This window comes from Zosterops lateralis, assembly GCF_965231275.1.
Source record: "Zosterops lateralis genome assembly, chromosome: 2".
NCBI classification, from domain to species: Eukaryota; Metazoa; Chordata; class Aves; order Passeriformes; family Zosteropidae; genus Zosterops; species Zosterops lateralis.
In genome coordinates, this window is record NC_139763.1 from 82872362 (window position 1) to 83015890 (window position 143529).

The window sequence follows — 143529 nt, forward strand, 5'->3', positions numbered from 1 at the left end:
GCTCCTCACCACAGCCAAATCTCTGAAGTGAGAAACTCCCAAAGGAGTGCAGACTCACCATCTGCCATCCTGACTGCCGTGTGTGTGACTCGAGGATTCCTGTAACCAGCTCTTCCCCCACCCCTCAAGAGTCAAGTATAAACCCCACAATGTCACTTGCAGAACTTGGAATCTGCCCAAGGATAAAAACTGATGTCCCTTGCAAAACAAAACCCAGTTCCAGAAACTCAACATTATTTTAATGCATTTTTATTGATACAAACTTCAGGCTCACCACTAAGATTCATGCTTCAGAGAAAACTTTAATTCTTTTTCCTTCTACATTTTTTTATGTAGGAAACAGAGAGTCTTAAATTCCAGGAATTTCTGACACAAACCAAGGACTTGCATAAGCCTGAGATGAAGTATGGCCCATCATCATATGCCTGGAGAGATAAATCACCCATTTGTTATGGCCCAACTCATTCCCACCTGTATGAAACACACAGGAGAGCCAACATTTAGATGAGGTCACCAAACCACAAGACAGTCCCTTGGTAGCATTCAGAGATGTGTGCATGGATTTTAAGATGAAGTCTGAATGTTTGAGATAAATAAGACCTAAAGTTTTGACTACTCAGCTTGACAGGAAAAGAAGTAAAATCAATTAAATGAACCATAAAAACCAGTCACCTCATTCATAAGCTGATCCAACCAATAAGAACCTTATCCAAAGTTCACTTGAATCAGTCTAACAGACAGAAGTTGTATGGAATTGTAAGATTATTAACATCCCCTCAAATAAACAAAAAACACAAACAAAACTCCTCTGAAAATAATTTTAATTGTCATCTCACAAAACTTAAAGTTGAGAAATTGCATGTTGTCCTAAATGTTGTTGAAGGTGACTTTTTTTGCTAATTAAAGGCATGAAAAGAGAAAGAGAAATAAAATTTTAAATTACTTATGCTGCTTGAAACTAAAAAGTGTTTTTCATACAACAAAGCAGCAGCTGTTTCCTGAGACACTAAGTTCACCAGCAGGGAAGAGAGAGGAGACACAAGCTGACTAATAATATAGAGTAGCTGTTAATTTGGGCTGTTCATATCTTTATCCATGCAACAGGAAAATGCTTATCCCAAAATTTTTACTTTGAGTAGCACCCTGTGCAGTCAGTGGGCTAATGGGTACAATTGGACCAGGATCTTGCTTGCTCAATTAAATAGTTTCTGATGCCTAAATTTATATTAACTCTTACAGGTTTCATTCCTCATGCTGCAGTAAAATGGGACATAACCACGCATCAATCAATTAATGTGTAAGAAGATACAACAATATTTCTTAAAACTTTGCTGTAATGCAATTGATTAAACCAATAAATTTTGTTTCAAAAGAATCAACGATATGTTATTCTAAATTCCGTGAGTGAGAGTCTGGAGTATATTTACAGCAAAGAACTGGAACTATTGGAAAAGGGGAACACCAACAGCTTTCAGGCAAATCTTATCCAGTTCATCCTTTAGCCCTGTAGTTCTTATCTAGCCTTGTTCTCTCGAGTCTTTAAGAAACTACCTCACTCAAAAGCTCAAGATATTCAGACTGCAGAGTCTGAACATAAATGCCATTTTTAACACTAGATGAAGAAAAAAAATCTATTGGAAAGAAGATCCACAGGAGTGTTAGAAAAGATAAAATTCAGTGTTGAGTTCTCTTTGTTCCCAGAGGACAGGAAGAGACTGGAAACAGAAAAGGCCACCTGGGATCTTAGGAAAATACTCAACTATCAGGCATATCATCAAAGCTGAGAAAACTTTTCAACAGAGATGGAATTTTAAGAGTCTGGAGACATGAAAACTTGCCTGAGTCATTCTAAAATGGAGTTGTCTTTTAAACTGCAAAGAATCCTTTCTGAAGAAGGGCTGCAGTGTGAATGAAGCCAAAGCTGGAAAACAAGGGGACTCTGCCCCAGCCATTTATTAATGTCAAATATGCTGTCTCATGAATCAGGGCAGTTTGTCTGGTTTGGAAGCCTTACAGAAAGCCCAGTGCACCTGGCTTGGTGAGCTCAGCATCAGGCTTTAGGCTGATCCAAGGGAATAGCTGCATTCTGTGTTTTCAATAGTTTGTCCAGCAAACAATTTTTTTTTAAAAGGCTTTTATTGAAGAGCCATCAGCAAACAGATCATGCAGAATTTGAACAATACACAGAATGGAGGGGAGGGAAGAACCCACACAAGGCACAGCCCCAATTATTTGTCACTTCATAAGATGTAGCCAGCACAAGTGTCACATTTGCTTTTTAAGAGAATAGCTTCAAAAGCATCCTGATTTAAAAAAGCTAAGTGTTTGTGAGGGATACAAACATACACACACACACAAAATATACTCAGTTTTCTTTGGTAACCATCATCACAGATAGTGACAGATATCTCAGAATTAGGACTCATAGCAAAAGAAGAAAAAATCCTGATGCAGATTCTGCATGCTCAGCCAGTTATAAAAAAGTGAGTCTGGGCCCAGCCCTGACCATTCGGTACGGCACAGAATACAAAAATCCAACGATTAAAAAGCTGCTGGAAAACTAGGTAGGAAAAAAGTTGTACATTTATTTCTTTTCCAACACTGATTCCAAAGGGTAAGGGCTGTTTAGTTCCCTTACAAACAGCACAGCCAGTTTCCCCAGGCCTTCCCCACCTCTCCACCAAACATTACAGTAAGATGTGATTTCTGTTCAGTCACACTGGAGGCAGTAGGATTTCACCATCAACAACACTCCAATCCACTATTGGATACACCAGCAGTTGGAACAACCACTCAGTGCAGTGAGGAGAAGGGCAGCAAGCCTAGAACAGAAACCCCTTACTGTGTGGTAAAGTACAGCATCTGAGAAGAGCAGAAGAGGAAAGCAAACCAGAGCAGGCAGCTCAATCCATGCACTTTGACTGGAGTTTATCATCTGAGAATGCTCTCCATCCATCTGCTGCCTGCCCCTCTGGTGGACACAAGCAATGGTGATGAGGTGCAGGTGAGGAAGCAGGAGGGAAATGCTCCAATGACCATATCACAAGTCCTGGCCCTACTCCCCAGCAAAGCCAAGAGAGGTGTGAAGGCTACAGCTGTTGCAGTAGCACTTCAGTGGCTGTGCCTGGCCTTTTCAATCCACTCCTTCATGAGGCAGATCTCCATGGCTCGAGCTTGCTGGACAGACTTGGGGTCCAGAGGGTTGCGGCTGCGTAGGTCCAGGTGATGGGCTCCATCTGGGATCACAATTGCCACGAGGGAACTGCTGATGTTCTGGGTCACCCCACCTGCAGACCATGGATCCAGGCCACCATTGCTGTAAGGAAAGACTATTTCATTAGGGTCCATGTGCACAGCAGTCACCAGTGACGCGGCTGCTCACGTCAACATTTCTACTAGTTTTGCATGTGCAGCAACAGAAACAGACCTCAGTCCATGTCTTGTGCCCACCCCTCTGCTAAGAAGCACCTTCTTGACAGAGGTATGGAGCTATCAGCAGCTTAAGTAAGGCTACACTTCTGAATTATCTGCTAATTCAGATAATAACCTGTAAGAGTGCAAAAGCCTCTCAAGAGAAATCTGCTGCCACCTGTAATTGTCATAAAAGTTTCATGTTTCCCTCTACCAAAACATGCCCAAATTCCCAAATCAAAGCACTTCACTTTCCTTCTTCACAGTCTACCATAAACAAATTACTCACTGAATTTAGTGAGTAATTAGAGCTGAATTTTTAGGAAGTTCTGCCTTTTGCTGTCTCAGATGAGTACCAACTGGTTTTGCAAAGAAATGCTTGAATGGTTTGTTAGTATACTGACTTTAATAACAACAATATGAAAATGAATATTTTATCCCTTTAAAAATTGTCTAAAATGACTCTTCCTCTGTGACAGGACAAATTAATCCCATTACTCCCCCCTCCTCCCAAATCAATTTTAAAAATTCCTTACACTATAGATATGGCTTCAAATAATAGTCCATAGAGCAATCCAATGGCTAAGCTGGGAGGGAGCTTTCCATCTCTCATTCCTAGCTTTGGACTTGACCCAATAACCCCTACTCCACCTGATTTTCCTTTACTGCAATGCCCTTCCCACACGTGGCCCATCTTTCTGCACAAATAATGCAACATCCATATACTTGTGGAACTACACAAACCTAGATCTGTTTCTCACTTAAAGCACTGGACCTGCCCACAAAAGGAAATGTCAGAGATGGGCTGTGGTAGGAGACAGTAAATTTCCAGAAGGAGCTAAGAAACTAAAACATCTTTGGACACAAAGATAAGCAGCTATAAAAATACCACAATGGCAGCACCAGAAAATAACAGTAAAATAATGATTTTTTTAAAAAGAACTTTTTTTAGAAATAATCAGGAGTAAAAACCTGATGGGGTCTAAACAAATACTTTACTTGTTTTAAAACTGAAAAAAACTCCAAAACAACTAAGTATCTTGAATCTCTATAGTTCTTTCCTTTCAGTGATTCTAAATATGACTTAGGACAAGAGAAACATTTTGTATCTGCAAAAGAAAAAGCATTGAGACCTGCCCAATAAGCCAAAAGCATTGGATTTAAAAGGTCACCTGAATCAGCAGAGCACCTTGGCAACAGGGGGATGAGTTGCTGAGAGACCCATGATGCACATTAACTTGGATCTTTTGGTCCTAGTCATGTGGAAGCTAAGCATGCCACAGGCTTTTCTGTGAGCTTCTGGCTGCATCCTCTGCACCTCCTTCCAAAGGATGGCACCAGAGGGACTGACACAGTTTGGGAAGAGAAACTTGAAGGGAAGGGGGATGGAGGGTTCACCGCAAAATCAAAAATCTTAGCAGTTTTCGCAGATTAAGATCATTCCAACTGGAATGAATTATTTATGTGTTAAAACTAAGCATGTGCCTAAGTACTCAGTTGCCCATCCCACAGGACAGGAATTTCCCAGTATAAACCAAAGAAGCAAAAGGAGAGAAAGAATAGGTCAGACATTTCTTTCTAGCAGTGGCCAGGCAAGTAGACTTCAGAAAAAAAACTAATGCAAAAATTAGCATGCTAGTCCTGTTTTCAATTACCGTATTTCCTTGACAGCATACATAGAGTTCTGCCTATCCCACAACAGTTTCCTTTCCTACATTCTCTTCACTCTCCTAAGCCCTTCTGCTCTGCTCAGTTTTACACAATTGTAGCAGCACTGTCTATGCATCCTTTTTAATGTGACCGCCCTCCAGAATTGTTATGTTTCCTGTTTATATTTTTCTCTAACCTTTTCTCTTCAGCCACACATTGTTCTGCCTTCTCTTCTTTGCCTCCATTCCCTTCTTTAGTGCTAACAATTCTCCCTTCTGCACAGAGCACCAGAATCTATTAACAAAGAGCCTTCACTTTGTGCCTCTCCCATGCCAGTGCAGGACTGGATATGTGGGTACCCTGACTTAGAAGCCTACGATTTAAGGTGTGATTCATTGAGATTGAAAAAAATCCCATTTTTAGACTCTGCACACCAAATTTCATACTGTCTGGTGTAGCCTGGGCTGATTTTGACTACCACAGTACATTGCTGATGAGACACTACACCTGCTATAAGCTGTTTGCCATCACATGTATGAACAGTATTAAAATGTCACTTCCCACCACTGTGCAGCCCTTCCACACCAAGTATACAGCATGTTCCAGTAAGATGAGTGAAAATTGCTGGAAGGGAAAGGGGAAACAGTGTTCTGAAACGCCAAATTTCCTCAGACCTGTTTTAATAAAGATGTACTGCCCAGGACAGGCAAGTACCACCTGCCCACGGCCTAAGTAACCACTTATACATTGCATAACTCCAGGAAGGTACCAGAATGGCAATGGAATTCCCTGCATTAATCCCACACAGTACAAACAACAGTGTGACTGTGCAGAGTGATGTACTGCTCACAGAGGCAGAAGCAGCAGCAGCAGTTTAAGCATCCTGGCCAAATCCCACTGTGTCTGGATAAATCCACCCTACAGTGGTTCTCTTTAGATGGAGTACTTCTCCCTTCCTGCACTACACTGTTGTGCAAGTTGCCTGTCACTTGAAACACAGTCCTTTTCACCCCACAGGGAGCCACATCCCCTGGTAAACACTGGGATGTTTTTTGTAAAGCACTCTGCAGTGTTTGAGGATAAAAGGCTCTTATATAAAATGTACAGTGTTGACAATGTATTTGTTTGAAGAGAAACATCCCAGCTTGAGATACAAAAGCTTTGTGTGTACAGCACTACTTTAACATTCATTTGGTTGCTTTCAGGCTTTTCTCATTTCCAGCTCCTTCAGCTGGCATAAATTCCTAAACACTTATTTAGATTTGTTTGCTTGTCTATCGCTTACAAAGCGGATTTCTACTGTACAGAGCTGTGCAGCCTTGGAAATAAGCAACACACTGCAGAAACTAAGTGAAACCAACAAATTTTTTTTTATTAAAAAGTTTTCCAAAAAAGGGTGGGATTTCTCACTCCAGAGTAGATATCCCGCTGGGACAGAAACAGCAAGAGGCAAACAAGAAGAAAGCAAAAGGCCTTCGCAGCCAAACAGACCGACACTAGCAGCTGCAATCCAGAAGATAATCCCCAATTCGAGTGAGAACTTTCTACTTTTAAAATGCATACCTATCTACCACATCCAAAAGACTAATTCTGAGGTTGGTTTGTAGAAATGGCAAGGTGTTTTATGAAAAGGTCTTGAAAAATTTTAGCCAGAACACAGAGGAATACATATCCAGGAGCTTCCCACAATGGGCAATGGGTACAGCAAGTCAGGACTCCTCAGGCCTCAATGGGTTTGTGGAACACCTCCCTCCCACATAAGAACCTGATACACAGACAGTAGTCACCTGGATCACCTCATAGCATAAGTAAAGTCACATTAACCTCCCTTTAAAGACAGCAGAGTTTAATCTTAAAAACCAGGAAAGTGAAGGCTGAATAGAGAGCAAGCAGCATGGACTAGTTTTTTGTGCTAGACTGAAACATTTCTTTCACTTTTTGTACACATACAAAAGCGCTTCATTTTTGTTGTATTACCAGTATTCCTCATTAAAATAGAAACATCTTTTATTTGGAGCTTACACAAGTTTGTTGAAACTTGCCTAAATGCTACTAAAAGAAAAAGCTCTTGGCAGTAATAGAAAAACTCCCAAAGTTACTTTCCTCTCTTTTCTGTATCAAAGGGAAAAAGGAATGCTATGCCAGCCCCTTCACAAGGCTATCACTCAGAGCAATAATTTTGGGACCAAGATCCTGTGTTATAGCTAGAACTCATTTAGACTTTCCTTTTGTGTGTAAGCAACAGTGCTTTGCGTTCATAAAAGTAGGAATTTACCAGCATGGGAAACCTGGATTTTCACCACAAGATAAGAAGGAATCCACATAGAAATAAGATGTTTGGCAGAATCCCAGCCCAGATTCTTCTTTTAGAGTCACACAGGCAGTAACAGAACAGTTGGCATCTTTGGCCACTGCAGACTGACCATTTTACTCTCAATAGCAGCACAAAGCATGCCCATCATTTATTCAGCTAGAATGCTGGAGACAGATCCCTTTGCTACTTGGGGTAGATTCTCTACACTGGAAACCCATACTGGTAGAAGCCTCTATCAGTTGAAACAAGGCTTACCTGAAGATGATGTTACTGTGTGAACTGATGTTTTTTCCTCCATACATGGAAAGAATCCAAGAGAGGCGAGGCTTCACTCCCCATGTGCTGTAACACTCTTCTGAAAGTGCATCAAAGTCCCACTTCTGAGGCTCAAACATGTCATTGACACCATCTGTGCATAAGGGCATCACCATCTCCGTGCAAGCCTGAAAGAAAGGGCAGGTCAATAAAGTATATTCTCAGAAGAACATCCAATAGCTGTTACTGCAGTATTTAAAAAAGAAGGCTCAAACAGCATTTGATGAGTAATTACTACCTACTACATAATTGGAAAGACCTTGTAAGACTGAGTTCAACCATAAACCTAAAAGTGGCAAGTCCACCTCTAAACCATGTACTAAGTGCTTAGTATCCTTTAAAAAACTCCAGGATGGTGACTCCACCACTTCCCTTTCTATCCCATTTTAGTGCTTGACATTTTTCCTAATATTCAATCTAAATCTCCTCTGGTACAGCTTGAAGCCATTTCTTCTCATTCTACTGCTTCTTACTTCAGAGACAGAAACCCACCTCCCTACAATCTCCTTTCGGGGAGATCTATAGAGCATTAAGGTCTTCCTTCAGCCTCCCTCTCACCAGACGAAATACACCTGAAACTCAGCAAGCAGCTAGATAATGAAGATACAATCCACACTTCCTGGGAAAGCTGCTTCTCTTTTCTGCCTTGCCTTCCCCACTACAATTATACTTGGTTTGTGACTACGTTTGTCATCAGTAATATCTCGCACAAGATATTGACAGCTAAATCACAATTCTCATCAGCTCTAGATCAAAAAACTACCACTAACTTGCAATTTATAAAGATTGGTGAGCATACCTGGTAGAACCAACCCATTTCACCAAGATTTTTTGTTGCAGTCAGCGACACATCTAAGCATGAGGCTTCTCCTGTATAATTGTAATATAAATTTACTGCCTGGAAAATATTTTGCAGCAACAATTTGTCAGAGAGACTGGGATCCTTCAAGAACTTGCAGACTTCCTGCAATGAAAAGAGAAGAAGTAGTCTCAATCTATAGGAATTAAATATTAATACACAACACCTGGTAGGATATTAATTTATTTTCCAAGTACAGTCAGACCACTTCCAGAAAGTGTCTTTGAAATTATATACCCTGATTATCACAACAAGTAGTATCACATATGTGTAGTGCATGCTACTATGAGGAACTTGAAACTTTATATTTCCTGATTAATTTAAAAAACAAAAACAAACAAACAAACAAAACCCCAAAAAACCACAAACAAACAAACAAAAAACACAGCCTATATAAATCAGATTTTATACATTTGTATTGTCCAGATGGGTAAGGGCCTTTTCTGGGTTAGGTTTATACCTCAGTTAAATAGAGGTAACATGGACAGTGGTGGAGGTGAGCATGTTTCTTAGTTCTTTCAGACTGATAAAAAAGCAGAAATAATTTTCGAGGTGTTTATCCTGCTCTTTGCAGACAGCCACATAGGACAGATGAATTTCCCTCTCTCCTTCATCAGGCAGGCTGCACACAAGAGAAAGATTTGATTTTATAATTAACTACTGACTAAAATACTTATATCTTACCTGCCTCACCTGCCTTACATAGTAACCCAAACTCCTGCAGGGAAATTGAATCAGAGTCTTAAAAGAATGAAAACACTCCAAGGATATAGAAATCTTGGAGAGGGCACTGTGGATAAACAGAACTGCACAAGCAAAGGCTTGCAAGTGTAAAAAGAGGTTCTGCTTTGAAAAGAGACCTTGCAAGGAGTATGTTTGTGGAGATCCACATCTTATGTCTCACTGGTTTTCCCACATCAAAAAGGACATAGGCTCAAAACGTGTTCAGTTGCAAGCTCTGTCAGCTAAGTCTCACATCAGAAACTCTAATTGCATGTGCTTTTTGTGCAGCATTTCTGCTACTCGAGAACAGCTCTGCAGGACAGCTGAGGTTTCTCAGTCATCCCTGGCCACTTCTTTCTCCTGGGCTGTTGATATAACCTATCAGACCTACACGTGGCAATTGGGCAACAAACCAGCTCATGCACAAAGTATTATTTTGGTTGTTTTTTCTCTGCACGATGCTTCTATGGAGCCAGGAAAACAAAGGAAAAGGTGCAAGCTAGGAGAGGAGGAGAGAATTAATTAAACCAAATAGTCAATTCTACAAGATATTGTTTCTAAATTACCTGTATAGGCCAAGCTGGCAGAGGCTGCAAGAAATCAGCTTTATAGGGATAATTCACCATAGCCAAGTTTATCCATGTTTCAGTCAGCCAACTTTTCAATACAACACCATCCTGAGGAGTTTTTAAGGGGCTGCACAAATGAAATGTGTTGGAAAGCCACTGCAAACCTGCATCTTTAATAAAAATAAATGGATAAAACAATATTTAGTGGATTGTATCATTAACACATATGTCAGTTGTGCTGCTACTATAAAATATTTTCAGTTAGCCTAACTAATTTAGTGAAACTATTCCACACACATACAAGTACAGCATATCAAATTTTAGTCAGCACCTCACTACAGCCTCTTTTCAGGTAGTTGTATAATCACAGAATCACTTAGGTTGGGAAAGATCCTCAAGTCCAACTGAGTCCCTATCACTGAGTTCATAGTGACTACAGTAATTTTCTTTTTCTGAATGCATCAGTTGATAAAAAGTACTTTTTTTACATTAATGACTATCTGGCCTATTTTGACAGAAGGAAAATAAGCACTGAGATTCTGATCTTAAGTCTGTTCTTATCTGACCTTAGGAATGTTTGGACCTGGATTCTGCATCCCACCAGGCCTGAAGGGAGTCTGATATAACAAAAATAGGCATTTAAAAGTAGTGCTAGGTTCACTAGGCAGTTTTCAGCACTACGAGCAGAGTTTCAAAAATCCCAAGACTTTCCCAGGTGAAAGGAAAGCCATAACACACTCCTGATTATTACTGTTCTTTGAAAAAGCACTGGTGAGGTCTTACCTGTTGAGGAAAGGTGGTTAATAGCATTCCAGGAATTCTGGATGCTCTCTGAGCAGCCTGGGCCACTCTTTTTGAAATCATTGGTCACTATGCTGAAAAATGTGCCACATGGAACCAAACCATCAAACTGCCAGATTGGGGCGGAGGCTGCCAGAGCTCTGCAAAGGGACACAAAAAGATTCTGAACCCTGCAAATGGTCTCCCATACTCTCCCCACAGCCACTGTCTAAGCAGCATTTATAATGCAGATTGGACACCCTACTCTAGGTGAACTAACCATAATGTTGCAAAATTATTCCACGGGTCTGTATGCATAAGGCTGCTGGAGGATGTAAGTCTTGGACACTGGTGCAAAAATATCAGCAAATACAAGAGGTGGAAATTCAGACTTGGTTACTTTATTGTTTTTCATTCTTATCTATCAATTGGGTCTTTCTCACTAAGCATTGTGTGAACTTAAATGAAAAGAGGCCCAGTCCATGAAAATAAACTCTCTAGCTTGTTTCCAAGAGGGTAACTAGGGTATGGAAGAGATTAAAGACCTGCCTAAAGTCATCAGGAAGTCAGGAGACCCTGAAAAAAAATTAGGTGCCAAGTCAGTGTTCCTGTGTTGTTTTCACAAAACTAACAGATAACTCTGACAAAATACACCAACCATTACCTGCTGACCTACAGCTGCCTTTGTTAGGCAAACAGTGCCTCTTCCCAAATTCAAAGTAACTTGATTCCTTCTCCCAGTACTGAAAAATTCAAGCCAGCTTGAATCATGGTATTTCACCCAGAGCAGTAATATTTATTGCAGAGAAGTAACAAATGCCAGCTCTGTTTAAGCAGGAAGGGCACACTCACCCAACAACCAGATGGGGATATTTCATCCTAAACCAGGCTGCCAGCATTCCTCCATAAGACCCTCCAATGGCTATGACTGGACTGTGCTGGGCTCCTGCAATGGTCCTCTTTAAGTATTCAACAAGTACTGCAAAGTCTGCCAGAGCTTGTTCTGATGTCAGGTAATTGAGATGCTTGGAATCCTGAGAGAAAGAATTCAGGTTATGGACAGCATGAGTTGTCTCCAGCAGCAGACTTTCTATTCCCCACAGCAGCTACAGATAAAATCAAGTCTACAGCTAAAATCACAGGCCTAGATCTGTGCCCGAGAACAAATGAAATATTCTTTGCAGGTGTCCCTCAAACCACTAAAAAAACCCCCAAACTCTAGGTTTGGGGTTTTTTTACCCTGGAATTGATAGTTACATAAAAGTAACATCTTACTCAAATTAACACTCATTGCCCTGGCAAGAATTAAAATACACAGAATTATGTTTGTATGGAATAAATTTATTGGGGAAACAAAAGATGATACTTACACTGAAAGACTCATTCCCAAAGGGCAAAGATTCTCCATAATATCTATGTTCAGCAAATACCAACATGGCATTAAGTTCTTCAGCCACATCCCACATAAAACCCTAGTTGGAGGAAAACAGACACTGAAAATAATTGCTTAAACTTGTTTAAAAGTCTCTAGTTTCAGTCTAGTGTATTCCAATTCTTTGATTAGAAAGATATCTATCAAAATGCCACTAGAAAGACAGAGTGCAACTTGGTTTTAAGGTATCATTTAAGTAAGAAAACACACAAAAGAGATATCAACCTAGAGAAGGTGATATATACACAGTATGTATATTTCAATGCTATTAAATATTATATGTTCTTGTTTTGTGAATACACAGGCAATTCCAACAGAACTCCTATAGCATGAGCTTAATCCACAGGAAATAAAAAAGGCTACAGGAGAAAAGCACTTATCCTAGGACTACATTACAGAAAACACAACACTTGTTTGGCAATAAGCAATAATTTAAAGCATTGCAATACAGTTATTTTCAACTAATAAATAAGTACAACTTGTTATTACTTGTTGGTAACAGTTTGTTACCACCAGCTATGAGAAGAAGCAAACAGATCATCTGCTGGCACACAAAGCATGCAAGCAGTCCTCAGTGGCTTTGAGCTCAGCACATGCCATCTCCTGTTGTGTTACTGGACTTTGTATTGAAATGGCTGAAAAAAACCTCACACACTCCATTCTGCATTTGTATTAGTCAGGGAAGCAAAAACTTCCACAGGTACTGCAGAGAAAAAGTCAATCTGGCTTTGATTTCCAGCTCCCTTCATATTTTACTTAATAGAGAAACAAAAATCCAAACGTGAAAATCTTCCATTTTACTTGGGGAATCCGAAGTACTAAGATAAGTTTAATTTGGTCCAAAAATTCTGAGTTGTTAGCTCAGGGCAACTATGGTGTTCCCTCTTTAAATTTTCTTCATTGCTCCAGGAATTTAATACAAGTGCATCCCTCTGGTTTGTTTGGGCTTCAAATAGGACTCTGAACTCCCTTACACTTTTTCTGTGCTTTTGTTCAGCTTCCTCTTCCTCCTATAACAATCACAGCAATCATTACAAACTTATCTTTCAACAACCTTCTGTGATTGTCTTCTTGTTCCTCCTCCCTGTTTCAGTATGCCATTACTGCAGGTAGGGCTGTGATCCCGCTATTTCCCACTTACTGTGTTGTTGCAGAACCACTCGATGTCTCCTTCGTTGCCTGTATAGAACAGTATTGGCCCACTGCCCTTCCTCCAGTGCTGATCTGCCACCAGGTACCGCTGCTGGAATGTCCGGTTTTCATCAAATCCAAAGTGATCAATCTGTAACAACAGGCATCAGCAACATGTTCAGAAAACTAGAACTGATCCTGGAGCCTACTGGGAGTGCTGACGCCTCTAACTGGGAGTTAAAATTAAAAATATATATGTCATTAAATTAATTTATATTCCTAATTCACCAAATTATTTCCGCTTTGTGGAAAAAAAATAGTCAGAATTACATATATTGTATATAACTGAAGGAGAAATATTATTTTCAGCCATTAAGGAAAAAAATCCATGCCCTTTTTATAGCACCCTACTTAACACCAGATATTCTAAATATATTTAGGAAGTTAGTCAAATCTGCTAAGAGGTCACAAAGTACCTTGTGCAATAAAACTATCAACAAGTAAAAAGAGTCATTACAGGATGTTCCAAGTCTCTGGAAAACCTTACTAGCCTAGTTCTTAAAAAAAAAAAAAAACCCACAAAACAAAACAAAACAAACAAACAAAAAAACAAAAAACAAAAAACAAAAAAACAAAAAAAAACAAACAAACAAACAAACAAACAAACAAACAAACAAAAAAACCAAAAAAAACCAAAAAAACCCACAGCAAACTAAACAAGAAAGAACTCCAAAACTAAAACCAACAAAAATACCACCTCTCTTCTTTCTCTCCTCCTTCTGGCACAAGAATTAAATTTAAACAGATTCTTGTTAGAAAGTGTGTTTTTATTGCTTACCACTGCTCTACAAATATTGCCAGCCTGTAGACATCATACCCCTTAATCCAAATCTCACTGTTAGATTTATTCCCTCATTAGAAATTCAATTCCTAAGATCAGTTTTTTACAGCTTTTACTCACACCACTTTGTATTCACCATCCACCTCTACCTTTACCCTAGAATTCATCCACACTGAAAACTTTATCCATTGCTTTTACAAGTAACTCCTTGCATGGGCATAATCTTATTCTGGAATAGCCATACAGGCTTTTGCTATGAAATATAAAATAAACCAGACCACAGAATTACTCCAGATCTATCCTATTTAATTATCATGTATTCACTGTTCTTCACTACTTTTATTCATCAGCTGAAGATGACCTGTACCTTCCTAATTTTAACTTTCATCAGCACATCAATCCACCTTTTCCTGTCATAGTTCCTGCTGGTGGTAACAGCCTGACATCTGCTGGCTTGAGGATCTCTGCTCATCCATCCATCCATCTGCCTTCAACATCCAAACTCTGCCACACCTCTCAGATGCTACAGGAAACAAACTTTCACATTCCCTATTTTGGGAACATCTGCAAGTAAAAGTTGAAAAGCAGCAGATCACACCCAAATCCAAGCACTTGCTGTTATCACAGTAACCCAGAAAAGCCTAAAGCTTGACCTGCAGGATCCAGCTACTCCACACCAGGTACTTGTATTTGCTTTGGGTCAAAGAGAGCACAGGAACTTATTTCAGATGTACAGTCTGCTACAGTCTCTAAACTCCCTCAAAGGTGACTCACTCTTGGACTCAAGCAGGAGGAGGTGTGTGCTGCAGCTCACTGCTACAACAGCAGGAGCAGGTCTGGGCATGGTGTGGACAGGCATGAGAGACAAAGTCTTTGCCTTCAACAGGTAACTTCAGTGACTGCTTCCAGACCCAAATAAAACTATTTTATGTACTTTCACAGTTTTCCTCAGGGAGGCCATTTGCTCCTCACTTGTAAGTACATGGTGATGCTATTATGAGCACATTTAAGGGCTCTTTCACTGAACCTCAGTACTGACAACACACGCTGGGCTTGTTTCACAGTGACAGCTCACCTCCACAGTTATTAATTTTAAAAGTGATTAAATGTAGAAAGGCAGAACAACATCAGCCACTGAAAAAGTCTCTGGCCATAAGACCTTGGGACAATTAAAGAGAACAATCAGTTAAGGCACATCTAAAAAGTCACTATATCGTTTGATAAACTCCAACACTATTAGAAAGCACAACTAACACATCTTTTGTTCCATGTCTATTTGTAAATGGGGGAAATTCTTCTTTTATTTAAAATTTTTTGTTAGGCTGCTTGCCAGAGACAGGAAAAACAGGCCCATGTGTCCTGCTTGCCTTTTATGGAATCATCTAAAATTAAATATTTATATTTAGAACTTGATTCTACATCCTTCCTGCTTGAAGCTAAAGTGCCAGCTTGAGGACTACAGCCCAAAAGCTTTTCAACTTTCCCAACTACAAAGATATAAGCCAGTGCAGGCAGCTTAACATCCAACAGCCAAAAAAAAAAAAAAAAGTACAGAGCAAAAACTAAAGCAAACACCAAAAAAATAGAAAACCAAGCAAAAAAAAAACTAGAGAGAAATTTTTTGATACCAGGCTGAGCTTATCCAACAGGGTATTGGGCAGAACAGATTCTAAAGACCCTCTTACTACTCCTATTCCACAGGAGCTAGAAAATTAGGAGAGTAATACTCCAACATTCACATATTTTCCGAAATTATGGCTAGTATTCTTTAGAGATATGATTTACTGCAGTCTCTCCTCTGATGTGATCTGCAAGTCTACTTCCCCAAAACAAACCATAAAATCACAATGCTCTAGTCAGTCTATCTTTCAAAACCAAGAGAGAGGAAAGTACAGGAATTTAAGTTCTCTTTTAGTGGTTTTAGTAACCATGTTGATCAGAGTCATCTGTCTTGACTCTGACATGCTGTACACTCCCTCACTGCTATCAGTCATGTTATTCTTTCCTATTCCTCCTTCAGTCAAAAAAATTGATACTCCCACAACAGTTAAATTGCCTCTGTTCATCATATTCATAGCACATCCAACTGTGGATACGTGTAAGATCCCAGGCAGAACAAACACAAATCCAGACTTCTCCAGAACAAAAAAAAAAAAAAAAAAAAAAACCCAAACAAAACAAACAAACAAACAAAACAAAATCACAAGTAGCTATTACTCCGGAAACTCCTTTAGTTCTAGATGATGTGGCTTCATACCTTGCAGTATCTTGTCTTTGCAAGGGTAAGACATACACTGTAAATAAAAAAAAAAAATCCAAAACAAAACCTAATGTTTGTAAAGCAGTCAGAGGAGAAAGTGTCACAAATGCTGGTTATTGCCAAGAAATTCAAAGAAATTCTAAATCCAGAACATCAAAACACGGTGTGGAGGGTTTCCCAAGGAGTATCTTCTCACAAGAGTAAAAACTGTGTTAAAATGTGTCAAGCCAGAGGGAAGAAGCCCAAGAATCACTATAAAATTGTGAGGTGAAAGGTTTGGAAGGCAGAGAAAGCTGCAGTTCAGGAACAGCAGGTGGAGCTGTTGTGCAGCCAAACTGTGCAGCAGGAGCGCAGGGCTGTGCACAGGAGCTGCTGAGTCTCATTCAAACAATTTTCTTTATTTCATCATTCCTTATAGAACAGACCTGCAAACAGGTAATAAACCCCAGCAACTGTGTGAAGCCTACTGTAGTACTCAAATAAACCAAATATTTTTATACATTTATTTAAAAGCAGATGTCATTAAAAAGTTGAACCAGAAAGGTTTCTTCCCCCCCACTCTTAGGCAAAAGGAGTAAGATAAAAGCAAAGACTTTTACAAGCAGACCACAACAGCAAAAAGAAAAAAAAATCTGTTTAGTACACATTTAGAACACCTTAACTGCTGGTTAAAACAACGGTAATGGCATACTAGCAAATATATGTTTTTTCCAGTTAAAATTTTTATAATTACAATTGCATCTAGGATGTCAGCAGTAAGCACAAGGTCCTGAGCAATCCTAAACAATTTTGAAATTGGCCCTGCTTTGTGTGGGAGATTCAAAGAGATGATGCCAAAGTTTCCTTCTAAAACTAAACCATTCTAGAATCAATGCAAACCAGTTACTCAGCCCAAAGTTCTACGCTTCTCTAAACAGGATTATCTGGCAAGTTTGGTAAAAAAATAACAACACTGTCATCATCAGCGATGCAACAGAAATGTTTTACAGATAAAAAGTATGATCAGCTGACACAAGAACAGTCATTCTGATACTAATAAAAGGAAGGACAAAATTAGAAAAAGCAGCACTGAAACTCATAAGTTATGAATAAGTCTTTAAGAGAAACTCTTGTTAGCCGAGACAGGCAGGATGGCAAAGTGAGCACTTAAATTTCAGTTCCTCATACAAAAACTTTTGTGAACACTGCTCCATTAAGAAAGCCTCCTATTTTCCTGCACACCTTTGAGTCCAAAGACTCACAAAGCACTTGGGGAAAATAAAAACAAACACACGGCAGATGGCTTGTGAGGCAGGCAGCTCTGATGGAAGAGTGTGGGCACTCCCCAAGGCAGGGCTGCTGGGAACTGCACTCCCTGAGCTGCATGACAAACATCAGTGGGCAGCACAAGGCATTGAGCCCACGAGGATGATGAGAGCACCAGACTGAAGGCTCAAGTCAGCAGCTTTGATCCTTCAGCTCAGAGAAACTTTCTACAGAGAAGTGCAGCTCATCAGCTCAGGGTGAAGCACCTTCCCCAGACAGACTCACTGAACAAACCACACTGGGAGGAATGGCCAAACCCCACCTGGATGCCTTCTGTTTGAACTACACAGCACCTTTCTGTATCTTTACCTTATAACTACGCATGTACACTGTGCTTTTGTTGAGCTCTCAAAGATTACTTATCTCAAGGTGGTTTTTTCATAATGTGCTTTCTTGCTATTTTAAAAGTCCATTTAAAATAAAACAAGATGTTGGGGAAGTTGAATCAGGGAAACATAAGTATGATTGCTTATCAAAAGATTCTGAAAATATGAAATCTATCATCAAAATAGAAATGGAAACTTACTTTGAGTTGTAGGATACCGAGTCTTAGTTACTATATAACCTGAAGACAATAGCCTGGCCAGCTGAAGGAGAATCCCTTTTGATTGAACAATACCTTTCTGCTGGCTAAGTGATCCAAAGGTCAATATAGCAAAACAGGAAACTCTGAAGTATAGTTTTTAGAGCTTAAAATATAACACAGTATGGTAATGTAATAGTTCTTACAGGCTGTCTGTAGATTCTATAGGATTTTGTGTCTTGTATTGGTTGGTCACTGTAAATTAGAATACTCATCACAAAAGGAGATATAATGTATTGTAACCAGGACCTCGCTCTCTTGCTCTCTCCCCCCTGAGCTCTTAGCTCCTCTCTTGCTTGCTCTTTTCCCCCTACTCTATTAGCTCTCTTTTTCACCTGCTCTTTCACCTCTGCTCTCTTCCCCCTGTACTCTGACCCCTGCCACCTTGCTCTCTTGCTCCCCTCTTCTTACCCTCTTGCTCTTTCTCCCTCTCTCTCTGGGACTTCCCTTCAGCCGAGGCTGGTGGCTGAAGGCAAGGCCCTTTCTACCCACGACCTTTGCAATAAAACCACGTATTTTAGAATATCTCAGGTCAGCAGAGTTCCTTGTCCCTGCCGTCCTCAAATGCTCCAACAACAAGACACTCTGCCACACATCGTGCCAGGAGAGGAGACAATAAGGCACACTAGATGTTATTGTGCAGATATTAGTCTGCTTAATGTACTTTTGGAAGTATTGAGGAACTTGGGCAATGAGTAAAGTACAAAGACAAACCAGGACACGTGGGCTAAAACCCACTTCCTTCTCAGCAGCACCTCAGGGCCATCAGTGACTACAGAGACAGGGCAGCAAAGCCTTTACCAAAAATGACTATAATTCACGGGGCAGTTTTTAACTGAAAGCATCTAATATCATTTGAGGTGGTAAATCAGCACCTGATGTTATATGCTTTTGTGTTTCTGGCAAGGTTGTGAGCGTCTGAAAGCCTTTCTGTGATGCCTTGAATTTCAATCCTCTATGCAATAGCTTTATTTTCCCAAATTGGATATCCCATGTGAAATCAAGCTGGTTGGTTTACTGGTGAGAAGCCAGGGGATTTTAAGTCATGCTTTACTCTCCAAATGTCCACGGAGTTGTTTTGAGGGCTCATCCTGTCTGAATTATTTCCTGAGGACAGGAAGATACAGGATAGTCTGAGGATATCCTCCTGTGTGAACAGCAGAGTAGACCTTAGCTTCCTTGGGATTTCACTGATGTGTTTATATTCCTGCTTTTACTCCTGATGGGCTGTGGGGGATTCCAGTCAGCTGGCCCTATTAGTTTTGTTTCCTCTTATAACCTTTGCTTCCTCTATTCAAATTTGAAGTTTATGAGGGCAGGGACTTTCTTGTAATGTTTGTATAACAAAGGAGGAGAGGGCGGGGGACAGATTTTGTTCAGCCTGCCAGGACTGAGGTTTCATCCCACCAGTACCTACTAAGATTCTCTGTTTATCCCTGCTCAGTGCAGGAAAGGGAGGGGGGGGAAAAAAATAAAAATCAAGCTTAGCTTTGTCCCATCTTTTTAATTTTAAATACAAGGAATTAGGTGCTTCCTTGCTTTCAAGGATGATAGTTATGCAAGGAACAGAAGAGACTGAAGATTTGCATCCCTCTGTTGAAATGCACAATCATTTGGTGCTCTGTGGAAGAGCAGGGAGATGTAAACTGCACCCTTTTGCATCGGTCTGGGTAATCCACTAACTTGAAAGTCTTAGATGCAAATATCAGAAATTAAAAGAAATAGGATCATAGATTAGAATAACAGAACTGCTTAGGCTGGAACGACACCTTTAAGACTGAGTTCAACCATTAACCCAGCACTGACAACCCATCCTTAAACCACATCCCCAAGAGCCACATCCACACATCTTTTGAACGCTTTCAGAGACGGCAATTCCACCACTTCCCTGGACATCCTGTTGCAGTGCCTGACAAGCCTTTCAGTGAAGATTTCCTACTATCCTAAACCTCCCCTGTTGGAATTTGAGGTCATTTCTTCGCATTCTACTGCTTGCTACTTCAGAGACAGAAACCCACCTCCCTACAATCTCCTTTCATGAAGCTGTAGAGAACATTAGGGTCTCTCCTCAGTCTCCCTCTCACCAGATGAAACACCTCAGTTCCCTCAGCCACTCCTCATCAGACTTGTGCTCCAGACACTTCTCCAGCTCAGCTGCCCTTCTCTGGACAGTCTTCAGCCCCTCAATGTCTTTCTTGCAGTGAGGGGGGCCAGAACTGACCACAGGGTTTGAGGTGTGGCTTCAGCAGTGCCCAGGACAAGGGGACAGTCACTGCCCTGGTCCTGCTGGCCACACCATGGCTGATCCAGGCCAGGATGTCACTGGTCTTCTTGGCCACCTGGGCACACCCTGGATCATGTTCAGCTGCTGTTGACCAGCACTCCCAGATCCTTTTACCCTGGGCACCTTTCCAGCCATTCTTCCCCAGGCTGGTAGCAGTGCCTGAGGTTGCTGTGACCAAAGGGCAGAACTGAGCACTTTGCCTTGCTGAACCTCATACAACTGGCCTCAGCCAGTGGATTCAGCCTGTCCAGATCCCTCTGCTGAGCCTTCCTGCTCTCCAGAAGACCAGCAGCTGGATTTAACCCCACTCACCGCCACTCTCTGGGCTCAGCCATCCAGCCAGTTTTCCACCCATCAGAGTATGCTCATCCAAGCCAAGACTGACTCTGTCACTGTCATTTTCCACAAGCTCTGTAATTCAGATGTTTTGTTCACCAGATTTAATTTTATTTGTTAATCTATCACATTTACCAAACCATACAGATAACAACAGACACGCTTTTTGACTATTTATTGTTTCCAGTTTCTATTCAACTACTGAGATGGTCTAGGGCAACTGTTACCAGTTTTTCCTTGACTGTAATCTTAAAGGTCTTTTGCAGCCTAAATGTATCTGATTCTCCACTTCATGCATCTTTCTGAAGCTTCTCTTATCCTGCAGAAATCACAGCACCTGCTCCCCCAATCCTGTATAAGGAAGTTTGATTTCTAGCACAGATTTATCTCTTCAGTGATTAAAAGACATGAACAAGGAAAACTTCAGACAGGAACTCTATCCCTGCCCTGAGTCACAGAGTTTGGACAGACACTTGAAAAGACCAAAGAAAATTTCAACAGCTACAGGATATGCTGTAGGAAAGCACCAGGGTACTCAGGTCAGCCCTTGTTAGAAACAAACAGTACATGATGAAAGGTTATTTTTATGTCGGAAGCCCAACCAGCTAATGAGAACACAAACAAATTGATTTCAACTTCCACAAACCATTAATAGTTTTGTGCTGCAATCAAACATCCAGATTCTGCTTACCATGTAAAAATGAAGACTATAAACACATTTAGGCTTTAATTACTTAGGTGTAAAATCCTCCAGCAGACACAGGGAAGATGCTATTCTCTGTTAAAACTCCTCCATTTGGAAGGAGAAGTACCACAGGGACTCTAAACATTTTCTGTCCCAGACTTGAGAGCAACAAAGCTTGAGCACAAGGAGGAGAATGGGTGACCAAGGCAGGAATGGCTTCAATCAGCTTTACTGCTGTCACTCCTTAACCAGTCTCCATTCCCCTGCCACCTGGTTCTTTTCAGAGCAATGAAGAGGCTTGTGCTGCTCAGACTCTACACAACTCTGCAACAAACTATTAACTACCCCAAATGTTCACATCATTGACGCTTCCATTCAAGGCATTATTTTCCTGGTGAAATTCTTACACAGGACAAGGGATGGGGCAAGGCACAGGGAACAAGCAGCTCAAAGTCCTACTTCACAAGGTGTGATTTCACAAGGCTGAAAAAAGCACCAAGATGCACTACACCAGTAAGTTACCCCTGTGCAAGGTCTCTCAGACCCCTAACAGGCAAAGGCCACTAATTTTTTCCATGTGCTTTCCAGATTGAATTACAAATCCATCACATTCAGAGGATTAACTTCAGAGGAAAGGAAAAAATTAGATGCGAAATGTCAATATGTCATAGATTAAGCAGCATAAAAGCATTCCAGGTTTTTTTAGAAATGGTCTAAAATTCTGTGTAGGACTAATTGTTTAAGCAAAAGAATTTGCAAAGTTTCATCTTCTCTGATGAACATAGTTTTCATTTGAGACTTCCTTTATTTTTCTTTTTAACAGAGACACAGGGAATAAAAGCATTTCAGATCCAAGATAATATTTTTGTTTAGTCAAATTAAATATTTAAACCAGCTCCACCCTTACCCTAAAAAGGTCTAGAACTGTCTACTTTGCTAAATATTTTTTTAAGGCTTAATTCCAGTTGCAATTGTTTCATTTCCCAGGTTTTCAGAACTATAAATAAATTTGCTTTACCATTCTCCCAGCCTTAGTTCAACCACTATTACTTGTATTTTATTTTCTATTGCTAATCCTACAACAGAGGACCCAAGGAAGGAGAGATGAACAGTGACAACAAAGAGGAAAACTGTCCTGTCATTTATTCAGATAATCTAATTAGGTAGAGCATAAACAAAATAACAAAAGCTCAGTGCAGGGATGACAGTTTATCAGTATTAAAAGGCTAAGTATTTTACACATGACACTGGGGATCATGTACTTAGTAGACACCAATTCTGATGAATATTGAGGTGGTGGAGAAAAAATTTCAGAAAAAGCAGAAAAGCAGCAATTACTTCTACAGCTCTGATGCAATAGCAAAAATACCATGTAGCAACTGCTACTTTGGCAAGCTTGCAACACCAAGGAACAACTACGCTGCAAGATGCTGGCAGACAGGATGATGGGGAAATCAGCAGCATTCAGGGAAATATCTGCAGCTCCCTGCACCACTAAGCGTGTCCATATTGGCAATCAGAGGGAAAGGACATCACACAGTACCATGGCTCCACGGTATCCCATACAGGTAGAAAGCTCCTCTTCAGCAAAGAGACACACATCTCAAATTTTACTCCACAAGCACCTTTTCCAGCTAGTCTTCACATAATCACTTTGGCTTCCAGCCTGACACAAGGGTGAACTTGTACACAAGATCTGTATCTTGGCTGCAGGGGTGAATTGAATGGAAAAAAACTGTTATATCAATTTAAAGTTAGAAGCAACAGCCCACAAGGATCAAAAGTTTTGTTCTTTGCTCACTGTGTGAAACTTGAAAAAAAATAAAATAAAATAAAGAAAATTAGCCCACTTCACCACAGGCAGGGGGTATCTATTGACTGTGCTTAAAAGAAACACTATTCCATTCTTCTGTCTATGCATTGTGTCTATGCATAATTATGCAATTATGTCTATGCATAATTCTCTGAACTGACAACCCTGGAAAACAAAGAAATTAACCATTTCGCAGTATTAGTAAGATGGCCTAGTACAGCCTGGTTTACCTCACTAAATTTCTTAGAAGCTTCACTGCTTTAGATGTAAAATCCAAGTATTACAGGATGCATGAAATAAATTAAGGTATTCAGCTTTTGAAAGCTTGAAATGAAATAATCAAGTTTGACTTCTGGTCTCTCACCAACTTGGCAAAATGCTACAAATTATCTGCATGATCTACAACAACTTGGTATGCTGATGGCTGGTCTTGATCTCCTCAAAGTCAGATGAAGAAATAGACACAGAACTTAAAATTTCCTTTTGAACTTTGTTTTCCTCCATATTTCCCTACCCAGTCCCCAACACACACACAAAAAAAAAAAAAAAAAGGAAAACAAACCGAAAAAAACATGAACAAACAATCCAAAACCAACCAGCTCTAAGACTCTGTTTCAACTTGTAGAATCTCATGGTACAAGCCAAATTCAGCGAGTTAACAGGAGTTCTCCTGCACATCTGGTTTGTAAACAGCTTACTACTTCTGCCATAGGCAGTTCTGTTTATTGTTTGGCTCTTTAGACTTTAATCTAGAGAGTCTATCAGAAATCTTTCAGTGGCCTATTACAGCTTTTAACAATTAAAGCTGGTGAGATATGAAATGCTCACTTTCAGTGAGGGAGTAGTGATCATTGATGTTTTTTGAGTCACTAGTATTAACTGCTCACTTGAAGGAAGAGGCTGCAAGTGGTGAGGAAATTGTTTCCTGCCTAATTTGAGAATCTGATGTCTGCATTGTGACCCCATAGATAAGTAGTGCATAAAAATAAAAATTCACTGACAAGTTTTAACAAGTACTTCCCCGTTTTCCTGTTCACTGAATAAGAGCTATTGTTCCTGCTTGTGGACCTGGTTTATAGCTTACAGTTCCCATTTTAAATCCTGCTATGAAATCACAGAGTAAGGGCTGCCAAGTACTCCTGTACTACTTGATGAGTAAAACACATATTCCAAGTAATTCACCTCAGAGACAAACATCAGCATCATTTCTCCTCTAAACACCGGCATAACTTTTAATTGGTACCAAGGGGCTCTGTAAAAAGCACTTTGTTTTTTCCTCAACCAGAAGCCAAAAGTGCTATTGTATTATGGTGCCAGGCATGAAAAACAAACCCATCCTAACCATTCCCAACATCTGTTACTATTCTGAGCCACCAACCTGAGTCACAATAAGATGCTAAATAAGATGCTAACCATAATTAAAAATTATAACCTCAACCCACTTCAATGTCTTCCTAAGCAACTTTTAGACTTATGACTGAAAACTACTTCATTAGGCTTAAAAAACCATTTATATCCATTCTAATTTTCAATCAGGGCTTTTATCTTCTGTACTTCAAAATTTCAGTCTGTAATAAAAAATAGGGTATTAAAGACTCCTGATAAAGCCAGAAAGGATCAAATTGCATTACTTTTTAAACTTCTTCACTCCGAAGCTTCAACATACATTGTTTTTATGCACGCACAATATGAAGTGTGGATTATTTCAGAGCAAAGACTTGTATGTGAATTTATTATGAGATATTGACATAAGTGTGAAATCTAGGAAGTTATGAAATGTAATCAGAATCCTTCTTTTGGAAGGGGTGACATAACTGACATGTATTAGTTCAAAAGACAATCTTATTGAAAGACCAGCTTCAGTAAGTTGCTGAACAAAAATTAATTTGTACTTATTACATTGGTTCTTGGACAAATTCATAGAAGTTGAGGTGATTGAGGTGAAAAGTTCACCAGCAGAGTCTCACACAGCCATCAATTCTAAAATTGATAACCACATCCACTCTCCTTTCTAAGAGGAGTTTATCCCTGAGAAGCCTTCAACTATCAGGAATTTTAAGGCATCATGCTCTCAGCAGTACTGGACATGAAGCACCACAAGTCCTCAGGCTGTGGTATTTGCAACACCAGTATGTGTGCCAAAGGCAGAGGTACAAAGGTACAAGACAAGGTTCCCCCCAAAGGTCAGAAATTACTGACTCCAGACCCTCCTCGACACGCTCTAAGATTATTTCTACTTGGGTAAAGAGAACTAGATGGATCTTGGATGCCTCACCAAGTCATTCCAATGAATTTGAACTGTGGTCACAGACACAGCTGCTTCAAAAGAAGCCACCCCAACACTGGTGATCCTAATACAGCTCTATACATTCTACACATCACTGTCTCTGTGAAGGTCCATCTTGGATGGATGACTTTAACACACAAATCACAAACAACTGTTTACCAGGCAAACAAATTACCACAGACTGGCCTACAAAAGTCAAATCAGTACATCAGAGAAGCTGTAAAGGAGATCATCATCCCCTAAACAGACAAAATCTTTTAAAGATGTGGCTGATGGGAGAGTTTCTCCTTCAAGGGCCATCTCCTGTTCTAGGCCTGCGTGAGGTACCTTTTACTGAGGTAATTTCACTCATACATAGGAGGAGTAGAGGGATGAAAAACATCCATTACTTTTGAAGGGTGAGGAAAAGAAAAAAATCACACCTCCAAGACAAAATAATAGAAGTTATTAAATATATATGCACAATTCAGCAAACAAGATAAGATGCTAGTCACACTGACACAGGCACTGCGTGACTGATTGCTCAATATTCTGGACTTTAGCCCCACCATCACAGATGTCTGACACTTAAAGGAGTAAACAGGAGGAAGTTTAACACAAATGAGCGTTGAGCTTAACTCTGATCCTGTTATTTCTCCATTTTTATGAAAACAGACTTAAATGTCATTGATTCAGTGACATTTAAAAGCTGACACTAAATCCTCAAACAATGTTACATGTTTATAGACTGTCATGCCCAGAGATTCCAATGTGCAGCAGTAATAAATTATGCACAGTGATCAAGAAATAACTTTTTAGACAACAAATCATGCAAGGAATCTATTTAAACTGTCAAAGTTTTCTTCTGTAGAACTATTAAATATTAAAAGACTATTTAAAGGTATTTTAAATATTAATAGGTATAAAAATATTTCCTTTGTGATATTTTGCTATACTGTGAAGTATTTTTTTATATTGAATTATTTTAGATAAATTATTTCAACTTGCGATGAAAACCACCAAAGAGAAAAACAAGAATCAAAACAGGAACCTTGGCTAAGAAGAAAGACTTGGCAGCAAGGAACACAAGCAGATAATTCATGTCATAAGAAATATAATGCAAGTAATTAAACTTCAACAATCCTGAGAGGTGGCAAAGTATCACCGCCCCTTATTTAACATGTTAATCATAGCTGTTATATTGCACTGCAGAATAATAATGCAATTACAAATTCCCAGACAACAGCACTGAGTGCATGTTTGGTCAGGGCTGAATGCTATCAATCTTACACACTGTGTTACTGATAGTGTGTCCTGTGCTCTCCGTGATTAGACCTCAGTGCTACTACCACTGTATCTTTCAAGTGCCAGGCAGTAGAACTCAAATCTTTGATGAACACACCTCTCACACTCTGCTCAACACTATTAGTAAGTCTTTGGACAAGGAAAGCAAGGATTTCCAGGCCTGTGAATTGGCTCCCTCTTTCCTGCAGAAGCCACTCTCAAGCCAACATGATTTTGGCTTTGAAGCATGAGAGGAAGAGATAGAAGGGTGAACAAGATGTGGCATCAATACTTTCAATAGGTTGTTACTGTGATTCTTCCCTCAATACCCATCCACATCCCCAAATCCACAGATCTCAACCACACCATCACTCTGCTGCTTTGCTGGCAGCTGGATGGCATCCGGGCTGTGGAGAAAAGCCAGGTGACCCCACAGCCCTGGGAGGAGATGAGGACAGAAGTGTGGCAGATGGTGACAAAGGGTGGCACAGAATTAGTATCACTGATACTATGATAACAACATGCAACAGCCCGTGTGCCACAGCAATTAGCGTTAATTACAGCGCTGCTGCAGGAGTGATATCCTGGCCAAGGCTGGCCACACACTGCAGAAGGTATCTGCACTATGCTCACTAGCTGTTAGAGGAGTTAAGGCAGGACACAAATCCCAAATCATTACCTCAATGAACATTAGGCAGAGATGTTTTCAAGAGACAGAAATTCCAAGATTTACGCAGGGAGATCCGTGGAACAAACACATTCCCAAACTAGTAACACTATCTGAGGGAGACTAATCTCAGTGAATTTGTCACTAAAATCCTTCCCCATCTCTCACCTCAAATGACAGGGACCTAAAATTATTCCACAGCTATTCAGGGTAATCTTATACGGGTTATCTGTTTTCTTTATGTCTATTCCCTCTCTCTCTCTCCCATTTGCTCACTCCATCATAACTTCACCTTGTATACAGCTGAAACAGGAGATATTCAATCCACATATCATCCAAGATGCCCAGCCACAAATTGCACCAAGAGACATTTGGATAGGATATTAACAAAAAAGAAATTACTCACTGACAGTAATCGAGCATTGGAACAGGCTTCTCAGAGAAGTGGTTGCATCAACAACCCTGGAGGTTTTCACAAGAGGTGTAGACGTGGCACTTGGGGACACTGTTTAGTGGTGCACTTGGCAGTACTGGGTTAATGGATCTTTTAAAGGTCTTTTCCAAGGTAAACGATTCCAAATTAAACACCCTCTCCTTCCCACCACTCCCTGTGTGGACCAGGGCATGGAATTCAGATGTATGCTACAAGTGTGATTCGAAACAAACCAAGGGAGTACTAGAAAAATGTCCTTCTCCCTTACTACACCTCCCAGTAAAAAGAACCATTGCCTCCCCTGCAAAGCCCAGGTACAGAACAGGGGACGATGCAGATGCTCCTCATCACACCTGAGGAACTGCTGACTGTTTTTGTGAAAACCCATGAACAATGTGAGTTTTAAGTCTGATTCAAGGAAACCACACCAACATTTAAAGACAACACTGCAGAGCCCCCTAGTCTGTCCACATCCCATGGATTTCACCAACGAATTGTTGGAGGAGACAGGATGACAGAACTCATGTCAGTAATAGAAATCTGTTCCATGTTCCATTTTTGCCTTTTTTCTAACTTGGAAATGAAACTCGGGATAATTTTAGCAAGGAGGTAATATAAAATCTTTATATGGATCTTTATTGAAGGCTTTCAGAGGCAGTTACGGATGTCCACAAAAGCCCAGCCCCAAAGGGGTGAGCATATTTTTACAGGCTTTAGGAAATTAGTATTATTGACAAAAAGCACTAATTAGGAGGACAAGTGTCTAAGCAATTTCCCCCCAGGAGAAGCCCCTTCTCTGGAGCCCCCTGCTTTGGTAGGAGCTGTACTTTGTCCATGAAACGTATCTCAAAGCTGTTCTCAGCCTTGGTTCCCGGGAAGAACCAAGATAGCAGGGAGCCTTGGACCCCCTGGGGCTGGGAGCTCTGGAATTTGTTTTGTCTCTTTGCCTAGGGAAAGGCCACGGCAAATTACTAGGAAAACCAGGCCACTAATACAACAGGCTACAGAGCTACAAATGTAAGTGCAAAGAATACAGAGAACGCGTAACAGAAGGAGAAAAAAAAAAAAAAAAAAAAAAAAAAAAAAAAAAAAAAAAAAAAAAAAAGAGAGAGAGAGACAAAAATCTTTTGATGGCATCACCATCCAGAGGAAAGCGTCCCTGCCCATGGCTGGAGGGAAGGTGGAATTAGATGGATCTTTACGGTCTCTCCCAACCCAACCCATTCTGTGATTAGACAAACAAAATCCACGGGTTTTTAGACAAAAAAAAAATACAGGGGCACACAGGAGAGCAGGCTGCCGGCACCCCCAGTAGCCACACTTCACCGGGGTACTCAGGGCTTGGCACGCCCCGCCAGAGATCCAGCCTTCAGCGCTTCTTTAAAACGTGCCAAGAGTCGTGTCCCGCCTGTGGCTGGAGCGAGGCTCATGACAGCAGGAAACACCCCCGAATTCCCCAAGGAAACTCCCTCCCTCCCTCCAGGACCGGCTCCCACCTGCTGGCTCAGGTAGCGCGTCAGGTAGGGCCCGACGGGCAGCGAGGCGCTGCGGCGGCGGCGGAGCGGGGGGCGCAGGGCGCCGGCCGTGCCGAGGAGCGGCAGGAGCAGGAGGAGCCGCAGCATCGCTGCAGGCAGCGAGAGGAGCAGGACCCGGAGCGTTCCCGGCCCCGCCGCTTTATACGGGCCGGGGCTGCCCCGCGCGGCCCCACGGGGAGCTCTTGGGGCGGGGCCAGACCCACACGTGGAGGGGCGGGCCTTAAGCAGCTGCGGCTTCCGATTGGCTGTCGATCGGCGGTTAGCTCGCGCGCGCTTCGCGGTTGGCTGAGGCGGTTTCTATAGGTGTTTCGGCCGCGCGGCGTCCGGCGGGGAGGCTGCGATTGGCTGTTCAGAGCGCGTGACTCGCCCGCCTCCCCGCTCCGCGCCGTGCGGGGGCGAGGCCAACGTTTTCGCTTTGTGATTGGGCGAGAGAGGCCTCTCGCCCCCCGGAGTGCGTCGCGATTGGTTGAACGCCACTTCGTCCCGCCCCCGCGCGGCCCTCAGCAGCCGCACTTCCGCCCTTCCCTGTGCCCTCAGGCCGGTTCGGGGAGCAGCGGGGACTGCACGGTCCGGGCGGTGCCGCGGCCTGAGGCCACCGAGCCCAACCCGCGCCCGAGTGAGTCGGACCGGACCGACCCCGCCGCTCGCTGCCTGCTCAGGGAGGGTCAGGGGGGGTGCAAACGGGAGTGAGATCCGTTAACGACTCGCACTTTGGTTTCCGTAGGAGAGAGCGCGGCAGCGGGATCGCCAGAGGGCAGCAGGACCGCGCCGGGAGCCGGGCGGCTGAGGGCGGAGACCGCGGCTGGAGCAGCTGGATTGGGCTGTGTGATTCCCCTGCCGGGAGCTGAGGTTTGGGTGGTTTGGTTTGTTACTGAAAGGTCAAGTAAAACAGCGCTATTCGTGCCCACCTCTTTCAGTCTGTGTCCGGGTAGTGAGTGCTGTGTTTCTTCCAAAGGAAAATCTTCGAGTTTGCTCTTGACAGACCTGTGTGAGCACTTACCCGCTGTGCTTTATCTCCCGTGTTTCAGTTTAATACTTGAAGTGTTCTGTTTTCTCGGGTGTGCGTTTGCGGGATTTTTGGTTTTGTTGTGGGGTTTTTTATTGTCTTTTAAAAGTGCAGGTAACAAAAACTATGTGAACTTTGTATCTAGAGTTTTGAGTTGAAAACAGGTGGGAATGAAGCTCGTGTTAATTTCTCCAAGCCCACCTCTTCGGGCAATAAGAAAATCAGACTTAACTTTATTACTCTTTTTCTATACCTTGATGGGGTTTTTTTTCTGTGTACTCTTTACTGTTATCTTGTACTAAAACAACATCTTTGTAGCTAAAACAAAATAGTTCCCTTTTGGTAAGAGCTGAAGGCATGCACCATTCAATATACTGAGTCAAATGAGTCTCTGTTAATATGTGTGTTCTGAAGAGATGCTTTTTTTCTCATTTGTTTGGCCCCCTATTACAGCTTTTCCCTTTCCCTATCTCTGTTTTCCAGATGTAGGGAATATTAGGATTTTTTTATTATTATTTTTTATTTTTTAATCTGAACCACTCAGAGTAATGAGTTTAGTCACTCACATTTTTCTTGGTAAATACAGATCTTGTATTTACCAAGATGCTGAGAAAAGTGTCCCAAAAGGGAAAGGAATAGCCTGAAAGTTTAACTTTCTGGTGGGCAAAATATGAACAAAATATCATTGCTGATTATAGAATGGGGGCTTTTTTTAACCTGTAAAAGCTATACTTGAGTCTCCTCTATCTCTTTGGTCTTTTGCCTCTCAGAGAGTTTTGGGATGAAGATGTGGAATTCCCTTCCTATTCTGCAGTTTATATCAAAGAGAGATTTGTATTTAGCTATGGCTGTGATAGAAGAGCTTTTGCAAATATGGACTTTTAAGGAGTCATTTGATTCAGCTGTGGAGAACATTTTGGTCGTTTGAGTTGGAACTTGAGGTATTGGATGAGGCTCCAGGTGACTTGCTCTGGTGGAAGGTGTCCCTGCCCATGGCATTGGGGCTGGGACTTGGTGATGTTTAGGGTCCCTTCCAACCCAAACCTTTCCAGGGTTCTTTGATTGTTGTCTACATGTTTCTAACATCTGCTGAGAAAAAAGTTGCCTGTCTAAAATAGGGGAAGTTTCCTAACACTTGATGTTTTGGGCAGTATAGTATAATAAAGGCAAAAGAAATCTGCAGGAAATAATACTGAATAAAATAAATTCTTTCCTATTTATTTAAATGCTTAGTTCACCATTTATTTGTCCAATCTGTACAACCTCCATTGACCAGGAGCTGCCCCTTTAGCTCAAAAAGGGTGATATAGGAGCAAATATAGTTGTGTTGTGTGCCTTTTTCAAGATCTTCTCAGCATTCTTTCCAAGTCACTGGTGTTGAAGCATTTGCAGAATTACAAGTGCAGAATCATTTCAGTTTTTAACCCCATGTTGACTTCACACTAACTTAAGGAAAATAATTAGAAAGCAATTTGCTGCAGTGCTGTGCCCAAGGATAATTCTGATAATGATCCCTGAATGCAAATGAGAATTTGCATGATCTGTGTGCAATGGTGTGCAAATGCCATGAACAGTTCCTTCATATTACATAATTTTATCCTTGTTTTTTTTTAAGAGTTAATTAATAGAATTTCTATTTTCAAACAGAGATCATCATTTCCTGAAGTCTGCTGTTCAAAATGTTAAAATCAGCCAACTGAAAGCATATTAACTGAAAGCATATTAACTGAAAGAATATCAACATCTGGAGAGAACTCTTTGAACCGTTTTGCCTGATTTGTTTCAGGTGGTGCTGTGAGCACATGAATAGTGCGCAGGGACTCTTGGCTGCCTCTGTGATTTCCATCCAGAATTCCTGCTTCATCTACCCTGCCTGTCAAAACTGCTTTTGTAGGCTGATCCTGGATTCCAGGAGGTATGTCCTGTTTTGGGGATCATTTACTGGTTTCCATTAACTTGGGGATCTCTGTCAGCTGAACACTAAACAAAAAGGGGTGAAAATCCAGCCCCTCCAGACCAAATCCTGATTTTATTTTTTTTATCTCATTCTACATGTGCAGCACACCTGGTAGTCCTCTATGACTCTTCAGTGAGTGCATGTCCAGAAATGGATGAGCTTTCTTTTTTAATTGCAGTGGTGGGTGAAATCTCTGACACACAGAAGAACAGTAAATCAATGAATGTCAGCACTAAATAGAAGGAGCTGACTTTGTAAAACAAGGATAGCTGTTGTTTCAAATGCTGAAGTACAAGATAACAGTGCTGTTTCCTGATTGTTTTTTTAAACCTAGGTATTTATACTCAAGCTGCAGGAAAAGAAATCCTAAACCAGAATGAAATGTGAAAAAAATGAGCACAGGGAATTCAAAATTGCACCCCAGCAGTCTCTCAAAGCCCACTGTCCCTTCAATTTCATGACAGGCTAGTATTTATTAATCAGTAAAAGAAGCCAGAGTCATTCTGTCATAATACACACATCTTGCTCTGAGCCTTTGGTAAGATTGTTGCCTCAAGGAATAAAGAATAAGAAAAAAAATCCTAGAGTTCTTTTATGGAATATTTGATACATAATAGTGGTAATGCTTATGGCTGCAGATAAATTTTTACCCCAGCAGGGATTAACAGGAGTTCATATATTCAGGTTTTTTTATCCTTTTACTGTCTTTTGTCAGGTTCCACTGTCTAAAATGTGGCTGCACAGGTGAAGCTAAAGATGCAAGCTACAGATATAGATTGTCCCTAAAGATTGCTGACACTAATGATTTGTTTGACATCACTGTTTTTGGAAGTTGCTTAGATCCATTCTTTGGGATCACCGCAGAAAATCTGCAGAGGTAAGGAAGAGGTTGTCTGACCATAGAGCTGCTGCTATTTATTCAGCCTAAAAAACTGCAATGAGCCTAGGTGGTGGGAAAATGAGTGGGAAGTAACTGCCAGAGTACTCCCTTCCAGCATTTCCTTGGTACCCATCACCTTGAGAAAGTGCTGAAGTTTGTTTCTTCCTGAAATCTTGGTGTTTTGAGATGGATTACTTCCAGGTAGTAGAAGAAATCCTCCACCTGTCTATTGAAGGCAGCTACTACCTGTTAAGTGAGCCTCACTGCTTGGTTGGTTTGACTTCTTCCTCGAGTTCTTTCTCCTTGTTTTGAGATAATTGAATGCCCTTTGTTTAAGTATAAGTTGGCTTTTCCAGATAGAGCCTCTGGGTTTTCTTTTTTAACAGTTTGATGCACCTTGTGACTATTTGGCAATATGACCACATTTTCCTGAAGAAAGAAGGGATTTCTGAGAGTGTCTGTTAGTCCTCAGAGCCTGACCACCCACATTATAAGCTTCAGATTTTCTGAAATGTGAAACTGCCAGGATGGGATATTCAGATAGATTCCCTGCTTCTTTCTCTAGTCTGTTATTTTTCAATGCCTTGTGTTATCACCGGCTCAAAGATGAATTGTTTGTAGTGCCATATTAGCAGCATTATTACATGCCCATGACAGGCATTCTGCCCTACACTGCTGTACTGCTGTCAGCTGTGAAAAGCAGTTATTTCCATGTCTTACATGGATACTACTGTGCTGTAAAGGCTGGGCAGGAAGGATGTGTAAGGAATAGCAGCATCTTGACAGCATTGTACAGTCACAGTGTTGGCAGAAAAATCAACCACATGGGGAACCCCTGGAAGTTGTGTGTGTATTAAACCTCTTCAGAGTGGTTGTTTTGTTTACTTTATCTCACTAACAAGTTAGGTGAACTAAAGAATTGAATTTATACCTTCATGGTTTTCCTGTTTTCATTCCAAGTTTAGTTGAAGCTAGCTCAGAATCTTTGCCTTAACATGTGTCCTCATTAGCACTACACTACAGCTGAAATGCTGTGTAAGGCTTCTTCCTCTGTTGGTCCAATACTTCTGTATGTTTTTATTCCAGGTATATCCGAGACTTCAATCAGCTGTCAGGAGAAACAAACACAGAGTCATTTACAAGAGCATTAGTTCATGCAGTAGAAACCTGTTTCATTGGAAAAAGGTTTATATTTGGAGTGAAGGTAACTTTTAATCCACATTATGGCCCTTTAGTGAGTTTCTGTAGCCAGTTATGGATATAGACTGAGTTATCAAAGCTTCATGTACAACATCTTTTGGGAATTTGGGAAAATGTAAGGCTAGGACATGAGAAGGATTCTACTTCTTTTCCCCAAGGCTCCTGTGGTGTTGGTTTTGTTTTTTTTTTAAATGAGTCACATCCAAAAATCGTCTTGAATGGCAGTAGTCAGCTTAACAGCTTGTCAGAGTGCTTTTTGGAAAGCCTGAGCAATGCCAGCTCCTGTGCATATCAGTAACAGCTTGGAGTCTGTAAAAAAAACATGTATGGTTGGAGCAAGAAACAGGCTTTCTTTCCAAGCACTGCCCTACCTTTCCCATGCTATGCAGTCTCCTTTCCAGTCTGAAATGTAAGGAGAAGCACACCCCCTTGTAGCATTTTAATATTTCTGGATTTAAGAGCATTTTCAAAATGTTGTTAAAGTACAGCTGCTAAACATCTGCCTTGGTGACTCTTTTACATGTTTAACACACTTTGAAATATTAGTTCTTAGCAATATTTCTATAGAAACAGTGTTCAAGATTCTCCTCAAGTGGTGCTTATGTGAGTCATTCATACTGTGAAATCTGTGAATTAAATCCTACCTGGCAGGTGTTTTGCCTCTCCCACAGGTACACTGAGGTTTGTACCTGAACTGAGATTTCTCCTGATGTACAGCATCTTAAGCAAAGGAAATTGGAGGACTTAATGGATTAACTTTACCTAGAACCCTTGACCAGGTCTGTGGGCCAATGCCTTGACAAATATAACTAATCCTAGACAGCACCAGCCTTGTGGCTGTTCCTGCACACACAAGGGCTGAACACACATTTGAAGACTGTTCAGGCCTTGGCTGTAGACATTTCTGTGTAGTTATAATCAGCTGTGTATACAGTTGTACCATCCCAGATAACACTCAGAATCAGCATAACATACTTTTTAAAGACTTACCTAGGGGAGTGTTGTCCTTGGTAAACAGCCTTCAGCCTCGAACCTTGCACAGACTCAGGGAGGAGGAGGCTTGTTGGCGATAACTATATCTGCTTTTTGGCCTCTCTGGCTTTGCCAGACCTTGAGGGATAGATGAGAAAGGGTTTATCCACTTCTTAAAATATGAGCTAATTCTCTCTCTGTTTAATGTCATTTTTCACCTATAATTTCTGTGTAGAGAGAAGCAGGTGTTTTGAAGAATTGCAGTTGAAGCTGCTTTGAAACACTGCTCTCTAAAAAATCTGAGCAGATAAAGGTTGTAGCTTATTTCCCTTTCAGGGATGTAATGCACAGAAAGTCCCATGCTGGCTTTGGCAGCTGAGCTGCCAAGTCAAGTATCTGGTACCAGAGTGCTTTGATTCAAGTGCTGCCCAGTGCCTCCTGGATAAAAGCAAAGCTCTGGCCTTGGGCTGCCAGCCATTCACACTGAGCTGCACTAGAGGAAGCCCGGAAGCATCCAGTGCCCTAAAGGGAGGAAGAAATTTTCTGTGAAGTCTTTTCTCAGAGTTCTTGGTTGTTTTTCCAGCTCCAAAACTCCTTAATTGCAACAAGCAAAGAACCTCTCACTGTGATGCCCTTTACAGCCCTTGCCAGGATTTATTTCCCAGGGACTGCCTTGTGTGACAGGACTGTTTTGTATTCTCTTCCTTGCAGATCCTTACAAAAAGCGAGACCTAAATTTACGCCTGACTTAAAAAATGATTTTTTTTTTCTCTAAGTTGGTTGGGTTTTTTTGTTTTCTTTCTCCCACCCAGGGTTGTGCAAGGGAAGATGGAGGGTATTCTGCCAGCAGCACCTTGCAGAAGTGTTCCAGAATTAATAGAAGCACGAAAAACCTTGTGGCATGCCAGATCTTCTCGCCAAATGCTGCTCTTACTGGCCTTACTGTTATCAGCTACTTAGATCATCTCCTGCAGTCGGCAAAATTTAGGAGCTGTAATAACAGCTCATATCTACCTGATGCGTCATCAACTCCCATAGATGAATCTCTCAGTGAGCTCAGCAGCTTGTCTAGCCCAAGCAGGAGCTCCTGTTTTGTTCAGTCTAGTGGCAGGGAAAGTTTTTTAGGGTGCTGGCAGCAATCCTTCAGTCTGACTTCATCTGTTGCTTGGGTAACAGCAGAAGACTTTCCCACTCTGGAAGTGGGAAAGCTGGCGAGTGAACAGCATGAACAAGAGGAGAGGCCTGTCTCTGCAGAATTGGGCAGTGTGAGCCTCAACAATCAAACTCTTTGGGACTCACAGTTTCTGATCCCTTCTGGGAAGGAAGGGGATAAAGAGAAGGATAATGAATCGAGTTCACAGCTTAGACGGACTGACGGTATCTCTGCAACTGATAAATTGGAGAGAGTTTCCTCTTCAAACACCGAATGTTCACGTGGAAACAGTTCCAAGTTGTTACAACATCCCTTGGAATCTGAGGTAAAAAACAATTACCCAAAAACTGATAGTAGAAATTATTGTTACCCAGAAAAATCCCACAACTCCCTTGTTTGCAAGAGAGATGCTTCATCTCCTAATCATGTAAATGTAGCCGGAGTGTCTCGGATGGACTCTATGCTTTGGGAAGAGCTCCCATTCTCAGAAAGCCTAAATGAGTTGTTAGCCAGAATAGAGGATGGCAGGAGTGTTGTAACGTCACCCAGCCTTGATGCAGGCAAACGTGTCCATCTTGAAAGTAGCAAGTTGGGTGTAAATCTTAACAGATCCTATTCCAGGCAAGCTGTAGGTGATTTGCCTGCAGCCAGTGTCTCAGGGAGGCTCTTGCCACCAGCAGAGAATGATAGTTGGGAGAACACAGGGTTTGCTTGTCTTCAGTCAAAGGCAAACCCTCCAAGTGATGTCTCACAACATGAGTCTTCCCCTAGTGATTTATCTTCAACTCTCAAGGAAGGTGGAGCATCCTTGCCAGTTACACCAGAGCTTTCCATTCCTCAGGGCAGATGTGTGCAGTCCAAAGAAGCAAATACTGACCCTGCAAATTCATCTTGGTCTTTTATTAGGCTGCATAGAGAAACTTCCTGTTTAAAAAAGAGCAAGACAGCCACCTGTGTGCATTCTGCATGTGAAAGCTGTTTAGCTGCTTGTGAATATAAAGAAAACTATTCTACACCAAGCCAAAAAACTGATCTTACACTCACAGGGGTCCAGGTCTCTGATCCACCAACTCCCAACAATGCAAGAAGGATGTATAAAAGAGAATTAAAACCATTGACAGAACTGTCAGATAATACCTTCAGAAGTGTTAGTAGGAAAGAGCTGCAGTGGAACAACATCTTCCCTGAAGGCAGCTACAATGCTTCGGCTGATCTCTTTGATGCAAGTGTAAGAGAGGTATCAAAACCTGTGGAATTCTTAAATAAATCATGTAATTCTTTAATACAGGAAGATACTTTGACAGAGAAGGTGGCAGCTGAATCTGTGCTTTCTCCTGGAGGTGTTCCTTGCAGCTCAAAACTGAGCTCATCCCTACACAAGTCTCCTTTTAGCAAGCACAGCACACCTGCAACTTACTCCTTCTGTGATTCAGAATGCAGTTCAGTTTGCGCTCAGGACTTTGTTCCTTATTCACAGTCAACTCCTATGACAAAACCTCTGCAGAAACTGTGGCCTGTTGGGGAAAGAAGCTCTTTTACCACCATCTTCACCCCTAAAAATCCCACTAAAATCCATTCCAAGTGCAAGCGATCCAGGTCTTCCTTTCAGAACACTCTGCTGCAGCAGCTTACTGGCAAGTTAAGGAAACGTGGGAGACCGAGGAACAGGGAAGAAAAAGGAAGTGGTAGCTCTGCTTCCAAGCACTTCCTTAACAGCCAACTGCCTCCCAGCTTGGAGGAGTGGATCCCTTCATCTTCAAACAAAGGGCTAAAACCAACTGCATCTTTAGATTTAAAAACAGTTACCTGGGCTGCTGACTTGCAATCCACCTGTGGGCACACTGGCAGGAACCCTATTTCTGAAAACAGAAAGGACAGTGAAATTGATGAAAATCTCAACCAAAATGAGAGAATAAGCCCTAGGGATAGAGCCAGGATTCTAACATCTCCTTTATCTGCAAGTGTCGCCAAGACCTCATTTTTAAATGGTCCAGTCCTGAAAACTTGTTCCCCTTCAGAAGGTGAGAATCACCTCTCAGGTGGAAATTATTCAGGGGTTGTGTTGGAAGGGCCAACTGTCTGGTCTCCTGAGCTCTTCTTCCAAGCACGGACCCCTTTTTCCAATAAGGCAAAATACTAAGAAAGATACATTACTATGCTGTGTTCTTTTTAATTATTTTTTTAAAACTTTTGGGAAGGATCCAGTGGAAGAAAAGAGCTGTTAAAAAGTTAAATTATTTATACACGTGTCAGCATATGTCTTGCAAAGAGGAGTTCAATTTATTTTCAGACCTTTGTACCACAGAGATGAGGGAAATCAGAATTTTTATTTACTGTATTTTCTTGAAAATTGATCAGGATGTGCAATAAACACTTTTGTAAATGTATGGGTATTGAATAGATCTCACTTCATAATGTACAGGTAGGTGAAGTGTTTTAATATGTTCACTGTTGTCTTTTCATCATAAGAGCCACTCCAGATTCTTGCCTGATGACCCTCTCGGGAGAAGGGACAAGTTTTTATCAAAAATATGATGGTGCCTTGTTTCTGAGCCCATTTGGGATCCTGTGGCAGCCTTGAGTTGGGTGAAGGGGGCCATCCTGAGAGCTTGGTAGCAGCTCCCAGTTTTCCTGCAGGCATTTTCAAGTTAAAGACGCTTAGTGGCAGATTCCTGACAGTGTCTTTCCTCTCCTTGCTTTAAGGTCTTCCATATCCCTAACCCAGAACAGTTGCATTTAGAATCATTGAACAGAGAAATCTGTTGCTTGCAAGATCTGCTGCTTGCAAGCTTGTAAGTCAGGTCCTGCAGAAGGATATAGGAATCTGGTGGCACAGGATCTGAGCAGTCTGAAAATGCTGACATTTTGTTGTGAGTGAGAGTTTTGAGGTCCTAGTGTGGCCCAAGGGGGTGGAGGGGACACACCACACTTGTAGAACCAGAAACAACCTAAAAGTACTTGCTGTGACTAATTCTTTTGAGGTATAAAATGAATATGAACCATTTACATTGTGAATGGTGACAGGGAGGGTTTACTTGGTTTCTTCTCAGCTGCAAGGTGAATATTTTTATCTTCCCCTGTTTGAGGCCTCATAATTTCAACAGCACCTACTTAAGCCTCCCTCTTTGTTCAGAAGAGTTTTTCAGGAATAAGGGCATTTGCTCTCACTATTTTGTTCCTTATCCATAATTTTTAGTGTGGATCACTGTCACAGAACATACAGGTAAAGTTTTTCAATTTCTCGGTCTCTAGCCTAAGTTCTGCACCTTCTAATCAAATGTTTTTCCTTTTGAGGGATGGGAGGGAGAAGGGTGTTTGGAATCAAACAAACTTCTCCTGTGGCTGAGCAGGGTATAAATGAGGTACAGCCTCTCCTGCCAAGGGTGCAGATGTGCTGAGGCTGTAGGCCAACCCAAGAAAAAGTTACACATGGTTATTCAGCAGGTGTGCACAGGTAAATTCCTTCTACAAAGAAACTTTTCCAAGTCACCATTGGTTAGTTTGTTTATTATTTTTTTCCCCTCCCTATTTATAGTTGAAATCTAGGCACGGGTTCAAAGACTTGCCTGACATTGAAAGGACATGGAGCACAGCTCTGGAGATCACTGAAAGACCTTATCTCTTCTTGCTGTCCCCAGCAAGATACTCAAGCATACCACAAAAGTTCTTCTGGTGTTTAAGGATCCTGCAACAGCAGATGGCAGTGGAAAGAGGCACAAGATTTCTTCTGACATGTTCAAGCCTAGAGCCCTGCAGTCCCTGAACACTAGACATAAACAGAAGAAAAAGGAACATCTTGTTAGAGCAGAGAGACAGAAAAGGAGCAGAATTAGACATCACAAATTTTAACAGTGTCTAATTGATAAGCCGATGATGTTTTTAAACTGAGAAAGAGGAAAATTTAGGTTAGATACGTGGAAGAAAAATTTCACTGTGAGGGTGATGAGGCACTGGCACAGGCTTCCCAGAGAAGCTGTGGATGCCCCATCCCTGGAAGTGTTCAAGGCCAGGCTGGATGAAGCTCTGAGAAACATGGCAGGGGGATTGGAACAATCTTAAAGATCTTTAAAGTCCCTTCCAACCCCAGACCATTCCGTTGTTCTGTGCCCAAGGTAACCTGTGAATGGAATCACTTGCAGCAGTGCAGTGCCAGCCCTGCTGCAGGACATGGCAGGGCTCTGCTGTAAAGGACACAGAGCTGCCTATGCAAGGCTTCCTGGCACAGCCAGAGGGACAGGAGGTAAGAGCAGGAGTTTTAAAGGCTTTGCAAGCTGCTGCTGAGTTGTCCAGCTGAGCTTTAGCCCAGCAAATCAGCACACCAAAACCGCACCAGGGCTGCTTCAGTCAGGGTAGGGCAGGGCTCCAGGATGAGGCCAAGTAAAAAGTCCTGGACTTGTGCCTGCATTTACCAAGCACTGTGCCTATTGAAAAGATTTTATGGATTGCAAATAAAATCCTACTTGGGGATTTTATTGGGGCAAGTGGAAAAGGAGTAAGAAATGTTGCCTGCCTGGAAATTATAAATCTGCATGTATAGCTTATATAGAAGAAATGAAGTGAAAGCATTATTCATACCCAAATCACTGAGCATAGCAAAGGCAATACAAAAATGGTTTTAAGACACCATAACACTTGAAATCAGTTTTTTTCTACTACAGCACATACTAGGGTACTGCAGTTATCATTGGCTCTTCAAGCACTCCCTTGTGATGAACTGGACAGATACCCACTCTATCACCAGGGGTTAGAACTGATCCAAGTGAGACACCAGAGACTTGATGAAGCTAGCCATGAAACACTGCCAGAGCTTCTACATCATATACCTGACAGCATCTTGACATGAAATGTTTGGTCCAGCACGAGTGATTTTTTCAGCAGACAATTCATTCACATACTACAGTTAGTGATAGCTTTGGTGCAGGCTGATGTGATTATAATTATAAGCTTGTACAAAAAGGCTAAGGCTCAGCATGTTTAATTCTGAGGGTAATAAAACTCCTGAAAATGCTTACAGGGTTTGTGATTGATTCCCCATGCATAGAAATCCATAAATCAAGACTAGATTTTAAATTAGGCAGGACTGTCTGTGCCATACCGTTGAAATTAAAGCAGGGCAATCAGATCTCCTGTGCTTTGTGCAAGAGGACTGCACACAGGGTGAGAGCAAAAAGTATTGTTGTGTGACAGGCCCCTGTCAGCAAGATGACATCTTCTGGGCAGAGCTCCCCACATGCTCGGTAGGGAGACTGACCATGAGAGGATGGAAGAGAGGCAGAAAAAGCTCTCTTGCTTTCACTCCTGTAGTCAGTCAGCCTTGCACTTCTTCCCCTGGGCAGCCTGTTCCCTTTTTGCAGGGAGCCTTTGCTCACAATGTGCTCACACTCCTTTCACCCTGGCACAGGCTGTACCCTTGCTGCTACACCTGCTGAAAAAGAAGGTTGCACATTTCAGTGGGTACCTGCTCCTTGGAAGGAAGAGCTTGGTCTGTTTTCTCCAGCCTTCACCCCCAAAAGCAGCACACTCCAGCCCTTCTTCCTTTCAGTAAATATTCTCTTCCCAAGAGGTCTGAGCATCTGAAGGATGCTTCCTTCCCCTCCCTTTGCCTCCTTCTTACCTAGAAGCATACAGGGACTTTTCCCTATCCAAATACCTCTCTGTTCTCTCACTGACTCCAATTGCCAGCTTCCTGGGGAAGGAAGAGCAGATGGTCCAGCCCTCATGTCAGATATTTACCAAGGAAGGAGCTTCAAGGTCAGTAGAAGAGGCAATAAAAGACACACAGTGTCTTCAAGCTTCACAGCTCATTTCTCAGTGGAGTGTTACCAGGAGTCATCTTTGAAGTGGGGCAGAGCACAGGGGAGGAAACCTGATCCCCAGAAGGAGTCAGAGCACAAATTTTATGTATTTACCAAAAGACAAAAGGCTTAAAGTGGGAGATCTTGTCCAAAAGGATTCTAGGCCTCAAGGAAGGCAGGTCATTGGGGAGCTCCAGTGGAGTACAATGAGAATGAAAACAGCAAGTTGAAGGCTGAATAGAAGGAATGGCATTAAAGAAAAAAAAATTACTGTATCAAAGAATAAAAAACAACTGAGGCATCCAACCATCACCCAACATTAATCCTACACAAATCCAGCATCTTGCTAGGACAAGAGTTTAACCTGCCACAGGTTTGCAAGGTCAGTGAGTGGATGGTGCCTCTGTCAAAGGTCACCCTCTAGTGCCTGATGCCAGCATTTCTTTGGCATTTCAAACCTCCACAATTTCTCCTACTTTGAGTATTTTTTTTCCTCTTCTAGTGCGAAGGGACCTCACTCCCATGGGCAGCAGCTCTACATCTGCTCTTCCTGTGAGGTCTCAGTGCTGCAAGAACCTCAGCCCAAGCAGAAAGTCCTTAGTAGCCATTCGTTTGCTGGTCTAATGTCAAATCATGTCAAATGAATGCCTCTTATTTAAGGCAATTTTGCTTTGCAGTCCAAATCAAAAACCAAACAAATCAAACACTTTAAACACCAAGTGGAAAGGATTAAACATTTATTTACATACAGATACACATGTAAGCAATTTCTAAGTATAAAAAGGGCATTACAAATAAATGTGAAGCATCATACATTCATCATCCTGGTCATCCAAAACATCCTCCTTTCTCAAGCCCGCTCTACCACATTTGACCACAAGAACTTAAAGAAGAGACAAGCCAAATGCTTCTGACAGTGACTGATTCACAGCTTGATGATTTGCTAACACCTATGCCCTCCCCAAAGACAGCACTGCCCCACCAATGAGATCAATTGGCTGACCAGCTGTAGTGCATTTTTTCCACTGAAATGGTTGTGCTTGATCAACAAAAAACACATCCTCTCCTCATCCTTCTGGCCAAATGTTTAGGAATCAGGGTTCTTGCTAAAATTCTGTACATTGTGCTAAATTCACAATTGTTGGGGAGAAGACAGCAGACCTTTGTGGGAAAAACTCCAACACAGAAAATTCCTTTATTGCTGTGACTTCCCTGGCGTGGAAATCACAAACAAAATGCTGCTGTTAGTGCTTAAGCAGATTTTTAAACTGCAATTCAAACTATAGTTGATGGTATAAAATATACTTTGTTCATGCTGTAAAAGAAATTACGTGCTTCAAAGTTGATTTGATAGTAATCAAAGCTGAGGGTAATTCAGGTTTTCTCCTGAGGAAAAGAAGATGCCTTTGTAGCATCTCTAAAAATTATCATAGCTTTCAGGAAAGAGGAAATGTTTTAGATTCAAAAGTCTAAAGGTAATGCAGAGCACGACAAACTTGTCAGTTAGATAACATTACAAAGGGAAACAAGCCAGTAAACATAAAATTAAAATGCCTACTCAAAGTATTAATGAATTCAAATGAGAACTGGGTGAGTCTTTCTGTATAGATCAAAAGCAGTTTGAAAAAAATCTCATGATCTGCAAATTCACAGAACAGCCAAATATGTGTAGCAGAACAGAGTGAAGTGGAAATAAAAGAGCAGAAAGAGCCTTGTCCCACATTGACAGCTGAGTGACTGCAGCTGCTCCAATCTCAGGGTTTTGGGGTTTTTTTTTCCTTTTGTAAACAGCTGTGGAGAATAAAATGGATGTGACATATCTGCAGTGCATCTTATTATGCTAAAAACTATGGCATATTTAAAACTACTTCCCTAATATCCAGAGATATACTTGTCACTCCCAATCAGCATAGTAACAAGCACTGGGCTTGCTCCACACTCTCATTAGAGGGCCTTTTCTCCACCAAAATGTTGGCTTCAGAAGTTAGTTTTTTCCCCCTTCAGAGCTGGCTGTGTGTGGGGCGAGTGGTAACCCTTTCTTCCCAACAGTCTGCAAAAGCTGAGGCATTGGCAGTGCCTGAAATCATAGCAGCTCTCCCCACCATAGACCAAGTATTTTATTCCCCCTCTATTAAAATGTAAAACTGGCATTCCCTCTCCTCTGCTTCCCCTTCTGTAAAGACTCAGCTGCTAGGACACTGGTTTTACTAAAGCTCCATGCCAATGATGCAACCCCAGCCCTCGGAGACATTCACAGCATCCCCCCAGTAACAGCTCCTCCTCCACACTGCCCCAAGTCCCACTGGATGGAGGGCAGCATCCACCTACTCACTAGAGAGCAACTCATTTGCACCAAACTCCCATAAATTCCTAATGTCTGAATCTCTTTTATTGGTCCTGTAAGAAGGGGCTTATTGAATTATTAACTTTATGTCCATAGTAAGAAGCTCGAGGTGGCACAGAAAATGAGCCTCTTATGCTCTCCTTTCTAACTAAAGCAGGAGTCAGACCCAGTGGTTCATGCAATCAGATCATCCCTCCACAGTGCTTGAGGCATGAGCAGTAATTAAAGAAGAGCAGATTCATTGATGAGAGGTACTAGAGGAATCAAGCTTTGAAAAGTACCAAGGTTTGCATTCATGTGACACCAGACACTCTAGAGCCCTTGACTGCTGCCCATGAAAACATAAGAATACTTTTAACATCCCTCTGCCTCCAGGGTACTGTGCACAGCTAAAACCATGACTGACAGAGGGTTTGGCCATGTCATTTTCTGCCTGAGGACCAGGCATTCAGAAAATGCTCATCAGGGGCACCACCACCGTGTACTCACGAGTGTGCATGTCCTTGAGAATGTTATCCCAAGATAAACAGAAGTGGAAAAAGCAAAGGTGCAAATGTAAAAGTGGCATCTGTTTTTGAGTAATATTGTAGTACTAAGCAGAGCTAAAATTATCTTCTGAGCTTACTGGAAAATGATAACTTGTTTAAAAAATGTGGTCACATCCACCAAGTCCTAATTGCAAGTTATTAATGTGAAAACACAGACAATCTCCAAGTATTGTAAACCCAGCTCCTGTTCATCCAGATAGAGAAGCTGAGCTGCTGACCCTGGCTGTGCTTCTAAAACCAGTCTAATTTTTCACTGACAATACTTACAGCCTAAATTACACTCACTGCCATCTCATTTTCTGCTCTGTCCGGGTTATCTTCCCCCCACTGACTGCATTTGAAGGAGCAAGCTTCAGAGGAGAGGTTTTTCTCTGGCTTTGTGGCTCCCACTCAGAAAGAAACACACACCTGTGACTCACATGGCATAGTCTTTACTTCTGGTTCAAGATACAGCTCCTTCACATGAAGGGAAAGGTTCTGATGGGATCAGTGAGTGATGACAGATGCTGATCTATCCCAGCTGGATATGGCTCAGTACAGCAAAGGCAACTTTGGGTCAGGTGAGTGAGGTGGTGATGAGAGGGGTAAGTCAGAGCCAGGCAGCATGCTGCTTTGGGAGCCCTGCACCATGGTCAGCATGACTACCCTGCTGTCTGCTTTCCCAGCCAAGACAAATCCTAAACTGAGGCAGATGTGAGATCAGTAACATTTATGGTACATTTAGCTACAGCTCAAGTGGATGATTGCATTTCAAACACATCACCAGTTCCAGTTGAGGCTGCTCTGCTTAGGATGCACTACTTGCTTACAAGAAATCAAACTATTGTTTCCCCACCATTCATCATCATAAGACAAGACTGTCCTTCAAAATTATGATCCTTGAACAGCAGCTACAACAATTATTACCCACAGCAACAAGAGGATAGAACTGATCCAAGGAAAAAGGTTGATGTCAGACCCCAAATCTGTTGAGATAACGAAGTTTATAAAAAGAGGAAGAAAAGATTTTGATTTAACAGGGTTTTTGCTACTAGAATTGATTAAGTATTTCCTCTGGCTCCAGAGGGTTTCTGGTGAGCCCTTATGTACAGAGACATTTTTTAAAGGACAGAAAGTTTCCATACTTCCTCACAGGGAATCCACAAAGTATCCTCTAGAAACACCTTTTTCTAACTGAATTAACCCAAAAAAGGATTTTGTTTCAGGGTAGGTAGGAGCCAATCACATAAGTATATTGGGTGCTTTGACACTAAAAGAATGCAGAATTTCAGACTTTCAAAGCAAACCTTTATGAAAGCCCAGAGCAATCAAAATCTAATCCATAGATACAATTTTAAAAGAGGATGAGATGGATAAAATCCTGAGCATGTGGAACCATCTCTTTACTTGCATTTTCTACTCCAGAGAGTCATCTTTCCATTGCAGAAGTGCCTGTAGCATTCTTTCTGCCCCACAGACAGGAGAGGGTTTCTGTGATAGTGTCTCTAGCCATATCTGACCCCAAGGGCACCACAGATTCCCAAAGGGCAATATATCCTGCATGTTTGTTCAGCCTGTTTCAAGAGCTGGAGAATTTCACCTATTTTCCAATTGAATTCAGTCTCTGACGGTAGGAATCATGCCAGCTCAACATTTCAACCTAATTTACAGACAGTCCTTCATACTGGAAAGAGAAGACAAGTGGAAAAGCAGCTGAACAAACAGCAATCCTTAGGGATAACAAACAAGGCAAAACCCAGTGGATTTGACTCTAACTAATCACATCCCTTGTCAGCAAAAACTCTGGAAAGCCTGTTGTCCCATGTGAGTGCACCCACCGTGCTTCTGCATCACTAACTTCGACTTTCCCTCTTTTCAAATCACTGTCTCTTGTGTCAGCCCCACTCTGCTGCTGTTATTACTGATGCTGAAGGAATTCGATAGCCATTAACCGCTAAACCTAGACTAGCAGGAGCCAACTGTTACCAATACAGCCATCTCCAAAAAAAACACAAACAGCACCAGCAGGCTGACAGATTTTAAGGACTGTTTCATGTGTTCTACAGCAAAGAACAAAGTATCTTGCCTGACAATTTTCCATGTGTTTTTTAATAAATAATGATCACAGAGCCATTTAGCATTCAGCACAAACACGTACCTGACTGCACGCTCAAACAGCTTTGCTGGAGGTCAAATCAAGACTTCAGGGTTTGAGGTAGGAAGAGGCACCCAGCATCCCCTCTCTTTACAGAGCTCATAATTTAACTTTTTCACTTTTTTTTTCACTTTTCATAATTTCACAATTTCCATCTTATTTCTTTGACCTGAAGTTTTTTGTTTGTTTGTTTGTTTTTTGTTTGGTTTTTTTTGTTTGTTTTTTTTTAATATTTGGGCTTTTTGTCCCCTAGCACTTTCATGGAGGAACACAAATATGGACAGAAGGGAGTTGGAGTCATGGCTTGTCTCAGGAAATTCTCAGTGTCAACACCCAATGCAAAACTTCACAGCAAGTACTTCACATCCAGTGATCTGAAGCACTGAATGTTTGGTGGTTTACTCAAGATCAGCCTGACTCAATCAGTGGCTCCCACTGGAAATCAGAGATTAGACCACCCAGTTTTCAGAGATGCTTCTACTAATCTCTGTAAACAGGCTTGCTAGATTAAGCAAACCTCTGTTGATCATCCAGCATTGGCTTCTGCTTGGACATAATCATTCTGCTAAAAATGTCACAAAAGGGTCTCCTTACAGGACTACTACAAAAATTAACATTCAGCCAGAAATAAGATTACTCCATGGCTGTGAATATATCACCCTCAAAACACATTCAAATCCAGCAACGAAATGAATTCAAGCTGGCTCTTGTGATAATAGAGAACATTTCCAGTCAAATTTGGCCCCATTATATCAATCCTGCATGGGTTTTGTATACTTTATCCAGCAAGCATGACATGGTTTTTACTGACAGTTCTCTCAAAAATCTAGCAAGGTGTTTAGTTGGAGAGCTGATTATCACATAATTGGGATTTTTTTATTTTTCAAGATTCTGCAGTTGATAAAGTTCCTCTTCCAGCTGGGAAGCCTTCAGCTTTGGATCAGACTGTAGAAGAGAAGATAAGCCCTCAGTGTGTTACAATGAAAGTTTGGCTGTATGCACTACAAAGATATTCAGAGGTGTGTAAAAGGAACTCCAGTAAAGGGGTTACTACAATAAAACACCACTTCTTCAACGAGAAGCATGTCTGCAAACAGCAGAAAGAGAGGTGAGTCTCAAACTACAGCTTTGGTTTATGACTGTGTAAAAAGCATTGCACATACCACCATTGTTTCCTTTCAACTTTTTAAGTCTACACAGAATAAATACTGAAATGAATAATTCAAATTTGACTGGAGAAGTCAGGTCACTCACTTGAGCCATCAGCCCAACCACAGCACTCCACCCTGCCACAAAAGCACATCACTGTCTGGAGATGGGAGTCCTCACACAAAGATTATTACACTAGCAGTAAAAAGAACCAGTGCTTTGAAGTTGCTAGTAGGCATCTAATCTCCAAAATGGTCACCTACAGATTAGGAAAGCGCTGAGAAAAGATTTAGGCTTCTAGAAATCTCAAAGTAAATATCCAAGAAAATAAAGTTAGCAGTTTCTGCTATTTGACCAGCTCTGTTTGTTCAGTCATGTTCCAGTTCCAGAAGTGATGCAAGGAGCACTGTAAAATGCATTTATAGTGCTACTTGGCAGGGATGAAGAGTAGCTGCCCAGCTTTGATCTTTTTGGAAACTAGGCTGAGTAACCCATAGATGTTTTATTGGCCAGTCTCCTGCTTCCTTATTTAAGCAGATCAGAGAGCCCTGCCCTATTTGTTATCAACTATATGCTGGCAGGTCCAGTTTCGGGGAGTGAGAGCTACTACAAATTAAATACACATGGTATTGATTTTTAACTTGAGTGTTACCTGCCATGGAACATCCCAAGCCCAGCTCTAAAGAACTACTTAAGGGCTGTGCAGAATCAGCTGTCTTGGAGTTGGGCGCTCTTCACAAGCTCAAATGAAGCTGCATTTGGTGATTTGGGGAATGCTCAGGAAGAAAGATACTGCTCTTCAGCACAAGCTGTATCACATGGTCCAGGCACAGCAGAAGCCACCAAGTCCCACACATTTCCAAATCCTCCTGATTACAACATGAGGAGAGACTGAAACGGACCAGAGCAGAGCAGCATATGACGTCTCCCCCAAAATCTCACACTTACAGAAGCTCTTTGCTAAATGTTACCTAAATGACAAAGAAGCTTCATACCACAACTTCCACATCTTCCTTTTACCACTAGTCATAAAAAATGACCTAAAAATAGCAAGAAAATATTAAAAATGGCCATATGACAAACCAATAAGCCCCCTCTCTGACAGAGTCAACTCCTCGTTACATATCAAAGGCACAACATAATACAGCCTAAAGAAATCTTTCCAGGAAACAAAAAAAGCATTTCAAATGCCTCTCTTTTTTTATCGCTGTTTTTTTCAAGAAGTACTTACTGGCAGCTTCTTATGTCAATACAAAAGCTCTATTATAATCTTCAGTAAAAGCCAAATAATATTGATTAACTCTAAATTGCAGCATATCACAGCCATGTAATCGCCAGGAGAGATTTATCCAGATTAGCTAAACTGAACTCAAACTCCTAAATATACTTGTTTATGTGCGCATTCACTATCTTCTGATTTTGCTTCCATTCCAACATGTAAATTTGCAATGCAGTGTATGGCACTAGAGATGGAGCAACATCCCTAACTCCAGGGTGCTTTCACTTCAGAGGTTCTGTAGGAAGAAGTTGCCTAAACAGTTACATGTACCAGAGTTTGGGATTTAAGGGTACAAAGCATCAGGTAAATAAAATTACTCCACAGCCCTGAACCTAAAAGCTACTCTAGCAGAGAGACCAGATGCCAAGAAGAGACCTTTAAGAGCATCTTTGAGAGCAGTTCAACAAGGTGAGAGCTGGATGGAGCAGACATGTAAGGACACCACTCGCAACCCATTGCTATTTCCACTTACCATCAAACAAACCCTCTACAAATTTGTACTCCTGCCTTCCAACAAGAGCTGTATCTACAGGCTTTGTTTTTCAGCTGGACACATTGCAGACTGCCAGCTCAGACTGTGCTTCCTTTGAACCCTTACATGTCATCCATGCACGCACAAGACTTTGGTCATGTCTGGTGCACTTTTGCCAAGTCCACCAATAATCTTTCCCAAGGCTAACTTTTACATCAGGACATGACTAATTAGAGGAGGAATGGTTAATTTATTTATTTATTTTTATTTCTGGAAAGTCTTTTCATCCTTTGTTGGATATCAAAGAAGCACACAGTCCATTCCCACTATGTTCAGGCCTAGAAAAAGAGGTAATGAGATTTTTTTTTTTTTTTTATTTTTATGAACAGTGCTTATTAGTGTTTTTTTCCTAACCAGTCTAAGTTACACATTCAGAAGACAGTAATGTGATAAGACTACGTTTGGCCTATGGAATATTTGCTGAACTGCTAGCACCAAAGAGAGCAACTGAGCCGTATCCATGTCTTCTTCAACCTTGAAAATGCTGCTATATGTAATTTTTTTGTTTATTCCAAGTTCATGAAAGTGCCTGTAGATGAGAGACATAACACTATTTCAAACACCAGAGTCCTCCATGGAGACAAGGGGCAGACATTATGTACACATCCTAAGAGCTCGCTCGCTGGCAGCCCAGAGGATTGCCAGGGTAGCCCAAAGTCAGCATTCATTGTTGCGTTTCTTCTTACTTGGCTTTACTTTAAAAAGGATTAAACACATTGTTCTGCAAGAGAGATTTTGTTCTCTTCGGTGTCTTCAAGAAAGGCTGGTCTACTCTCCCACGGAAGGAAACAAAACAGCTCATGTTCTGCATTACACAAAGCACTTGTGCAATTCTTCCTTTTCTGACCTGCTCCATAGACTGCAAGAAAAATGAAATTTAAACCCTGTAGTATTCTGCTACATTGCAATGCAGCTGGAGCCATCAGCCTGCCATGTTTCCAGGACTGTAATCTGACTCTGAGTAAGCCAGATAGGTCAGATTGGCAGGAATTCCTTCAAGTAGATAAATCCCAGCATAGAAAAGAAAAATCCACTTGGCCCATGGCAGAAGGGGCAATCACATGCCAGCTCTTTAATTAAAATTACAGCAAGTCAAGTAGCTGATACTTTTCCCCTCTCCTGGTAAGGGGGATGAGACATTGTTCACAAGGGTGTTCTGTCGTGCCTCGCTGATCAACCGGCAGGCCAAGTCCAGGAAGAGTTTTTCCACATTATCCGATTCTTTTGCTGACGTTTCCAAATAGTACATGTCCTGTGCTTCAGAAAACTCTGCAGCTCTTTGCTGGGAGACTTCCCTCTTATCAGCTAAATCAATCTTATTACCTGCATTGATAAAATATTTTAGAAAAGGAGTTAATTTGATTTCAAAACCAAGAGAAACTGAGGTCTATAAAGGATAAATAAGAGTTTGGTTTGATAGATGTATGGACAGTGGTTTGGATATGTAACTCCTAGTGCTTGCTCTCCCCTCCAAATAATGAATTTCCTGAAACACCAGAGTCCATTTAACATCAGCTCATGTAATGAAATATGCCCTGTGAACATCCAAGCCAGTTTGCATTAATTTAGCACCAGTGCATCTGTTTGCTGCTATCAACCAACATTAAAGGATTTCCATGCTAACATCTATTGAAAGATCTCCTGTGCTTGCTCTGAGGAGCACTTAAAATGCCAATTATAGCATATGAGACACTAAATGTGATCTTCATTAGAGCTTTTTAAAAAGCCTGGCATGGAAAGAAGGTTCCCTATTTCAATATTCCAGAATAGGATTTGGCTGTGGAGGCTGGAAAAGGGATGGGCTTGGGTGGCACTTGCAGAGTGAAGGTGGGGTGAGAAACCAGCCCTTTGGTTTGGAGAGATCTGTCTAGCAGACAGTTGATTAAAGCCTCAAGCAAGCATCTGATACGATTATACACTATTGCTGGCCACTTAACTTCAAACGTGATGTTCCTGCCATAAATTAATCTTACAACAAAGGTAACAGACCAGGACCCGCAATAACAGGACGCTCTGTTCACAGACTCAGCAGGTTCAGGAGGAAACCTCTCCTGGCCCCACTCCTAACAGCAATTTTGTGAGAGCTCATGGGAGGAAAAGGTGGTGTTTCCACCAGCAAGCCTTCTCTCATTGCCTTCCCCTCATTGGAGATATTTCCCAATAAAGCAGTGTCCTGGACCCACTGAATGCACTGAAGTTACCCTTCTAAACAGATCATCACTCATCACAAGTGATTTATGGGTGTCACCATCTTCAAAGCATGTGTTATGACAAAAATATGATTTATATGTTGTGCTGTAGATGCTAGCAATTAACTTAATGTTCACTGAAAAAAATTAATGTACATTTGTTAGTCATTTATTAATTATTTCTGCACCATTTGTACCCAGGCCATACTCATGGAGTTTCTTGTGTGAAAGCTCTACAAACCCCACAGCTTACTTGAAGTAGCACTGGGGCATGTTAAACTCAAAAAAAATTTTTCAATTTTAAAATACACTTTTAGACACCTCTTACAATGACCTAGATTTTTTTCATTTAAATAGCAAACTATTAAAGGTGATACTGTAGCATGAAACTTCTTAGCTTTTCCCAAGTTATTTTTCCACTGTTCTTTATATATTCTTGGACCTTTAAAAGCCAAGTCCCAACTATGAGATGCTGAAAGCAGAGTATGGAAAAGCACTGGTAGGCAAAATAACCTTCCCCTCGCTTGTAGCAGACAGATGGCCTGAGGTCTGTTTTGCCTTGAGTTGAAGCTCTACAGATTAATATAACATTCCGATGTTTATTTTTAGTCTCCCCAAAATCCATGCAAGAACATCCAGTTTTCCAGCTCTGCCCCACCTATGAATGCTATGATCCACACAAGTGATGCAGCTCCCAGATTCTGACCACATAGGACTGGTTGTTCCACACCTATGGAGTATAATAAACTACAGACATCACCAGCCCGAGCAGGTCCTCACTTATTTGTGGAGATCTGAGCTTGGAGTCACAAGGGGAACAGCTCCATTCTTAGCTCAGTGGTAGCTGCACCATCAGCAGTCCCTTATGGGATCGACTGGTGGGAAGCATCCCTCCTCTAAGGCAGGCAACGGCCTTAGCCCCAAAACAGGAGTACACTTCAGGAGGTGGCTGTGGCACCCCGAACTCTACCCTGAGCACCCTGGGCTATGTGCAGAAGGAAAGGTCCCTGCACTGGGCTCAAGGCAGGTCCAGCTGGCCCCTCAGGCCAGGGTGTCTTACCCACGAGCACGGTGATGACCTTGTTGCTGGCGTACTGCTCGATCTCCCGCAGCCACTCGGGCAGGCAGCGGAAGGACTCCTCGCAGGTGATGTCATAGGTCAGGATCAGCGCGTTGGCGCTGCGGTAGTAGCTCTGCGTGATGGACCGGAACCGCTCCTGGCCCGCCGTGTCCCAGATCTGCAGCTTTGGCCAGAGAAAGGAAGGGTGGTCAACAGCAAAAAAAAAAAAAAAAAAAAAAAAAAAAAAAAAAAAAAAAAAAAATTATTTAATTTTTTATTATATTATATTTTTTTATTTGATAGCAACACCATTTTGACCTAAAAATCCCTTCAGGGTAAAACCAATGTGAGGAAAGCACTTTGCTCTTCTCTCTTTGGCTTCCCTTCCCCCAGCGTTATTTGTTTCTGTTCCTGCACTTGTGGATTGAAATGCAAGGCACAAAGTCAGCTGGCACGGGGAGCTGCAGGTCTGTCAGCTTCCATGCAACTTCTAGCATCTCCCTCTGCAGTGGGCAGAACTGCCAGCCTGAAGGGGCTGGAGGGGGAAAGTCACTTCTCCCACCCCTGATGTCTAAAAACAGCAGCTTCCATTCCCAAGAAGGAATAAGAATGCCTCTTCTCTAGCTCATGAGCTGGTTGCAGTTATCCAGAGTATTTTTGGAGTTTATTGGAAGAAGCCAGGCAGATCAAAATCCCCTCACAACTGCACAGTGCTCTCTCAGCTCATTGGGCAGTGAGCTTTGGTAGCTGCTCATGTCTGGAAAAGCTTGCACACAGCTTTCATACTAACGAGTCCCTCTCCACTGAGTTTATAATGCTATTTCAAAAGCTGGAAAGTATTTTTCCCCAGAAATCCACAATTTATTTTCAAATCTGAAAACTCTTTTGGTAAACAGCTCTGCTCCCTCATTCTGGAGCCCAGCAGACATGCAGGGGAGGCTGCCCAGCACAGAGGCAAGAGAGCCACAGCTTGGGCACTGCTAAATGAGCTAGCATCCAGACCAGCTCTTTTCTCTGACTCATTCCTGCTTTCCCCTCTCATTAAATGTTTATTCTCACAAGCACTGCTTACTCAAAAAGTTTCAGCTACAAGACCACTGAAAGCTGTTTGCCTTCCAGATTCCAGAAGGCTCATTCCAATGCCCAAATGTATCCTACTAAGATCCTACCAAGGCTTGGTCACTGAAACTCTAATTTACTGCACTGGTGGGGGCAGGAGAGGGACTTTAAAACCCAGTATTGGCCATGTGAAATAAAGATACACCAGATAGCACTTGCTAAGGTTATGTGACACACAATCCTGCCCCAAGGTGATTCAGAGAGGACACTTGGGCATTCATCAGATACTTGCAGGGCAGCAGAGACTTTTCATTTAGCTTTCAGAGCTTCCCTGAACCACCCTTGCCCCTGAGATAGCTCATACTGGCACAACTACTTCCAATATTCTCTTAAGAACTTTCCACCCTCAGTCCAAATTAGCCTTAAAACAGGATTATATCACAGGAGCAACACTTCAAATGCAGACAAATCCTGAGGGTAAGTTCACCAGTACAAACCCCAGACCTCATATACTGGTGATGTTCTAAAGGTTCCAGCAGAATTTGACAGAGAACCAGATGTCCTAAACTTAGCAACACAACACCCCAATTTCGTCTTAAAACGCCTCTGTGGTGCTGTGGTACAGGTTAAAAAAAAAAACCCAGGGCTGAAAATCTGCTCAAGTCCACTGTTTCCATCCTATCACTTAAGCTTGAAAAGAGGTCTCGGTGTCACACTCAGCCACTGCCACACTGGGGCCACTCCTGCATTTGCTCACTATTGGGTTTGATAAAGACAGCAAGGGAAAAACTGTTGATTTTCACTTTGATGCCCCTGAATTTTATGCAGGCAGAGTAAATCCAGGAGCAGCTCAGAGACCATGGACACCTTGATATTAGAGGCTCAAATAACTGTACTTTTTTCTCATATCAGATACTACAGCACCTCAAGTGAAACCTCTACTAATGAACAAAGTGGTAGCAGCCAACATTTCTGGGCTCTGGAACCCAACCATGGACCCCATTAAAGCATGAGATTGGAGACCAATCTCATGCTTTGTGTGCTTTGGCCCAGGCAAAGTAGCTCTCTGCCAAGTGATGCTCAGGCTCAGTTTGGGAGTCAGCTCAGGACAAGGACAGTTTCCCAGAAGTGGTTTCCACCCTATTTTAGAGGGTGAAAGAGTTAAAAATATGTAGAACTTTGCCCTTTGCAGTTCAACCTGTTGGCTGAAACACAAATACTGTGATCAGCTCTGCTTCTCCCAAATCTGTAACTTGGCAGAAGTGGAAGATGAGCCTTCGTTGTGCAGAACCACACAAGTCTTGACATCTGTTCTCCCTAATGGCCATCTTGAGAGCTCACAGAAGATTTTCCTCAAGCACATCCCAGTGGGAATGCAACAAATTTCTGCTTACCAGAAACACAGTGAGCAAAGGCTGCACTGCAATGCTTCTTTGGGCTTCCTCAATCCAAGCCAGGCATGCCCTTACTGTCTCCTAAGCAAGGACAACAGTTTTGCAAGGTCTCCCTGTTCTGTTTTCTCCCCTCCAGTAGGTTCACTTTTACAATCTTGATAGTAACGGTGGGGAGGGGCACATGGATTATTAGACCCTGCATTGCCCAAGCCATGCCAGATAGCCCTGACCTTCCCAGAGCGTCTTCCAGCAGTGGAAGGGCTGCAGCAAGAAACCTCAGCTGTGGTACTGCCACATGAATATACATTTTAAATCGTCAGGCTCCTTACCTTTACTTTTTCACCATTTATCTCCACAGTTTTAATCATAAAGTCAACCCCAATCGTGGCTCCTTGCCCTGGTGGGAAAAGGCCCTGGAAGAAGACAAGAGTTTGATTAAACTTATTTGTACAACAAGACAAAAGTCTCATCAGGTGCCAATCCTCACCCTTTTCCATCTTCAAAACTATTCATCCCCTGTCACCTTCCCATGACACTGTCATCACATTTAGAGCGTGACATTTCCTCAGCATGAAAGTTACCATAAATTCAACCCTGTTGTGTTTTCCCTGCCTTATACATCCCTAAGTAGCAAGTCATTGATTTCAGAGGTAAGAACACAGGAAAAGAAAAGGAGGAAAAAAGAGAGGGGAAAAGCCCTTCTGTACAGTTGGAAGAAACAGGAAGGGTGAGGAGCTTCCATCCTACTTCCCAATGCATTGAAAAATGTGTGAACATCTGTGTGGGATGAGATGCATCTGCTGCCTTTTGCAACCCCACACATTTCCTTTTCCCTCTACAGCATCCTATGGCACCAATAGGCATAGCTCTCAACAGTGGGGTCACATCTCTGCACAGCATTTCAGGAGCAAAGCACAGAACCAGCCATCACCAGTGCCACAGCAATGGCAAGGGACAGATCAATGCTGGTGGTATTTGATTGCAGCACCATCAGAAAGGAGCAGCAGGAAACAAAATGAGAGCTTTTTGATTTCTAGTCTACCAAATCATGTTGATTTTGGGGCACATCTATCCCCTACAGCAGCTGTGCTGTCAAAGAACAAGCAGCAGAAGTTGCTAAAGATTTTTGCTGTTAACCTTTTGGGTATGACTAGCTTTATTGCCACTGACTGCTACATGCTTTTGAAAAGTGTCTAAAATCACTATAGCTTCAAAACTAAAACTAACAGTGAAGGGGAAATTCCTGACAATTTCTAGTGCAGAGTGCAACCAAAACTCCACAACTTGTGCTTTATGATGCATCATGCAAAGTCTTCCCTTGTCCTGGATCACAGAGGCTATTCTGCCACAAAAAAAGGCACTGAACTGACAGCTCAGGATCCAGATTATTTATTTTCTAATGACAAATAACAGGGAGCCCTTTGTGCAGCAAAGGTTGGGGAGCAGAGCAGAAGATATGTTGGTCTTACAACTGCCCCAGAACACCACTAAAACAGGAAGAGTTGTCCCGGTGGCTTTCAGAGGGGACTTTCCACCTTCAGAGAGAATGAGGTTTCTCCAACACAAGCTCCAGAACAGAGCCAGGTGCAGCACAAGATACAGACGTGCTGCATGTGCCAGTATGTCACTGTATGTGATGTATGATCACGGGTGTGAACAACAAAATGCTTTGGAGCTGTGACACTGGCAGAGCCCTCAGTGCAGAGCCACAGGCTCTAGACTCCCAAACCAGTGCTGTCCCCATCCCAACATCCCACAGTCCAAGAGGTGGCCACTCTTACCTGAGTGAAGCGACGGACTAAGCAGGTCTTCCCCACCCCGGCGTTGCCGATTAAAACAATTTTGAAGAGGAAATCATAATCTTCCATACTCATTTACGCAGCTGCAAGAGAGACAGAGAGCACAACACTGTGTGAATCAAGTCAGTGTGGACATTCTCTTTTATCCCTGCTGAACTTTATTACTCCAAACATTCAGAACAAAGGTCTCTTGGCACACATATGGCTCCTCAGATAAGGGAGAAGAGCACTGTTCACTCTGAGCCGGGGCATCCACGTAGTCAGAGTCAGCTGCTGTGAAACATTGGCCCCATTTTGGTTCTCCTGCAGTCTCACCTGGCTGCCCACAAGTTAGAGATGCTGGTTTTCAGGTCCTCCAAGCAGTGCTTCACAAACCTGAGACACTGATTCCTAGATGTTCCCAAATGTTTGTTTTGCTTTTAACTACATCAGCTCCAAAGGACAGCATGGACTTTGTCATATTGTCTGAGGGGACCATGTAATTTACTCATATTAGGGAAATATCCCAAGCCCCATCATGAGCTCCTTCAGGAGCACACTGGGTGCACACAGAGCAGGGCTTGGGCACATATGAGGGCAGAACAGGTAGGGGACTTCATTTTAAAACAAGAGCTCATGTGCTCAGTGTAGTGAAAAGTTGGGTAACAGCTTAGCTGAAGTACAAGAGGTTTTTAGAAGAGACTAAATAATATATGCTCTTAGGAATATTACTAATCTGGTAATTTTCTTTAGTTTTGTGAGGAATCTTGAGATTGCTCAAATGAGAAGTGAACAGAGAGGAACTTAGGGATTATCCAGAACACTCCATGCCCCAATCCAAACTCCTTGGCAGGATGCAGAGACTGATATTTCAGCAATGTCACAGGAGATGGGCAGGGTTGCCTACAGGGAGGAAGAGCCACACAGCTTCCTACACCACTGACAGCATGGGGAGGACCAAACAGACAAATGAAGAGCTGAGCTGCTGGCAAATGCATTTTCTGCAGTTGAGCAAGTTATGAGGGATAAGAATCCACACCTCCGTCCACCCCTGCCAACACTGGGCCCAGAAAACAGGTCTGTAACCTCCCAGGAAAGCGACAACAGCCAGAAGAGATTCAGCTACAGATTTTAGGCAGAAAGAAAAACCCAGAGATAAAGAAGCGAAGGACAGTGTCCAAATCCAGCTATGTCCAGGAGGATCCAGGTATTACACACAGCATCAAAGACCTGTCCTCAAGATATAGAAAAGAGACAGATGTACACACCACCAGTTCAGATACCGTGTAAGGTAAAACCAAAACATCAGTACCTAACCCACCAGTACCTACAGATTAGGCAAAGAATGAGGTGACAGAGTCAAAGATGGTAAGTGTAGCAGAAGTATGGGGCTGATGGGTGGGGAATGAGAGGAAAAATGTATTACGAAAGTGCTATCCTCAGGAAATCCCCAGATTGCTTAGAGGATTTCTACAGAGCTGAGGAAAGGAGCAAATGCAGGCTGGGTGAAATCAGCTTCTCACGCTCAGTCCAAAGTCAAGTTGCTGTCTCCCACTGCCTCCAAAGGTCCTTCCTTTGGAGGGTTCATTGTCACACACACCAGAAGGCTCCAGCTACAAAGTCCAATCCCACCAAACAGCTGTGATAGGCTTATAGTCAAACAATCAGAGAACACAAGATAAAGCTGAGAGTCTGTTTCTGCCTGGCAGGGAACACCAAAACAGCTCTGCAAGCACCACCACCAGTCTGGTGGACCTGAGGGCAGAAGAGGTAGAAGACTGACTCAGCTGCTTCACATCCATGTGGCCCTTGGCCTCTCCAACAGCCTAAAAAAAGGGTAACCACACCAATTAGTGACTAATGAGCTGCATCACATCAGCAGATGGTTAGTAGGAACACAGCTGAGTCACTGCATAGTCGTGTCACTTCAACCAGGTCAGGGACACGGTGCAGCACAGTGCCACTGAACAGTAGCAGCTGGAGGTGTCCCGAGGATGCTCTCACTTCACCCTGCTCCAACACACAAGTCCTTGCAGACCATTCCTCTCTTAGTACAGTGAAAAAGTGGGACCTTAAAAAACAGCCCCAAAAAAGCACTTTTTTTTTTCTCTGGGGATCTTACTTTGTGTAATCGTTTCATATCTCCGTGACTGGCTTTCCCAGAGTGAGACTGGATAACAATAGCAGTATTAAACACACATTGACAGTGCTCTTAAATAAAGACTAAATGTTAACATAAGGTTTCAAGGTTTCACACTGGCTTCTGCCATGCAGAAAAACATGATCCACCAAAAGCTATTTCAAGAGTAATAATACTCACGCAGCACTGCATAATTATTCCTGGGATTCTTCATACCCCAGAGGGTATGCTCCACCCAGAGAGATTTCAGTTCCATTACTTGCACCCTAAACAATCCAAAATTTATCTTCTTAGGAAGTTTAAAAATAAACTTTCTCTGCAGATCTTTGAGGTCAGAAATGCTAAATGGCTCAGACATACCCTAGAGTTATGTCTGATTCCCTTCATTAGGCTCTAGGACTAATCATATGTGATAGTGACCCCAAACGGGAACTGAAAGATAAGCCAAGACTATAAAACAAACCATGCAATGACGAGATTAAATGCCAGAACAGAGGAGATATAAGAAGTCAGGGCATGGGAAGGGAGAAAGCAAAGGAAGCAGCAAGGAAGAGTGAGCAGTGCTTTGTGAGGCAGAGTGGGCATGTGAAGCTGACCATGGCTGCCCTCTCATCCCAGCTGGTGTTCCTCCCTCTGAGTGCACACGCTGCCCCAGCGTACTGTCCATGCTGGACACACAGACACTGCACTGGCCACACTATGAGAGCCTCTCCTCCTGCATGCCAAGCCTTGCAGCCAAGTGACCTTTGCTGCTGACTCAGGCTCACACTACCCTCCCCTCTCCCCAGAGAAGATGTGTCTCAACCTCTACCCCACTTATCACAGCTGGGGAATGTGCATCTCAGCAATACAGCACATTGAATTACACACTTTAAAAAAACCCAAAACAAACACAGAGCACAACTTCTCTATTTGTTTTCTTGGGTTTTTTGGTGTGGCTTTAGGTTTTTTCTTCCCCTCTCTTTTCTTCTGTTTGCAGGTGCAAGGCTCTGTCTTGCATCTCTGCAGTGGTTTAAGGTGTTCAGGATGCAGCTGCCTGTCCCACCCTCTAGAGGAGACAAGATCCTGCAGTGAGGGCAGGAGATGGGATGCCAGTCCATGCCTCAGCCACTCCTCACCACATTCATTTAAATCAAAAACACTACAGCACAGACATGCCCTGTCATGACATGAAGCAGGAGTAGAGTCCAAACCTGGCAGCAGGACAGAAAATTTGGTTTCACAGCTGTTTTTCCCCAAGGCAGTTTATGCAGCTGGCATCCCAACTAGCCTCCGTGGGCTGTTCCTGCCAGCCTCACACAGGAGCACTTTTGTGGGGTTTTATTTCGTTTGTGTCACTGCTCTGCTTCACTCCATCATGCAACCCCACAAACAGTCACTCTGGACAGAACAAGAAGCCAGGATGGATAAATGGAAGCAGGGCGATAAGATTCATAGAATCATTAAGGTTGGAAAAGACTTCTAAGATCATCTAGTTCAGCACTGCCAAGTCCACCACTAAAGCATTTCCGCAACTGACACATCTACATGTTTTTCAAACACTTTCAGGGATGGTGAGACCACCACTTCCCTGGGCAGCCTGTTCCAGTGCTTCATTGCCCTTTTAGTGAGAAAAGTTTTCCTAATACCCAATCTAACTCTGTCCTGATGCAACTTGATGCTTCTCTCATCCTATTGCTTTTCACGTGAGAGAAAAGACTGACCTCTACTTTGCTACAGCCTCCTTTCAACCAGTTGTAGAATGAGAAGGTCTCCCTGAGCCTCCTTTTCTCCAGACTAAACAGCCCCAGCTCCCACAGCCACACTTCATCAGCCTTGTGCTCCAGACCCCTCATCAGTTCCATTGCCCTTCTCACGACATGCCCCAGAACCTCAGTGTTTCTCTATTTGGGCATAATGGTGCAATAAATGTTCTTGATATTCGTCAGTTATTAATTCCAATTCAACCAAAAGACCGGTGAGATCCACCCAAACCAAAAGCACCAGGGACTTTCACCTCTCCTCTCACCCAAGCTTGTACAAACAAGTTCCTGCTCCCATGTGACACCTGAAAAGGGAATGCAGAAGCAGTGGGCTGCTTTTCCCATGCTCATGTTCAGCTGCTGTTAACCAGCACCCCCCAGGTCCTTTTCCACCGAGCAGCTTCCCAGCCACTCTGCCCCCAGACTGTAATGCTGCCTGGGGTTGCTGTGATCTAAGTGCAGGACCCAGCACTTTGCCTTGTTGACACTCATACAGAGGTTCAGCTCCAGCTTGGCCTCAGATCCAGCCTGTCCAGATCCCTCTGCAGAGGGATTACAACCTAGTGCTGCAATTAGACACAGAGAAAGATCTGAAGCCTTTTCACTTGCTGGATCTAATCAGTAGCCCAGGGTAGGTTTTGATGTATTTATACAGTTTTCAATAAACAAGTATTTTCTGGTTTTCATCATCCAACAGATATAAACAAAAAAAAAAATTACCCAAACAGCTCAAGTTCAAACAGCAGCAGTTATGTATACAGATATTACATTGATTGCATACGCCACATGAGCCACAAAACTCAAAGCTAAGGCTAATATTTCAAGCAGAAAATTATTCCTCACAGGCCAGAAAATTGCAGGGAATTCAGGTCTGGACATGCTGCTGCATTACGTAACTCAGGATAAAATATTTTCATTTCCAAAGCACCTGCCAACCAAGCAGGCTCCTGCACTCAGCAAGCATGAGCCCAGCTCATGCCCTTCTGCAAATGAGCAGGCTGGATTTCCTTCTGCTTCCTTGCCCACCTTCCTCACTCCTCATCTTCACAGGGTTTAATTTCACTTCCATTCACACTAGAAAAATCAAGAGGGACTTAATTCCCAAGAAAGTCTGGATCAGGCATGCCTCTGTGCTGATGGTGGCAAAGTCACAAGTACATGGGATGCATGCTCTTGGCATGGTGCAACGTTAAAACTCCAGCAATGTCTTTTCCAAAATCAAGGGAGAAAAATTTATTGTAAGCACTTGGGGTTGCAGAGCTTGACATCTCTCAACTCCTCACACCATACCTCCATTGCAGATGAGCTAAATCCAGTTGCCTGTGGTCTGGCAACCCTAAAGATACCTCTTCAAGGAAGGGAGAAGGTCCCAACAGTGTTCAATAAATCCATTCAACACTTTCAGGAGGCATCAAACAACTATGCACATAGTGCAGGGAGGCATGGGGCTTCCCCATGCATGGCAGACCCAGCAACATTGGCTAATGAGCTGCTGATCATTCAGAAGTCTAGAAACATTTTAAAAAGTACATTTGGAAAAAAATCAGATGACGAAAGCCCTACCCTATAGAGAGATTCATGCTCCTCAGTGTTTTGCTCAGGATGTTTCTCCTACAGCAGCCAAGCAAGTTGAGTAAGTACAAGTTGCCATGTATCAGATGTAGGTTTTATCCCACAGATATATTTCTATACATAAAAGGAAAGCTAAGGCTGAAATGTCTTAGATCAATGACCATACAGAGCACATAGGGCGTTTCCTTACCCCTTTTGGCACCATGGAAAATTTGCAGCTCACTGAACTACTTTGCTCAGGTCATGGTTCACACATGAGTTGGCCTCCAGGACCCTGTGCAGGTACTACAGAGGAATTCAGTGACCAGAAATTACAGCTGCTTCACCCAAGAACAAGCAGGTAAATCCAGCACCAATATCATCTCAAAGAAGAGCCTGGAGCCAGAGCTCCAGAGAAAAGCACCACTCTGCTGTGGTGCTCTCACTTAAGACACCCCAGCCTCACCCCAGCCCATGGCTGAACACCAGAGGTAAGTGCCTGCAGACTGCCCTCTCCATCTGCCTGCTTGGCTTAACACAAGAGGTTACAGATCTCACACTCAGGAACAAGCTTTGGATTTTCACATATTCCAGGCATCCCCTGACAGTGAAAAGGATTTGTGTCCAGGTTCTCCACTTCTGAGTGAAGTCTTCAGGGGAGCTTTGCTACTACTGGTGTCAAGAGCAGTATTAACACACATTATTAATCCTTTTCGGTCGGATGATGGAAAGATGCGTTTGGGTTGGACGCATCCTTGAGGATCTCAGTGCCACCAAAGACCCTTCAAGAGAGATGAGGCAACTCCCAGCTTGCCTAGTGCAGTGTCCTCATCTAACTTTCCCACCTCCTGGAGGGAGAGGAGACTCAGACATTTGCGAACGTCAGTGTTGGGAACGGCCATGGAGTACTAAATATCACATGCAGACAGCAAGTTATATTCCATCACACACATCTGAGGATTTGACTGTTAATCAATAATAATTCTCCTCCCACAGATAAACTAACTAGATTTCTGTGTCACATAGGAATAATGAGGTACAGACAGTACTTACAAAATGATAAACAGAAAATTAGTTTCTTTAGGAATTAAAAAAAAACCCTGCTGACATGCACAGCCACAGTGCCTCAGTGGTGTCTGACCAAACCCCCAGGACACACATCATCTTCAGAAGCATGAGAACAGCCTGATGCTCCATTTACTGTCAGAATCTGAGTTCTCACTGCAAAAAAGTTGGTGCAATATTAACACATGCTTTTATGAACATCTTTTAAGACACGCCTGGAGATGGGGACAATACTGCATGCTCAAAACAACACTGCTTTGGTCTTGGCTACATTTTAGCACATCCTGCGACCACCAAGCTGTACAATCTGCAGCAGAGTGTTTTCATGTGTTGAAGCAGTTACAGCCAGCACAGCATACAGGCTGACTTCCAAGTGTGGAAAAAACTGCATTTGCAGAAATCTAGCCAAAAAATGCTGTTTCATCCACTCAAAAACAGCCTCTTCCCAAATGGGGAAAAAAACCACAACAAAATTATTCTTTAAACTACAGCCAAGAGGCAACTGAAACATTTCTTGCATGGAAAAGCCAGAAAAAGCTTACTAAGTCCAGCTCTCTGGGTGAAATAAAGTTCCCACACCAAGACCTGACCCATTAAAATTGGGAAGCCTATAATCAACTTACATGAGATTTTGTGTCTTTAGCAACCAGGTGCAGGAGCAGGCTGAACCCCAGGTGTCTCCCACGAGGTTTCTGGGGACACTGCAACTCCAAACAGTGAAGTGCAGGCTGCCCACCTCACAAGGAGGCAAAGAGAGGAAAAACAAAACCCTGGTTTATAATAAAGGCTTGTGCATGTCAAATACGTAAAAAGCAAAGAAAGTCTCCTGATGCATTAGTTTGCTGGGCTGGCAGGAGTTTGAGTGGCATCATGATCATATGTGAAAAAGTTTTGAAACTGGGTGACAAGGTCCTACTAAAAACTTGGAAGATTAGACAGCTTGACACCATAATTTTTGAAAATATATGAGAAAAGCTCTCATAACTAAAGAATTTCAATAAAGTATTTACAGGAACATCGTGACTCAAATGAGGTTGCAAGTGCAGAATTAGCACAAGTGTAACTATGTCATTTAGCAGTGACATAATCATAAATGTATTGTGAAATATGAATATGTGCCTTAGATACACTTTCATAACCCAGATTATCCAAGAAAATTTTCTTGAGTTTTAACTGCAGTGACATGTTTTACTGCTGTTGATCATCTTGTTTCCATTGTGTTAGAATCTGTGGTATGAACAAAATAAAATGAAAAAAATCTAATAAGGTTTTACTTAGCAAGAATGCTTTCTAATTGAAAAAAAAAAAGCCATTATTTCCATCTCTTCACTTCTGCTTAAGTAAGCTTGTGATTTACTGGGATTTATATCACTTCTCCATCAAACCTATTAGAAGTAATAAGTAATTAAACCTCAGCTAATTGCATTTTCAGGTGTCTGAGGTCTGGGTTGTGCTTGGTACCTCATAGCTTGGGCTGTGGGCTCCATGCAGCCCTGTGCATGCTGCTCCCCTGCCATGCCATGCCAATGCTGTGCCAAATCAACAGTGTCCTGGAGTAGCAACCAAAAAGCTAAAAAAAAAAAAAAGCTTTTGGCTTGGGACAGATATATCATACCTGAAGTCTAAATATAGAATATATAAATAAATACATTCCAAAATACATTTTTGCATATAAAGTAATATGTATTTAAATATATATTTTTATATATTATAAATATGTCATTTAAATAGTGTAACAGTAATAAATTATCAACACCAGCAGCAGAGGAAAAGAAAGATAAGAAAGACAAAAATCACAGATCCGTACAATAGTTTGGGTTGGAAGGGACCAGTGAAAATCATCCCTGGAAGTGTTCGAGGCCAGGCTGCATTGAGACTCTGAGTAATCTGATCTAGAGGAAGGTTCCCTGCCCATAACAGGGGAGATGGAACCAGATGATCTTTAAGGTCCCTTCCAACCCAAACCATTCTAGGATTCTACAATAGCACTTCATTGAGAGGAACTCAACCCCTAACCAGCTCCTCTCATACATTTTGTTACAGTGTGAAGTGCAGTGAAGCAGCCTCCTCAAGACAATTGCTTAAAGGAACTTTATCCAGGAACATGCACAAAATTATCAGGACATTCATTTGCAAAGTTCAAGCAACCCATTTTCAGTCAGTCATTTGCATTTGGGTTACAGAGGCAGCTTCTTCCTGCTGACTCAAGAAGGTGCTGTCACTCCCAGGCAAAACGTTCAGGCATGACCCTTAATTCAAGGGCAACCTACTACTCCAGAGGTGGATTGTTAAGAGAAAAGAGTTCTTTGCTGTGATTATTTTTCAATTTGCACACAGGAAATGCACACAAAGCTTCAGCTTCCTAATGGAATAACACTACCAGCTCAAGCATTGCACGTGCCCTCTAAGAAGTTTTCTCCTCTAAAAATGCTCTCATCTGATGGAAACCCCTCAGCTGGGATCAACTGTCCCATCTGGCAAGTGACTGATCTGGAAGGGACTATTCTTTGCATTTCTGCAAAGAAACACTGTGGTACAGCTTTAACTGTGGGAAGCTGCCAGAGCAGCAGATGTTTCACGAAAACAAATTGTTCAGAGAGGGAAGAAAGTAGAAACAATAGAGACTTGGGTGTAGCTTCAGCACTGGCTTAAGATGTTCCCAAAGGGAAGGCTTTCAGCCCTGCCTGCTCCAGACAGCTGCAGGAGGCACCCAATCCAGATGGGGAAAAAAACCCCTGAGGGTGGGACAGTAGAATTAGATTTTAAAGCCTGAGTTACAGAATTTAATTTTGTAAAGAAATATGTTTACTATCTTGAGTATCTCAATAACAGTAACTCCAGAGTGAGATTTTTATAATGATACCACAGGTCTCTTCAGAAGATGAGGAACAGTATTCATGTTTCGGTTATATTTTAGCTCACATGCTAACACATGGTCTATTTTCGGTTCCCCTTATAGTTTCAGGTGGTTACAGTATTTTTTATTTATCCAAAACCACTGCAAATGTACAGTTAATCTTCTAGGGCAGCTATTCTGCTGTTAAACCTCATCTCAGCTTTGGACCAGCTGCAATTCAAGAAACTGCAGGGGGTAAATTTGGCACTAAAACAAATCCTTAAACACAAAAAAAGCAGCTCTTTAGCAGAAGCTTTCTGCTCCAGGCCTCCTACCACTGCAGGGACATTAGTCAAACAGCTCACCGAGCAGTACAAAATCTGAAAACATTATTTTAAAAATTGTGTTCCAGGGTCGTTGAGATTTATTGGTTAGAGCTGATGCAGCAGGCAGTACCTTGAGGACTAAGCAGGCAGGGCTCCACAAAAGCAAACATCATATGTGCATGCACATACATTAAAAGATGGCATTGGCCACAGCAGCTCTCCAGCTCAGATAAATCATGTCTCCACCTCTGCACACCTCTACACTCAGCTCAGCTACTCCCCATCTCCAGCCACATGTGTTAATAAATTATTGCAGAGATCTGCAGAGAAAGATTTGCATTTGGAGAGAAGGTGAAGGCACAACCACAGCTTCTGATATTCACCCTTCTGATATCATCAATGACCAGCAACTCTGTGACATAGCCCAAGACCTCCCAAAGAATGGTGCTTTTATTCAAAAATACATTCCCATCTCTCAGGGCTCTTCCAGTACAGACATTGCTGAATAATAGATAATAGCACACAAAAAACGCACATATTTTTTCCTGTACTAATACTATCTCCTGGCAGCAGCCCCCTGAAGTTTTCACCTCTTTGAGACTAAAATTAGTAAACAAAAAGTTACTTCCCTCTTGCTTACTTCAAGCAAGCAGCAGGCAGACCTTTGTAGACACTGATGCCAATGTGACATGTGCAGCCCGGGCAGTGCTGCCACGGGGACAGGGACCTTTGCACTCACAGCTGCACGGTCATGGGGACACAACTTGGCACGTCAGCACCGTGTTTGTGACCACCTATTTTTATTCCTCAGCAACAGAGCAGCTTTTGGGGTTGAGCTCAGAGTTTGTGGGGCTTTTTTTGTGAGTGTGTTGAATCTATATTTGGCACCCTGAGGAAATTCCTAAATAGAAGATAGCAATTTTTTAAAAGAGAGGATAAATGCTGGCGCTCAGCTTTGCTGACAGCAACACCACCACCAGGCTCTTGCTTAGTGTGAAGCACTCAGACCTAGAACCAAGGGAAGCTCTCACATGGACTAAGCATCAAGAGTCACTTTCTGCCTTTGCAAAACCTTGCCCTGGCCTAAGAACAAGAAAAGATTTATTGGTTCATAGTCTCTAAGTCATTTGTATCCTGTGTAAACCAACATCTCCAAGGCTCTGAACCTCATCACTGCTCAGCAGCACTGATGGGTCCAACGATAATTTTTGTCCTGTGGGAGACAGTGCTATTGCTGAGTGGTCTTGTCTCAAAGGGGCAGAGGGGGAAGACTTCAGTAAAATACAGCAAATCTGAACTAAGATACTGTCCTTAACATAAATCATGAAAATATCAATACCCCCCAGCTCTCTACAGCTCTTAAATAAAGACATGCAAATTAAATCCTGACTAATCTACATGAGAAAAGCAAACAACACCTGATGTTTCCCAACTGTTAGCAACATGGCCTTAAAAAATTTAAAAAAAAAAAAAAATTAATCATAGAAAGGATAAAGATATCACATGGCTTGGCAGTTTCATCGGTTGTCATGGCAAATGAAAATCCCTGACTCTCCAACTTGCCTGTTTTAGAGGAAAGGAAACAACAAAAATGCCTTTTTTTGTGACTAGAAAGGAATGTTTTCCTAATAATCACTCATGAACCCACTGCACACTATATATAAACAGCTGCTCCTTCCCAGGAAAAATGTTTGCTGTTTCTCACTGAGCAGCTCTGGGGGATCCAGGCAATTCAGCCCCAGCAGACATTCAGGCGCGGGTAATGAAAATCATGTGCTCTTGGATGTGGTGACTTCTTGCCTGCCAAAGGGAGCCTGAACTAGCTGCAAGGGGGGTCTCAGCTCCATAAGGGCTCAGCCACCAGCTCCCAGAGGAGGCTGCCAGCGCAGCATGGCCAGGAGAAGCTGGCAGCAGCGTGAGCCTCCTCCTCTGCTCCCAAACTCAACATCACCGTGCCATTTCTTGCCACATGTCCAACAACAGGTGTGTTTTCCTGTGTTCTCAAAGCAAGCCAGAACCATGGATGCTTGTGTGAGTTTTAATCTGCCAGGTAGGTAACAGCAGCAAGGACACCCCAGTGTTCACTCCCATCCAGGCAATCCAAAGCACCTTGCACCCAGCCTGCATGACCAGCATCACACATCTTTCATTACAGTATATTTTCTAAATATAGGAAGATAATTTGGCTGTAACTTCAAAAACAGGTCCCCAGAGAGCCTGCTCCTTCCAGTCACACTGCCTTTTGTTTTCGTCTGCATGCTAAGAATTTGGGAAGCTGAGGATATCCTCACAGCAGCTTTACATCACTCATTTCACTACTAGGTTTTAGTTCACTTGTTTGTCTTCAGCCTTTCCCCTCATGCAAATTGCTCTCCACTCCTTGGCTTCAGTGCAATATTCTTGCCTAGAAGGAACAACAGGACCCTAAGGAATAATGTTTATTGTACAGTGTGGTAAGCAGTGCTCCTCTGTGAGTCAGGTTTTTTCCAACACCCCCATCCACTGTGACTGCTTGTGGGGAGCAGAAGTTGCACCACCACAGATGGACAGCTGGCTGGAAACCAGCCCTTTCTCTAAGAAAAGCCACAAGATCTTTCCCTTATATTCCTGAAAAAGCAGTGTGTACCTAACTGCACCACTGCACTCGTGACACAATGTCACTGGCTGTGTATGTACACTGAGGGCCACATCCACCCAAAGGCACCAGCCCCAGTGAGTCTGCACTGCAGAACCTCCATCACTACAGCAAAACCATGCTCCTGCACAAACCCCATCCACCATCAGGGATGCTCATACAGATTAGCTAAAGGTAATGAGAACACATGAATAACTAATTTGGATCCCTTATCTTTTGGATATGAGACAGAAGGAAAGCAAGTCTTCATTGTCCTTCCTCCCTGGCCAGGCTGTGTCTGCAGGACTGTGGGTGAGACACCCACCTTCATTTACAGGCTGCAAGTACCAAAACGAGGTCACTTTGTATCAAGTACCAGATAAATAGATTCCCACAATAACTTCAGCTGCATCACCAAATCCTATTGCCAAGCCTCATACAGTAACCCTTACCCACACCAAGGAGATGGAACATTCAGGTTACTGAAGTTACTAGGAATGGAATCACAAGCCAAGGGACAGAAGAACTCTGCTCTTTCACCCATCCAGAAAGCCAAATACACAGAAAACGTGATTTTTCCATGGAGGATTCCAGCCAGGCCACCCCTCACCACACTGGTCCTGCAGCACACCCTCCCTGCAAGGGTTGCTAGCTGGCACACTCAGTCCCCCAGCGGTTCAGGGTGCAGAGTGTTTCTGGATTGTTGTGCATGTGGGTGGTTGTGGGAAGGAATGGGTAAGGGAGAGAGCATGGGTCAAAGGGGAATTTGAAGGCATGCTGCAAAAGAAAAAGGGAACCAGAGAAAACCAAAACCAAGCAAGACTAGTTTTCTTTGGGTATTACAGAAAAACAGACTGGCACTGTTGGACACCGCACAGCTTTAAGTTGAAAGGATGTGACAGAGCAAATATTTTCCATCCTGACTTGGAGACTTAGTAGTAGTCTCAAGGCTACAGCTTGAACACTCAGGTGTTCAAGATCTTGACACACAATCCAGGAAGAAAACTGTTTCAGTCACAAAAAAGACTGCATTTTCAGCTTCTCAAATACTTATATACTTAGACCTTTTCCTTTAGGATAGAGTTGACAATTGAGATGGTATGAGGCAGACAGACTGTGCTTATGGGGGTAAGGCACATTTCACATTTGTTCATCCCTTGCATTTTCCCAATTTTGCACAAAACTATTTGGACTAGCACCATTTGTTCTTTAACAAAATGGGCAGTCTACCCAAAAATACTACTTGTAATTCAAAACTCAACATAAGGCATTTTTATTTAATGAAATAAAGAATTCCCTCACATCATGTTTCACTTTGCTATTTATCCCCTCAAACACAAGCACAGCCTTGCTGCCCTCCAGCACAGCATGCTCCCACCAAGTATTAAGCAATGTACAAACAACAGCAAATTGTCATGAGTTCTAAAGAGATTTCATGTCTAACAGAGCCTGTGTAAAGCAAAGACAAGACTTCTGTAGAAACTCTGAATTATTTCCAGTTCATTCTGTATGTATTCCTATACTGCATGTGACTGAAATCGGATATCCAGAGAACAAAATAGATTTTTTCCTTTTTTTGGTCCATATTTATCCTCTTAGCAGGTAAAAGAGGTGAAGACCAAACCACAAGTCAGAATATAAGAAGATTTTTGGCTCTGCTGATGACTGCTTGCAGGACAGGTCTGATATGGCACTTTAGATTTTATTCTTTCCAAGGCAACAGTCATCAGCACTGCCCTGAAATGGCACTGCAAACCCAAATCCACCCTTCCTGCAAAGCTCTTTGCAAGGAACTTGAACAAAAACATTATCTTAAGTCTTAATTTTAAAAGCAGATTTATAAAAAGTCACTGGTTTTCTCTCTGAAAACAGAGGGTTTACAATTTCTTGAACAATTTTATTGCAGTCAGCTAACTCCAGCAAGAACATAAGAATTCCAGCTTTGAGCCATCTTTCCAAACTACTCTCTCCTCCAACCTACTTAGCTTCTCCCCAAAGGAAAAAAAACTTCCCTCTTAACATGTGCTGCTGCTCCATTGTAGCCTTAGTTCTTCAGTGTCTCTGCAATTGTCATGTGCAGAACAACTGAAATTGAGGTAATTTGAACTACAGGATACATGTATGATAAAAAAGCAAAAGAGAAGCTGCTGTGGTGATTAAGAATCCAGGCAGGGTGACAAGGCTTGTAAAACTGGCTTCATCTGGACTGGGATATTTGCTTAGCTGGCAGTACTCTCAGTTGCTACAGATGATGGTGAACAGAAACAAGTTACAAGCTGTAAAAATCTAGGTTTAAAGGGGGAAAAAAGGTGTTTTTAAAGAAACCATGAGGCATTTTTAGATTGTGATTATAAAAGGAAGAAATAAGATGTCCTGGGTTGCACATAAAATTTATAGGTTGAAAAGACAGGGGAAACAGAAGAAGAGAAGAATAGGGGATGAATCTGGGCTAAGGGTGTCTAGGCAGATGCTGCTGGAGCACCAAGGCATGAGCCCAGCCAGCCATACGGCGAAGAGGAGCATCCCTGCCCAACACAGCAAAAAAGGGCAGGAAAAACGCTACCCAGAGAGAAAGATGGGAAGAACAAATGGCAAAAAACTATCCTAACTCTGGAATGACACCTGCCAGCTACCTACAGAGATAAAAACCATGGGGTTATCTCTACCAAAAGTTAGAACACCCTCTGTTTTTAAAATTGCAAAGGAGGTGCATAACCTGGCAAGACTGTGTGTTGGATCTGGGAATCTGAATTCAAACCCTGAACATAAATCAGATTCCAGTGCCAGCCTGAACAACAGTCCCTACAGTCCCAGCTAACCCATCCACCTGTAACAGAACATGCATTTGTAAGTCACAAGCTTACAAACAACTTACAACTTGGCTTCTGTTTCACTGTCAAAAGCGCCAAACAACCCATGACAATCAGGGAATATTAGGCAATAAAGGTCAAGGATCACATTGCGGTGCAATGCAAGGGGACAGGTTTGAGTATGGTTTTGGCAAAGAGATGTAGGTGGGCTTGGGGCAAAGCCAAGTGTTCCACATCCAAAAAAAGTCTATGCAGCATTTGGAGTGAAGAACTTCACCTCCAGTGGAGAGGTCCAAGTTTTCACTGTGGGCTCCCTAACCTCATGCTATGGTTCCCAGCTCTATTGATGTTACCAAGCAGGAGCCTCACATACTGTCTGAAGTTACACCCAGCAGCTCCAAGCGCTCCCTGAAACTGACTGGGGTCTCTTTTCTTGGCAATGGATAACCTCTTCTCTCCCTTCCTACAAAACTGGGCAAACACCAAGTGAGACTTCCCAGACTTCCCAATACAAGAGTTGCAGATAATGGGAGGGTCATATGGAAAACACCATGTTTGCTTTTTTTGCATATTTATTACACTTAAGCAGTCAGTGAAGAGAATGCATGTTTTTGGAGCAGGTCTGTGTCCACTCATGTCTGCCCCAAAGCCAGCAAAATAAAGTCTCAGCATGGTTACAAATATCATTCCCTTCACCCTCAACACAAATACACTCTTGGACAGATCCAGATGGTGCTTATCACCTGGTGGTGATAAGCACAGAGAAATTAGGAAGCCATGATTAAATATGTAATATAGAATAAAAGTAAATTATTACTTCATTCATTACAACAACCAACACTGAATACAAAACTAAGTGAAACATTAGCTGGGTTATGTAATAGCACCAGAGGAGTGTTGCAGCCCTTCTATGGGTAGTGTCTCTGCTTTACACACTTGTTAGACTCTTCCTCTCCATTTTGTTATTTTCCCCTTGTTGATATCTCCATATGCATGACAAGAGTTTTCTTTATACCAGGTTGTACAGAATGTTGTATGGATTCCAACAACACATGAGTTGTGCTTTGAGAGAATATATCACTTTTTTTTTTTTTTTTTTTGGTCTGTCACATTGAAAGTAGCCTGTGGCATTCTTAAAAGGTTGGAGTAAGAAGTCAAAAGCTTCACTCAACATTTAACTACTGTGAGCACACTTTGTACCTCACACCTACCCCCCTGTACATCCTTTAAATTTTAAAGGCAGAGCAAGCTGCTTGTAAACAGTACATACATATTCCCCTTCCCTCATCATTAACAGTAACTTCAAGCCTGTATCATGACAAAACTTGAATTCAAGGCTGATGGCTTGACTGTACTCTGTGCTATAGAAAAATTGCTAAGAATTATTGTCCATCTTTGAGCACTCTGTACACAGAAGCAAAAATAGGAAAAAGTAACAGATCAGGCGACTTGTCCAAAGAGAGAAATACAAAAATAGCCCCATGTAAACCAGACCTCATTTATTGCCTCATATTATCTTTGTTGAACTATTTTATCTCTCCAGCCTCTTTCCCTGCTGACATCCCCAACTCTACTTTGCTTTTCTTTACTATCATTGATAAGTATCTTCTCATTCTGCTGTCTCAATGCCCACCCTCCTCTGCCCTGGTATCACTGTCTCTATGTGCATTTTTGAATTTTTCTGCCAAGGAAGTTGTAATAGGGCTGGTATTTTTCTATGGGAACTATTTCTGTACCATATTCAGGAAATTTCCCCTTTTAACTAAGTTTTGTATAAAAGCTATAGCTATCACAATAGAGAAGATAATACTTTCTTCTACCTTCTCTTCCCACTCACTCCTAGGTGCTGAAGGACTGACCATCTATTACAGGCCAGCCTTTCCTGGGGTCTTCACCATTTCTCCACATACACATCCCATTGCTCTGCAACTGTCCAAATTGTCTCCTAGCCACTAGTGCCATCTCTGTCCCCAGACTTGAAATGCTTTCCATCTAATTAAATGGTCTATGTGCAGCAACTGAACTGGTTGATGCAGTTCTCAAGCAGCTGATACTTACCTAAGAGGTTTTCAGATTTCCAGCTTAAAACAGACACTACCCAGCTTCTCTTAAACCCTCTTCCCCCTCTGCTCACAGAACAGCCTCGCCAACCTGTACCTTTGCTGCTCACACAGATGAAGAACTGGTTTAGCTTCAGCTGGTAAGAGAGTTATTTCCTGCAGAAGTACAGCAGTGAAACCTTCTGAAAAAAAAAAAAAAAAAAAAAAAAAAAAAAAAAAAAAAAGGTCCTTTCAGGATCAATCCAACCCAGCATCCTCTCACATCTCAGTTATTGCAGTTGTACTCTCTAGCCTCAACAGATCTCATCTTGGACCACTGGCATACACAAACACACACACACAAAAAAAAAAAAAAAAAAAAAAAAAAAAAAAAAAAATATATATATATATATATATATATATATATATATAATCCTGGTAAAGCACAATTTGCCCAAATTGTATCTTCAGGGTTTCATCTTTTCTTCTATGGCTCCACCTCCTTGTTTTTACTTTCCACATTCATTTTACAGCCTAGCCTACATCTCACTAATTATCCTTAAAGCAAAAGCAGCCCTGTCAACCATTCCCTCCCTCACAGTTGGTCAGGTCTCCTTGAAAACACTCACTGAGCTTTCCCCTGCTCAAAAATACTGCTGTTATCTGGCCTTTCCCTACTTAGTGATCATAACCTGTAGTCAGTCCCCCACCAGAAAGCACTGAGCTCTGCCAGGTGGAAACTGCATTTTGCCATTGACAGCTACCATGGATGCAATGATGGACCACAGGATCCTGCAGCAACATACAGTGGCAGGAGGCAAAAGGAATCTCACTTGAGTGGTCACTCTTAATTTAAAGCAGCAGGTCTCCCCTCTTGAGGCTTATCCAATTGTTCCTAAATGGAAATATTAGGCTGTTATGTCCACATTACTCATTTTCCTGACCTACAGAGAATGGCAATTCCTCTTGGATCCATCAGGCTGAGAGGTGATGGTGAGATGAATGCATGTGGCTTGGGTTTCTTGCAAACAGCAGGAGAGTAGGGAATTATGAAGGATTTGAAATGTGACACAAGATGCATTTTTGATATTTGCAGGGATTTCTGTGACTTCAGAAGGAGCCCTTCCCACGCAAAAGGAGAAGTGTGATGGAGAGTCTACTTTCCCAGAAACAGCCAAAATAGCTGTCATGAGCCTGTTCCTTGCAAGAGGACAAACAACCTCAATCACACACTGGGGCCCATTTCAGGCTTAGGATAAAATCACAGATGTTACTTTTTAAAACTAGAAGTTGGAGAGTAAAATGTCAGAGCCTTGGATAAAGCCCTCAAACACCAAATAAGCTTCACATCTCTTGCACATGAGAATGCTAGTGAGTTTCAGCACACAGCTTTTCCCAATGTATCTCTATGTATCACAACACATATTAAGACTCAATTAATACATTCTCCCTTTCAAAAGGGCACACAAGTTACAAGCACTTTCTTCTTTCCTAAGAAGAGACAGATGCTGATTACAGGAAGGAGTTCTCTGTAACAATTCTCTTCCTAAACAATACCAATTGTTTTGCCTATTTGAAAGATGCATTTGCTGCATCAGAAGAAAAAAGACCCTTATTATTACCAACGTCTGAACCACTAACCATCAAAATTGTTTGCTTACTGGGCACATTACTTTTTCTGCATAACACTGCTTGAATCCCTGTAGCACCTTCCTAGACAAAGTGCCATTAACATGCAAATGGAAAGTTCACACTCCTCCTTGAGATGGTACACAATTATAATCATAAGCTAAGGCAATGAAAGGCTCAAAACAAGACAGGTTGGTTACACATGTCACAGTACTGCTTGCAAATCATTCTCTCCTCTAATTACCACAGCATTTCCAGGAGGAATCGATTACAGCAATATGGATGAATGGGATCCTAAAACTGAAAAATGTACTGAATTAAACATGAATGCACTCATTGACTGTTACCTATCTATCTATATATATTTAATGGTATGGCCTAGGAAAACACAGAACTAAGTATCTAGAAAGACCAGAATCCTGGACACTGAAGCTTTAAAATAGTCCCAGCAACAGAATATACCAAAAATATAAATTCATCCACCAGGCTATAATTACACTTTGGGTTTTATTTGTGTTGTAAAGATTGGTGTAAGTCTGTAGCCAGGCAGAAAGCCAAGCCACAAACTGTGCTCCATTGACTGCTGAGGTCTCCATTAGGTGCTCCAACAGAAATATTTATTTGCCCAGATCAAGCCTAAACATGATACAGTGCAACCTCTACTCCATGCCAGGCAATCTTCAGATGAGCAATGCCAAACAAGCATCTGAATTCAACAAGCTCCCTGCTCCTCAAAGCATTATACACACTTTAGCCCTGTTTTCTAAGGAAAACAAGCTTTTACAATCATCTAACCTGGTCAACAGGTACAGAAGTTACTGAAGGAAAGAGTGTTTCAACAAAATTATAAAGAACAATATAATTGCTACAATTCTTTTGACCCCCAGGTGGCTGGGATGAGCCCAAAATCAGCTTCCACACTGTCATTATTGGGCTGACCTCTGCTCTTGCCATTTTCTGTTGGGCTACATCTGGCTGGTTGTTCAGGACACTGGTGCCTGTCAACCAAGAGCACACTTAGCAGCCATGCAATTCTTCTCCAACTATTCCAATCACAGCTTCCAGTTCTAGCTACTCATTTGTGCTATCTGGTTTCTGGACCTCCATCTATTGCTTCTGAAGCAACAGCACTCAGCTAGCAGAGCTGAAAGTGCTCAAAACCTTTCTAAAAGAGATGCTCCTGCATGGAGCAGGACAGAAAAGCTGAATCACTCCTTTATTAATAAGTGATCTGACATCTTGAGCCCTGTGCCTAGTTCCATTAAAACACTAATTGGTCTGCCAGATTATACTGTACATGGTGGCACTGTTTTATCTTGCCCACCTTGGAGGAATTAACCAAAATGACCCACTTCTGACTCTGCTCTCTCTCTCCAATGATGGTGTCTGGGACCTAAAATAACAATAATGTCATTTAGACAACACAACTTGGGCACCTACGATTCAGGAGGAAAAGCCAAGGCTCCACCATTCAGTGAACAAACCCAACTGAAGGCAATAAATTCCAAGTCAACATTTTTGCAAAGTTATTTACACTTTCTAAAAGGCTTTAGGGTTAATGGCACATCAGCTTAAGAGTAAGGAGGGTATGCTTTCAAGTCTTTTGGATCGTATACAGGGCAAACTCCAAGCAACTGTGCCTTTTGCCTCTGGAAGAGGAGGACACCACAGAGCCAGCCACATCCAGAAACACACATGCTCTGCATGAAAGAAAACCCTGGTTGTTAACAGGGCTTGCTCTTCTCGACTTAAACCGAACCAGTATCATGGCACCATGAGGCTGTGACAAAATGCCACCTTCCACATGAGAGTCACTTGATCTATGAGAGTCAATCATGTCAAAGATAAAAATCAGAATTCAGGTAGTGGCTGCCTGTTTTCTTACTTCTCTCCTTATGTCACCTCCAAAGCTTGCAGAACTCCTTTTCTTCCTTGCTATGCCCTCACATCCAGCTGCACTGCAATATCCATCACACAGCACCTCCCTGATAGCTGGTGGCTGCTAAGGCAATATTTACACTACGGCTCGCACTGCAGTTTATAAGATTCTTTGGAGCTCTTCCAAAGGGAAAGCCCCACATAAATCAAAGTTATTAGTGTCATCTACAGGCTAAGTCCAGTCAAGAATTTGCTAGCACTCACTGTGGAGACTGCGGATCTTTGAAATACCAATCAATGTGCAGCAGAGGGGCTGAGTAACAAACTTCATTAGCATTGCTGGTAATACTTTTCTTCAGTGGCATACAATAAATCACTGATGAATATTCAAGGCAGCCCTCTGAGCTTATCTCAATTTTATGCATGAAGACAACCAAAAAACAGAAAGTTTAGAAGGAACTCGGCTATAAACACAAGAGAGATGCAGAATTCAATTGTCTTGCCTTCAAAGCACAAAATATGTAATTTCTAGAGGAAACTGAATTATATAAATTGATTTGCAACGAAATTAAGAAGACTGTGTTTCCCCAAAACTACTAATGGCCATTCCCACCCAGGTTACAGCACTGGTTACTCACATTACCGTAACACCTACAGATGGTAGAAAGCTGCAGATTTTTCACTGTAGAAAGTAAGGACTAACAGACAGGAGTTCTATCCCAAAGACCTTATAATGGATAATAAAATTCAATCTATACACAACATACAGGAGCAGCCATAAAGAGATTAATGACTCAAAAACTGCATCAGAGGAAGAACAAGAAAGGGATCAACCCTGCAGATTATCAGACAGACATCAATAAATTCATTAGCAAAGCATCACCCAACATTGCTCTAATATATAGATATTTTTAAAACCTTCCTCTGTATCTCCAAGAACTGATGTCATCAAGCAAAATGAGAAATATTGTGAGAGATGTTCTAACAAGATGGAAAAAAAATTTATGTAGTTTCACACATTTTCCAGCAAGAAGCCTGACATTTAAGCAGGATGACCTGGTTACTAGTGGCTACTCCACAAACTGATGCACCACACTTACCCCCACAATGACTGACAGCTGCAGTAAACAAACAGTCATGCACGCCAGGTTCTTCCTCCCTGCGGCGACAGCTTTTGCAAAACTGCAGAACTTAATGAGATTTAATATTTATTTCACAATCAGCCTCATTTATTCTAACAGAATTAGCTTCAGCTCACAATGAATGTTTTCCTTGGTTATTTTATTGCGCAAATCAATACTCAATTTATTTTGAATTTCTTTAGTTATGAGTTCTTAACCAGGGGGGATTTGTTTTAAACATGCCTTTATTTATTGTTATTAAATACCAGCTAACTACCCGCATGGCTCAAAATAAATCAGCCTGAGGATGCTATCCCAAAAAGTTAACCTAGCAAAAAAGATGAATTTTAAGAAAGACTTATCCAAGCAGTCTTCCAATCCAGAGGCACAACAAGTCAGAGACAACACTGATATAAATGTGATGGCCCTTGACAGAAGACTGAATATTCACAATGACCAAGGTGAAGTTACTCATGATGGAAGCACGCATGAGGGCCAGCCAGTAGCTTGAGAAGGAGCTTTAGAACCTTCCCATACTACATTTACATCTGCAGTAGAAAATTCAGGAATGGTCCATAATAAGCACGTATGGGACAGGATGGCATAGGACAGGGGAATCTCAAGCATCTCCAGCACAGGGATGTCCACTGTGACCCAGCTGACACTTCTCACAGGCCATGCTTTTGAAGATATTTTTGTCAGTGCTACCTAGTGACATAGAGGGACCAGTGACCCACACAGCTAATTGTAAATGCACCAAGACACAACTTTCCTGCAGAACTATGGGAACAGAACTGGCACTTTAAAGAAAAGGAAAAAAGATTTCCTAGTAGAGGGAAACACTCTACAGTAACTAAAGTCATTGACAAGCATAAGAGAAATACTGAGAAGTACATCAGGATCACAATATGGATATTATTTATTTTCCTATTTTGGGTGATAGGCAAAAGAATTTGGAGCTAACAACTACTAAAAGACACTGATTTTTTCTGCTCTGATCATACACTACATCCCTGCACAAGGTGTTCAGGGCATGCAAACCACAGTCACAAGACAAGACTTCATTCCTACAGAACCCACAAAGCAGTTTCCATCCAAGTCTTATGCTCATGCTTCCTTCTAAATAGGTCGAGCAGAAATCCATTAGCCTGGAGTTAAGAGTTCAATGTTAGACTCCTGTTTGACTGCTGAAATCAAAGAGTTAACAGAAACCTGTCTTTATCTAGGGGTTTTCTATGTGTGCACAAACACATCAATCCAAGCAAAATGCTACTAAACCACATTTTAGAAATGTGAATACTGCTGACTTGAAGGGAATGGGCACAGTTCCCTTTTTAGAAGGAACAAATTGTTCAGAACAAGGACAAATGCAATAGAGAAATCAGGCACCAACTCTGCTTCTACAGTTTCAAGCTGCTGGTACATGTAACTCTGACGCAGTCTTTACATGTTTGTTTTTTTTCAGTAGACCCAACATTGTTCAAGAATCCCCTCATAAGAACCTAACCCTCTGAAGAGCAAATATTTTTAGGATTTTTAAAGATAAAATAAGGATAAATATTTAAGGATTTTTATATTTTTATATGTGAGAAATTAGAGGGTACCACAATCTTCTGTTGGTTATAGACAGGAGACAGCTACTGCCAACAAGGCTGGAGTAATTGCAATGGTGCAGATATTCACTGCACTTGAGTGTATTTTAGACTGAAAACATGGAATTAGCTGCAAACTGTGTCAAAACATTCCCTTTAGAGTAAAAGCACTTTCTGTAATTATGCCACAGAAAAAGGGATTACAGAGAAGAACAGCAGAGCCCAGAGCCATTATCACACAGGTTGAACTTGCTGCTACATCTCCAGTGAACCAGATGCTGACTATTCTGATGTCCTCAGCAGTCCATAGATACATGGAAACCCAAACTGGTCCTTTTTGTGGCAGCTAGAGATTTCTCCAGTCTTTGATGGGGTTTAAATAAACCCATTACCACAGCTTTACCTGAATTCATACATTTTCTCCACAAGACATGTTGCACCGTGAACTTCGGGGGGGATACAAAAATAAAAGGCTAATGTTATTTCTCTCAATCTTCTTCTCAATATGCAAAAAATGAACTGACACCCCCATAGCAATTTCAGGCTACCTGATTCTCACCTCTAAAGATTACTCATCTCAGGATGGAATAATCTGATGTCTCCAGAGGACTAGCAGGGATACCAAATGAGCTGGGAAAGCTTTTTCAAGCCTACATTTACTTTTCAGGTATTTGTGTTAATAGTTGTAAAGCAGGAACAATAGAAAAATAATTTTTTTTTTCAAGTGGCAGTTATCTCTCTCTCAGTTAATCCAGTTCAATAGGTATTATAATGAAGTCTCAATCTCCAGTGTTGGAGAAGAAGGAATGTACAACTCCCTTCTACCATCAGAAAGCAACGGGAAAATAAGACCACACAGTGTGGAGATGCCATAGCGGATTTCTTGATGTCAATTCAGGTCATAAGTAAGGTTGTCTTACAATGTTTTTAAGTAAGGATGTTATTTTCAGTAAACATTCCCATGCAGCCCCAACTGTCATGAAAACACCACTCTTTAGGCCCTAGAAGCACCATGAAGAAATTCTCACTAATTAGTCACGAATCTGGCTTTCTTTAAAAAGTTGTTAGATGAAAAGCCTTGACTGATCTATTTTCCATTTCTCTGAGTTCAGGCAATGAAATTTAAATCACAGAGAAGTGCTAATGATTATTTTTCAAGTCCGCTTTTCATTACTAAAAGCTTTCTTTGCAACATAGCAAACCCAAAATCTCTTTTCTAATCCTGGTTATCCTTTAAGTTTTCTTTGATTGGTTGTAAATCTGAATGCTGGTGTTCACATCTCAACTAATGGCCTATGTCCTGAGCATGGATCTGGGATTTTTCTGGAGCACAGATTTTTCTGGATCTCTCATCACGCTCATATTTATGGATAAATGACTATTTGGAGCAAAAGAATGACCATTGAAAAGACAGGAGGGTTTGACAAATTCCTGTGCCTTAAGTTTTAATGTCTCATGTTGGGTGATCTACTAATCAGACAAATTCTTCTACTCAGCACCTTTAATAATCTGTTTCCTATAGGCATCACATCTTCTTCAGTTAAAGTCTCCATTTATACCTACTCCTCAGATTTATTTGTAGTCTGGGAGTATCCAAGCTCCTGAAGGTGCAGCTGAGGTGGCTGCATTGGAGCAAGAGGCTCAGGCAGATGGAAAACAAGCAAGGAGAAAGCAGGTGGGAACAAGGACAGTTAACAGTTCCCCTGGAGCTGGTGCTGTCTCTTCAGCAACACTCCACTAAGTAGTCAGGGCTGGAAGAGCACTATGGAGAGCAGCAGAGGCTTTGGGCTTCTCTGATTTAGAGAAAAGGCATGATTTCATTGCTCTCTGAAGCTTCCTGAGGATTGGAAGTGGAGAGAGAGGTGCTGATTTCTCTCCTCTGGTATCCAGTGCTAAGATGCATAGGAACAGTTCAAAACTCCACCAGAGAAGGTTCAGACTGGACATGGGAAGTATTTCTTTACTAAGAGTGTGGTGAAACACTGCAACAGGCTTCCTAGACAGGGGGTTGAAACATCAGCCTGTTAGTGTTCAAGAGACATTTGAACAATGCCCTCAACACGTTTATGGTCAGCCCTGAATTGTTTATGCAGCTGGACTAGATGATCCCTGTAGGTGCCTTCCAACTGAAAATATTCTATTCTAACTGCTTGATTACTCTGAAGAGGGGTCTCATCCTTCCAGAGCCAGGTAACAGGGTAATCCCTTCTGCCAAAGCAATAAAAGCTTCTTTTTGGGTTTTTTTGCTTTTTTTTTTTTCTCCTTTTTTTTTTGGCTGCAAGGATTTTGGTCCAAAACACTCAGGAAAGTACATGCAAATGATTGTTACTGTGGGGGACACGAGACTCTCATACACAGTCAGATTAATTTTCTGTACTGCTCCAAAAAGCTGGCACCAAGGCTCAGCACAAGCCTACAGGATGGTAGTTCCATGACAATTCTCTTTTACAAACAGCAGCCTGGATTTATATCAAGAAATACTCCCACTATAAATGCACACATGCTGCCCTTTGAGTAACTGACTTTCTGCTTAATCAAAAAAAGCAGAGTTTAGCTTTAGGAACCTTCATTGCAGAGGAAAAGCAGCACAGTGCAGCAGTGGGTTGGGCTGCTGCACCCTGCGGGAAGTCCCTCTCTCTATGGAGGGCATCTTTAGCAGGACACAGTAACCCAAGCACTGCTTGACTTCTGTACTTTGGCATCTCGAACACCTCTTTTTTTTTTTTTCCTCCCCTTTTAAATTCAGCCTGCAGGATACAGTCTTTTAAGAAACCATGCACAAGCTCATCTTTTTTCATGCCAGCACAGCCTTTCCTCCCCTTCCTCTTCTCTCTTCCCTTTTCTCATTACTCTTTTCAAGGTCTAAAAGAAAACACTATTCAGATACTTAAAGGTTACAGTTAACTTTTAGTTCAGCAGCGCTCAAAGGACAGTATTTCTGCTAAAAGGAAAGAAAATAAACAAGGTATCCTGTGATGTTTAAAAGCACAGCAGCGGATTTCTGTGAGACCACCCTGAAGGTTTTCTCCTCTGTTTGTACAAGTATTCCCTAATTATCTCAGGAAACTAATAGCTAGGTTAAATAGGTTTTAAACAGGTTTAAATTTTGCCTTACGTATATTAGGGAAGAGTGCACTTCTGCAGTGTAGTGAGAGCAGTAACTCCAGGAGAGGCGAGATGACAAATAGCAAGTGAATCTCAAGCTGTTCACAACCTAAATACCTCTCCTCAGCTCAAAGCAACAAAGCTCTCTAATTATTTTTATCTATGCAAGGTGAAATTAAATGACATTACAACACAGATCTCACTAATACCTTATGCAGGGCCAATGTTTAATAGCACAGGTTAGTTATGAAACTACAGCAACAGACTTCAATGTGCTCCTTACTGTTTAAAAGCTGGCAATTATTTTAAGGGACAAGTTTTATCCTTGTTCTGCTGTAATTATTTCAACATATTAGCACCTGAGGAATATTTCACTCAAGCCCTTCCCTCCCCCACTTTAAATTAATGAAATATGCACAGGCCAACCAGGACTATATGACAAACATGACAGATCACTTCTTTCCCACACTAAGAGAGCCATTAAAAATAAGATGAGAATTTAGTTATTGACAGAAGCACTGGGAGGGAGCAGGAAGCTAAATGACTTGCTGCAAAACGAAATTGTGGAAACTAGAAAGTCAATCAAAACACTGCCTCAGGTCATCTCATCTGTCCTCCAGCCAAAGCAGAGCTGTGGCTGAGCATCTCTGCCCCAAGACCTCTCCAACTGGGCTGATGTTTGTCGTATCATAAACCCATCTGCAATACAGAAAATCATTTTACTGTCTCCTAAATTTCCTGTTCCAAAGTTTTGCAAGCATCCATACAAGCATCAGTATCTAAAGAGCTTCACCACTGCAAGGTATGCCCATCTTGAGCTACTTTGCACACTCCTGCCATGCCAGCCACATAGTTGCAATGAATCTCTCTAATTTTCTCACTGTGGTTATTTGACAGCATGCATGAACTAGCACCTAGCACATTCTCCACTCCTCCTTCTGTACAGAGAGCAAGGCTTGCAATCATACTGCTGGTCCTGTCCTTAAAAAAAAGCAATAAGCCTTAAAATGAGACACGGAATCGATCTAGATCCACCTATTATAATTTCTTGTTTGGCTACACTTTATATAAAAATAGTAAAATGTCAACAAACCTATTCCACTCAGAAAAAATCCAGCTGCAAATACACCTCTCTGGGACACACCACAAAACTTAGAGCAAGTGTCTCAATCTGCCAGTTGATGGATGCCAGCTTGGCTGTCCCAGGAAGGACCCAAACCAAGGCAGCTCCAGAGCCAAAACCACGAGCTCTCTACAGCTTGCATTAGAGAGCCGCCACACTCCAGCTCAGGCTGTGAGCAACATCTACCACCTGCAGCAGGGTCTGGGAAGATGGGGAGCACACAGCACAGAGGGACCAACAGAGGAGAGCTCTTTCACAGCAGGGTGACAAACAGGGGTTGTTTGCTTGCAGACGCCTTTCTCCCCTTGCTTGTTTGTGACTCCACAATTCCTTCCTGAAGAGCCACCTTCAGCCATCGCACCAAATTCCAGCTCCAGGCTACAGAAATCCCTGGCCTCTCATAGCTCATCTCTGGAGCAAAGAGGAAAGTTAAGCTGAAAAGTCAGCAAGGCTGACCCAGCTCTGGCTCTTCCTTAGTCCCCTCATCTCACCAGCCTTTGGGTTCCCCTGTACATGAGGTTGGGTGGCACCCAAGCATCCCAGGGCAGCAACAGTTCTGGCACATTTAACACAGTTCAAGGGCACACAGGTGATGTTCATAAAGCCAATCCGCAAGGATGTGATTTCTGGCCTCACTAAGAAGCCAATAATTTGCATCATACTCAATTTCATGAGGAACAGGACTAAAATACAAGAAAATACTGCAGAGTATGGGACCACCTCATCCTAAATTTCCCTTCAGAAACTGGACACCAGTGAGAAACAGAATGGAAAAGTAAAAGACCTGAGGAAATATTTAGTGCTGCCTTCCTGGGATATTTTCTTTGCTTCCAGCAACTGGCATTTTGGAGAATACTTCTTTCAGAGTAAAGATGTACACTGCATTCAGGTTTTTGTGGGGCAAGAGAGAAGCTCCCCTAACTCATCTGGGTTTTTTCACAGCAATCATTGAGTGATTTTCACTTTTTGTCTCTTTTTATGTGCCTGTATTTCAGTTTCTGAAAGGCAAAATTTAATGTGATTAATACAATAGTGTATATTTCTGAGGCACATTTTAAATACACCTCCTAATACAGTATAATATAATTTGAAAATGCCAGCATGCATTTTCACAACTCCTTCTAAATCCAACAAATGTAGTAAATTTTGAAAACATACAAATCTGTATTGCTTTTTATGCTTGTTTTGTTCAAGATATAGACATACAGAAAGATAAAAACAATTTTAAAAGATGGGCATCACAAAAATTGTATTATTTAAATGTGAAATCCCCAGCCATGGATTCTTTGCTTGCTCTCACCAACTTCTATATCAGTATTTCCCAGAACAATTCCCAGGCTACACTTTCAAATTATCACTTCATATCCAGTGCCTTCTATCCCAAGCTAACAAAATCACTGCTGTAAAACTTCTCCTTTTACAGCCACAATGGGAAACACTCTATTAGATTATCTGTTCCCTCCCTTGTGAAATAAAAAGGAAAACGCCATTCCAGGAAACAAAAATGTTAAAAAAAGACCAACCAAAGGCAACGCCTGCATGCACTGTTGTTCTTCCCCTTTGAGTCAGTAGTAAAGAGGAAGGAAGGAAAACCCATAGATAAAATCAATGCAAGGAGGTGTGGATGCAGCATGTTTATCCCACTCGAAGAGGAGAAGCTGTGAAACACCATCCCTTGTATATGGACACCCCAACACCGCCTGGGTGTTTACAAACACTTTGAGCCAACCAAACAGGGAGTTTCATTGTCCCCACTGCACTCATGTCACCCTTTCCCCAGCCCTGCAATTCCAGGGAGAGCCCTGCCAGAGGACACACAGTGCCAGTTACACAAGAGAAGCGCAGAAGCAAATATGCAGCAGAGGAGAGGAAAAAAAAAATTAAAAATATCAGTTCAGCTGCACACTCTCCTGCTGCTTCCAGAACAGCCTCCAAGTCGGGCTTTGGTGAGGATTAACTTTAAAGGGCACTGAAAGATACTGACAGACTTGAACAGGACCCCTCTGTGCACACACATTTCACTGCCACCAGCACAACATGAGATATCTGGGGTACACTGGCAATTGCAGAAGCAATTTAGTTATAAAAGGGATAAAACCTCCTGACGTTATATAATAAGAAAAAAAAATCTGTTATGTCGCACTAATATCTCAGCACTGTTCAAGTAAAGAAACGAATTGCAGCTCAGGAATGGCAAGGAACGGGAAAAACGAATAAAAAGCCACACTAAAATGAAGCTCTCCTGGACCACAAAGTTTCCACAAAGTTGCAAGTAGAAGCACTTCTTGTATTTACGATAAAAGTGAAAAAAGATCAGAGCAGTAGTTTGGAAGTGAAATAAAACATCAGACTGTCCAGCCAAGAATTTTTAAGACACTAACTCATGATGTGACTTGGAAAAGAAACCTGGACCAACTGCAGAGAGTCAGCTGGACTCAAACCTCCCGGTTTCCCTGAGAGGGGGAGGAATAGCGGTGTCAGCACCAGGGATCCGCACGGCAGCACCAGCGCCTCCCAAACCGCCCTGAGCACACCTGGTGTTTATCCTGCCCTCGGGAGCTCCGCAGCGCTTCACCACGGCCATTCAAAGCCCGTCTTATTCTCCACTCTCACCCAGCGGGATGAGGGAGACACGCGAGCCAGGGCTGGGGGCGCCCGGAGCATCCATCCCGGAGCATCCATGCCGGAGCATCCATCCCGGAGCATCCATGCCGGAGCATCCATGCCGGAGCATCCATGCCGGAGTTGCGGGAGTTTCCCGGGCCCGAGGGCGGCGAGGGGCGCTCATCTCCGAGGGGTGAGACCATTGAGCGGGTCAGGGGTTTCTCCCCGTTTCCTCATCCCCCCGCCCCTCCTTTCCTAGCGGAGCCGAGGAAGGACGGGAGGAGCGCACAGTGCGGGAAGGGCAGCGGGAGAGGAGGTAACGGGACAGGAGAGCACACAAATAGAGAAGGGGAGCGCAGGACTCACCTGGTTTGGGATTTTTCCTCCCTCTCCAGGACCATAAAACGAGGCGGGGGCCGGTCAGGGCTGGGCAGGAGCGCAGCCCCGGGCGGGGATGGCGGGCTGGGCGCTGCAGCCCCCGGGGAGGAGCGCACGGAGCCCACCGCCGCTGGGATGGGTGCTGGCCCCCCTCCGGCGCGGGGCAGCTCCCCGGGATGGGCGCAGGGCAGTCCCGCTCGGGGATGGTGCTCAGTCCCTGCAGCGCAGCGGTGTCGAGCCGCCCTGGGGCCGGGACAGCCAGGAGAGGAGGCGCAGGGCCGGGCGCAGGGCAGCAGTCGGCGGGGATGCGCAGGGCCGGCCGGCCCGGGCAGCGCAGAGCGGAGCGCGGCCCCCCCGCCGGGCCCGGCAGCGGAGGCGGCACCGGCCGAGCACAATGAGCGGCGGCGCGCGGCGCGCCCCCGCGGCCCCCGCCGGGCAATGACATCACCCCTCTCGCCCGCCGGGGCGGGGCCGCTGCCCGCGCCGCCGCCTCGCCATTGGCCGGCTCCCCTCGGCAGCGGGGGCTTCTGAGGTTTGTAGTTTCTTTATGGCGGTCGCAGCGCGGCAGTGTGCGGGGCGTGGACTCCATTTCCCGGCAGAGCCCGCGCCGCGCGGCCGCCTCAGGGAGCGGGGTGGGGAAGGAGGCGGTGGCCGCCGCCATGTTGATGGCGTGGGACGCTTAGCTCTGGAGGAGCGGTCGGGGAGCCGGGTTAAGATGTCGGAAAAGGGGAAGGGTGGGAGTCCTGTCTTGGTTTAAGGGGCGAGAAAGACCTTATGCGAGCGGTTGAGAAAAAAGGGGGAGGCTGAGGAATAGCCGGAGGGGCAGGGCGGGTAGGGGAGGGGGCCCTGAAGGTCACGGCCGATTGTCACTCGGTGGGTGCCGGCTCTGGGTGCGGCAGCGCCTCTCACTGCCGTGAGCGGGGCCGTGAGATGGGAACCTGTCCCGGGGCTCGGGGGGCCCGCCCGGCTGCGGCGGGTGTGCGGCAGGAGCGGGCAGGTGGCGGTGGGGCGGCGGGGCGGTGCTGGGCGCCAGAGGGGAGGCCAAGCTGTGCCGCAGGACCGGCCGGGTCCCGGGGCTCCCTCCCGGGGCTCTGCCCCCCGCGCTCTCCGGGGAGAGGGGCCCCTGCTCTACCACCCATGGAGGAAGAACGGACTGTGGGTTCAAGAGCAGGGCTGGCCTTGGCGGGGCGGCTGTCAGCAGGGAACAGATTGGGACAAGCTTTTGTCACACGGGAGGTGACAGCCCCGCGCTTCGCTGGTTTGAGGAGGTTTTTTTAGGGGTTCTGGCTCTGTCTGATGTCTGATAATTGCACTAATGGTGTCTGGTTGTCAGAGACATATGGCTTGGTGTGACCAGCAGGAGGAGCTTTGCTTCCTTTTAAAGTCCTTAGTATGCGTGGGAGAGGGTAGGTTTAGGTTAGAGATAAGGCAGAAATTCTGTACTGTGAGGGTGGTGAGGCGCCATCGCAGGTTGCCCAGAGAAGCTGTGGGCACCCTGTCCCTGGAAGTGTTCACGGCCAGGCTGAATGGGGCACTGCGTAACCTGATCTGCTGGAAGATGTCCCTGCCCATGGCAGGGGAGGGTTGGAACCAGATGGTCTTTGAGGTCACTTCCAACCCAAATGTATAATTGTGTCCGTATACCCGTAAACCGAGTTTGGAAAAGCTGAGGGAGCAGGTGAGATGGTGTAAGACATCTCAGCATGGTGTGGGAGCAGCCAAGCTGACTTGCTCCCCCACTGTTTTGCCTGTGCTCGCTGTCTCCTGTTGGCAAGGCTTGGCCAGCTGAGTAGGTGCTCTCTTAGTTTCAGCCCTCTGACGGGCAAGCAGGAGGTAGGCTGGAATTCTGAGCAGTGGTTTTAGGCTTTCTTGTAGTGAACGTTATCCCTGCTTGTGCTAGTCTTTTGTGCTGGGGAATGGGAAATATGTATTAACCAAATGAGAGAGTAATCAAAGCTCTATGAGGCTTAAGGGGACTGGAGTTCCCTGAAACCATACATGGAATGCCTGTGCTCAAAACTGGAAGGGGAGATGGTCAAAGTGTTGCGTGGCTTGTGAAATAATACCATTTCTAGTTACAGCTGATTCCTGTGAAATAAAGCACTTCGTTATGCCAAGAAGGTACTTAATTGGAAAGAGTTGTGAAGAGCTTTGCATGCTTGCTTGAAGTCTTGGCTAAAATCCAGTAGTGGTACAGCTCAGGTAAAATGAGCTGTAAGGGTTTATTTCATACTTTGGCTCCTCCTGGAGGTAAGTGCAAGGCATTTGCTCAGGGTATTGCTACAGGATAGCTACACGGGTGGTGTGTTTGCCACAGGATACGTGAGTGCTGGAGGAAGGGTGTTGTGAGATGTTCTGTGGTGCAGATACTTCACCTGGACATTGCAGCTGATACTTCAGCAATGTATGCTGTTCTTTTACCACTTTAGATGCAGCTCCCTCTAGTTCAAGAAGCTGAACCAGTTGTATGGCGTCCTGAGGGTGGTTCTCCTGTTTTATCATATTCCTCACTGAAGAAAAGGAGTGATGGGGGTCTAGTGCTGTTAATAAAATTCATAGCATCAATAGTCCATATACCTGGAGAATTCTGAATTACAAGTATAGCCCCTTTTATTTCTTTCCTAATTCTGTTTCTTCTCTATGCAGATACCTTTAGATTAAGTGGGCTGTAGGTGAAATAAAGGGCACTGGCATGATGACTTCTGTCACAGCTGTTTTACCCTGTAGACTTTAGGCCTATGCTTTTATCTCTGCAACTGATACCTGGTAAGGATGGTAAGTATTACAGTGGAATTATTGGGTCAAGCTTGGTTATCTTTTCTATAACTGTCAGAAAAAGTGCATGTGAATTATTTATCCAAGATGGTCTGCTGGCTGAACGACAGTATGTTTTGTTAAACTGGTTTAGAAACAATTGGTTTTACCTGCTGTGGTTCCCTTCACTCTCTCCCCATTCCCCTGCAGTCAGTGCTGCTGCTCTGAGGACAATCCTGTGCACCCTACATTACAGATAATTGTATTTTGTTATTAATATCTTATTTCTTTATCTATGGATGTAGATGCCACTGATGTCTCAGCAAAGGTAGGAAAAAGGAAATTACTTCAGAAACTACCCAAATGAACACCTACTGCAAGAGAGAAGTAAAACAAGTTTTCTCTGCGTGTGTTCACTTTGGTCAGTTTTGGGGAATTTGATACTTGACAGTGTATGGATCTTGGTCACAGCTTGTCAGAGATGTTAATGATGAAACCTGTGTTACGTGTCTCTGACTTGGATAATCTGTTCACCTGAAAGTGCTCAATGTCCAAACCTATCCTGACCCAACAGGCCTTAATTGCGATGTCTGTAAGAAGCTTACAGTCCTGTTGCAGGAATAAGTGGTGTGGCTGCATCTCATATGAAAAGATAGAAGGTGACAGTAGAACTGGAAACCTGCCTTTGGCATTTCTGAAACATCGCTATGCTCTGCTTTAATGCTGTTAATGAAAACCTACTCCAGTGTCTGTCTGATCCTCAGGCTAGGAAGCTGAGAGCTTTGTGTGTACTTCACTGACATCCTGCCCTGCAAAACCTATGGGTTGTCTTTGTTACTGAGGTGATTTTGGTCACTGTGGACTCTGGTAAGCAACCCCCCTGTTTCCTGACCTGGAGAATCAGTTAGGAGATCCTGAAGGAGGATGAGGAAGATAAGTAGGAATGTGTGATGACTTCGCTCAAAGAAGAAAATGCTCAGTCTAAGTAAGTTTAATCCAGGTTCATATGTAGAAACCTGTTCTTTGTATCTCAATGCTTGTTCTGACAAGTTTGCTCTTAAAGAAACCAAACATTTGGATGCTTAAATTGAGTGTTCACTGGGTACTATACAAAGCCAGGCTGCATGAGAAACACAGATTTCAAGATCAAGTGTACAAATACATTATTTTTAAGGTGTGTGGTGCTCTACTGTTGCTGTCAATATCCATGTCAGTGCAGCACAGAGAGCTGTTGGGGTCGTCTCAGTTTTTGGAAGTGATGGTCAGGCATAATGTCATTTCTGGTATGCAGATCAGCTGGACAAAAAAAAATGCATCTGCACTCAAACAGAAAGTGGAATATAGTTTCTGACAGTGCTACGTCTATGCTAGTCTTGGCATGTAAATGTTAAGATCCTCTTTTCTTAATTATCCCAGCTGTGAAACTTAGTTGTCTGCAGTGGAAGTGTCACTGACCAGCTGTTTATTTCAAAGCCTGTGGGGGAAGGTTGTAAACTTTCACATTAAAGTTACTGTTTAGATGATGGATGAAGAAGCTGTGATCAAGGTTGGTTTATTTTAATTGTTTCCTATGAAGCTGTTTGCAAAAAGTTTCTGGACCTGCAAGGGAAAAGGTGAGAGGATGAGTTCAGCTGGGAAGAGCAGGTGAGTACTTGCGTATCATGTTACTGTTTCCAAGTATTTTAATGATAACACTAAGAAGACGTTGTGAGCTTGGAAAAACAGGAAAGAGTGGAAGACTTCTGTGACTTTGAAGTGTTCTAAATGAAATTGTGGGGAGGCAGCTGTTAAACCAGTATCTGGAAGAGCTTAGTAAAAGTGTAAAGTGACTCTGGAAATAATTCTAATGACTAATTATAAAGTTCTCCTTCTTTGTCTTTCAGCAAAAAGAAGAGTGCTCTAAGAGCAGTCAAGAGTCAAGTCAGGATGGACATGTTCTTCAGCTGAAACATGGCAGCAGTTCAATAACAGTTACACAGCAGGAAGGGGTGTGCAGGCTTCTACAAGTCCCTGTGTTCTTGAAATCTGGTATCTGAAAGAACACAGTAGAGAGAAAAAGGGTTGCTTCCACAGCTTGGAGCTCAAAAGTTAAAAAGAGGGCTCATCTAATACTGAAACAGGAAATTGATTTTATTTTGGATACTGGGGAAGATAATCACAATATGCAGAACTTAAAAGAGCTAGTTAGGACACTGAAAATCTGCAAGTAGCTCAGGTGCAGGAGACTCCAAGACTCCAGTTGTGGGAAGCTCCCTTTTGGAAGGCACACTCGCAGTGGGGTGAACTTCTAAACACAAGATGAGTCAAAAGTTCTGCAGCTGTTAGCTGCACGTGGATATATCTGTTAAGGTGGGATGGCCTGACATGACTACTGCAGATCATAAGTGTGTAGGCAGAGTGCATTTCTCTTAGAAGGATATACACCAATACCCAGTTCAGAGCCACCCAAACAGCTTCCATTTTTCTCAAATACTCTTAGTTCCTGGAACAATTGCTTTTCTTGGTCCACCTAACTCCTGCAGAGGTAGCTGTGCACTGAAGATAAGCCTTCTGCATCCCTGGATTGCTGGATAATGGCACACAAACATGGCTCAGATGGACTCCAGGGCTGAGCTTAAATCCTTTGGCTGCCACTGTTCTGGCTTTAATATACACAGTGGGTGCCCTGAGCACTTCCATGTGGAACAAGAAACACTCGCAGTACATGTTTAGATATACTTTGTGTATGCACCGCCCTATTCAGCACAAAGCTTGATAAAACCCTGTATTGCATAAAGCCGGGATGTATCACACTGAGGTTATGCTTGGTGTGGACCTGACTCAGTTGCCACTAATCCCAGCAGGGTCTATTTTTGTTGTGGTGTGGTGAACCTGGCTTGGTAACTGATACTGTTCAGCTGATGGGCTTGTGTGTGCCAGGAGGGCAGTCCATGAGCTGACAAATATTCAAGCAGGGTACTAGCTTTTACTTCTTTTAACATAAAAAAAAAATGTAAGAAATTTTCAAGAGGAGGGAGAGAGCAGAGGATTTTTAAGGGCTACATAAATTATACTGAAAAGCTCGCTAAATATCTTCACTGAAAGAATGCATTTGGGAAATTAACCTCCTTTGAGGAGGGCAGTATGAGCCTTTGGTTATGGCAAGTGTCCAACACTTCCTTGATTCACTCTTTTGTGAGGTTGTAGGGGAAGAGTGTTGGACGAAGAGAGAGTGAAAGCCATAACCAGAGGTTAATATTTAATTTTACCAACTATTTTTATGTGAAGTGATGCACCATTATTAATTTTGAGAGGAAGTCCTGCACCTGGGCTGATACACTGGAATCCCTTATCATGTGTGCGAGTGTCTTTGGGTTCTTCAGCAATTTGAGTGCAGTGGTGCAAGATTACATGTTGCTTCCTATATGATTCAGCTTCAAATACAAGCTTGGGCAGTGTGAGTACCTAAACAGTACTGCAGTCAGAGCATTCCTCAGTGCACACAAATCATTTCCTTTTGAGTAAGTAATGCTGCACTGTGGAAAAACATGCAGCTCTAGGACAGCATCATTTGCCACAGTTCCCTGGGTTTGCTCTCTTTCTTGCCCTGGACTCTACCCAAACTTCCAGTATTTCTGTATGTTACCGCTGGTTGACTCTTATTTTTGGGTGGGGTTTTTTTGCTGTTTTTTTGCAAGTGCCTGTTCCTGGAAAACTGGCAGCAACAGTAAGTATCTCAGGTTCCTGGCCAAGTTTCCACTCACATGGTTTCACTTGCTCCATTCTGTCAAGTTATTTACATGTGGTGTCCCAAGGATGTAATTCAGTTAATTGCTTGTGGAGCTAACCTTCATGTCTTGGCTGCAGCCCACATAGGTTACACAAACCTCTGTCCTGCTGAATTCAGTGGGTACTCTTGTAGCCCTTGGTTTCCTGATGGACAATTTTATGAAAAAGGTAATGTTACACTGCTCTTGCAGAGATTTGAAGATGGTCACACTAGTGTTGCTCACTTACCTGCTGAGTTGCGTGACCCAGAATGATTTCTGAACCTTGTACTGCATGCACAACACCTGGGGCTCACAGGGTGAAAAGGATATGTTGTTCATGTCTTAATAGGTCTGGTGTGCCACAATATAGGAAAGATAACACAGAGGTGTGTAGTTGATGACTTAAGCAACTTTGCTTAAGGTGGTTCTGATCAGCATTGTTTTGTTTCTAGTAGAGCCTCTTTGGGCATGCATTCCCACGTAGTGTAATTACTTGAATTCCCTGCTTTTGAGCTCTTGAAAAATGCAGTTGCATGAAGCAGAGGCAGCGGCGGCACTGGTAGTTTGAGGAGTTTGGTGTTACCTTCTGCCCTTCCTATCCCATGCTGCAGTACACCATTCCCTTTCACACCACTGCAACTACCCGGGGCGGCATACGGAGCTATCAGTGTCCTAATCGGGGTGTTAACACACTCCCTGCCCTGGGTATGCTTTTCTCTGGGTCTTTGTAGATGTTTGGAGGAAGAGGGTTGTGATTCTGTGGTTTTTTAGAGCTTGAATTAGGTTTGTGGACTGATTAGAGCGTTTTCACTATGGCACAAAAACCAGGTGGCCAGGTGCATGTGAGAAGTCCAAAGTCGTTGCCTTGTTGCTGAAGTCTGACTCATCTAAGGATGCTGTTAATTTTGTGGGGGAGGAGCAGCAGTGTCCTTTGTGCACGTGGGTGCTTTTGTTAACCATGTTTTTGTGTGTTGGGTCTCATGACACAGCTTTTTTGTGGTTTTGCTGTGTGTGGCCTTCTGACCAGGCAGCAGCAGCTCAAGCGACACTGCGGTCTGAAAGCAGCATTAGAGACTGTTCAATGTACTCCAGACAAATCTTAGTGCAAACAGAGCTGGAGTAAGATGTGGAACAGCTTTCTCCTAAGTTTGGTTTTTTTATTACTGAGACTACCAGTATATTTTCCTCAGATGGAACTAATTCTTACATATAGGGAGTTACATATTACCCCTGCACACATAGCTAAATAAAATTTTATATTTAACAGCAAAAGTAGATCAGCAAAAGAAAGAGTTAAGTACTAAAATGTTTCACATATGCTAGGTGAAAAGTTAATCCCTATTGTCATTTTTGCAGTGCTCCTGCTACCAGTGAAGGCTGCTCTGCTATGGACTCTTACTATGCAACTATGATTCCCTTTCTCCATTCTGATAATGGTGAATGTTGCCCTCTGATGAGGACAATGAGGTGGCAGCTGTTTCAGAGAGATCGGCAGTAGCTCCATGGTACATTCTCTATCTCAGTGGACATCAGCTAAGAATAATTGCATCCCCCAAGAGTTAGATTGTTGCTGTTAACCTTTCTGGAGAAACAAACATGAAGTAGAGGCAGGTGCAATCCTCTCATGAGTTGGCAGCCAGGTGGATGCTCTGTGTCACCAGGGATGACAGGCAGTCACACTTTACTAACTCACAGCAGTGAGATGTGTTTGGCCTCCTGAAAACTCCTGCCCGCTAAAAGCTCTCATCTCCAGGGTAGATTATCACTGGAGAAACTGCTGTTGCAGTGCTACCTCCTGGAAACAAGGAGGTGATGAAATGGAGTTTATGTTAGTAGGTCCAATGAGAATAAATGAATGTTCTTTATTATAAATATTTATACAATAATTCATAAGTATTTTTATAGTGTAAATTGTTTAAGAGTACATATTTGGACATATAGGCATATATGTATGTATTTAAATACGTTCGTATACATTGTTTTATATGTTATTCATAACATAACACTTTTAAAAATACAAAATAGTAAGCTGGGAGAATCATGGAAAAGGAGAGGAGCTTTGTGTTGTTGACAAACTCATGGGATGGAGAAGCTACCCCCTCTTGAGAACAAATCAAACATAAATCTCTGCTCCACAACAGATAGAGTTGGCATGAGTTGTTTTGTTAAAATGTCTGCTCACATCTGTCTTTTGAACTCTTATCCTTGAGAGAGTGGATTAACCCAGTCGTGAGTACTGAGGCATGTGACATGCTTGGCCATGAAACCAAGGATGTGAGGGGTCTCTGACAAGTTTCTGTCAACAGTTGAGTGATGTGGCTCTCTGGGATGAGAGGCATTGCAGCTTCATTGGCATGGGTTTGATAGTACTTCAGATATCCCAGCCTTTTGCTATAGTCAGTTCTTTGTTACCTGAAGTTAAATTTAGGTACAAATCACATCAGCCAAGATCCTGCTTTTGGGATATGTCTGCCTCACTCCTTCTCTCTGCTAGGACTGGCTCTGCTTCTTGGGTACTGTCAATTTACCATCTTATTTCTCCCAAAGGAAACACGTGCCCTGAACTTTCCCTGTGCTCTGGCAGTGCTTTATGTGCACAACCTCCAGGTAATATTCACCTCCATGGATAGAAGGGAATAGCTATCCCAGTCTTTCCTGAATCTACTGCTCAGCAGTCAGTGGCATGGCAGGAAAAACAAGGCATTATTTTACTCGTGTTCACCATCCACAAATGGCATTTGGTTTTCATCACCATTTTGTTTCTAGCCAATGTGTCTGCCAACGCACAGGTTTTCCAAGCTGCCTTTGTTTTGGGTTTTTTTTTTTTTTTTCTACTGTTTCCTTGTCACTCATATGTAGTACATTGCACTAAATGTTTAGTGTGTGAGAAACCCAAGGATAATTCCCTATAGTAATAATGTTAGCTGTGGGGAGATGATGATCCTAGTGGCTGCAGAATTCCACCTATAGCATCACATCATTACAAAGAAAAAAGCTTGGAAGAAAGAGCCCGCCTTGAATCTGGGTGAGGAAACAGATGTAATAACACTTAAAAAGTACACAAAAAGTGCTCTTCATGTGCCAAGTTTCACATACTTAACCTTTGAATTTTAAAATTTTAAAGTTGTGCCTTCTATTTCCTAAACTGATGACACCTGAGGAAGAACAGATCTCTGCAGCCAGTTGCTTCAAACACCTCCAATACAGAAGTTGTGTTTTGCAGATTCCCAGGGAAGATCCAGACCTACGGTATTGCTGGGAACCAACCTGTCACAGCTAAAATACTATAGTACAAAACTGATCAGCAGGCTGAGCAAACCCAGCCCTTAGTTACGTAGGCACGTTCTGTCTAGTGTTCTGGGTGAAAGCTATTATCCCTTGGAAAACCTGCTGACACATTTTAACAAGGAGGATCAAAGACTTAGCAGTACCTCTGTAGGGTTCCCCTAATTTTAGTGCATTCATAAGCATAGTCAACTACTCTCTCTTTAGTAAAGATTCTATTGGAAGCCATCTGCAGATAAATAATTTCTTCATGCAGTTTTAACTATTCATGCATTTTCATATGGCCCAGTTTTGACATCAGCAGGTGTGTTCACGTTTCTGAGTCCAAAATGCAAGGTGGTTTGTGTTATTCCTTTAGAAAACAGTAAAAGTCATAAAAGAAGCCCTAATTTTTAAAACAGAAACGTTAGATTTGTATTTTATTTTCATTAAAACGAATGCATGCAGGTGGTTTGTGCAAGTCAGTACAGGGTTTGTTCATGCAGTGTTTGTGGTTTCCTAGCCCACCTGTTTTGCCTGCAGAGCAGCAAAGAGAGCACGGTTTGTGTTAGCACTCATAAATCCTGTTCATATCTTCTCTCCCGGCAGACTCCTAGGGACACGGCTGTAAGGTGAAACCCGCGCTGGATGCAGCCGTAAGGGGGAGGGAGGGAACGGCAGAGTTTCCCCTTGCAGAGCCCGAGGCACCCTGTGATGCGAACGGGCACAGAGAGGGCCTCTCTCGGTCCCTCCCCCTCCCAGCTGCCCTCGGGTCACAGTACTCCAGTCTTTAGGGTAGCACAACTCTACGTGGTGCTGCAAAATGCGCGTCCAGGGCGTTGATCTCTTACGGCTCAGAAACTGGAGGTGCTGCTGCAGCTGCCTTAGCTGCTGGCCCACTGTACCACCAGCAGAGGGTGGCTATAAGACCATTTACGTATAGCTGTGATGTTTAAACACTCTACAACGTGAATATTGAGCGTCGTGACGGCCTCAGTGCTTCTTTTAGTGCCTAATGCTTCATCTTCAGTTAGTAATTGCAAGAAAAAAAGTAGCAAAGGTTTTTGTTTCGGCTTTCCCTCGCTAATTTATTTGATTTTTCTCCTCTGGCATTATTCCAGGTAAGAATAACCAAATATAGTTAAATTTAGAAAGACAGGTTTGAAATAATGTTGGTGTTGATTGGGAACTACTTCTGCCTAGGACCGAGGTATTTGAAATAAATAATTACGTAAGTTGTCAGTGCTCTAGCATTTATTAGGGATTGAAACATAAGACACTAGTAGTGAATGGAAGTAATTTCCCTGAACTTTAGACACCTAATAAATGCCCAGGGTGTGCTTGGGCTTTCCTTGCACTCTGTGGAGAGTACTGCACACATCCCAAGATTAATTTCAGCACCTCTTGCCCTACTTCAAGATCTCGGTGTAGAGAACACAAGCTGGCAGGAGCCTGAGCCCAAACAGCACTTGAGCGGGTATAATTATTCTCACGTGGAGTCCCACTATGTGCGACAATTAATTACTAGATACTTAATTATGTGAGTAGTTTATGTAGGAATGGGCTCAATTCTTGTGTGTGTGTTGCAGGGAGACTTAATTTGTCTCTTGAGACGTTTGTTCCTTTCCATTGACCACAGAGGAAGCGGAGGTTAGACTAGTTCAAAGTTAGATATCTGACCTCCACATCTAGCTGTGATACAGTTCAGCCACTGTGCCTGCAGGCTGCTGCTGCTAACATTGGATAATACTCTGCTTCATCTTTGAAGGTCTGAACACACTTAGTAGATTCTATGGATCTGATTTCACATCTAAAGGAATAAAGTGTAACAGTTAAACTCATGTAATTAGTAGACAGCCATTAACTTTTCTGAAATCAGTAGAATTCCACATGGGACCATGTGTGCATGAATAAGTAATTCAGGCTGTTGTTGACTGGAGACCTGTTGAGAAGCTTCACAAAATAAAAGGTAGTAATGAATGATGATGGAAAATGTTTCATGTTCTAATATATAATGATTTATATTCTGAATTAGATGTTCAGAATTTTCCTACATATCTTTTAAGTAGTTTTAAAAGGTTTGAACTAAAATTCAAAGATTTCTGTTCTTGATTTCAGTGTATTTACCCCTCAAAAATGATTTTCAAAATGGATTCCTATCTAAAGTTCTTTAATTAAAAAACCAAAACACCTGAGTACCAGCCGTTTTGAACTATTGCAGAAGTATAGCACAGATGCAGCCTTAGTATTCACTAGCGTAGGTAAAATTCCTCTCTGCAGAAATAGAGCAAGTTAGGGACAACTCAAGCAAAAAATGGAAGAGGCATCTTCATAAAGGCTACAAACAGCAGATCTCTCTTTCACAAAAGACAGGCAATACCAAACATGAATAGGATTCACTTCCTTCTCATTGGCAGGTATCAAGCCTTTTGAACCCATTTCCAAAACTGTCCATGGTGCAAGAAGTGTGTTTGATGTATGTAAACACAGAGACATGCCACAACAATGATTAAGGGATTAGAGGAAAAGAGTCAGGAGGACAAGAGAAGGTTATTGCAGACACCAGGGTGTATTCGTGACACCAGCATATACTGTGGTTCTTCTGGAAGTTTCCAGTCTACAACAGACTATACAGAACTTTCTGCAGGATTGAAGCATGCCCAGCACTTGCGCTCTGCTTGAGGTTAATACGATGGAAAATCCTGTGTGATTCTTTGCTGTAATGACCCGTTTGTATACAGATGGGTTTCAAGTTATGGAAATGACCCATGACTTATGAAATAGCCTCTTCCTGTTTGCAATGATGCAATGAAATATTGAGTCATCTCCAACCCTTGAGCCTTCCCTGTACAAGCTCTTTTGTTCATGATCTGTCCCCTGGGATTTGGATTGATGATACTGGACAACTGTTTTCACTTGAAGTGGTTCCAGTTTTACCAGTTTTGGATGAATTATTGCTCTTTCCCAGGGAAAAGGTTTGATCCACATCACTGCTGATTTGAATTATAATAACTTACTGAAAAATTACCTGGGTACAGTTAGGTTTAAATAAATGAATTCTTGATTTGGGGGATTAATTACTTGTATTTACTGTATGTACCTAACTGTCCTCCAACAGCATAATGCGTTCAGGGGTCCACAGAGTTCTGGATTCAGATGGAAAGTACATACTGTAATGCTCTACCAGATTGTATTTCACTGCCTTTTGGAGAGAGGCCCTAATGCCAGTGAAATCACAGCAATATGACATCTGACCCTTCAAGGGATGAAATAGAGTAGGTGCCTAAAAACATAACACAAAATCTTTCATGAGGTATTTCATTGGGTATTTCATCCTTTCTCTACAGAATATAGCAAAGGCTTAGGTAGAGCAGGTTGGATGGCCCTAACTTACAGTGGTTAAGTTTAGTTTAACTTTGACACAACATCTTGGCTGAGGAGCTGCATTTCTAGTGGCTATGCAGACTGCTAGGTGTGCTGCCAAATAGCTGGAGATTGCAGAGCAATGTTGTTGTTAATTCATTTCTGCCAGGGAGACATTCCTGTTCATCTCTGGGACAGTGTCATAAGTCACTTATTGGTCCTGCCCATCACTGGACCTGGTGTGAACTCAAGCATAATGTATATGCCAGTTTACAGCCACTGTGCCTCCCACAAGCAGCTCATTTTAGCTGTTATCCTACAAAGAAGGAGGAAGAAAGTGGAACAAGCCAAATTACATCAGTGGGGTAAAAGAGTCAACAGTTTTCAGGTTTGAAGTGCAATGCCTTTAGATATTGACAACTGACAGTTGCTTTATCAAAGCACAGTGTTTTGCAAAGCCTTTGACAAGTTAAATACAGATGCAACATGAGGCATTTTCTTGTGGAACATTTTAATGGCTATTCTTGGTTTTCCCTGTAGGATCTTACTTTCTTAGAGCAGAGATTTGTCACCAGTTAATTGATTTATCTGAACTTTCTGCCAAAATCAACAAGGAAGGAATCGACAGGATGGACTTTAGAAACAGGGAAGTTGTGACATGTTTGAAGAGAACGCATGCTCAGAGGAGGGTCTCCTACTTCAAAAAGCAGTTTCCTATCAGCAAAACAAGCTGTACTCTTTCCTCCACTTATCTTGTCTCTGCCTTGCAGCAATGCCATGGAGATGCTTCATCTTGTGAGAAGCCAAAGGAAAGATTTACTAAAGAACAAACTTGCAGATGATATTGCAACTCCAGTTATTCTATTGAATTGACTAAGGCAATCATTAAAGCAAGCTGAGACTGTAAGGATTAGAAGTTTTTTGCAGTTATTACAGGGTCGAGTTTTCTATTGACATGCTGCAGCTTCTATGACAAAGGAAAGAAGTACATATTGGTACAACAGTACTGCCTGGTCATGGGTGATGTGGGGCAGAATGTCAATTTCCTGAGAGAAATCAACAGTGCAAAATTTGGGTGTTGAAAACTGCCATTTTTTTAATACTGAAAGATCAAACTGCAAGCAGGGGAAAATGTGAGGCAGTGCCCAGAGCAGTTCTATCTTTCAGAAATGTAACTAAACACAAGTAGCTAGGAGTTCAAGAACTAACTTAAAACACAAATGATGCCACTCCTCTCTCCATTCTTCTCACCCTTCTCTGAAACACTACAATCAAAACCAACAGCACATGTCTTCCCAAGCCTCAATATTAACTTACACATAAAGAAGAACATGCAATGCTTTTTAAAATCCCCTTGGCAAATAGTACAAGAAAACTGTTTAGCTATGAGTGGAATGTCCTCTTACAAAATGCCAAACAGCCTTGTGTTTTTTAGGCCAGAAGCTAACAAGTTGAACTGTGAGCTCTTACTACTTCTTCTGTTCCTCCACAGTAAGGATCTGGAGTACTTTAAAAATGCTGAGAGCATGAGAGTGATTGACAAGAAAAAGCAAGAATGTAAGGACATACTGTGCTGAAGAAATCTTAATTATTTTTGTAAAACAAAATAGATAGTGATGGAGGGCCTGCATTTGCAATTTGAGCCAGGAGCCAGGGCTGTTTTCTCAACTATGACTCTTACACACTGCCTTGTACCCTTATGTAGGAACACCTAATTTGGTAAAATCCCAGAGTAACTTTAAGGAGAGAGATCTTAAGAAATTAAACAGTTGCTTGAACCATTCATGTTTTAACTTTTTCTCAGTGAAAGCATGTCTTAATTTTAGTGTGTGCAGTGCATGTGTGAGGCTCTTTCCATTATTTTTATTACTGAGTGTGTGCAGTGATAGTTCTCCAGACATATGGGTTTGGTTCCAGTTCAGTGTGGACACACAACCACCTTGCCATTGAATTAAATATCTCATCTCTGGTATGGAGTTCATATGAATTTTTTAACAGTTGGTAGCTGATATCTCATCTGACATGAAGTGACAGTGGCACAGAGAGAGCAGTAATTGTGATTTCGTTAAGTGTGTCAGTAAGAGACCAGCAAAAGTTTAGAAAAATTTTAATTGACAGCATGAGTGAAAGCTGGATGTGCCCCTTGGGTAGCAGGTTATGGTATATCTGGTGTCATGCCAAGGGCCCTAACGTTAGATTTATTGTGTCATTAAGCCATGGCCAGAGAGGAGGAGGGTGAACTGTGTCTCTGACAGTTGCTAAAAAAGGAAAACACTGCCATTGGTATGTGGAAACTGCTGTTGGAGATGATTCAACCATCATCTGTCCGCATGTTAAATCTTCAAAATACTCTGTAACTGCATAGAGATGGGAAAAACAATGGGAAACTGCTAACATGTAAAAGCAAGGAGATCAAAGGATGTGTCGCAAGCATTTGTGTAATTGCACTTGTTGAACTGATCTTGGGTACAGTTCTTGTCTGCTTGGATCATTTAACTGGCCAAAGACCAAAATATACCCTTAATATCCCACAGACACCTATGCCTAGTAATGACAGGGTCCTCCAGTGACATGTTAACTGTGTTAAAATATTAGCTAAATAGTAGCTGGTTTTTTTCTGGTCAAAAGAAAACTAGACCTTTATTATATTCCAAGATAAGCTTAAAAAATTACTTTTTTCATTATGTGACCTGGTTATCTGCTGTGATATCTTGGTGACTGGATAAATTGGATCTGCTAATTTATCAACTTAACTGAAAACACTGCCTAAGTTATCTAAAATATAGATCATTGCTTCATTTTTCATCAGTCTGTCGAAATTTTAAGTAAATTAGGTAAATGTGCTTTGTGATATTCATGCATACAGGGGACGTGAGATGTGTTTATTTCATCAGCTCGCAATCTGGGTCACAGTCATTGAGGGCATACAGCTCTGGGGTGAAAGCACCAGCCTCTTGCACCCATCTCCACAGTTACTACCTACATCCCTTCCATTAACAGGCTCTACATCCCCAACAAAGTGACCACAAGAGATACCTATCTTGTAATACTGACAATGCAATTGTTTATATAGACTATAAACATGCTTGTACAGTCTGGGTGCACTAACATGCCTTCATTTACCCGCGTAAGTCAACACAACACACAAAATTGCCAGATGCCTTCACCTCTAATGAACACCTAGCTGGACACACAGCTGCTTTGGAACAGTACAGAACAGGCAATTACAGAGAATCTAAACCGACTGCTGCAGGGCAAAGCAGTCACAGCCTTGGGCCTCCTGCAGCTTGCAGGTACTACCTGCTCTCTTCCTGTTCACTGTCTATTGTGTTCCCTGGAACATGGTGTGTGACAAAATACACAGGCTGTTGTTTTGGCACCAGGGAAGATGCTGCCTCTGTCTTGGATGCTGCAGCTGTGGTTGAACCCTTGAAAGGGGACAAGACGCTTTTCTTTGTTAAGCAAGATCAGTTGAGTGAACCACTTTAAGGATAGGATGGAGAGAGAAGTGTTTGGAGGAAAGAACCTAAATTAACAAGGAGTTAATTTTAAAATTTTCTGTTTCTGATCTGCCTAACTTTAAGAGTTCTCTGTTGTTGTTGTCATTGGGATTTTTTAAAAAGTATTCCTTTATGTTTAACAAAATCTGGTTTCTGAAGTTAAGAGCTTTGTGTTTTGGGATGTCTGTTTCAAGGGAAAACTGGAGGTAGGTCTGCCTCAAAGATCTGCTCACTCCACCAGTGTGCTAATATAATTATATATGTTTATTACCTCCAAAATGAGGAGGTGTGTGCTTTAAGGTATCTTGCAGGATTACAGTGTGAATTCCTTAGTTAATTGCTGGAGATGCTGTTCCTCTGCCCTGTTCTTACTGGATTTGCACTTAGATTTGCATGCTTACATGACAAGAACAGATTGCTGAACATAAAGATTTGAATGTAAACCCACTGCTAAACTTTGGCCTGGAAGTATCAAGTTGTTCTGATCATTTGCAAGTACAGGAGGTGAGTACAGAGGTAAAGAGCAATAAAAGGGCAAGGCAAAAGAGAAGGACTCATAAAGCACCTCAGCAGAGCTACCCTGTTGGCCTGTATCAATGAGTCTGAGTTTTACCCCTTGAAATGCTTGTGCCTTTGCACACTTTGCACCATGGGGCCATTTATAACAGATGCAGAGCTTGAACAAAGTGTGTTTGCAGCTCCTTTACCTATTTGTGACCTGGTGTGTACACTTCGCAGGGTTTCACATAGTGTGAGCCAAACAAATTCATTCCTAGTGGAAGCAGCAAGGAGGAAAGGGCAAAAGGAGAAGCCAGAATTTCTGCTGTCAGGAAGAAAATGGAGAGAGAGAAAATCTAAGAAGATTTTATTTGAGCAACCTACTAATGTATCTGCTTGCTAATGAGTTCTGATGTAAATCACCAGCTCATCAGTATGTATATATTCAGCTTATTTGCTGTATTTACTTGGTGACTGGATAATTCAAATCTGCAAATTTCTTGACTTAACTTAAATTGCAGCTTAAATCATATAAAATGTGGGATAAACCCATATATGAATTATTGTGGGTTGGCTTTATTATGGGGCTAGACTGTCTCGAAGAACTGAAGTGGTTACTTAGACACAGAAACACATAACTTTTACCTTTGTCTACATATGTTTAAAAATACATAACATACCCAAACACAGTATTGTCACATATAAACCCAGCTCAAAGCAATGGCTGGCTGTGATGAGGCCAGAAACCTGTCCCAATTCTATCTCACTCGGCACATCTCCAAATGCTGGTTCTCATGGTATATCCCAATATACCAGCTCTCAGTACAAAGACAACAGTTAGTTAGTTCAATGTGGATTGTTTATGATTGACAATATTTACTGTATGTACATTTTGAACACACACAGTACTGTAAATAAACAGGGATATTAGGCAGCTGTATGTTCCTACACCATACAAATAAACTGTAGCTGGAGCTTTTTTCCTGCTAGCAACTCAGGCAAGCAGATTGTAAAAGCAGTTGGGAATTAGCCCAGGACTTTTATGATGGTTGTGTAGAAGTACACTGTGAGTACTTCTGTAATCATTGCATTCAGGTCAGCTAGTGAATTGTTTCACTGTAGAGTCTACAGAGTCCTCAAAATGGCTGCACTTAGTTTGGCATTTACTGGGGGACAGGCAAGGGCTTTAGGCATGGTCAGTATGGCAAGAAGTCATCGTGCTCATATCAGTTTGTCTTGCAGTCTCGGGGAATGGGCTGGCAAGCACAGATCTGCTGAAGGGCCCCTCCTTCAAGGCCATAATTTCTGTCCTCTCCATGTCCCCCACACTGATGTGCCACCATTGAACTAATGTGATTCATGATTCTGCTCACGCCTTTGATGAAAGAAGTGCTGATTCATGTGGACCTTGTGTGGGATCCCTTGGGCAGGGTCTGCAGGGATGCTGTGACTTTAGCCCCACCCCACCCACTGCCAGCCACTTTCCACGTCAAAACCTTTGCAGCACAGCCAAGGCAGCTTTCCTTTTCAGTATATTGAAGTGTTTACCATGCTCACTCAGGATGGGTTTCCCAAGAACTGTGGCTGGTGGCATCTGTATGCAACTACAAAACTCTGAGGATCCTCTGGATATGTATGCAGGCAGGGTATTCCAGCTTAGAAGTCCTGAAGAGCAGCATAAAATGCATATAGTCATTATGTCCTTCTGTTTATTCTGACCCTGTACAAGATGAAGCTATGTGTCATATGCTTAATATTAAACGGACTAAACAGGTTTCTATTTAATTCTTTAATCTTCTTACGAGATACAAAATAGGCTTAAGTCAAAAACTGTTCCTTAATGTAAAGGGTTGAGGGGGGCAGTTGCTCATTTGGCTGTATTGTGATGACAGCTGTCCCCTAGAAGGATTTTGTTTGTCGAGCACTGAGCACTCTCCAGAGCAGGTTTATGCCTCCTTGCATAAAGGTTTCCATAAAGATTTCTGGCAGACAATTGCATGCATAGCAAAGGAAGAGTCAGAATGTAGTTAAACCTCCCAGCCCACACACAGTAACAGGAAAATCCTGTTTGAAGAATCAGAGAAGAGCCTTGTCTGGATAACAAGAGATAATGTGTAGATAATACTGCAGTCCCACCACCCTCTATGTGGTTATCCTGGTAGCGGAGTCCAGCCATTGTGGTTTGATGTTTTTCAGGGTCTGTCCAGGGTGGGAGAAGGAGAGAATTGGTTCTAGAAAGTTTTCTGCAGTTGAGCTAGCAATGATTGTATTTTAATGAACACATGAGCTTGGGGGCACTGCAAGAGTAATTTGTTTTCTGATCCATGCATGGGTTTTCTTGTCCAGGCTGAAAATTAGCAAGAGAAGTCTTAGTAGGGAGATGCATAACATTGCAAAAGCCATCCAGCATGGGAGTGGGAAAAGAGGGGGAGGGTGCCTGTTCTGTCTCCTACCCAAGGTTCCGTGGGTGTTAATGTTGCTGGAACCACAGCTGTGTTAAGTAAGAGTTAAAGCACCATCCCAAGACCAGATTTGCTCTTCTCAAGAGAAACGCTGGAAACCTTATGCAATACAATAGGCACAAAAAGATTTTTCACCACTGTACAAAGCTATCGTTGGGCTAATAGTGTAACCTGAACCCCAAAAATTGACTCCTTCAGGCAAATGGGAGATTTTTAGTCTAGAATCACATCAGTTCTTCCCAGAAAAATGCTCCAGGGAGCAGTATAAAATTCAATTCAATTAGAAGGTGCTTCCTTCTAATCTTAGCGAAGAGCTAAAAAGAAAGACACCATCTACCTTATCTATTGATTTTGGGAAAACTACTTTGCACTCACTGCCAAAGTGAGGATTTTCTCATGGATGGGGTTCTTTTGTTAAAAGAGAAACAGGAGCTTTGCTTTTAATTAGAAAACACCAACCAACCAAAAACCCTCAAAATATACATTTTTAAAAATGTCTTGCAAATCTTTCCCAACATTTCAATTTTTTTTTTTTCCACAATAGATAACAAAGACAATAGTAATTGGCGACATTGATTTATCTGAAAAAAAGTTTTATCAAACCAATAGCAAACCTTGCATGGGTAAACAGATTCTTAGAGAGCAAAAAAGCACTTCTTTCACAAAAGCACTTTCACAAAAAAGTGAAAATGTCCACTTGAGCAGGGCTTTTGCCTCACATAACAGTCCCATAAGCAAAGCAGCTACAACTTCTAAAGGCGTGCAAAACTGGTTGTGTAACTGTTCTCAGAAAATATTTATCAGTGATTAACTGTCAGAGCAGAGTGATGTGCACCTGCAGGCATCTACCTCACGTCTGCTTCCATAAAGACATAAGGGAATAGCTCTTCCTCTTCAGAGCTAGATGTTTACACTGTCTTTTTTATTCCAAATTGATTTTCACAGTGTTAGTGCAAAGATAGATGCTCCTCTGTTAGTCAAATCTTCGCTCACTGCGAGCATGCTGTGGTGCAGGCTGTAAATTCATTATATAAATCAATTCCAGCATTTCTAGTAGGTTACTGTAAGGTGTGTAACTTCAATACCATCAATAAGAAGTAGGATCTGGTGGCTTTGGTCCTTGGAACTAGCAAATTAAGGATCAGCCACCTTCAGTTCCTTCAATTTGGAGTAGATAAAAGTTACTTGTAAGCATTCGGAAAATAACAAGGACAGGAGTGCCAGCTACCATGGATTCATCAGGTATAAATTATGTCTAGTAGAAACTGCAATCAAATTTCTTTCTATGATAGACTAACAAGACTCATAAATAAGCAAAAAGTTGTAGATATTATCAGATATGTGGACTTCTTCTGAAGAAGACGTCTTCTTCTCACTTCTTGTGAGATTTTTGTCATCATGCATGTTCATAAACAAACTAACTGAAACTCGTACAGGCCCAGTACAAATCTGGTTTCATATAGCTGCAGCACAGAAAGGTGGCTACAGGGGTCTATCCAAGTGTCTTCAATGTTTCACTAACAGTGCAGATGATGGAATAAAAAATGCATGAAGTTTACCAATAGCGCAAAACTGGGAAGACCACAGTTACAATGAAGGATGGGATTCAATTTCAAAACAAACTTGACAGCCAGAGCAACATTTTCAAGACTGCAACTCAATGGGGACCAGCACAAAGTCGGACACTAAGGCATGAACAACCAGACACCCATGCTGAGTAGGAGCTGGTGAGCAGCTGGTTTTCCCAACAGGATCTGTGATGTAAGAAGAATCACAACAGACCTTTCATCATCTGCCATACTTTCCAACTGTTGTCTCTGGCAGAAATATCAGTTGCATGAATATGACTGGATTAGATCTTTCCTCTCATGTGGATCTGTGTGCTGTTGCTGTTTGGAGTTGAAATCATAACCAGAAGTTTATAGCTTTCCAGTGTCCCTATTCCACCGAGTTGGCAGACTAGGAATATTTCTAAAAAGGGACCTAGGAAAATCAGATGCATTCTCTCATACCAACTTCAAACATTTATTAAGCTGGTGCAATACACAGAAGCCTCAAACCCACCCCCCCAAATATCCCACAGACAGAAACAGCTGTGATGAGAAGAATGGAGGAGGCAGGAGGGGCTGTAATTCATGTGGTGTAGCTCCCAGCACAATGATCTGGCACCTACAACCCCCTGCAGATGCAGTTGACCACTAAAGACACATGACATCGTTGTGGTTTGACCCCAGATGGCTCCTGCCCCAGTGGGATGTGGGAGAGAATCACAAGGATAAAAGTGAGAAATCTTGTAGACTGGGATACACACAGTTTAACAAGTGAAGTAAAAGCTGCACACACAAGCAAAGCAAAACTAGGAATTAATTCCCCATTCCCCAATAGCAGGCAGCTGTTCAGCCATCCCCAAGAAAGCAGAGCTCCATCACAGGTAACAGTGACTTGGGAAGGCAAATGTCATTACTCCAAACATTCCCACTTCCTTTCTTCTTTTCCCAGCTCCATATGCTGAGCATGACACCTTATGGCCTGGAGTATCTCTTGGATCAGTTGGGGTCAGCTGTCCTGACTGTCCTGTCCCTGTGCACCCTCAGCCCCATCGCTGGTGGGGTGAGGAGCAGAAAAGGCCTTGGCTCTCTGTAAGTGCCACCAAAGGATAACAAAATCAACCCTGTGTTATTAGCAGTGTTTCCAGCACAAATCCAAAACACAGCCCCATACCAGCCACTGTGAGAAAGATCAACTCTACTCCTGCCAAAACCAGTACACACTTAAGTGTTAATGGACTTTTTATCAGACCACACTGTAACACACACACACACACAAAAAAAAAAAAAAAAAGAAAAAAAAAAAAAAAGATAGCCCATGGCTTGAGCTGGGCTAGCTGCAGCCACATTAAACACTAAAACAACCCAAATTCTTTTTAACTATATAGAATTTACTCCCAAAATTCTTGGGCGAATTCTTCTTGCAAAAGTGGGACTAGAGCTTGGCTTACCCAAACACTGCTGTAGACTCCATCTATCCAATACTTATTGACATTTATCCCGTACTCCTTGACATCTATCCTGTATTTGCTGACATTCATCCCACATTTATTGAAAATAGTTGTAAAAGGAGATGTTGTTGTAGAAGAGGGAAAGCTTGAACTCTCAGAACTGAACAGCAGAAGTGTGGTTGAGAAGGGGATGGATTAAATACTGCATAGTTAGTGAGCACAGATAGAAGTTGGAGTGACAAGGGTTTAAAACTTGTACAGAGGGAATCCTCTTGAATTTGTGTGTAGAAGCAGCATTTCAGTTCTCCAGCTTACTGCCAAGTTTTAATGAACCCTGTGTAAACACAGCCTCAGCATTGTGGGTCCTTCACTGCCTTGGGTACCCAGTGCTATCTGTGCTGACGGCTGCTCGTGGGCAGAGAGAGGCAGGCAGATCTGAAACACCAGGGAATCCTTTCCAGGTTAATTCCAGGGTGTTACGTGACTCTGTGCTCTATCAGTGAGAAAGCCAGCTGCCTCCTTGGCAGCTGTACTGCACGAGGGATAGCTGGGGGAGTGTGATGCCATGTGATAGGAGAAGGTTTAGTTAAACCAGGAGTCTTTTCCATTATCTTTCTGAAAGACAGTTGACAGAGGCTTGCTGGAGTTGCCCTTCTCAAAAAAAAAAAAAAAAAAAATTAATCTCTGAAGCAAAATGTTTTCAAAATACAGTCTACTTTAGTAAACATACCTTTAACTCTCTAGGTATTAGTTCCAGCTAATCACAACTGCTTTTCTTGGAGCTGCCCGCCTGTTTGTAGGGAAGGCATAGAGAGCTGGCCAGCAAATGTGAATTATTTATGTTCTTGCTGAAAGCATGAGTCTTGTCACTAGAGCCTTGCTTGATTGAATAGATCTGCAGAGACAGTTTCTGTAGCAACCCAGAACCTTGCCCAGCAAAATGTCACCCAGCTAACACAGAATGGTAATAAATATCTGTCTGGGTAGCCGAAGATGACATAGATGTCCCAAAGTAAAATATATCTGAGTTTTGAGTCCTCCATTCTCACAAGACCTGCCAAGATGTCATTTCAGAAGGTGAGCTGGTGGCATGTCAACTTGGGTACCAGTAACAATCTAGCTATGACAATATGGGGTTTCCAAAGATTACACAAACCTTCCTGGGAAGGCAGCAAGTCTTTAGCACCAGGAGCACAAGGAAAAAAGGTGCTGGACTCAGGCTTTTAGTGATAGCCCACATAGTTAAAGTCAGTGTGAATAAAGATGTGCTTCACAAGACTTACTGTCACATCTTTGGGTGTTATGGCCACATACCAAATACTGAGTTTGATAATACTGTGCAAAATATTTCAGAGATCTTTTAAAATGCCATGGTATTTAATATAGATTGACGAAGACAGGAATACATAAATTCAAGAGTTTCTTTCCTATCTATCCTTAGTCTTTGATCTTGGCTCATTGCTGTTTGAGGTCTGTCTGCCTTCCTGTAAAGATGAACTCATCACAGTGAAAATGTTGCAGAGATTACAAGCTGCCAGGACTACCTTGCAAAGCTTTGAAAGGCAATGCAGGTTGTTACTTTTGTCTAGACATACTAAACATATTTTTCAGTAGGTCTGTATTTGAATTTTTCCTAATTATCAACCCTGCAAATGATCTTTTACTAAATATATTTATCATGTCTTAAGAATTTCTGAGGCTATGAAACCCAAAACATATTAGAAAAGTTATAATACTCAGAATCTTGAAAGTAATGTTAGCAGATGGTTCCTTCACCAGACATCTCCAACTCAGCTGTACACCCTGGAAAAGTAAACTGCAACTTTTTGTGCTTCCACAGGTCCACAATTCCAGCATTTCCTACATTTTGACCTTATGAACAAAACTAGGCTCTCTGCATTAAGAACAACCCAGATGCTTAGCCCTAAACAGGAGATAATCCAATTATAAAAAGCTTGTGGTTATTTGGACAGAGGTCACCAACGTACAACTCTAAAGGTGAATAAAAATGCGGGAAGCTGCCTGACACCTTTGTAACCTGGCAGACGACAGGGACTTGGTTTATATTTAAAAGTTTTGCTGGTTTAGCAATAGCAGGATGTAACAACACTCACCAATCAATACAGCTTTGCCGGCAAAACCCCACAATTGTGGTTTCAACAGTGAAACATCCTTTGTAATTCTGGTGTAAGCAAGAGATAGTTATTAAAGCAACTTAAATTGGATCCTGTCTCTAGGAGGGTTTACCAGGTCTTCTACTGCAGCTACATCCGCAAATTTTCTAGTCAAGACTGTTCCAGCAATCAGCTGCTGGGGAGTGCGGGATTGATGACAGCAGAGCTGCTTTGGAAGCTTGAGGAGAGTATAAAGCTTAGCACCCTCACACTCTGGGAGGCCCACCAAGAAACACGGCCTGCTTCCTTAAGAGAATCTTGGCTGGAGAACAAAGGACTTCAGCTCATACACGGAGGGGTAATTTGCATCTCATTAAACCAATATTTAAAAATCGACACTGTGTTTCTCTAGTGTTTGTGTTTTTCCTCTTCCAGACATGTTGAAAAGGATACATTTTCAAATAGGTTTTTTCCTTCCTCACTTTTCCAGAATGAAAAGCAGCAAGAACATTTCTGGATGCCTAGAGGCTCTTGTTTGCCACTATCCCCTCCCCCCTGAATCCTTGTATAGCTATAAAACAGATTAAAGGAATTTTATAAAACTTCTTAAGATAAGAAAATTCATCTCATAACATAAAACACATAAACACAAGCGTGACTATTCTCAACTATATGTTTTGGAATGTAATAAATTCTTGGAAGGTGTTTTACCTTGATATGTTTTATGTTAGTACTATAATTTCACAGCTATCCAGCAAAACTTCTTTCATCAATTGCTGGTGATTCTCTACTACATGGGAGTCTAGTTTAGAGGCTTTTTAGTGGGTTTTATGCCAGCAAAATCTATAGGTGCATCTATAAAAACTCCTCAAATGAACCCAAATATCCTCACTGTATCTGACAGCTATGTTGACTGTGACAAACAGCAGTGGAATACAGCTGCACCAGAGGCATTTCTAGGTGATGCTTTCAGCAAAGCTATGCTTTTGATAGGAGGTTCAAGAACACATGTATGAAGCGTGCTCTTGTAGGCAGAGAGACTCACACCCTGTGCACACTGCTGGTAATAATAAACATAAATAACACAAATAATGAACAATTCCATAATAATGATCAGCTTTTCATTAAAGAGCCTGAGGACAGACTCAATGGGTATTCTTGTGCCACTCTGAATGAGCTGTTTCAGAAATCACTTAGAGCACAGAGTGTTCCCAAGGGTCATCAGCACACAGGAGCCCTCAGCACCAAGTTCTCACTACCAACCTGGTCAGGCACCACTGGCTTTTGCATGAAGTCTGGCAAAGGCAAACTTTGTGATTATAAAAGGTAAACTGATATTACACTAAAACATGACATCTGCTCAGGCACGTTGGGTCTACTCAGTCTCAGGAGAGTCTTAGTTCTGGAGGCAGCCAACTGCTTCACCTTACACCAGGCTCTGTCCTTTCATGATTAGTGAACAGCAAATCTGGTTTGGAGAGTGCCCTTGAACCACACAGTATCCTCATCAAGGCTGTTCTGTTTCTATTATTGGTTTTGCTCCTGTAATTAATAGGAAGGAGCATTCTAACTTACAAACACGGGCTTTGGAGGTGGAGCCAGATTTCCCCACCCCCACATTTTCCCCCTAGCAGCAGAACAGTGTGTTCTGTTTCTGCCAAATAAACCGGGTATACATTATGGCTCGATTCCTGGTACATAATTAATATTCTTCGTAGACAGTGTGTTTTCAAACAGCTGGCTAATTTTTACTCTGATAAAAGGTCTTGTGATCCCCGCTTTGGTCAGCCAGGGACGGAAACTTCGGTTTTATTTTCTTATCTTGTGGTGACACACTGTAAAGGCGAAGTGGTGTGTTCAAAGTACAGCATTTGGGGCTTACAGGAACAAACACGAACATGCAATTCAACGGGCAAATAGAAGATGCTGTTGCACTTCCTGTTCCCTCCTTCCCTGTTTTTCATAAACGGAATGTAAACATGAACACAGAAACTAAAATTTTTAGCCAGGTAAAACAACAAGCAGCAGTTCTTGTCAGAAATGTGGCAGGATTGCTTTTACTATTTATTTACTAAATTTGCAGAATACATATATGTGTGGATGTACATAAATCCGTAATTTGCACTTTAAACACGATCCCACACGATGTGTTTTAAGCAGTGTATTTTAATGAAGCATTCACCCCTCGCCTGGTTTCAAATGCTGACAGTTCTCCAGTTACCAGGGAGTATGGAGTGTGGGGGGGAGGAATGGCTACACCTCAAAACGCTTTGCCAGCAATTTCACTTCCAAGAGATACCTTTGGGCAAATCTCATGACCAAAGCGAGGCAGGTTTTGTTACTTTTCTCCCGCTCCCCCTTCTCCCGGCTCTCTCCTGCGGCTCCTGGCTGCGCAGACCAGGAAACACCGGGGCGAGGACAAAGGTTAAAGGGAGGATGGCATCAGAGAACGGGAAGGCAGGGCCGCTTGGCCAGGCCATCGAGTCAGTCACAGAATGACGGGACTGTCAGGGCTGGAAGGGCCCTCTGGAGCCCACCTGTGCCAGCCCCGCACCAAGGCGGCCTCAGGAACGCGCCCCGGGGGAGGCTTTGGAATGTCTCCAGGGCAGCCTGGCACCCTCAACGCACAAAAAGTTTTTCCCCATGCTGAGGTGGAACTTCTGGTGGTTTTATTGACGGCCACCGCTCCCCGCCGAGTGGCTTCCCACGGAACTAGGAACATCCGCCCCCGGGAGCGGCCCCTCCGCCCCTCCCGCCGCTCCTCTGTGGGGCTCTGGGGGCGGAGCCACAGGCGGGCGGGGCGGGCCCAAGGGGGCGGTGCTGCCCCAGGAACCAATCAGCGCTCGGGACAGCGCGGGAAGGCGGGAGGAAGCGGCGGGGTGGGACGGGAGATGCGGCCAATGGCGAGTCGGGACGCGCGTGCGAGAGCGGGACTCGGGCGCAGGAGCCCGTCAGCGGGGAGGAAGGGCGGTGCCAGCCAATCGGAGGTCGCCGTGGAGAGGGGCGAGCCAATGGCGAGCCGCGCAGGCGGCACGCCAGCCAATCGGGGCGCGTCCGGCGAACAAAAGGGGCTCTCCAAGGCGCCGGCCCCTTTCCCGAGCACAATTTCACATGACGCAACGGCTGCGGGAAGCGGTTCGCGAGCCGTGCCCGCCGCCGCCATTTTGTGAGCGCGGAGACTGAGCCGGCGGCGGCCCGAGGAGCGGCGGCACCGGCAGCGCAGCCAGCGGGAGCCGCGGCGTGGAGGATGCGGTAGAGGAGCCCAGCGGCAGCGGCGGGGGGCGGCATCGGCATCGCTCGGCGGCGGCGGCGGGGGATCGCGGGGAGGGGGCTGTCGGTCGGTGGGTCGGGTCCTGGTCGGAGCAGCATGTCGGCCCCTGAGAGCAGCGCTGGCAGCAGCGAGGCCCGGGAGGACGCGTGCCGCGACTACCAGTCGTCGCTGGAGGACCTGACGTTCAACAGCAAGCCGCACATCAACATGCTGACCATCCTGGCCGAGGAGAACGTGCCCTTCGCCAAGGACATCGTCTCCCTGATCGAGGCGCAAATCGCCAAGGTTTTTATATTCCACCGACTACTACTCCTACCTATACTGCTGGGGGGACCGGCCGGGGCAGCGGGGTAGGGCGGCCCGGGGGCCCGCAGGACAGGCCCGGCGGGGGGAGCCGAGCGGAGGCGGTGCAGGGGACACGGCAGGGCCGGGGGTCAGAGCGGGAACTGGGGCCAGAGAGAGGCGAGGGGCTCGGGCGGGGCGGGCACGGCCGGGCAGGGCAGGGCAGGGGGCGAGGGGGCCCAGGAGGCAGTGCCGGGGGGCACGGGGAGGGTGCGGGAGTGAGGGGGCGAACAGAGAGAACAGGGTTTGGACGGAGTTGGGGGAGGACGGGGGTGTAGGAGGCTGGAGGTCGCCGTGGGGGAAAGAGGCGGAGGAGGGAAGCGTGTCTCAGCTGGGATCAGGGAGCAGCGGGGCGAGGCGGCGGGCGGGGGCTCCTCCTGCCATCGCGAAGCTTTAAGGGCGCTGCTGCTGCTGCTACTTGTCCCCCCCCCCCATGGCACAGGGAGCAGGGGACTCGAGGGAGGGGAGCAGCCCCCACAGCACCCTGTCGGGAGTAGGGAAGGCTTTGGGAGTCGCCCCAGGAGGAGCAGCGGGAGGAGGGAGCGTGGCTGGCGCGGTGAGCCCCGCGGAAAGAGCAGGCACAACATGGCGGCCCGGCGGTGACTGGGCACTGCTCTCCTCGCCCTCCGAGCGGGGTTTTCCCACTCGCTCCGTGTCCGAGTCTGGGCACCGAACCCTTGGAATTAGGCCATTTCCACCGTAGGCGGATAGCGCAATTATTAGAGAAGATCTGACTGGAGAGATCTCGTGGAGAGTTGGGTTTTTCTTGAGGCTAGCTTAAAAGGAATATAAGGCTAAGTTATAATACAAGGTTAAGAACGCAAATTGTCTGCCACTGAAAGCTAAGTATAGTGACATTTAAGTATAAGTTAAAGCTGTTTCCCCAGTGCGGTCCCTGTGAGAGATTAATTGACGGGTGGGGGCTCCCTTATATCGTAAAAAAGTTTGTGGGTGAAAGGTGATCATCTCCTTCGCTTAGAGAAGTGTGTCTGGTGGTGATGGGGGTTGTTTTGCTCTGCCTCGTTAGAGAAAATTCTGTAGGCTTGGGATAATCTATTTGGATTTCAGGCGATACGTGCCCCGAGTAGCACTAGTGTTGTGTGTGTATTTAATTTATTTTGGCTAGAGAAGTTTATTGGTTGAGGATGTGGTAGAAGAAATTCTCCTGACGGTAGAAACTGCAGCAGCCTGTAGGAGCCTAACATGGCGTCTGAAAGACACATGATATAAAAAGGGAAAGAGGAGGCTCCCTCTGAGCCCAGCCCAGGCAGTTGCTGACATCAGTCAGCCACTGTACATGCATGGGGGTTTGCAGCACCTTTTTACCGAGCATTTTAGAAGAAAAGGGGTTCTTCTTTCAGTCCCCCACTCCCCGTATTCGTGCCAGCCACCCCTCCCCCGTTGTTTCCCTTGCTCCCTCTGATCTCAGGTGTTTAAAAGGCTTTTTTTCTTTGGCTTTAACCGTGGTTTATAATGGTGAGAATTGTACTATCTAATGGTGGGGGTGGGAAACATCTTTTAAGATACTTCATCTATCTTTCTGTCAATGCAGGGTGTCTTTAGTGTGCCACAGACCTCTTCCAGTCTAGTTTTAAATGCTGCCAGTGGCTGAGTTTTGCCATTCCTTGGGGAGGTGACCTCATAATCTAATAGCTCTCACCATTATATCTCCTAAAGGGCAGTGGATTTGTATAAAATGATTTGTGATGAATAACAATGCTGTCAAGTTTTTTTTTTTTTTTCATTTCTGGGTGATTTAGAACCTGCCCTGAAGTGTGGGGTTTTTTAAAAGATGTCTTAAAACCTGTATCAATGGTTAGTTTTGCCTAGTTACTGTTTATGACTGTAGTTTATTCAAGGCAAGTTTTTAGTTGTTTCTGGGAAAATGATCTCCTTTACTAAGCCACTTTTAAAAAGTGTTGCCTGGAGACAGTCTGTTTAGTGTAAAACTGGAGTGGTCTGCTTTACAATTTAATAAATGGTTCTGAGATGTGTGTCTGGTATTATAAAATTTGTAAATAAAAAGTGTGAAATATGTATTTGTCTTTTTATTTACCATTGTATAGTGCAGAATTTGTTTCCAAGACCCATTTTGTATACAAAGTTGCTTTTTTAAAAAAAAAAAAAAAATTTTTTTCACAAGTTTGTGACTTGGGGTTCAATTGCCAGATACTATTTTAAACTTGAAATCTTTTAGGAAACTAATAAAAAAGAGCCACACATTTCCAACAATAGCTTTCCTACGTTATTTGAAGGAACAGTGGGAGTTTTGTAACAAAGTCTTTAATATGATGCTGATGAGCTCAGAGTTAGTGTTCTTCTGCCTTCTGGTGATTATGCGGCGCCTCCCTGCCTTTTGATTAGTGTGTGCGGGCATCTCTTGCTTGGGGGTTTTGCAGAGACCTGAGAACAAAATGCATTCCGGTGTGGGGTTCCCTTTTGTGGTTATTGAAATGTGTGCTAGATACCTTGACATAATAAACACTGTCAGAAGAGAAGACTTAAATATTCCAACCATATTTAAGTCATGTTTCTTAAAATTGCGACACCTGAATAGCTTATATTTGAAGCAGGGTACCTGCCGAGCTGCTCATGGTGCTCCATAGTTGGAGTTGGCTCCCTTACCTAGATGCTGGTGTTTCTGTGTGTGATTGCCCTAACAGTCTGATGCATGATGAAAGTGACAGTAAAACTTTTTTTCAGTGCTTTTGCTACTAATGGTTCCCCACCATCTCAAACTTCCAGCTTAGCCAAGTGTAGTGAGCTACTTGCCTGCGTTGGTGAAATGGAAGAATTTGACTCGGAGTAGCTCTTGGGCATAGGTACTTCTGGGACAGCTCTTTGTGCCCCTGATACAGCTGACTAAAAGTCAGAAATGATGCACGGTCATTTTGTTACAAAGGAAGGCACTCAGAACTGGAGTGTTTTTAATGTGCTATTGTGCAGACTGCTTCAAAGAAGAAGCCATTATTCCAGAGACATTTTACATAGCTGCAGATCCACAGTCTCTTATGTCTGGGACTTAAGGATGCTTTTTTCTAGCACTTGCACATTATGTTGTTTACAGTTCAGTATTACTTCACAGGGTGAGATTGGCTTCTAATATACTGCAGTTAGTTTTAGCTAACTTAGCTGGGGTTTTTATCTTTTTATGTACAAAATGCATCACCTGCCTGTTTCTACCTTTTCCCAGTTGGAAGGCAGTAACACCCCCCCTACCTTCCCACCCCCAACTAACAAGGAGTTCTGCCCTCTTCAATAATAAGTTTCAGGTCATGGTAAATTAGTACATTTTTAAGGGTGAGGAAGCACTGGGATTGCCCCTATAAAAATACTGTGGAGTGGGTGCCTTCTGTGAACCTTAAAGGGGAAGGAATTGAATTTAAAATGGTGAAACGGTACCACTTCACATGATTGTCTGATAATGGGCCTGCGAAGTAAGGGGTCATGAATTAATCCAGTAGCCTGTTCTGTTTAAAATGAGTAGTGAGTGAAGTTATTCTGCTTTTATCCCAAGCTTACCAGATGGGGAATAGGAACTTAAAGTATTACAAGTGGATGCTCTTCCAAGGGGATCATGGTCAATGCACACTGCTTGTGTTGTCTTTCATATCCTCTTCAACAAGTCTATGTACTTGCTGATGTTTTTTTAAACTTTGCTGTGCCTTCTGCTTTGTGAAAGCCACTGACAGGCATTAAAATCACTTTCATTGGTCCAGTACTGCTTTCTGTAAATTGGAAGTTACTGTAGCAGTCCAGGGTCACCACACTTTTATTGCACAAACTTGGTACGAGTTTTAAAAAGGGATTTTAAAAAACCCCAACCAAAACCAAACAACAAAAAAAGCCTCCTGTAGCAAAGCCGTGTCCAGAAGAAGATTGCCTTCTATGAAAATGGTGGTTGCAGTTCCTGAGCTTGTCTGTGCATTTTCCCAGTCGACCAGATGATTGAGTTTTGACTGGCTTTTGAACTCTGTTCTGACTGTGTTTTTGCATGCACTCTGGAAATCAGAATCGTCACCATCTGCAAGTGCCAAGAGAGAATGGGACTCTCTGCTCTATCCGGTTGGATTACAGTGAAATAATTACAACCTATTCTACGTGTAATTTACGAAAGACTGTGATAATCAACATAAAATTTACAGCTACAGAAGTTCTCTGACTTGGGCTATTTGCCAGAAGTCTAATTTGTGTTCTGCGAAATCCAGAAATATCCGTCCAGGAGGTTTGAATTATAAACGATTTTTAGAAGTTCCTTGAAGTGCTGACGATGGTTTCCTGCTAAGTTACTTCCTCAATGGAAAGGTTACACTCGGTACACTAGTGGCAATACTGTCTCCTGAGCTTTTTTCCTCTTTTTTTTCCCCCCTTTTTCCAAAGCTTTGGTACACAAACAAATTAACATAAGGGGTTCCTTTTTTTTTTTTTTTTTTTTTTTTTGATAGACCCACTGCAGTATACTTTGAACTGAGTGTCCATTTTTCAGATTAAGTTTTTGTATAAACAAAAATCCCAAACCAATTCCTTTGGTATTTATAGTGGCAACCAAAAGGAGAGGTCTGTATTTCTGGGATTGGTAATCCCTTTATTTGAAAAGGTTAAAGTATGTTTTTGTTGTACTAAACTTCTCAGTTTCTTCTTATTACTCCAGGCTCCTGCATCAGAGAAGCTACCCGTTATGTACCTAATGGATTCCATTGTCAAGAATGTGGGAAGAGAGTATCTTACTGCATTTACTAAAAACCTAGTTGCAACATTTATTTGTGTATTTGAAAAGGTATATACACTTTCAGAAAAGTACTGTATTCTAAGCAAAATTTGTTCCTGGTAAAATAAGTACGTGCTTTCAGGTTTGGGTTTTCCTGTGTGGTGAACTATACAAATTGATGGGTTTTTATAAATCTCAATATCTATACTGTGAAAGATTACTCCTTCTGCTATCAAGCATGTAAGTTAGCTGAAAGATGCAAGGTATTACTTAATTTGGTGTGTTAACATCAGTAGCTTTCCTGTCCAGGCAAGATTTTACTAAGAGTGTTTTGATTATTGATGGCTTAGCTGGATGGACTTTTTGTAATGTATAGACTAATTAATTACAAATCGTTGGTTTATTTTTAAGATAGTCCATATGCCAAGAACAGGCTGAGAATCATTTTCTTGTGGATTTCTCAAAGCCTCATTCCACTGTAGTTAGATTTGTCTGATTTACATAATTCACATTGTGCAGAATGAATGCTTAAACTCAAGAGGAAGTAGCACTAACACCTGGTTCTCTCTTGGTGGTCTGTCAGCTGAAAAAAATGCTGCGACTGTGTGGGGGAAGGACCTTAAAAGGTGTGACTGTATTACACATAAGTGTTTTAATTTCATTCAACGTTGAAAGCTGCCACCATGTCTTTTAATTCTGGCACTTAATCTTGAAGCCCAGTGAAATTGTGCATACTCCTCAGTGAGAGAAGCATGTCAAAGTCCAGGTTTTGAAAGGCCGGACTTGAACAGGTTTAAGTTGGATCAGAAAAGGAGGGTTAACTTCTGTGGTTTCCTGTACATTACAAGAAAGTGGTGTTTCATAAGAAGGAGATGAATGAAGCTTTTGCATATTTATCATTACATATCAGCAAGCATCTGAAATCCCAGTATGCTTTATGTATGGTTTTCAGATGTAAAGTGCATGATGAAGTGGGGAATAGATTGTTACCATGACTGTAGAAGATGTAAACTCCTGTGTATAGAGCAGCTAGAGATAGATTCACTTTTTTTTTGGTGTTAAATTGTGAATGCTCTTCTACTGAATTGCTTTTAAGATTGCAGCTGAGTGAAGCTCTGGATAAGAACTAATCTTCAGAGTTTTATATGTTAACTTGCTACTAAGCTAACTAGAACTATTAATGTGTACTAGTTAGATGTGTAAAGGGGCAGTAATTTCTAATAGCTTAGTGGGTCATGTTAAAAGATGTGAGCAGAATTCCAGCACAGTCATTGTTACAGATCTGGTTTTATCAGTAAATGGTCACTAAGGTATCTTTAGACACTTGAAGTCAGAACTGTTTGCTCAGTTATTCCTGCACATTTTTGCAGTGAACTTCAGTGAAGCCTCTCATGGAAAATTGTATAGAGGCATCATCCCAATTACTAAGTGTAAATTACTTCTGTTGAAGCTCCTGCTCTTACCCAGAAAGAACCTCCAAACTTACCAGAATATTCTGTCTAGGTGTAATATCTGAAAATGGCAGCAAAGTCATCTACATGGGCAATACTTAAAGGTTGAATTGAATGTTGAAATTAGGACAGCTGCATATATTTTGTCCTCTAATGTTTTTTTATTTATTGTTTAATTGAGCCACTTAAGTTATGAGATGAGCTAAATTTTGCTTCATTACAAATTTCTAGTTTAGCTGCCATGCGATAATCCAGTTGTTCATAAAGAGATAAAATGGGCCTCTGGTCCTACGAGTACATTCGATCTCTGACTCATACATAGATGGGTCTAATTCTGCAGCTGAACCAGAATAATAATTGACTTCACTTTAGTTAATACTTGTTATATTGCATTTGTTGGGAAAAAAATCCTTCAGTGACTAAACAGCTGAGCAAAACACTTTTTTTTTCTGAGTTTGTTTTTTCTTGATTTGTTTGTCATTGTTATACTCCAGCACAAACACTTGAATAATGTATTGTCTCAGAGGCTGTTGCCTTTCAATACTTTTGTCACTGTATTTTTTTCCACAGAAGTTGGGCCAGTAAAATGAGAATTTTGCTAATGGAAAAGTTGAAAGAAAATTCTCAGAGCATGGTAATACACAATAAAATCTTCAAATGGCCTTGAAACAACAGTTCTACATTTGAGCTTCTGTTACTGATCCTGTTGATAAAGATGTGTGGTCTGCACTGCTCATAAATTTTGTGTAGCAAGTTCAGTATGTTGAAATGGCAAGATAGAAATAGGAAATGAATGAAATCTTAAGTTCTACAGAAAAGTTTAAGAAATTGTTCTATATTAACTTAACAAGCCATAGAATTGTTTTATTGTTTTAGGTGGATGAAAATACTAGGAAAAGTTTATTTAAATTGCGCTCCACATGGGATGATATTTTTCCTTTGAAGAAACTATATGCACTTGATGTCAGAGTCAACTCATTAGATCCTGCCTGGCCAATTAAACCTCTGCCCCCAAATGTGAATACTTCTAGCATCCATGTGAATCCTAAGTTTTTAAATAAATCGGTAAGTTTTTCTGCCTTCTGTAAGAACAGATGGTAATATGTGTAGTTTTCATTGTTTGTATGCTGATTTTTGACAATTTAGAATATTAAAAGTGAAGTATCTGGCCTTTGTAAACAGGTAAGAGAAATCTACAAATTCAGAATATTTGAAGGATTTGGTTTTTTTACTTACAAATTGTATTCTAGGTTTTGAAACATAGAGGAATTTATTTTAGATTCTCTACACCTGTCAAAGCAGGCAAATCATAATGGGGCAAAAGAATTGCAGTTTGTAACTGCGGTATGGACTATGCCCCAGTATTGGATCATGATAACACTGAAAGGAAATGGATTTAGTTGATTTCATTAGGATTTTAAATGTAACTTTTCTTTATTTTGTTTTTAGCCAGAGGAATCTAATGCACCTACCTCTGCTGTCACTTCTGGTGCCTCTACTCCTCCAGCTGTTCCTGAAATACAAAAGAATTTGACACAGGAGCAACTGATAAGGCAGCAATTGCTTGCAAAGCAAAAGCAGTTGTTAGAACTTCAGCAAAAAAAGCTAGAGCTGGAGCTGGAGCAGACAAAAGCACAGTTGGTGAGTAGGATAGTTGATAAAACTTTCATAGTTGGGGGTCTCTTTTGGAGAGTACTTGGCTGTACTGGTAAGTACAGTACCATTGGTCTTTCCTCATGTTAGGCAAGTGTAGGTGTTTTAGGACTACCAGAGCAATGCAAGGTGATCTGGGGTTCCTGAACAGTTTTTGAACCCTTAAGTATTACACTTAAATGTAAAAAAAGTGAAATTCTTGGTTTGGTTTTAATTTTTCTTCAGAAGGATGATCTTTGTCTTTCAGCTCTTGCAGCTGACAGCAAGCTGGGCTGTTTCAAATATGTTTGTTCCTAAGGAACAAAGGAGCCTCATTGTTTGTAAACAAAGTCAGTTTCTTGGAAGTCTTGCTGTGTTGGCAGTTGACAATATAAAATAAAGCATCTTTGAACTGAAGTGTGAAAATAGGATACTTGGCAGCTGAGTTGCCTGGAGCATGTGGAATATATAGGAAAGCTAACACTGTAATTGGAACGTGTGCCAAAGTTACATATTTTGCAGTGTTTACTTCATATACTGTTTTTTGCATTGTATTTTAATTTGATTTGTAATGGCACTGCATTATTTTAGTGCTTGTAATTAGCAATTAGTGGGTCACTTTGAGTTAAATGGCTGAAGTTCATAACTTTCAAGATATGACTGTTACGAATTTGGTTTTGAGACAGAATATTAGCGCCTCTGGGTAGGAGTTGTGGCATACAGATTAACGCTGGATTTTTTCCAATTTCAGGCTGTATCTCTTAGTGTTCAGCAGGGGTCATCTAGTATAGCTTCGGTTCCAGCACCTTCCAAGCAACACATGTCTCCCACACCTCATATGCCAGTTAAACCACCTCATCAGACTGCTGTGCAATCTGAAAAAATCAAACCATCTCCAAGTCCTCCACTTCATGATATCAAAATAGTGAACAGGGATCCTCGGCTTAATAGGATGGGTCAACATTCTTCTCACACTAAAGATCAGTCTCATAGGAAAGACTTTTCACCGAGTGTGACCAGTCAGTCTGAGACCAAGGGAAACAAAACAGCACAGGCTGAAAAACAGAGCTCAACAAAGTCAGAAAAATCAAAAGCAAGTGAAAAAACACAGAAGAAAGAACTTGAACAGTCCAAAGCAAAATCTAAATCACCATCCCCTTTGAAAAATAAGCTGCCTGATACTAAAGACAGTAAAAGTCAGGAATGTGAAAGCACTAAGGTTTCTGACATCAGTAAGCGGGATCCAAGACTGAAAAGACATCTTCAGGATAAGTCAGAGGGGAAGGAAGAGGAGGTCAAAGAAAAGAGGAGAAGTACAGAGAAGAAGGAGAAGGAGGAGCATAAGACGTGTGAACATAGACCGGTGGGGAGCAGAAATAAAGTGATTAATGGTGCTGTTCAGAAACAAGACACGACTACGGAGGACTCAGAAAAACAGGGTGGAAAACAAGGAAGATCAAGCAGTAGAAAACGGTCACGATCACGCTCTCCAAAGGCAAGATCACCATCTACACATTCTCCAAAAAGACGAGAGAGGAGATCACCTAAAAGAAGACTTAGGAGTTTATCTCCTACTTCATCAACTCCTAAAATTGGAAAGATACGTCAGATAGGCCCTAAACAGTCTCATGTTGAAGAAGGCACGCAAGCAGCAAGAGATGAAAGGAATTCTAATAAGAGAAATGTTAAACAAGAGGTGCGTGATCCAAGGAGATTGAAAAAAGCCCAAGAAGAAAGACCCCAAGAGACAGCCACCCAGCACTCTTCAAAAGCTTCTCCAGATCCGAAGGAGAACGCAGAAAACTGGCAGGGATCCAAATCAGGCAAGAGGTGGAAATCTGGTTGGGAAGAAAGTAAAAAGTAAGTTACTATCTTTTAAACAACTTCTCTGTGAAGTCAGTTGAAATTCTTCTGTTGGCTTCAGTATAGTTGACTTTGAGAGGCAGTGTTCAGATTGTTAAAATTGATAGGTTTAACTTGTTTCTACTTGTGAAAAACAGAGATGATGCATACTTAGATTCTAAGGTGATAGTGATGTTTTGCCATGATCAGTTCTGGTAGGAACTGTTATGTCCTGAATAACAAAATAATTCATATTTAAAGTATATTCTTGTTTTCAGCTCACAGCAGAATGATGAACACCAAGCACTTGCTAAATCCCCTCACCAAAGACATCGGGAAAATTGGCCTGCTGGTAAAGGAATTCTGTCACCCCGAGCACCAAAGCAGCAGCACCGGTTAAGTGTGGATGCCAATTTACAGATTCCCAAAGAATTGACATCTGCAAGTAAAAGAGAATTACTTAAGAAGGTAATATTATTTATATGTATTTATATCTGTCTTTATAGAAATGTCCCAGGTATGGGGTTTTTTCTTCTCCTTTTGGAAGTCTGAATTCAAACTTTATATTACAGGCTAATGACCGTTTAACATCTGGTGAAATAACACAAGATGAGTTTCTCATGGTAGCTCATCAGATCCGACAGCTGTTCCAGTATCAGGAAGGAAAGCACAGATGTAATGTCTGGGATAGCCCTACAGAGGAAAAATGTGGTTTGAAAAAGAAACCTCTTCTATCGGATGCAGAACTAACATATTATGAACATAAAGCTAAACTAAAAAGAACACAAGTTCAGCATTCATTGTCAAGGCTTGATTTGTTGGATCCTGATGATATTTTGGATTATCATTTACCTGATGCATTGCTTTCTGGAATAGAATGTGAGCAGGCAAAAGCCAAGCGGGGGGTGCAGTTTGACAGAAAAGAACCATTTGCAGAAAGATCAAGGAGGCACTCTCCTGTAAGTGGCACTACAAGACCTTTTGCTGAAAACCTCTCACCACTTGAGAGTCGACGAAGACTTGAAGACCAGCGTCCTACTAAAGGAGCAAGAGGTTCTGATCCTTATGACAGCTGGGGAGAATCAGATGAATTTAGAGATGCTCTCAGACAACAGGGGAAAAGTACAGCAGAGTTCCAGAAAATTGATGGAGATGGAATCTGTAGGTTTGATAATCGTGAGGAAAGACAGCTGCTTGGGCAAGCTGGTAAGTGATTTTACTTTATTTTATATCTGTTAAGTAATTGACAATATATTAGCGAGTGGTTACGTGATTTGTTCTGGGTTTTTTTAGGTGTTCGAGAGGAACCAAGGTCACCATTCACTGAACGTTTCAAAAGAGCCAGGTATGAAGATCCAGAGAAAGCACCATTTCCAGAAAGTCCAGGATCAAGATTTGGAGGTATTGAAGCAAAGCAGAGGATAACTGCACTGATGGAAGACAGACCTCTGTTTGATGGCTCACCCAGACCGACTGCTGCAAGGGTTGGGGTAGATGGACAAGGAAGTCCTTTTGTTGATGGTCCTGCTGCTGGTTCAAGTTCCAGAATTGATGGGCCAGCTGGACAGGCTGCTATGAGATTTGAGGGGCCTTTGGTGGGCACAGGTGCATCTCAGTTCGATGGACCTCTGGCGGGAGCAGGGGGAAGTGGAGCCCTAAGATTTGATGGGCCACCAGGGCAGCTGGCAGGGGCCCTGAGGTTTGAAGGACCCCCCGGCCAGGTTGGTGGAGGAGGTCCCCTGCGGTTTGAGGGGCCTCTTGGGCCACTGCGGTTTGAGGGGCCTGCAGGGCAGCCTGTAGGTGGTCCCCGATTTGAAGGTCCTGGAGTTGGTCTCAGGTTTGAGGGTCCTCATGGTCAGCCTTCGGGTGGTCTCAGGTTTGAGGGGCCTCATGGTCAACCTATGGGGCCTCGGGGTCAACCAGGGGGTGGCCTCAGGTTTGAGGGACCCCATGGTCAGCCCTTGGGGCCTCATGGTCAACCAGGGGGTGGCCTCAGGTTTGAGGGACCACATTTACAGCCAATGGGGCCCCATGGACAGCTTGGTGGTGGTCTCAGATTTGAGGGGCCACATGGTCAGCCCATGGGGCCACATGGACCATCAAGTGGTGGGCTCAGGTTTGAGGGGCCACATGGACCATCGGGCGGTGGGAGATTGGAAGGACCACGTGGTCAGCCAGGTCTGGGTCCTAGGTTGATTGATGGACCAGTCCACCAGGGAGCTGGTGGACTTAGATTTGATGGTCCTCTTGGTCGGGCTGGGCCGAGATTTGATGGCTGTCACGGAGCTGGATTTGATGGTCAGCCTGGACAGCTGTCTCTCCTGCAAAGATTTGATGGAATTCATGGACAGCCTGGTCCAAGGTTGGCACCTGGCCAGCAGGCACAAGCAAGATTTGAAACAGCCATACCTCAAAGATTCGATGGACCTCACCAGCCAGCCTCTAGGTTTGACTTACCCCTTGGCCTTCAGGGTGCACGTTTTGAAAATGTAGCTAACCATCCTGCCTCAAGACTAGAAATGTCGCCATATGGACAAGGTGGTCCCTTCGTCGATCATCCTGGCCAGGGCTACAATGGACCAGCTCATGGAATGCAGTTCCAGAGACCTGATCTATTTGATGGTTCGCCTGGACCAAATTTCAATGGGCCAGCTGGCCCAGGAGCACAGAACTTCCCACTGAGAGGAGCTGGACATTACTTTGAAGAAAAAGGTCTCCAGGGTCCTCAATATGGAAGTTTCAGTAATATGCCAATGGGAAGTAATCAGGTAAGAGCTGACTGCATGAAATACTTTGCTTGCAGCAGTGTTTTTGTTAGAGAATTAGCAGGATTTCTTCCTGGAAAAATGGAATATTTTTCTGAAGAGTTGGCGGGCTGAGAGTCAGTTTCAAACTAAAAAAAATCACTAGGTAGTTTAAGAAGGGCATGCATTGTTGTGTTTCAAGAATTTTATTTTAAGTACTAGACAAAGCAGTGGATCTTCACAATCACTTCATAGTTCAGATTATCTCTTTGAAATAATTATTTTCAACATTAGAACAAAAACAGGTAGTTGGAAGCCTTTGGTATTTTCATTAAATTTAAACAAAAGTGAATTCTCTATAAGGCATGAAAAATAATGTAAGTGAAATATACATGATTAATTTTTCTAAGAGGTGTGAAGTTAGACTGGACCAAAATAATAGTTGTCTTTTTGCAGCGGTTAGTACTGTTAGAAGCCAGTTTTAAAGAGATATACATAACTTGGGGGAATTGAGGAAGATAGGGCCATTGTTGAACTTTCTTGCTCAACTGCACTGTTGTCTTCTAAAATTCTCTTGGCACCCATCTTGCTTTGTCAGTTTCAGTTGTCTTTGCTGTTGCCTCTTGGAAATGCTCTCTTCAGAAGGAGGAAATTATACTTCACAGTGGTGACACTGATGTAACTCCTTGCAGTAGAGATTTTAAAAAGCATTTTTCATTTTGGGAGATAAGAAGTGAATGTGAAGAGTTAACTGATTGATTGTACAAAAGCAGATAATGTGTCCTGCAGACCTCCAATGGGATAAAATCTAAACAGTGTGTAAATCCAGACAGCAGCCAGTTAGGAAAAAAGAACCCTAACATTTTTATTGCAAGTGTGTTATAAAGATTGTTCTTCTACTTACAGCTTACTGTAGCTGATGTGCTGAAAAGTCTTACTTTCAAGATAAATGTCTGTAGTGAATGCTGGTTCAGTTCTTTCTAACAATTAATTGTGGCATTTATTAATAGACATTTGTGAGTTCTTGAATTTCTTGAGGAGCTCTCTTTTGGAGAACATGAGCGATTTAAAAGGCAGTACTGTGTTTGGAAAATGTGATAGTTAAATAGAAGGAAAGGTGTTAAGGTGTTGTGGTGGGGGGTTGTTTGATTGATTTTTTAATATTAGTCAAGATGAGGATGTATTCTGAATTTTCCTAATAAAATGAAAATGGGGAAAAGAGTTAGAGTTAAGGTAGCCCAATACCAAACTGACATGGTTCATTCCTGGAAGGTGTTCCATATATGTGGAATTATTGAGAAGCATCTAGAAATTAATAATAAAATGTGAAAAGTAAGTTTATAATGACATTATTATACAAAGATTATTTATATGTTTACTTTCACAGGTTTCTCTCATGTCTGCTCAACAAGGACCTTATGGCCAAGGTCAGCAGTATTTGCCAAATCCTGGAAGTTTTGTCCAGAACCCTGCAGGTGTGTAACAGTAGAATTCCTTTTATTTCTTTTGGATTGTTTGTTCAGTGGTGGCCACAAAAATTACCTTTTTTTAATACTCTGATTTACTGGGTCTGTGTGGATTAAGGGATGCCTCCTCAGTGAGGTGTGGCTGTAGATGTCGTGTCTGTAGCACCTTCATCTCTTAAGGAGCTTTTCTCAAACACTGAAGGCTTTTGTTAGTTTTCATTAACCATGTGGTTTGGGTATAAAGTTGTGCTGAAAAAACCAAAAAAGTAGTTTTGATCTGTTTTTCTGGAAGGCGTCAGTCTGTAGGTCTAGATTGCTGTGCTGGGGTGTGCAGACATTTCTAGTGTGAGTGGTTAGTAAAGAAAGCCTTGAAAGACATCATAAAAGGTGATGAAGTAGAGTGAGTGTGATGAAATACCCAAGTGTGGATCCAGGACAACATGGCATTTCAAGAACCACCATCCAGTAGAGATCTGTCTGTGAGCAGCCAGCTTAGACAGCACTTCAGAATACACTATGAAGGAGGGAAAATCTTGTTACAAAGATTCCCTGTTGCAAGGGAAAAAATCAGCCAAAAACTAGATAAAGCAGGGAGTTGGTAAATAATTTGTAACAAAAAAAATGAAATAAATGGGTGGAAGCAGGAAAATTGTGTTGTGAAATACACAGATAAAAGTGAAGTTGATTTCTGATGCTAACCTTTTGCCACCTTGAATATATGTGTTCTTCCCCAGGAGCCCTTTCCCATTCATATCCTGATAACCACCTTGGACAGGTTGATGTGAATGAATTGTTTGCTAAACTGCTGAAAACAGGGATCCTCAAATTGTCTAAAACGGATTCCACCTCAGCACGTATGTAGATTTATTATGTTCTATCTAGTTTTTCCACAGCTCAAGCGTAAATCTGAGTATACAAACTTCGGTGAAGTCCTGTATGGTTTTTTTAAACTGAACTCTATTTTTGGGAAGGAATTTAGTGCATATGATTGAGTAAATTCTTAGTATCTTGTTCAATTTACTCTTCAGCTATCCAGAGCAGTCAGTTTTGTCTTTGGTGCTGTGCTTTTGTAACTTGTTCTTGATTATAATCAAGGTCTTTTCATCTTCTGAAATATATCTGTGTCTATGAAGACTGAACTTTATTGCCAAACGCTGACATGAAATACTGTTTTTACTGTTTTCCCCAATTGAAATTCTTTCTTACTTTCTTTTATGCTTTCTATTGATCGTGTCAGAAGATGACTGATATAGCTGTTAAACACTTGCGTTTGACCACAGCCAAATTGTATTAATAATGTTTGGAAAAAAAAAACAACCCAATACTTTTAGGAGTACATAGTTTCGTTCTCATGATGAACTGAAATTTTGATAAAATAATCTCTTCATGGTTTCAGAAGCGAACGAAGCATCAGCCCAGCCAACTGCTGAAGAAGAAGATGATGATCAGAATGAAGATCAAAATGTTCCAGACCTCACTAACTTCATAGTTGAAGAACTCAGACAGTGCGTATAGTAGAATGGGCTTTCAGTAGGAATAACAACGTGGCAGTAGCTGGATTGTTCATCCAAGACAGTTAAAAGCTGTTAAAAGATTATCTGTCACTTTGTCAGTCAGAGGAGGTTAAACCTGCATTGTTTGTTGTCAGCCTTGTTGAAGTTGAGGAAGGAAAAAGATGAAAAATTAACCTGGGAAAACTTAGCTTTACACAAAGGTGTGTGTTGTTACTTAAGCACTAAGGTTGTGATAGGCAGTGAAGCCCGGGCCTGGGCTGCATCAAAAGCTGGGGTGACAAGGAGGTCAAGGGTCACCCTCTGCTCTGGTGAGACCCCACCCGCAGTGCTGCTCTGGGGCCACAGCACCAGGAGGACGCGGACCTGTTGGGAGTGAATCCACAGGAGGCCATAAAGATGATGAGAGGGCTGGAGCACCTCTGCTATGGAGGCAGGCTGAGAGTTGGGGTGGTTCATTCTGGAGAGGAGAGGGCTCCAGGAAGGCCCTACTGTAGTCTCCCAGGACCTAAAGGGGACTACAAAAGCTGGAGAGGGACTTTTCACAAGGCCATGTAGTGATAGGACAAGGGCAAATGGTCTTATGCTGAACAACAGACTTACTGTAGATAGTTGGAAGAAATTCTTTACTGAGAGGGTGATGAGGCACTGGAATAGGTTGCCCAGAGAAGCTGTGGATGCCTCACCCATGGAAGTGTTCAAGGCCAGATTGGATGGGGCCCTAAGCAGTCTGGTGGAAGGTGTCCCTACCCGTGGTGGGGGGGTTGGAGCTAGATGGTCTTTTAGGATCCATTCCAACACAAACCATTCTATAATTTTAATTTTAACACTTTGGTGGTAGCTTGTAAAGCTGGGCCAAATGAAGGCATTGCTATTTGTGCATTATTAGGTGAGAAAAGCTAGTAGGAATGAGGCACAACAATAACATATTTCTCATGAATTGTTAATAAGAGCCCATTGTTTTTTGAATGTTTTAAGTTGATTGTGCTGTGAAAATCAGGATGAAATGTTGTCATATTGTGTACTTGGAGCAGGTCGATGCTTTTCCCCTTTCATTGAAGGCAAATGATTCAATTTACTGAGAAACTTCTTACTGTCTCTTTTTAAAGAAGTGTTAAGATTTTTTTTTTTTTAATCTCTCTTTGTAGGCGTTATGATAGTGTTATAAATCGACTGTACACTGGAATTCAGTGTTACTCCTGTGGAATGAGATTCACTACTTCACAGACAGATGTTTATGCGGATCATTTAGATTGGCATTATCGCCAGAACCGGACAGAAAAAGATGTTAGCAGAAAAATTACACACAGGAGATGGTACTACAGTTTAACGGTAAGTAATGCAGTATTTGTGTGGATAAATTGCAGGCTGAATTTTGTGTTTTACTCCTGCATGTGCTGTGGGATTGCAGCTGAAATTTGCATCATTGCAGGAGTTGGCTGTGATAAACAGTGATGTCTTAGATACCTCAAGTAGTCTGTGAATGCCTGTCAGAATACAAAAGGCCATTGTGTGATGAACAATAAACAGTTTAAAGCTGCTTATTGTACTGTTTTCATTCCACTGAGATTGGAATTTGAAGGATAGTGATTTTTTTGGAAAACGAGTTTTTGAAGTGTAGCATTGTGAGAAAGAGTACACTGTGTTAATGTTGCATGTGGGAAATATTTTAGTTTTAACAAAGTAAGTTTATTAAATATGATACTTTGGGATGTGTGAGTGAGAATGAAAACTTTCCTTAGGACTGGATTGAATTTGAAGAAATAGCAGATCTAGAGGAGCGTGCTAAAAGCCAGTTCTTCGAGAAAGCTCATGAAGAGGTTGTGTTGAAGACGCAGGAAGCTGCGAAAGAGAAGGAGTTTCAGAGTGTCCCAGCTGGGCCAGCTGGAGCAGTTGAGGTAAGTTTCAGCGTGCCAGATAACAAGAATCTAGTTATCAGCCCAGATAACAAGAATCTAGTATTTCAAAGGCTTGTACTGTATTCTTTTTACTGAATTGAGACTGGAATACTGTACTTGGGGCTTTGTGCAGCCCCTCCATAGGTCATGTATTTGTGTATGTAATGGTTGCTTCCCATGGGCAGGAATAGTATTAACCACCTGTAGTTAAAAAAAATCTACACCATTGGCATTCTGTGGTTTTAGCAAAATTGGTACAGGCAAAGTGTGTTAATTGGCTGAATGTTTACATAAATAGAGTAAGCCATTTGTCCTTTGATGGTCATTTGTCGTTCAAATAACTACAGGATTTACTGGGGTTTTAGTACTTTCAAACACAAAAATTCCTTTTTTGGGAGCAGATAGGCAATACCATAATTTGAAAATAACCAGTAGAGCTGTATTTTGGTAGATGAATTGGTGTAATAATGAAATACAAATGTTGTTGGAATTACAGTTTAGTTTTATGTGCTAAGTCTCTGAGAAACTAGCTATGAATCCAGAAAGGCCTTTTTTATTTTAAAAAGCACCTTTTGTGCATTGTTCTGGGTTGATAATTTTTCACAAAAGTACTAAAAATGTTAGTACTCCATTTAAAAGTTGAAATTGCAGTTTAAGGGGGAAGAATTAAGACAATGCCATAAATAAAACTAGTTAAATTGCTGTAATGGATTATCTTACATGAGCGTAAGACAGCATTACACTGTTACAAAATGCTTTGCAGACTGACTAGCTAAAGGGGCACAGCTTACCTTTCTCAAGTGACAAAGAGTATTCAGGGCCAGAGGGCAATCCTTTCTCTGTCTGCAAACCATACTTAATTTTTAATTAAGGTTTACTAATTATTAAAGTGATTTTTAAAGTGTGGAGGAAAGATCATATTCTAGACTTAGTATACTTAATTTAAAAGAACCTTATTGGACTCCTACTGAGTTCTTGAATTTCATGTGTTCAGCAAATTGCAATAACATCATTTACTTCTGTTATTCCAATAACTTTTCAGAGCTGCGAAATTTGCCAAGAACAATTTGAACAGTATTGGGATGAGGAAGAGGAAGAGTGGCACCTGAAGAACGCTATCAGAGTAGATGAAAAGGTAATCTGATTTTATGTACATGTGATACTAATTTATAGTAAAATCCCTGAAGAATTACAGAAAAAAAAAAACCAAAAACAGGAGGAGGTGGGAAGGGCTCTGTTTCTCCTGAAGGATTCCTAGTGTAGTTCTCCTGGCTTTGAAATACATAAATATCTCTGCCTTTGGAAGTGCTTGAAATCCTGGTGTCACTGCTATGGGCTCACTAGCCCTCCTTTACACTGCAGTACTCCAAGAAAAATGGATGTCTCTGTGTATGGGTTAAATTATTTCTGCATGCAGCTGTGCACAGATAATTCCCAGCACTCACTAGGATTCTGTAATTCCCAGCACTTACCAACCTTCTGTATGATAACATTTCCTAAGCAAACATCACAAAATCTTGTCTCAGGTACAGTTGACACCATACTTAGCTTGCTCAGACCATAGTTTCTGTAGGTGAATTATGTGATAATGTGTAATAGATGTTCTTCAGTTCATTATTGGTAATCCTGCTATAATTTATTTTTACATATTTAAATGTATAACTTTTTTTTTTTTTTCAGATTTATCATCCATCTTGTTATGAAGATTACCAGAATGTAAGTGGATCCTTGACATTTTTGGAAGCAGTTTCTTTTCAGTTTGTTTGCTTGATCTCTTGACTTTGCAGGAAGCAAACGTGTTCAGTATGTGCTGCCCATTTCTCTTGCCTGAGACTTGGAGGCCTTGGGTGTGGCAAGTTTATAATACAGAATTAGCTATGATGCATTTGTGGTTGTGATGTACCATGATAGCTTGTGTGCCATAAAACAAAGCCACCAAAGATTTGATGGATTTACAGTAAAATGTGTAATCTTAGAAATTTGTAACATGGAGTAGATTGGTATGGGTGTGTGTGACATTTTTAATGCTTGAGGAGTTAAAATTGTCCTGAGAGTGGATAGCAGGCAACAGTTCATGGGAATGTGTTAAGCATTTCATCACTGCTTGGTGATACTTTTCAAAGGAGTTGGAAAAAAAGTGATGCTATTAAAAAAATGAATTTGTTTTCTTGAAAGTTTGACAAAATAGAAGTTTGGATTTTGAGTGCCTAACCATCAGCATATTTGCATTTTGGAAAAAGGCAACAAGAATAAGAGGCTAAAAATGGTTATTTTAGTGTGCTAATGCTACACTGATTTCACTTTGCAGACATCATCATTTGATTGCACACCATCTCCCAGCAAGACTCCTTCGGAAAATCCACTAAATATAATGTTGGACATTGTTAAACAAGAACCAGAGGAGTCCTGTGACTCACCTAAAATCAAGGAAGAACCTGATGACACCCCTCCTGCCTGTGCAGAAGAGAGCACACCTGCATCTACAGAAATCAAAACAGAACCTGAGGAGTCTGTTTAAATAAACTGCGGTATGATTTTTTTTTTTTTTTTTTACAGAAGAGCTGCTGTGTTAATTCTGGAAGGCGAATACTTTTTATATGAATAAAAATGTCCAACTGAGGCAGGGCCTCAACTACTGTTTGGTTAATAAATACATTTTTGTATTTGAAATTTCTTATTGCCTGCACAGTTTCAGGTGTCATTGTGTGAAAGTTCTGTAGATGCGTGAAAATTTAATGGTATATGTAAAAATGTAAAATTTTCACTTGTTGAAATGTAAATTATAAATAAAAGATATTTTTGCTATATATGGAGTGTAATGTTTATGCACACCATCAAATAAAGACAGTGTTTCTGTACTTTTTTCAGTTTAAAATTAATTAAAAATAATTTTTGCTTAATAAGATTCAGAAAAATGCAAGCAAGTCTCTTCCTTCAGTTATCCTATAGGTGGGTTATCAAGGGAAGGAGCTTCTCAGACAGGCCTAGATTCCTTGTCTTTTTAAAGTTATTTGAACAAACTTACATATCCAGATGTTTAAAAAAATTACAATACAAAATAATAAAAAATCCACAAAAAATCCAAAAAATCCACAAAAAACTCACAAAAAGACATTTCTGGGTAGAAGGGGAAAATTTAACAAACCAACTGGAGTGCTTGATTGTGATGAACACAAGTGCCAACAAAAGAATTAACAAACCAGGACGCCTGGTAGTTAAGACTTTTTAATGATTTTTTTTTCCATTAGTCAAACACAAATTTAATAAAGCTGAATTTTCTTTACGTTACAGGGGGAATGAATGTAAGAATGCTCATTTGAAACATGGTTAACATTTTCTTTTTTTTTGTTGCTTATGACTGGACTTAGATGGTAAACCAGATATCCTGAAATGTTAATATTTCTTAAATGTTATAAATAAAACTAAGCATATATTTGAGTGTGAGTCTCTTTCTTTCAGTGATGGGTCTGTGTGGCTAGTACGTTTGTGGGATTGGAAATAAAGTTGTAAAGTCACTCTGCTAGTTACAGTGTGTCTTTTTAACTTGCTGGGAGGAAGACAAACACTAGAACTCAAAAAGCAGTGTCAGTCCTAGCATGTGACTCTTGCAGTGGGAATACTTGGGAGTCAGAATTCCCCTTTAGTGTGGAAGTAGAAATAATCAGCCATGCAGGAAATATTGGCTGCATAAACTTCCCATGTTCACCCAGTCTTCTTGCAGTTTTTAAGATGCAAGTAATATTCTGATTCTTCTATTAAGGTTGAAACTGTGTTTGTGAGCCTGCCCTGTTCTAGATATCAGACTTTAAAACGCTGTTTAATTAGAGACAGTCCAGAGGAACAAATACAACAGATCAGGGTGGTGTCAGTCCATACAGTGGTGCGTGTGGCTCTGGCTCTGTTGTGGGGAGCTACTCCTGTGTAAGTTATTCCAGCCTCTTCCTGGAGCAGAGATGCAGCCTGGTCCCCTGGCCCGAATATGCTTTGTGTCCTGGAGTCCTGTAAGGTTCTAAATCACACCAACTGAAGTTCAGAGGAGACTGGGCAGAGACGTGATGTCTTTAAATATGCAGAAGGCTGTTCAGGAAAAGGAACAAATTACTCGTCTGCTGGAGATAAAAAGAGACCCATAAGTTGCAGAAATAGGCTTTATGACAGCTCTCTAATGACAAGGATAATTAAGCTCTAAATGGGCTCCATTAAGTTCACTTGGTCCATGTAATTTTCACTGCACGCCTGCAAATCTGACTGGGAAGGGTTCTGGAAATACAGGGTCCTTTTTTTCCCCATCAAAGGAACCCGGCTTATCCCCAGGGTACCGGCTGGTTTTGACAAGGGAACTGAGGAGCGGGATCACGTCACTGCAGGAAAGAAAAGAAGGTTAAAGTGTCTGGAGTCCGATCACCCAGAGCACAAGCTGGTTCAATACATTTCGGTCAGAGCATCACTGGGGGTTCCGAGAAGAGAACGGGTACTCGTTGCACTTCTCCCGGGGAAGGCCGTGCAGCCGTAGCCCTGGAATGGCAGAAAGCCCCGGGCAGCCCCCGCGGCCGGGCCCCTCCTGCTCCATCCCCGCCCCGCCCTCCCGCCATTCCCCCCGCGGGCAGGGCCAGCCCGGGCCCCTGGCAACGCCTCGCCAGGGAGCGGCAGCAGCGGCGGCAGGAGGGAGCTGCTCCGGGCCACAGCGGCGACCTGCCGCGCCGCCAACCCGCCGAGCCCCGCTCCGGCCGGTGAGACCGCCCCGCCCGGCCCTCCTCAGCCTGCAGGGCTCTCCCCAGCCCCGGGAGATCCGCACACAGCCCGGGGAAGCTCCGTGTCCGCCTAAAGCGCCGGGAAAGGCCCTGCCCTGGCCCGGGTTCGGCAGCTCCGCCTCCCCCGGCGGCTCCGGGCCTGGGGCTGGGTCTGTGTGTGACGGGAACATCCAACTCCTAAACTGTGCCTCCCCCCATTCCGAGCCGTACCCTTCCTCACTTGATCTCTTTGAGTGCATTTGGGGCAGGTACCGATCTCAAAGCGCTGACTGAATTCTTTCTGCAAAGTTTGCTCCCAGAACATCAAATGAGCGTTTGATAACAGGTTTTAGTTAAAAAAAAAAAAAAAAAATGCAGTGGAATTATGGAGCCTGCCCTTCGCTTTGAACATCAGTGTGGTTTTTTTTTTTTTTACAGAGTTGATGTTAATAGCTGTTTTCTGAGCTTCAGTCCCAAGCTGCTGCCCTTGATTTATGCTGAGAAGCCACTGCAGCCCCCACCCTTGGCACTGGTCTCCATGCAGTGCTGGGTATCCTGGGGGAGAGGGGAAACAAAGTTCTTTCTGCTGGTGGGCCTTGTTTGCTTTCCCTTTGGGATAAGAGAAAGAAAAAACAACAAAAACCCTCAAAGATTGCCTTGAACTTGCTGTACCGAAACATTGTGTTAAACACGCTAGAACTTTGCTGAGTAGTGTAATGGGCCAGGCCTGCCTGTGATGTTGTAATTTGGCTGAAATCTCTAACCCTCACTTGGGATAATGAGCAATTACTTCCTTGGCGAAAAATTATGTCCTGGTGACACTGTTCTTCAAAATAACCAGCTCAGACCACAAAACATACTTTGATATTTTGGAAATATTATTCAGAAACATGAACTAGACAACCTCCTGAGGCCCCTTCCATCCTGAATTATGCTGTGTTTCTGTGCTGCTGCTGTTTGTTCTCACAGTGTTTTGCAGGATGGACTCCTGGTTTTTAAGTTTCCTAGGCTTTGTGCAGGGCAGTGGTGCATCCTGCCGAGCTGGGGAGGTGGGATGAGACACAGGCACAGGATCCTGCAGTGTGTTACAACACACATGGGTGTGTTACTGCCAGCCTGGAGGACTGGGATACAGCCCCCTGCTCCCCTCAGTGGCAATCCCAAATCTGCCCAAGGTCCTGCTGCCACGCTATAGATTACATGCAAACAGGCACTGGTAAACTGCAAGGGCTGCTTTTAATTATATCTAGTGCTTTTTAAAAAATATGACAAACATGTCTGTGCAATATCTCTTTTATGTTCTTTATTATTGTTTTGCCTCAAATTGTGTAACAGTGTTAACTGCTAGTACCATTTCTTCTCCACAGGCAGAGAAGCTGAGGCACTAATACCTTGAGATCTTCAGTTTTATGCTTTCTTGACTTGCTAAACAGTAGCCCAATTCTTCAGGACTTCCAGCAGTGTGAAATGTAATCACAGTATTAGTGCATTTTGGTACCGGAATGATGACTGCTGTAGAAGGTGAATACTAATTGGTTAAAGTTCCTTTCATGCTTGGCTATCTGAAGTTACCCCCTCAGCCATTAGATCCACTTACTTCTCATATTTCTGTTTACAAGTTTTGTCAAGGTATCAAGATGTTGCAAGGGGTTTGGATATGTAATTCTCATTGTTTTCAGTCATGTAGTTAATCAGTGGAAAGGCCTGAAAGGAGGACACAGGTTACTTGATCCTGTGGCCTGGTGACAAGATTTTTTTTTTTCTTTTACCCTACTGCTTCTACATTTAGAGTTTGATTCTGTGCCACAAATGTCAACTCTGATATTTCTTTGATTCATCACACATTTTCTACCTCTTAAATGTCGCTGATTTAAACAATGAACTAATGCCATTTTATTACTCCTCACTAGTTGTCAAGAAGAAGCAAAATTATACTAGTGTGCATGAAGCAGTGAAAGCTGGGGATGTAGAACAGCTTGCATTGATGATAAAAAGTGGAGCCAGTATTGATGAGGTGGATGTAGTTCACAAATTCACACCCTTGCAGTGTGCCGCGCACTCAGGAAGTCTGGAGGTAAAACATTATCTTAGTGTATAGGCATAGCTGGGCTGTTATAAGTATTTCCTTCTTTGGGAGAGGCTGAACACAACATTGCTTTGATCAGACTGAATCAATAACCTCTGCCTGTTTTTCTTATTAAATATATTCACCAAGAGCAGGAATACAGGATTTTAGATATTTTTTTTTCTTTCTGAAGCCCCAGGCAATTTACCTAATCAACTTTGTCATATTTTACAAAATCATTGATTTTCTTTCTCTGAGCAAAATGTGCCTCCCTTTCAGACTCATGACCTTCTTTTGTCTCTATTGCATTTTCTTCTTATCTTGAGACACCTAGAAAATCCTGTAGGATGTGTAAAATGTCCTGAAGGTGATTGAAACAGATGAGAAGTGACATGAAAATATGTTCATTCTACTTACCAATGTCCCATGCCTCATTTTTCATAGAAGTAGCCCTAATACATTTTAATAAATGAAAATGTTGAATAATGGTAGAGAAATCAGCAGGTGATTGCATCAATATTTTAAATTTCCAGTAGGACTGAACTGCTGTGTTCAGCACAACATTCCCCTTCTTCTTGCAGCCTCCTTGTTCATCGTTCATGGCAATCTAACCTAGAAGCAGCAGGGCCATTCATGTCCCAGAAGAAAAAACATGAAGTTCTTGCTAAACTCAAGTGCAAGTGCTGCTTCTGGACTGTAGAGACATTGTCAAGAAAATGCTAATCATTTTGTCAGCCCCAAAACCAGATTGCTTACCTACCCTTTCTGACTCTATAAGTTCTGCCATTTTTCATTTGCCTCTCCTGCTCTGCAGTCAGTCTGTTGGACTTTATTGAATTATCTGTCATCTGTTTGTCACTAAGTTTCTTGGCAGAAATAGTGGAGGAACCAGAGCTGTAAGATGGCCTGAAAGAAGGTAATAAATAATAATAATATATAATAAAAAGTTCTAACTGTTCCTCTAGCTGTCTTTGAGTTGTTCATAAAGCTTTCCATTGCAAGCAATGATATCTGCTGGACAAAGGTGAATAAAACAAAACTAGGCCATGGAATGATGAGGAGAGAGATGGGATTACATAAGCCTAAGAAGTCTAATAAATTAAATGAGGCTTTAAATTTAGCATGTGATATTTTTCCTGCCGGTAATTTTAGCTGGAATTCATGTGAGCCATGTTTGCATTGTTTTTGCCATGTGAATACTCTCTCAGACTGCATTTAAAATCTGGAAGAGTAAAATGAAATAATCATACTGTAACATCGATGCTAGGATCTGAATTAATAGGTTATTTGCACATTTTATACCCTTGGGTGAAACCTGGAAAGTGTAACCTACCCATAACTTCCTAATGCACAAATACCTGTGTAAGGCATGCTCTGGGGGCTCGTATTCCCATAAGGAAATATTCCAACACTGTTTTGAAACGTAACTTTGATGGATAAATTCTAGTTGAAATGTGCCTCAGAGACACGATGGGAATGGTTAGCTGAAAAAAACCCTTTGGTTTTGTTGAGCAGTGCCTTCAGTGGCTGCTGTGGCACGGAGCGGACACCACCCGTGTGACCGGGAGAGGCTGGACCGCGGCTCACCTGGCCGCCATCCGGGGGCAGGATGCCTGCCTGCAGGTACTGTAAACACGCACCTTGAGCTGAGGTTGGCAGGGCACACCTTCATACTGGACAAATTCATTATGCAGATCAGCTGAGGGAGCCCCTTAGAGAGCTATGAGTAGCTAATCTTGATGTTTTGACATGCCAGATGAAGTTAGTAATTTTCAAACCAGAGCGCTCATTTGCTCTGTCTCTGCAAACAGATCTATTTTGTGCAATACTAGGCCCCTGAGGTCAGCCCAGAGTTATCATAAACTATCCTTCTAGGAAATGTTTGCTTTTTCAGCTTGTGAAACGACCTGGCGCTTTGCGTTTGTTCCAGGCGCTGTTGGTGAGCGGAGCGGACGCGGCAGCGCGGGACGAGCGCGGCTGCACGGCCTCGCACCTGGCGGCCGCACACGGGCACTCGCAGAGCCTGCGGAGCCTGCTGCGCGCCGGGGCGGTGAGACTGCCGCCTGCAGCCCACATGGATCTCCCCCAACTGAACTCCCTCTTGCTTAAACTCACATCCAGGGCTGTAGAGTATTACTGGGGGGAAGTGATTTTGTGGGTAAATTCCCAGATGTCGTGGTTTGAAAGCAAAACGAGTGAGAGGCTCCAAGTCAGAAATATAATTTAATAAGAAAAAAGGTTAAAAAGGTAAAAATAAAATAAAATAAATGCAGTAACACAAAGGACCACTGACAGAGTCAGAATACAACCTGAGCAGGATGACCACCAGATGAGGTGCTCTTCCTGAAGCAGTGATCCTGTAGAAAGGTCTGGTAGCTCTGGTCCTCGGGGAATCCAGTAGGTAAGGGCTGCTTGCACTGTCCCACATACCAGCTTATATCCAGGTGAGAATGCTTGGCTCCTCCCCCTGGGCAGAGCATCTCACAATAGGATGAGGAGTGTGAAGTGGGTCCTTGATGGCCCATTAAACAGAGATAACCCCTGGAGGGAGTTACCTGTGAGTCATGGGCCAGGCATTGATGGGCCATTAACAGAAGACACCCCAAAGGCCGGGGCTTGGGAACACTAGAACACTGCCCCACTTGGTTTCAACAGTTCATGAAGATGGTGATAGAATAAATACTTTGTGTACATCCTACACTACAACCC

The 143529-nt window shown here is 42.5% G+C and overlaps 5 protein-coding genes across 6 annotated transcripts in view; 3 read left to right on the forward strand and 2 right to left on the reverse strand.

The window, feature by feature from the left end:
* Positions 1–256: 256 nt before the first annotated feature.
* On the reverse strand, positions 257–29535 carry PRCP (prolylcarboxypeptidase). The gene is made up of 9 exons (XM_083854617.1): positions 29438–29535; positions 13195–13335; positions 11992–12093; positions 11474–11655; positions 10625–10782; positions 9839–10011; positions 8490–8654; positions 7631–7818; positions 257–3316 (listed from the first exon to the last, which is right to left on the reverse strand). The coding sequence occupies exons 3-9, from the start codon at positions 12085–12087 to the stop codon at positions 3112–3114; spliced, it is 1167 nt and encodes a 388-aa protein (XP_083710743.1). The 5' UTR covers positions 12088–12093; positions 13195–13335; positions 29438–29535; the 3' UTR covers positions 257–3111.
* A 688-nt stretch (positions 29536–30223) lies between these two features.
* On the forward strand, positions 30224–39160 carry DDIAS (DNA damage induced apoptosis suppressor). Its single transcript, XM_083855513.1, has 5 exons — positions 30224–30325; positions 32269–32397; positions 33155–33316; positions 34406–34523; positions 36304–39160. The coding sequence occupies exons 2-5, from the start codon at positions 32285–32287 to the stop codon at positions 38782–38784; spliced, it is 2874 nt and encodes a 957-aa protein (XP_083711639.1). The 5' UTR covers positions 30224–30325; positions 32269–32284; the 3' UTR covers positions 38785–39160.
* Positions 39161–50610: 11450 nt separating this feature from the next.
* On the reverse strand, positions 50611–88548 carry RAB30 (RAB30, member RAS oncogene family). 2 transcript variants are annotated; one of them, XM_083855099.1, is made up of 5 exons: positions 88447–88548; positions 57909–58009; positions 56457–56540; positions 53675–53858; positions 50611–51748 (listed from the first exon to the last, which is right to left on the reverse strand). In XM_083855099.1, the coding sequence occupies exons 2-5, from the start codon at positions 57999–58001 to the stop codon at positions 51498–51500; spliced, it is 612 nt and encodes a 203-aa protein (XP_083711225.1). In that variant the 5' UTR covers positions 58002–58009; positions 88447–88548; the 3' UTR covers positions 50611–51497. The 2 variants fall into 2 exon arrangements, with proteins under 2 accessions (XP_083711225.1, XP_083711226.1); XM_083855100.1 differs by lacking the exon at positions 88447–88548 and adding an exon at positions 68206–68224.
* Positions 88549–116247: 27699 nt separating this feature from the next.
* Positions 116248–137461, forward strand: PCF11 (PCF11 cleavage and polyadenylation factor subunit). Its single transcript, XM_083884937.1, has 16 exons — positions 116248–116716; positions 121425–121550; positions 123809–123997; positions 124382–124573; positions 125316–126424; positions 126685–126874; positions 126979–127612; positions 127700–129174; positions 130538–130625; positions 131351–131470; positions 132013–132121; positions 133276–133459; positions 133870–134025; positions 135068–135160; positions 135706–135741; positions 136334–137461. The coding sequence occupies exons 1-16, from the start codon at positions 116528–116530 to the stop codon at positions 136541–136543; spliced, it is 5100 nt and encodes a 1699-aa protein (XP_083741063.1). The 5' UTR covers positions 116248–116527; the 3' UTR covers positions 136544–137461.
* A 2676-nt stretch (positions 137462–140137) lies between these two features.
* The window catches only part of ANKRD42 (ankyrin repeat domain 42), a gene marked incomplete at its 3' end in the record, with an annotated part of 15045 nt that continues 11653 nt past the window's right edge, over positions 140138–143529 (forward strand). Inside the window, 3 exon segments of the mRNA XM_083855251.1 lie at positions 140138–140829; positions 142336–142443; positions 142751–142870. Coding sequence (XP_083711377.1) covers positions 140641–140829; positions 142336–142443; positions 142751–142870 — 417 coding nt within the window. The 5' untranslated portion in view covers positions 140138–140640.

What these genes read in the sequence shown, in the direction of transcription:
- DDIAS (XM_083855513.1), top strand. Translation starts at nt 32,285, where the DNA reads ATGAATAGTGCGCAGGGACTCTTGGCTGCCTCTGTGATTTCCATCCAG. An exon ending in ACCGCAGAAAATCTGCAGAG is followed by an intron (nt 33,317 to 34,405) that starts GTAAGGAAGAGG and finishes TTTTTATTCCAG; the next exon opens with GTATATCCGAGACTTCAATC. An exon ending in GGTTTATATTTGGAGTGAAG is followed by an intron (nt 34,524 to 36,303) that starts GTAACTTTTAAT and finishes TCTCCCACCCAG; the next exon opens with GGTTGTGCAAGGGAAGATGG.
- RAB30 (XM_083855099.1), bottom strand. Translation starts at nt 58,001, where the DNA reads ATGAGTATGGAAGATTATGATTTCCTCTTCAAAATTGTTTTAATCGGC. An exon ending in TAGTCCGTCGCTTCACTCAG is followed by an intron (nt 56,541 to 57,908) that starts GTAAGAGTGGCC and finishes GTCTTCTTCCAG; the next exon opens with GGCCTTTTCCCACCAGGGCA. An exon ending in GGTCATCACCGTGCTCGTGG is followed by an intron (nt 51,749 to 53,674) that starts GTAAGACACCCT and finishes TTATCAATGCAG; the next exon opens with GTAATAAGATTGATTTAGCT.
- PCF11 (XM_083884937.1), top strand. Translation starts at nt 116,528, where the DNA reads ATGTCGGCCCCTGAGAGCAGCGCTGGCAGCAGCGAGGCCCGGGAGGAC. An exon ending in TCGAGGCGCAAATCGCCAAG is followed by an intron (nt 116,717 to 121,424) that starts GTTTTTATATTC and finishes TTATTACTCCAG; the next exon opens with GCTCCTGCATCAGAGAAGCT. An exon ending in TTATTTGTGTATTTGAAAAG is followed by an intron (nt 121,551 to 123,808) that starts GTATATACACTT and finishes TTATTGTTTTAG; the next exon opens with GTGGATGAAAATACTAGGAA.
- PRCP (XM_083854617.1), bottom strand. Translation starts at nt 12,087, where the DNA reads ATGTGGGATGTGGCTGAAGAACTTAATGCCATGTTGGTATTTGCTGAA. An exon ending in TTGGGAATGAGTCTTTCAGT is followed by an intron (nt 11,656 to 11,991) that starts GTAAGTATCATC and finishes TCTTTCTCTCAG; the next exon opens with GATTCCAAGCATCTCAATTA. An exon ending in TGCCAGCTTGGCCTATACAG is followed by an intron (nt 8,655 to 9,838) that starts GTAATTTAGAAA and finishes TTTTCATTGCAG; the next exon opens with GAAGTCTGCAAGTTCTTGAA.